This window comes from Pseudophryne corroboree, chromosome 5 (assembly GCF_028390025.1).
Source record: "Pseudophryne corroboree isolate aPseCor3 chromosome 5, aPseCor3.hap2, whole genome shotgun sequence".
In the NCBI taxonomy this organism is placed as follows: Eukaryota; Metazoa; Chordata; class Amphibia; order Anura; family Myobatrachidae; genus Pseudophryne; species Pseudophryne corroboree.
The window spans coordinates 711,629,443-711,773,621 of record NC_086448.1 but is presented as its reverse complement, the minus strand read 5'-3'; positions in this window follow the sequence as shown (position 1 = coordinate 711,773,621).

Below are 144,179 nucleotides of genomic sequence, written 5' to 3'. Positions count from 1 at the left end.
TATTAATTTCAGTAGGGCTGGTGGTCAGTACCTTCTCAGCCAATGACATGCCTTCAGCATGTAAAGATTACTTATAAGTGCTGAGCAATTCTAATTCATTTCTATGAGCAATGAATTTCAGTGGGCTTTATGTGTCTTTGAAAATGCATTTCTTATTTATATAAATGTGAAATCTGCAATTTTGTTCTGCTGAGAAAAATCTCCCAAATTGAATGAATTTAAAATAAATGTATTTAAGACTTTGAGAGGTTGGCATGAGCAAATAACAAGACATATGGCAAATCAAGAAATAATGACAATGATTTGCATTCGCATATGTAACATGAGGGATCTAAACAGTATTAGGATGTAAGATTAAGCCAGACATTTTTTTTATAGGGGAAAAAGCAAGACAGTGAAAAAGGGGAAAGGAAAGAGTAGAGGTGGTGTGGCAGACCGTAAGTGAAGCAGGAGAAGAAATAGGGAAGTGGGGAATGGAGGAAGGAGCCTGCCAGGTGAGTTTCCTATAACAAAACACTACAGGGGAAAAGGTGTATGAGCGGTGAAATGTGAAATCCATGTTTCCCAAATCTTAGTCAAAGATTCCATAAAATTATGCAAGATGCTAGTTATGTACGCCATTTGATGTATATCTAAGACTCTATTCAAAATTGCTTGCATGGAGGAAGGAGATGATTGACGCCAATCAGCAGCAGTCCTGCTGGTGGTCATTGAGTTTGTTCTGATGTTTAGTGGCCAAGTGGATATTCAACGAAAGTATAAGGAACCTTGGAGAGAGGGACCTCAAGTTTTAAGATTGTGGTCAATAAATATTGCATATTCCTCCAAAAGCATTTTAGGGTAATGCTAGCAATATGGCTGAAAGTGCCTATCTCCAAACATCCTCTGCAACAATTATCGTAGACAGATGGGGAGAACTTTTGCAATCTAGAGGGAATGAGGTACAAGCGGTATGAAAAAAAATGTATGCACTTTCTTTATTCTGTGCATTTTAGCACCATATGATTATGAGATCCAGTACACATATTTCCTGGGCTTAGGGGGTAATTCAGACCTGATCACTCGCTAGCTATTTTTTGCAGTGCTGCGATCAGATAGTAGCCGCCTACAGGGGAGTGTATATTTGCTGTGCAAGTGTGCGATCGCTTGTGCAGCCGAGTGGTACAAAAAGAGTCTGTGCAGTTTCTGAGTAGCTCAGGACTTATTCAGCCACTGTGATCTCTTCAGCCTGTTCAGGACTGGAATTGATGTCAGACACCCGCCCTGCAAATGCTTGGACACGCCTGCGTTTTTCCTACCACTCTCAGAAAACGGTCAGTTGACACCCAGAAACGCCCTCTTCCTGTCAATCTCCTTGCGATCGGCTGATCGAATAGATTCTTTGTAAAACCCAACGTACAGCAACGATCTGCTTTGTAGCTGTTCGACGCGCCTACGCATTGTGGCGCATACACATGCGCAGCTCTGACCTGATCGCAGCGCAGGGAAAAAACCTAGTGTGCGATCATGTCTAAATCTGCATATTTCCTGTTCTTATTTTGGAAAGCTATTTTATATTCATAGCTATTACTATTCCTGTTTTATGTTATTTTGAATAATTTTATCTATTGGTTGCATATCAATATATGCTCCATCTAGTCTTCTGTGCTGCATATGTGGAACACATCTGATATGGTGTATTGAGCAACCCAGGATTCAAGTTACCATTTAAGAAGATAAACATCTTCTGTTTTTTCTCTTTCTATCTTTGTTGTTACATTTTGGTATTAAGCACCAAAAGGCACACCCATATTCAGAGGCGTAACTAGGGTAGGGCGAGTGGGGCATGTGCCCTGGGCACCTTGGCAGGCCCTGCAGAGGGGGGGGGGGGCGCCGCCGGCGGCCAGGGCATCATGCCCATTCGCCCCCATCACGGCGCAATGTGAGGGGAGGAGAGCTCAGCGTCTCTCCCTCCCCTCATTGTCCTCATCGCCGCTGCCAGCAGCGCTGCGTGTGTCCGGTCCCCGGTGGCGTAAGCCAATCAGAGCTTGCAGACCGGCTCCTGATTGGCTGCCGGTCCGCGAGCTCTGATTGGCAAGCGAACCGGCGCCACATAGCCACCGCCGGAGACCTGGAGCGTTGAGGGGCAGGAGAGGCGCTGCGTTGCGCTCTCCTCCCCTCACATAGCACAGCCACAGAGGGAACTGGAAGGAAGCGGTGAGTGCCGGGGGGTGGGGGGCATGTAACTGGCACTGTGGGGCATGTATCTGGCACTGTGGGGCATGTAACTGGCACTGTGGGGCATGTATCTGGCACTGTGGGGCATGTAACTGGCACTATGGGGCATGTATCTGGCACTGTGGGGCATGTAACTGGCACTGTGGGGCATGTATCTGGCACTGTGGGGCAATGTAACTGGCACTGTGGGGCATGTAACTGGCACTGTGGGGCATGTATCTGGCACTGTGGGGCAATGTAACTGGCACTGTGGGACATGTAACTGGCTCTGTGGGGCATGTATCTGGCACTGTGGGGCATGTAACTGGCACTGTGGGGCATGAAACTGGCACTGTGGGGCAATGTAACTGGCACTGTGGGGCATGTAACTGGCACTGTAGGGCATTGTAAGTGGCACTGTGGGGCAATGTAACTGGCACTGTGGGGCAATGTAACTGGCACTGTGGGGCATGTATCTGGCACTGTGGGCCATGTATGGCACTGTGGGGCATGTAACTGGCACTGTGGGGCATTGTATCTGGCACTGTGGGACATGTATCTGGCACTGTGGGGCAATGTAACTGGCACTGTGGGGCATGTATCTGGCACTGTGGGGCATGTAACTGGCACTGTGGGGCATTGTAACTGGCACTGTGGGGCATTGTATCTGGCACTGTGGGGCACTGTATCTGTCACTGTGGATCTGACACTGTGGGGCATGCGTTGTATCTGGCGCTGTGGGGCATTGTACCTGGTGCTGTGGGGCAATATGTATCTGGCACTGTGGGGCTGTGTATCTGGCACTGTGGGGCAATTGTGTATCTGGCACTGTGTAAAAAGGCGACTCTGCATGCATACTGTGCAAAAATTGAATGAAGGTGTGCTGAGAGGCGACACAAGGGGTAGGTGATAGTCATGTTGGCACGCCCCATTTTCAGTGGCCACACCCCTTCTGGTGCATGGCCACACCCCTTCTGGTGCGTGACCACACCCATTTTTTTGGCACATACTTCTTTTGGTGTGTTTTTTTTTTTTTTGGGGGGGGGGGGGGGGGTGTTCGCCACTCTTCATCTTGCCCTGGGCTCCGAAAACCCTAGTTACACCTCTGCCCATATTTTCTGCTATATTTTCTTTATTCTAACACATATGCAGTTGGAAGCCATGTTTTCCCAAATTCCTGCCAGCTTTTCCTTTAATAGCAATCTACTGCCACAGCGTGCTATGCCCCATAGTCTGTCCTAGCCGACTGTCTCTCTTCACAGATGCAATACTGGGAGGAAGCAGGAGTGTCCGAGAAGGCTCAGCATGGCCACGCGTCCTCCCAGTAATGCATCTGTGAAGAGAGACATCCGGCTAGCACAGAACATGGGGCATAGCACGCTGCGGCATCAGACTGCTTTTAAAGGAGATGCAGACCATGGGGAACTGGTGGCAAGTGCTTCTTTGCAACATGGGGGGGTAAAGAAGGAGTGGAGCATCCAAATTACAAATTTCTACTCCCCCTCATCCTCAAAACATTCTGGCGCCGCTTGTCCGCTTTGACTTACTTGTAAAATCCTGCTGGAGCATTTACGCATATTAGCAAACTTGTGAAAGACAATAATTTTCAGCTGGCCTTTAAGTGTGGAGATCTAACCAGAGAAATCTTTTGAGGGCAACAACTGTTGACATGATGTCAATGAAGCCAGTCGAGCCTTGAGGGAAGTATTCTACTAAGAGGTCAATCTGTCAGTGCAGAGGCTTTGCTAATTGATTGCAAGTTCGTGAGCAGGGTCCTCTTACCTCTATGTCTATCTGTTATTTACTAGAGATGTGCGGTGGGCACTTTTCGTGTTTTGTGTTTTGGTTTTAGCTCTGGATCCCCGCTTGTGTTTTGGATCTGGATAAGGTTTGCCAAAACCACCCTTTTCGGGTTTTGGTTTTGGATCTGGATGATTTTTGGAAAAAAAAAACATAAAAATAGCTAAAATCACAGAATTTGGGGGTAATTTTGATCCTACAGTATTATTAACTTCAATAACATTCATTTCCACTCATTTCCAGTTTATTCTGAACACCTCACAATATTGTTTTTAGGCCTAAAAGTTGCACTGAGGTCGCTGTATGTCTAAGCTAAGCGAAACAAGTGTGCGACACAAACACCTGGCTCATCTAGGAGTAGCACTGCAGTGGCAGACAGGATGGCACTTAAAAAAACTAGTCTACAAACAGCACATCATGCAAAGAAGAAAAAGAGGTGCAATGAGGTAGCTGTATGACTAAGCTAAGCGACAGAATTGTGCAGCACAAACACCTGGCCCATCTACGAGTGGCACTGCAGTGGTAGACAGGATGGCAGATTTAAAAAATAGGCCCCAAACAGCACATTATGCAAAGAAGAAAAAGAGGTGCAATGAGGTAGCTGCATGACTAAGCTCAGCGACACAAGTGTGCGGCACAAACACTTGGCCCATCTAGGAGTGACACTGCAGTTGCAGACAGGATGGCATTTAAAAAAACTAGTCCCCAAACAGCACATCATGCAAAGAAGTAAAAGAGGTGCAATGAGGTAGCTGTATGACTAAGCTAAGCGACACAAGTGTGCGGCACAAACACCTGGCCCATTTTTACGAGTGGCACTGCAGTGGTAGACAGGATGGCACTTAAAAAAACTAGTCCTCAAACAGCACATTATGCAAAGAAGTAAAAGAGGGGCAATGAGGTAGCTGTATGACTAAGCTAAGCGACACAAGTGTGCGGCATAAACACCTGGCCCATTTAGGAGTAGCAGTGCAGTGTCAGACAGGATGGCACTTAAAAAAAACTAATCCCCAACAGCACATCATGCAAAGAAGTAAAAGAGGTGCAATGAGGTAGCTGTATGACTAAGCTAAGAGACACAAGTGTGCGGCACAAACACCTGGCCTATCTAGGAGTGGCACTGCAGTCCCTCTGCACTAATGGCGGATAACGGATGCACATCTAACACCAACATAGCTGTCAAGGCCTCAGTTATTCACTTTGCAAAAGGATGACTGCTGTCATATTTTCTCTTCCTCGCAAAGGACTGCTGGACAGTCATTTGCTTAGTTGAAGTAGTACAAGTGGTCTTCCGACTTCCCCTCTGGGAGGATGATCGACTCCCAGCAGCAACAACAGCAGTGGCAGCAGCAGCAGTAGGAGGAAGAGGTTCTTGATCTTTCCCTATTTTATTCTCCCTTATTTTTCTGGAGTTATACAACAAAATGCAGCAAAGGATAACGTGCCTCTACACCACACAAGGTAAACCCTGTAAAAATTATTTGGATTAAATATTAATAACCCCTTTATTTGGAGTAAATAATATACAGCACAGGACAGCACCGCTGAACTTATATGGCAGCACCACTGAACTAGACTTATACAGCAGTACCACTTGAATTATACAGCAGTATCACTGGACTTTTATGGCAGTATCACTGGATTCATACAGCAGTATCACTGGACTTAAATGGCAGTACCACTGGACATATACGGCAGTATCACTGGACATATACGGCAGAATCACTAGACTGGATTTATACAGCAGTATCACTGGACTTATACGGCAGTATAACTGGATTTATACCACAGTATCACTGGATTTATATGGCAGTATCACTGGATTTATACAGCAGTACCACTGGACATATATGACAGTAGCACTGGACATATATGGCAGTATCACTGGACTAGACTTATATGGCAGTACCACTGGACATATATGGCATTATCACTGGACATATACGACAGTATCACTGGACTGGATTTATACGGCAGTACCACTGGATTTATACGTCAGTATCACTGGAATTATATGGCAGTACCACTTTACTTATATGGAAGTACCACTGGGCTGGATTTATATGGCAGCATCACTGGATTAATACATTAGTACCACTTGACTCATATGGCAGAATCACTGAATTTATATGTCAGTATCACTGGATTTCTATCGCGTACCACTGGACATATACGGCAGTATCTTTTGACTGAAGTTATACGGCAGTACCACTTGACTAGATTTATACAGCAGTAACACTGGATTTACACGGCAGTACCACTGGACATATATGGCAGTATCACTGGAATTATATGGCAGTACCACTGGACTTATATGGCAGTACCACTGGACATATACGGCAGTATCACTGGATATATACAACAGTATCACTGGAATTATATGGCAGTACCACTGGATTTATACGCCAGTACCACTTTACTGGATTTATATGGCAGTACCACTGGACATATATGGCAGTATCACTGGACAGGACATATACGGCAGTACCACTTGATTTATACGGCAGTACCACTGGACATATACGGCAGTAACACTGGAATTATATGGCAGTACCAATGGACTGGATTTATATGGCAGTACCACTGAATTTACATGGCAATACCACTGGATCTATACGGCAGTATCACTGGATTTATATGGCAGTACCACTGGACTTATACGGCAGTACCACTGGACTTATACAGCAGTATCACTGGACTGGAATTTATACAGCAGTACCACTGGATTTATACGGCAGTACCACTGGACATATACAGCAGTATCACTGGAATTATATGGACATTCTACTGGACTTATACGGCAGAACCACTGGACTGGATTTTTACGGCAGTACCACTGGATTTATACGGCAGTACCACTGGACATATACGGCAGTATCACTGTAATTATATGGCAGTGGTTTTATATAGCAGTACCACTGGACTGGATTTACACGGCAGTACCAGTGGACATATACGTCATTATCACTGGACTGGATTTATACGGCACTACCACTGGACATATTCTGCAGTATCAGTGGATTTATATGGCAGTACCACTGGACATATACGGCAGTACCACTGGACTTATATGGCAGTATCACTTCACTGGATTTATACAGCAGTACCACTGGATTTATACAGCAGTACCACTGGACATATACGGCAGTATCATTGGACTTATATGGCAGTACCACTGGACATATACGGCAGTATCACTGGACTGGATTTATACGGCAGTACCACTGGACATATACGGCAGTACCACTGGACTGGACTTATACAGCAGCACTGTACATATGGCAGCAGAGGACACCACCACTGTGACTTGACTGATGCAGCACAAGACACCACCACTGGACTGATGCAGCACAACACAGCACCACTGGACTGGACTTATACAGCAGCACTGGACATATGGCAGCAGAGGACACCACCACTGTGACTGGACTGATGCAGCACAAGACACTACCACTGTACTCATGCAGCACATTACAGCACCACTGGACCGGACTTATACAGCAGCACTGGACATATGGCAGCAGAGGACACCACCACTGTCACTGGACTGATGCAGCACAAGACACTACCACTGTACTGATGCAGGACAACACAGCACCACTGCACTGGACTTATACAGCAGCACTGGACATATGGCAGCAGAGGACACCAGCACTGTGACTCGACTGATCCAGCACAAGACACTACCACTGTACTGATGCAGGACAACACAGCACCACTACACTGGACTTATACAGCTACACTGGACATATGGCAACAGAGGACACCACCACTGTGGCTGGACTGATGCAGCATAAGACACTACACTGGACTGAGCAGCACAAGACAGAACTGGAATCGCCACGCCACTTTCTCGCACAGACACTGAGGACTTAGACACGTACTCTCGCTACACTCTCCTGTTCCAGAGTGAGAATGGCGACGACGCATGGCTCCTTATATGGAATCCAAAACCCGCGAGAATCCGACAGCGGGATGATGACGTTTTGCCTCGTTCTGGTTTCCGAGTCTGGCGGGAAGTCCCGAGCCGGACTCGGATCCGGGCTCGGTTCGTGATGTTTATTACTGTTTGTTCCTAATTGTAAAATGCAAGGAATATGCAGGCACTATTTAAATAGCTGTTAATAATACAATTATTAATAATAATAATAATAATAATAATAATAATTATTATTATTATTATTATTATTACCTGGTGCAACTTTTCACATTATAAACCACCCAAAGAGCCATTCAATACAAAAATGTTCTTGATAGTCTCTTTTCTCTCCTGATGTATTGAATGAGCAATAGCAAGTAGCGATAGAAATGGGAGGGCAGCAACCAGGAGCAAACACAGGATTTCTAGAGGGAGGATTCCAAATGCAATCCACAATCTCCCACTCTGCGGAATATTGCAGCAAGCACGGGAGTCTGGGGGGCATGGTAGAAGAACCTAGCACCGATCTGAGACATTAATGTACACATTGGTCTTTTTATACACGGGATACTGTATTGAACACAGTATTAATATTTAACACTGTGCACTGTCTATATAGTATATTAACATATTCAACTAATTTAAATAAAATAAGTGGCCAGGAAAAGGTTAAACATCCCATAATAAATAAATAAATAAATAAATACAGAAACATTATAGAGCCAATAGGAGACAGAACTGTACTGTCTGAGCACACTTTCTCCCACCTCATGGTAAGGCACCTGTCCTGTCTTTTCTTCCTGGCAGCTACTCTTTGGTCCAGTGCACTGACTGAGGAATCAGATTCACACACATTGTAAACTTGGTAGAAGAAGCTGCTACAACTGAGCATGTGCAGCAGCTCTGCTCTGTCACATAAATGCATGTTGTGGTGGCGGTTCTAGTAATATACTAGATACTGGAGGGCAGGCGGAATATACTGTACAGTGTGAGTTTTGGGGATAAATGAGAACATTGAAAACACCACCTACTGTAATCCATTACAATCTTCACCTTTCCGCCTTTAGCCTTTGATCATGGGTATCTTTGAGGTCTATGTATTAAGCCTTGGAGAGAGACAAAGTGGATGGAGATACCAGCCAATCAGATCCTAACTACCATGTTACAGGCTGTGTTTGAAAAATTATAGTTAGGAGCAAATTGGTTGGTACTTTATTCCTGTCCACTTTATCTCTCTCCAAGGCACAGTACTGTACATAGACCCCTTTATCTTTTTCCAAATGAAAGTAAACTCTTTTGAGTTGCAAGATTGTCTAATATACCATAGTTATTAAGACTATTAACAGAAATACAGTTCAAACCGTCCGATACTGTTACATCACATCACTAATGATGAGTAGATTTCAGGTTCAGCTGCATTCCATCTTTTTTTAAACCATCTACTATATGTCCTTGCCCAAAGGCTGAAACGGCTGTATTCCCAGGAATGTTGGGTATGCAAGAGACTTGCAAGTTTAGCAAAGCAATACATAATCTAGGGAGAAAAGAGTACCCCCACACATAAATACAACTTGTTATTAATCAACATATTAAAATATAGAACAGTAGCACTCATCTTACAGATGTGCGCCGTGTAACTCAGGAGCAGTGATTTATGTCCTCTATCTAGATTCACCTCTGTACCCTTCTCTCAGCCCTTGGTATATGTCTCTGTGCTCTCTATACATCTGCCTGTAATTTCTCATTATTTATTGCTCAATTCTTCTGTTTGATATTCCAGCCTCTCCTGGTCTCTCTGACCATCCTCAGAGAGTAATATTTCTTTGTATTTTGGTAGATCCTGTTCTATATTTTGTATACTGTATTTAGTTTTCCCATTGTTTAAAAAAAATACAATACAATATATAGGAATAGAAAAATGATGTGGAAAGAATAAGAGCTAGTATTGACCACTATTTTACACCCTAAATATAATGCAAGAAGCAATCATAAATCAGACATGGAGGCTCTCTACCCAAGGCTCTGGACAACTGCAGCAGACCATTATCTTTTACAGCGGTTTGCTATAAACTGATACATGCAAGACGTTTGGCCACCATGGGTTAAGCAAATCAAACAAACAAATATCATTTGTAGGACATTGCTGGACAATTTTTTTTTTAACTGCTTGTCTCCCAACTTTGTCTTGAATTTTCATAAAACCACCACTCGCACTGCTTATGTCTCCAGTAAGCTCCTGTAGTGTCTCCGCCATCTGCTATTCTCCCTTCTGTTACATTTGCCACTCTCTAGTATACTGCTACTTCTAGCTGATAGAATACTGGCATATTGTACACACTTGGGAAAAATGGGGCAAATGTATTAAGCCTGGAGAAGGGATAAAGAAGTAATAAAGCAGTGATAAGTGCTAGAGATGAGCGGGTTCGGTTTCTTTGAATCCGAACCCGCACGAACTTCACTTTTTTTTTCACGGGTCCGAGCGACTCGGATCTTCCCGCCTTGCTCGGTTAACCCGAGCGCGCCCGAACGTCATCATGACGCTGTCGGATTCTCGCGAGGCTCGGATTCTATCGCGAGACTCGGATTCTATATAAGGAGCCGCGCGTCGCCGCCATTTTCACACGTGCATTGAGATTGATAGGGAGAGGACGTGGCTGGCGTCCTCTCCATTTAGATTAGATTTAGAAGAGAGAGAGAGAGAGAGATTGCTGTGATACTGTAGATTAGAAGAGAGTGCAGAGTGCAGACAGAGTTTAGTGACTGACGACCACAGTGACCAGTGACCACCAGAGACAGTGCAGTTGTTTGTTTTATTTAATATATCCGTTCTCTGCCTGAAAAAAATGATACACAGTCACACAGTGACTCAGTCTGTGTGCACTGCTCAGCCCAGTGTGCTGCACATCAATGTATTGTATATAAAGCTTATAATTGTGGGGGAGACTGGGGAGCACTGCAGGTTGTTATAGCAGGAGCCAGGAGTACATGATAAATAATATTATATTAAAATTAAACAGTGCACACTTTTGCTGCAGGAGTGCCACTGCCAGTGTGACTAGTGGTGACCAGTGCCTGACCACCAGTATATTAGTAGTATTGTATACTATCTCTTTATCAACCAGTCTATATTAGCAGCAGACACAGTACAGTGCGGTAGTTCACGGCTGCGGCTACCTCTGTGTCGGCACTCGGCAGGCAGTCCGTCCATCCATAATTGTATTATAATATATACCACCTAACCGTGGTTTTTTTTTCGTTCTTTATACCGTCGTCATACTAGTTGTTACGAGTATACTACTATCTCTTTATCAACCAGTGTACAGTGCGGTAGTTCACGGCTGTGGCTACCTCTGTGTCGGAACTCGGCAGGCAGTCCGTCCATCCATAATTGTATTATAATATATACCACCTAACCGTGGTTTTTTTTTCGTTCTTTATACCGTCGTCATACTAGTTGTTACGAGTATACTACTATCTCTTTATCAACCAGTGTACAGTGCGGTAGTTCACGGCTGTGGCTACCTCTGTGTCGGCACTCGGCAGGCAGTCCGTCCAACCATAATTGTATTATATACCACCTAACCGTGGTTTTTTTTTCATTCTTTATACCGTCGTCATACTAGTTGTTACGAGTATACTACTATCTCTTTATCAACCAGTGTACAGTGCGGTAGTTCACGGCTGTGGCTACCTCTGTGTCGGCACTCGGCAGGCAGTCCGTCCAACCATAATTGTATTATATACCACCTAACCGTGGTTTTTTTTCCATTCTTTATACCGTCGTCATACTAGTTGTTACGAGTATACTACTATCTCTTTATCAACCAGTGTACAGTGCGGTAGTTCACGGCTGTGGCTACCTCTGTGTCGGCACTCGGCAGCCCGTCCATAATTGTATATACCAGTGACCTAACCGTGTTTTTTTTTTCTTTCTTTATACATACATACTAGTTACGAGTATACTATCTCTTTATCAACCAGTCTATATATTAGCAGCAGACACAGTACAGTGCGGTAGTTCACGGCTGTGGCTACCTCTGTGTCGGCACTCGGCAGCCCGTCCATAATTGTATATACCACCTAACCGTGGTTTTTTTTTCTTTCTTTATACATACATACTAGTTACGAGTATACTATCTCTTTATCAACCAGTCTATATATTAGCAGCAGACACAGTACAGTGCGGTAGTTCACGGCTGTGGCTACCTCTGTGTCGGCACTCCGCAGCCCGTCCATAATTGTATATACCAGTGACCTAACCGTGTTTTTTTTTTCTTTCTTTATACATACATACTAGTTACGAGTATACTATCTCTTTATCAACCAGTCTATATATTAGCAGCAGACACAGTACAGTGCGGTAGTCCACGGCTGTGGCTACCTCTGTGTCGGCACTCGGCAGCCCGTCCATAATTGTATATACCAGTGACCTAACCGTGGTTTTTTTTTCTTTCTTTATACATACATACTAGTTACGAGTATACTATCTCTTTATCAACCAGTCTATATATTAGCAGCAGACACAGTACAGTGCGGTAGTTCACGGCTGTGGCTACCTCTGTGTCGGCACTCGGCAGCCCGTCCATAATTGTATATACCAGTGACCTAACCGTGGTTTTTTTTTCTTTCTTTATACATACATACTAGTTACGAGTATACTATCTCTTTATCAACCAGTCTATATATTAGCAGCAGACACAGTACAGTGCGGTAGTTCACGGCTGTGGCTACCTCTGTGTCGGCACTCGGCAGCCCGTCCATAATTGTATATACCAGTGACCTAACCGTGGTTTTTTTTTCTTTCTTTATACATACATACTAGTTACGAGTATACTATCTCTTTATCAACCAGTCTATATATTAGCAGCAGACACAGTACAGTGCGGTAGTTCACGGCTGTGGCTACCTCTGTGTCGGCACTCGGCAGCCCGTCCATAATTGTATACTAGTATCCAATCCATCCATCTGCATTGTTTACCTGAGGTGCCTTTTAGTTGTGCCTATTAAAATATGGAGAACAAAAATGTTGAGGTTCCAAAATTAGGGAAAGATCAAGATCCACTTCCACCTCGTGCTGAAGCTGCTGCCACTAGTCATGGCCGAGACGATGAAATGCCAGCAACGTCGTCTGCCAAGGCCGATGCCCAATGGCATAGTACAGAGCATGTCAAAACCAAAACACCAAATATCAGTAAAAAAAGGACTCCAAAACCTAAAATAAAATTGTCGGAGGAGAAGCGTAAACTTGCCAATATGCCATTTACCACACGGAGTGGCAAGGAACGGCTGAGGCCCTGGCCTATGTTCATGGCTAGTGGTTCAGCTTCACATGAGGATGGAAGCACTCAGCCTCTCGCTAGAAAACTGAAAAGACTCAAGCTGGCAAAAGCACCGCAAAGAACTGTGCGTTCTTTGAAATCCCAAATCCACAAGGAGAGTCCAATTGTGTCGGTTGCGATGCCTGACCTTCCCAACACTGGACGTGAAGAGCATGCGCCTTCCACCATTTGCACGCCCCCTGCAAGTGCTGGAAGGAGCACCCGCAGTCCAGTTCCTGATAGTCAGATTGAAGATGTCAGTGTTGAAGTACACCAGGATGAGGAGGATATGGGTGTTGCTGGCGCTGGGGAGGAAATTGACCAGGAGGATTCTGATGGTGAGGTGGTTTGTTTAAGTCAGGCACCCGGGGAGACACCTGTTGTCCGTGGGAGGAATATGGCCGTTGACATGCCAGGTGAAAATACCAAAAAAATCAGCTCTTCGGTGTGGAGGTATTTCACCAGAAATGCGGACAACAGGTGTCAAGCCGTGTGTTCCCTTTGTCAAGCTGTAATAAGTAGGGGTAAGGACGTTAACCACCTCGGAACATCCTCCCTTATACGTCACCTGCAGCGCATTCATAATAAGTCAGTGACAAGTTCAAAAACTTTGGGTGACAGCGGAAGCAGTCCACTGACCAGTAAATCCCTTCCTCTTGTAACCAAGCTCACGCAAACCACCCCACCAACTCCCTCAGTGTCAATTTCCTTCTTCCCCAGGAATGCCAATAGTCCTGCAGGCCATGTCACTGGCAAGTCTGACGAGTCCTCTCCTGCCTGGGATTCCTCCGATGCATCCTTGCGTGTAACGCCTACTGCTGCTGGCGCTGCTGTTGTTGCCGCTGGGAGTCGATGGTCATCCCAGAGGGGAAGTCGTAAGCCCACTTGTACTACTTCCAGTAAGCAATTGACTGTTCAACAGTCCTTTGCGAGGAAGATGAAATATCACAGCAGTCATCCTACTGCAAAGCGGATAACTGAGTCCTTGACAACTATGTTGGTGTTAGACGTGCGTCCGGTATCCGCCGTTAGTTCACAGGGAACTAGACAATTTATTGAGGCAGTGTGCCCCCGTTACCAAATACCATCTAGGTTCCACTTCTCTAGGCAGGCGATACCGAGAATGTACACGGACGTCAGAAAAAGACTCACCAGTCTCCTAAAAAATGCAGTTGTACCCAATGTCCACTTAACCACGGACATGTGGACAAGTGGAGCAGGGCAGGGTCAGGACTATATGACTGTGACAGCCCACTGGGTAGATGTATGGACTCCCGCCGCAAGAACAGCAGCGGCGGCACCAGTAGCAGCATCTCGCAAACGCCAACTCTTTCCTAGGCAGGCTACGCTTTGTATCACCGCTTTCCAGAATACGCACACAGCTGAAAACCTCTTACGGCAACTGAGGAAGATCATCGCGGAATGGCTTACCCCAATTGGACTCTCCTGTGGATTTGTGGCATCGGACAACGCCAGCAATATTGTGTGTGCATTAAATATGGGCAAATTCCAGCACGTCCCATGTTTTGCACATACCTTGAATTTGGTGGTGCAGAATTTTTTTAAAAACGACAGGGGCGTGCAAGAGATGCTGTCGGTGGCCAGAAAAATTGCGGGACACTTTCGGCGTACAGGCACCACGTACAGAAGACTGGAGCACCACCAAAAACTACTGAACCTGCCCTGCCATCATCTGAAGCAAGAAGTGGTAACGAGGTGGAATTCAACCCTCTATATGCTTCAGAGGTTGGAGGAGCAGCAAAAGGCCATTCAAGCCTATACAATTGAGCACGATATAGGAGATGGAATGCACCTGTCTCAAGTGCAGTGGAGAATGATTTCAACGTTGTGCAAGGTTCTGATGCCCTTTGAACTTGCCACACGTGAAGTCAGTTCAGACACTGCCATCCTGAGTCAGGTCATTCCCCTCATCAGGCTTTTGCAGAAGAAGCTGGAGGCAATGAAGAAGGAGCTAAAAGGGAGCGATTCCGCTAGGCATGTGGGACTTGTGGATGCAGCCCTTAATTCGCTTAACAAGGATTCACGGGTGGTCAATCTGTTGAAATCAGAGCACTACATTTTGGCCACCGTGCTCGATCCTAGATTTAAAGCCTACCTTGGATCTCTCTTTCCGGCAGACACAGGTCTGCTGGGGTTGAAAGACCTGCTGGTGACAAAATTGTCAAGTCAAGCGGAACGCGACCTGTCAACATCTCCTCCTTCACATTCTCCCGCAACTGGGGGTGCGAGGAAAAGGCTCAGAATTCCGAGCCCACCCGCTGGCGGTGATGCAGGGCAGTCTGGAGCGACTGCTGATGCTGACATCTGGTCCGGACTGAAGGACCTGACAACGATTACGGACATGTCGTCTACTGTCACTGCATATGATTCTCTCAACATTGATAGAATGGTGGAGGATTATATGAGTGACCGCATCCAAGTAGGCACGTCACACAGTCCGTACTTATACTGGCAGGAAAAAGAGGCAATTTGGAGGCCCTTGCACAAACTGGCTTTATTCTACCTAAGTTGCCCTCCCACAAGTGTGTACTCCGAAAGAGTGTTTAGTGCCGCCGCTCACCGTGTCAGCAATCGGCGTACGAGGTTACATCCAGAAAATGTGGAGAAGATGATGTTCATTAAAATGAATTATAATCAATTCCTCCGCGGAGACATTGACCAGCAGCAATTGCCTCCACAAAGTACACAGGGAGCTGAGATGGTGGATTCCAGTGGGGACGAATTGATAATCTGTGAGGAGGGGGATGTACACGGTGATATATCGGAGGGTGAAGATGAGGTGGACATCTTGCCTCTGTAGAGCCAGTTTGTGCAAGGAGAGATTAATTGCTTCTTTTTTGGGGGGGTCCAAACCAACCCATCATATCAGTCACAGTCGTGTGGCAGACCCTGTCACTGAAATGATGGGTTGGTTAAAGTGTGCATGTCCTGTTTTGTTTATACAACATAAGGGTGGGTGGGAGGGCCCAAGGATAATTCCATCTTGCACCTCTTTTTTCTTTTCTTTTTCTTTGCATCATGTGCTGATTGGGGAGGGTTTTTTGGAAGGGACATCCTGCGTGACACTGCAGTGCCACTCCTAAATGGGCCCGGTGTTTGTGTCGGCCACTAGGGTCGCTAATCTTACTCACACAGTCAGCTACCTCATTGCGCCTCTTTTTTTCTTTGCGTCATGTGCTGTTTGGGGAGGGTTTTTTGGAAGGGACATCCTGCGTGACACTGCAGTGCCACTCCTAGATGGGCCCGGTGTTTGTGTCGGCCACTAGGGTCGCTAATCTTACTCACACAGCTACCTCATTGCGCCTCTTTTTTTCTTTGCGTCATGTGCTGTTTGGGGAGGGTTTTTTGGAAGGGACATCCTGCGTGACACTGCAGTGCCACTCCTAGATGGGCCCGGTGTTTGTGTCGGCCACTAGGGTCGCTAATCTTACTCACACAGTCAGCTACCTCATTGCGCCTCTTTTTTTCTTTGCGTCATGTGCTGTTTGGGGAGGGTTTTTTGGAAGGGCCATCCTGCGTGACACTGCAGTGCCACTCCTAGATGGGCCCGGTGTTTGTGTCGGCCACTAGGGTCGCTAATCTTACTCACACAGTCAGCTACCTCATTGCGCCTCTTTTTTTCTTTGCGTCATGTGCTGTTTGGGGAGGGTTTTTTGGAAGGGCCATCCTGCGTGACACTGCAGTGCCACTCCTAGATGGGCCCGGTGTTTGTGTCGGCCACTAGGGTCGCTAATCTTACTCACACAGCTACCTCATTGCGCCTCTTTTTTTCTTTGCGTCATGTGCTGTTTGGGGAGGGTTTTTTGGAAGGGACATCCTGCGTGACACTGCAGTGCCACTCCTAGATGGGCCCGGTGTTTGTGTCGGCCACTAGGGTCGCTTATCTTACTCACACAGCGACCTCGGTGCAAATTTTAGGACTAAAAATAATATTGTGAGGTGTGAGGTATTCAGAATAGACTGAAAATGAGTGTAAATTATGGTTTTTGAGGTTAATAATACTTTGGGATCAAAATGACCCCCAAATTCTATGATTTAAGCTGTTTTTTAGTGTTTTTGGAAAAAAACACCCGAATCCAAAACACACCCGAATCCGACAAAAATAATTCGGTGAGGTTTTGCCAAAACGCGTTCGAACCCAAAACACGGCCGCGGAACCGAACCCAAAACCAAAACACAAAACCCGAAAAATTTCAGGCGCTCATCTCTAATAAGTGCAAGGTAATAATGCACCAGCCAGTCAGCTCCTAACTGCATTATTTTCAAATTCGTAATGATTGGCTGCTGCATTATCACCTTGCACTTATCATTGCTTTATCCCTTCTCCTGGATTAATACATCTGCCAAACAGTCAGGAAGTACAATGTACAGGAATATTTTTCCTGTGCACTAAATATGCAAAATACATTACACTCAGCATCAGGCCCTATGTGTACAGTATATTGATATTAAATATCTATAACAAGATATTATTAAATATTGTGACCGATCTTTCCAATAGTTAAATTAACTAAAAACTACAGTAAATAATAATAATAATAATAATAATAATAATAATAATAATAATAATTTTATTTATATACAATAGCGCTTTTCTCCGGCAGGACTCAAAGATGCTTTGCAAACATAAAAAAACATAGCACATATTACAAAAGATTTAGGGGCAGATTTATCACCATCCACATCTGAGATGCAGATGTAATGGGACAAAATCGAGCTAACTCGCAATGCGATTATTGATTACATTCATGGATGAAGCAATAATTGCATTCAGGGACAGAGCTTGCAAAAAATCTCCGTCCATGCAAAGCCATTCTGAAGACATATCGGGGTATTCTTCATAAAAAAAACACTAAGTATGTGCTGCACAAGCGGTTTCTATATGTGTGAGAGGGAGGTGGCTGGGGTATATATGTGCAAAAGGGAGGTGGATGGGGCAGGACTGGGGTATATGCGAGAGATGGAGGTGGTTGGGGCGGGGCTGGGTATATGTGTGTGACTGGAAAGGGGTTGGAGTATATGTGTGTGACTGGAAGGGGGTTGGGGTATATGTGCGTGTTTGTGTGTGTGTGAATGAGGTGAACCTGCCATGAGGATATTTATGTATCATTCTGATTTGGCTGAGATGGAGAGGTAGGTGACTGGGGTATATGTGTGTGAGAGGGAGGTGGCTAGGACAGGGCTTGGTATATATGTATATATATATATATACATATACACAGTATATATATATTTAGATGTGCATGTGAGAGGGAGGTGGCTGGGGTCAGGGCCGTAACTACGTGTGTACCAGGTGTGCCTGGCACACAGCGCAGTTGCCCTGAGGGCGCAACAGCCAGCGGCATGTAATGAGTCAAATTGACTCATTACATGCCGCCTCTGCTGTGTGTGCCGCGCTGTTGAGAGGAGAGAGCAGCGCTAGAGGCAGCGCAAAAGGAGGAGGAGGGAGGGGGACTGGAGTCGCAGCAGCGCTATGTAATTGGTAGTAGCGCCACTGCAGCTGTCCCCAGCGCTGCTATGAATGCTGGGATGCGGTTCCTTCATCCCAGCATTCACAGCAGTGAATACTGAAGGAGAGGGGACAGCTGCGCTACTACCAATTACATAGCGCTGCTGCGGATCCAGTCCCCCTCCCTCCTCCTCCTTCTCCCCTGCATCCGGAGTGGCCAGCACGAGGAGCCTTACTGCCAGCGGGGAGAGATGGTAAGTATATCTCTCTGTCTTTCTCTCTCTCTCTATTTCTCTCTCTATTTCTCTATCCTGTCTGCCGCAATGTGTAAAAAGGGGGACTGGCTGTGGTAATGTGTAAAAAGGGGGACTGGCCGCCGTAATGTGTAAAAAGGGGGATGCTGTCTGCCGTAATGTGTAAAAAGGGGGACGCTGTCTGCCGTAATGTGTAAAAAGGGGACGATGTCTGCCGTAATGTGTAAAAAAGGGGACACTGTCTGCCGTAATGTGTACAAAAGGGGACACTATCTGCCGTAATGTGTAAAAAAGGGGACGCTGTCTGCCGTGTAATGTGTAAAAATGGGACGCTGTCTGCCGTAACGTGTAAAAAGGGGGACGCTGTCTTCTGTAATGTGTAAAAAGGGGATGCTGTCTGCCATAATGTGTAAAAAAGGGGACACTGTCTTCCGTAATGTGTAAAAAAGGGGACGCTGTCTGCCGTAATGTGTAAAAAAGGGGACGCTGTCTGCCGTAACGTGTAAAAAGGGGGACGCAGTTTTCTGTAATGTGTAAAAAGGGGACACTGTCTGCCATAACGTGTAAAAAAGGGGACGCTGTCTTCTGTAATGTGTAAAAAGGGGACGCTGTCTGCCATAATGTGTAAAAAAGGGGACACTGTCTGCCGTAATGTGTAAAAAAGGGGACGCTGTCTGCCGTAACGTGTAAAAAGGGGGACGCTGTCTTCCGTAATGTGTAAAAAAAGGGGACGCTGCCTGCCGCAATGTGTAAAAAGGGGACGTTGTCTGTCATATTGTGTAAAAAGGGGGACGCTGTCTGCCATAATGTGTAAAAAAGGGGATGCTTGTCTGCCGTAATTTATAAAAAGGGGACGCTGTCTGCCGTAACGTGTAAAAAGGGGGACGCTGTCTTCCGTAATGTGTAAAAAAAGGGGACGCTGCCTGCCGTAATGTTAAAAAGGGGGACGCTGCCTGCCGTAATGTGTAAAAAGGGGGACGCTGTCTGCCGTAATGTGTATAAAGGGGGACGATGTCTGCCGTAATGTGCAAAAAGGGGACGCTGTCTGCCGTAATGTGTAAAAAGGGGACTCTGTCTGCAGTAATGTGTAAAAAAGGGGACGCTGGGGGTAATTCTGAGTTGATCGCAGCAGGAACTTTGTTAGCAGTTGGGCAAAACCATGTGCACTGCAGGGGAGGCAGATATAACATGTGCAGAGAGAGTTAGATTTGGGTGGGTTATTTTGTTTCTGTGCAGGGTAAATACTCGTTGCTTTATTTTTACACTGCAATTTAGATTGCAGATTGAACACACCACACACAAATCTAACTCTCTCTGTACATGTTATATCTGCCTCCCCTGCAGTGCACATGGTTTTGCCAAACTGCTAACAAAGTTCCTGGTGCGATCAACTCAGAATTACCCCCGCTGTCTGCCGTAATGTGTAAAAAGGGGACGCTGTCTGCCATAATGTGTAAAAAGGGGGACTGTCTACTGTAATGTGTAAAAGGGGCTCTACCTGGTGTAGTGGTGCTACCGTGCAGCATCATTTGAATAATGGAGTCTACTGTGCACGGTAGTATGAATTGGTATTATTTTGTGGCCACGCCCCTTTCCCATGAAGCCACGCCCCTATATATGTTTTGCTTGCCTACGGCGCGCACTGCCCCTATATTGCATGGGGGGGTGCCAATGCCGTTTCTTGCACACAGTGCTAAAATGCCTAGTTACGGCACTGGCTGGGGTATATGTGTGTGAGAGGAAGGTGGATAGGTAGGGCTGGGTATATATGTGTGAAAGTATGGTGAGTGGGGTATACTGTATGTGTGTGAGGGAGGTAGCTGGTACAGGTGTGGGTATACAGTAAGTATATGAGAGGGATGTGGATAGGACAGGGCTGGGTAGTGGATATATATATATATATATATATATATATATATATATATATAAATATGCATTTGTGAGAGGGAGGTGGCTGGGGTATATGTGTGTGAGAAGGAGGTGGAGGGGTAGGGCTCGGTATATATGTGTGAAAGGTAGGTGGCTGGGGTATACCGCATGTGTGTGAGGGAGGTGGCTGGGGCAGGTCTGAGTATATGTGTGTGAGAGCATACAGTGAGTGTTACAGGAAGAAAATATAAGAGAAGAGCAAAACACAGTGGCATAAAAGGCAGTGTTACAACAGTGGTGAGGTTAATATAAAAGTAAGGGTATATAGGACAACACTCTTTATAAGTCCACCACCATTTAGCACTTGATTGCCAGTCCCCAAATCCCCACCTTTACCAGCGTTTGTCAACAGGCAGATAGTACCTGTCAGCGTTGGAAGACTGAAATCATCATGGAGATGCAGACCGCTTGGTCAGGTGGTGTAAAAAGAATTTGTCAACTGATTGACTTGCATCCACTACTGCCCAGTGCATCAATCATATACCTCAGCAGGAACAATTTAAATTCCTTGCTGAGCTATCATCACTATACTGTCATCTTCTCTTTTCTCCCAAATGTTAATCACGGTACCTGGTAACTCAGGCAATGGGGGTATGGAGGGGTGGGCAAAAGAACCCCCATTCAACACCACCATGCTGGAGGATGAGCAAAAGAGGTGCATTTCAAAAGTGGGCAAAGCATTTAAGCAAAAGTGATTCATATTCTGCTTTTCTTATTTTCAACTTTGTCCTTTCCATCAGATGGGTACATATCTCAGCATTTCATACAGGCACGCTTACATTACAGCAAATACATTAAAATAGTCTGCAGATATTTCCCACAGGACAAGAGCACTTGATTTTTCCATCTAATAATACAATCAGCGGATTTTGTAATGCATTGTGCTGTGGTGTTATCCTGCGCCTTATTTTCATATGAGAAATACTAAGCATGAATTGCCTCTCTTACACTCAGACAAATGTATTGTTTTATTAAATACACATGTATCATATAATAACTTAAACAATGACTTAGTAAAACATCTTCGGTTAACTTAATCTACAAGATTTCCACTGGTTCTGATCTGCGTGCTGCATGATATAACCTTAATGCTGGTGTCTGCTAGAGGACAATAACGCTGCAAACAATTCTGCCTGATTTTCTATAGCAGTAATTTTAGCAGGGACAGGGAATATTTTACGCTGCTCAGATTATGAAAGCTGTCTGCATTTCTCCAGCTTTAAATTGTAGTAGAAAATGAAAAAACCTAATAGCATTTTGATGTATTCCAGTTAGGTTTTCCATTAGGAGAAAAGGTGATATGTTCCAATCATTTGTCATGAATAGAAAAAAAAATGGAGGAAATGTTGACAATTTCATTACATTGTGGTTATGGTTCTGATCTGAAGTTACCTATTATGAGACTGAAAAATATATTCATAGTAATTATTAGTTAGGAGCATTTCAGTTTTAGACCCTTTAACTTGTGCTGTGACTATTAAGATGTTATGAATCATTGAGCTGCAGATTTTTTAGATTAAGGAATAACCATGTACTGTATAGACCTGTCTTTGTACCCACGGATCCACACACCACTGACATGTAGAAAATATTCTACAGATAAACACGTGGATTGGTGTGTGAATTGTAATGTTTGGAAGTAGAATAAACGTTTTCTATGCATGCTTGGAATCAAGAACCTTGCAGAATAATTTAATTATATTTTAAATGGACTGTGCTGGGGATTGGATGTACTGTAGTCAAAAGCAGGGCTGGGATAAGGCTGGCGGGGGCCCAGGGGTAATTGAAGTTGCTGACAAGCACCCCTGAACACCCCCCTTGCCCCCTCCTACACACAAACTCCTACCCACCTCTCTCTGGACAAGACAGCTCGCTGGAGCAGCACAAGTGGGGATCTTACAGTCAGTGTCTCGCGGGATTTACAATGCAGTATCCCGAGAGACTGACTGCTGTAGACAGAAGACCTCCTCAGCAGCTGAGCCACTGGAGGGGGACTACTCTGCTGCAAACCCCTGTCGCCCCTCCCTTAATTTGGCCCTGGTCAAAAGGTCCCCAATATCAATGTTAGTATTCATAATGTTGATGTCACAGTGTTGACAGTTATGATGCTGACAATGTCAACAAGCACCATGTTGGCATTCTCAGACTGTCAACAGGTAAAATGTCAACATTATCAGAAGAACTAGATGGAGGGTTAGGCTGCAGAGGGGAGGGTTAGGGTTAGGGTGAGGAACTAGAGCGGAGGGTTAGGGGTAGGGATTGATAATGTCGATTTTCTAACAGGAATGAAAGCTATACCTTATACACTCTTAGAATACAATTTACCATGGAGCCGCTGTGGCCGCTAAACCTAGTACACATGCTATGTACTTTATACACTGTTTGCGTACGGAGTCCCGTATCACTGTACGGACTTAGCGTACAAACGCCGCGCTGGGGGTACAAAGTACACACAGCGCGCACACACCCAGAGATACACTTTAAACCTTTACAGTAATGCAATGCAATGCTATTACACTTTAAACCTTATGCAGCAATGCAGTGTGATGCTATTACACTTTAAACCTTATGCAGCAATGCAGTGTGATGCTATTACACTTTAAACCTTATGCAGCAATGCAGTGTGATGCTATTACACTTTAAACCTTATGCAGCAATGCAGTGTGATGCTATTACACTTTAAACCTTATGCAGCAATGCAGTGTGATGCTATTACACTTTAAACCTTAGCAGGGAAAGAAATACACGACACCAGTCTGTAGTTAAACCACTGGGTTCCGACACCACAGCGTAATATTGCTGAAAGGGGGTTACAATATATACAATACAATACAATATAACAGAGTAAATGGCTACAGTCAATGTTACATACGTGAGTGGATTCGCTTGCGCTACCCGGTCCGGTCCTCCGCCATCTGATAGATAACGTTGTGAGCCTTGTGTCTGACCAGGCTAGAAGCAGGCTCTCTTTATACACTTCTTCCAAAAGCAATACAATAGATACTGTATCCCTTTGTCCATTGGACACAGGAATGCACTTTCACAGTACAGGAGAGGTCATAGGTCGGTTTGAATAGGTAGGCGATGTCTTTCCCAACTGCTCTTGTGGGTGGTCTCCTCTGGATTCCCGCCGCATACATAATGTACAGTAAATACAGTTAATATCTATATTCTGCTTCTGCACATAACTATCCGCAGGAACATGCGATCTTCCTCAAACCAACACCGGAATGTTACCCTTAAAATACCCTACAGCTGGATACCAAACACCACCTTATGACCTTGTTCTGTCCCCTCCTATTCTGTAAAGGTGAATCCCTTTGTTCTGAAACCATTTAAACTGTTGTTATTTTCTGGTGTGGTGCAGCTAGGATTAAATATGTAATGTGTTTTGATAGCTCTCCATGCGTTCACAAACTCTACCGTAAATACCCATACCACGCGCTGATGCGCACGACCGCGGGAGCGACCATACGCACATTGCGAATATGTGCACGCACAGCAGAACAAGTACACGCGCGGAGGCCATCTGTGTGTTGTTTGTACGTGATGAGTGTACTGCAATATTTTTCGACTTTGACAGGATTATGGCAGAAATACTTACCAGAATGCTGCTGCTTCAGAGGTCTGATCCGCTGAAGCCACTGCAGTTGCCAGGAGAAGGTAAGTCAATGCTGGGCCACCAGTATGAAATATTTTACACCTTGACACAGAGTTAAGCTAGGGCACATCCTCCATTGCAATTGTCTGCACAACATAGTTTTGCCATGTCAGAAAATTACACCTTTTTTGTTGAGGGTGAAGCACTCTGCACACATGCTGGGCCCTAGGACCCAGAGTATGCAGGAAGGTGCAACCGCCAACCTGATGTGCTACTGCACATGTGACTGCAGCCGGGTATGAGTCATTGGGTCGACCCAACTTAGGTGGACACTCATTAGGTCGACCACTGAAGGTCGACATTGCCATTAGGTCAACATGCATTAGGTTGACATGGGCGTTAGGTCAACATGTACTAGGTCAAAAGGTCGACATGAGGTTTTTGACTGTTTTTGGTGTAGTTTTCTCCATAAAGTGACAGGGAACCCAAATTAGTGCACCCTATCCCCTTGCATGGCTCGCGCGGGCAAGGTGCCTCGCTACGCTACCGATTTGCTCAGCACAGATTACCATTCCAATCGTAGTCCACGTGGATCGTTAAGTATGAAAAATTCCAAAAAATGAAGAAAAAAAGGTGAAAAACTCATGTCGACCTATTGACCTGTCGACCTAGTACATGTCGACCTAACGTTCATGTCGACCTAATGCATGTCGCCCTAATGGCATTGTTGACTTTCAGTGGTCGACATAATGAGTGTCGACCTAACAACCGTAACCCCTGCAGCCAGCTTCTTCGCTGTGTTAGAGTGATATACTGTAGTGCTGTGTAAACAATTTTTAGCTCCCGAGGAGACACCGAATATCTGCATTTACCATTGTTTTGATACCAATGCTGTTAACCTCTGCATTACCACTGTGTTCCTGAATATTCTGTTACTGCTGTTACCAATAAGCCCAGCATCTTGGTTAAGGGCTCTCTGTGTAGCCTGACGGTTCCTTTCGCAATCCACGGTGCATCTATTGCGATCACCACCCCAATAGGTTATACTGCAGTTGCACAAAATTTAGAATGCTGACACATCAAGTAGATTTGAGCAAACTGTGCATGCAATGCATTACTTATACCCCTTTCACACAGCACAAATAACCTGGTATATTGCCAGGTTGACCCGAGTCATTGTGCGGTGTGAAAGGGGCCATGATGAATTCCCGATTGCCGGGTCAGGGAAGCCAGTGTTAGGGTCCAATACGGGGTTGCACCCGGGAAGGACCAGTTTCCAATTCCTGGCATTTGCAATGTGAAAACGGTATTACATATCTTTCAGCGCTTATGACCATACCTATCTCAGTTGATTCTCACATGAAGCTGGATAGCTTTACTGGGAGGTATTGGGGTGGTAACAGGGCACTCGTTTGTATAATAATTTAGTCAATAATTTAGTCATTTAGTCAATAATTTAGTACACACTGTTGTATTATATTCTGAGCTGTGCACATGCAGAGCTCCCTCCAATTTCCATTGGATCTCCTGCACTAATGAAGGGGTTGGTGCATATGCTGATGATAATGATAACAATGGTTTTTGTGAGAGAGAGGATAAACACTTGGGGTCTTCAGTTTATTTAAGCCAACAAAGGAAGAGATCTAATGGTATTTTATTATATAACAAACACTATATACAGTACTTATTAGTAGAGATGAGCGGATTCGGTTTTACTCGGATTAACTCGGTTCTCAAAACGGCATTTTATTGGCTCACGGATGTCACGTGTTTTAAATAGCCAATAAGATGCCGTTTTGAGAACCGAGTAAAACCGAATCCGCTCATATCTACTTATTAGCATATAAAGGGCAACAGTATTTAACAGGCACTGTGATCTTTTTCAGGTGGGGATAATAATCCAGCAAGTAACAAGGTAGGAACTAGGAAGGATCACAGATAATGAAAGCTTGATTAATCAGACCAGAATTTGATCTCTTCTTTCTGAGTCTGTCTAACTGTCCAACTCTCTATGGCCAAGTATATTAATAATCACTTTTATGATACTTGCCTATTTATCTATGGGAACGTTCGCCAGTATTATTCATCATCTTCTTGCTGGGGCCATTGGATAGCATGATACCCAGCTGTTATGGTGATGTCATCAACTGTAGGTTTATGACCTAAGTGATGTAATGTGCATTTGTGGCCAGCTGCTAGCGAAAGGGGTCCTGATGGAACTGCTGCAGTCCCTCTTTGTATATATGGGGATGTGTATATATTAGAGACATGAATGGATCCTTGTATTTCGGTTTTGTCAGAACCACCCTCAGTGTTTTGGTTTTCAGTTTTGGCAAAACCACCCTCAAGTCATTTGGTCCAAATTCGTATTTGGTTTTAGATTTCTTGAAAATTTATGTAATTTGGACCTATTACTGTTATCATCAATAACATTCATTTCCAGCCAATTTTTACCACACCCTCCTGTGTGAAATGGCCCCTGAAATCATGAGGGAGGGACTTATAATCAATCCAAAAACTGAGATTTGGATCTTAAATCCAAGATTTGACTTGAGGGATGCTCCAAATCGGGACTCAGAATTCTAAAAAAAACAAACCACACATCTCTAGTATAAAGAAGATGTGATAAAACTAGAGATGTACGATGGACACTTTTTGGGTTTTGTGTTTGGTTTTGGATCTGGATCACAGAATTTGGGGGTAATTTTAATCCTACGGTATTATTATTATAGTGATGAGCGAGGTTCGGTTTTACTCGGTTTTACTCGGTTTTACTCGGTTCTCAAAACGGCATCTTATTGGCTATCCAAAACACGTGACATCCGTGAGCCAATAAGATGCCGTTTTGAGAACCGAGTAAAACCGAGTAAAACCGAGTAAAACCGAATCCGCTCATCCCTAATTATTAACCTCAATAACATTCATTTCCACTCATTTCCAGTCTATTCTGAACACCTCACAATATTGTTTTTAGGCCAAAAGGTTGCACCGAGGTCGTTGGATGACTAAGCATCTAGGAGTGGCACTGCAGTGGCAGGCAGGATGGCACTTTTAAAAACTAGGCCCCAAAGAGCATATAATGCGAAGAAAAAAAAGAGGTGCAAGATGGAATTGTCTTGAGCCTTCCCACCCACCATTATGTTGTTTAAACAGGACATGCACAGTTCAGCGACAGGTGGTACCCCTGGAAAAAGCTTGCCAAGTTCTCCGAATCATAGCTTGCTACAAACATACCACCTCCTTCTTTGATGACTTTTCACATTATGAGAAGAGGCAAGAGGAAGAGGACAGTGTCAAGAAGGTGATTAAAACTTAGAGAGGCATACGCAATCAGGAACACACAGGCTTTGAACGGAAAGTTCTTCAACCAAGCAAATATATAATTACCACATTACTGGACAAACTGAAAAATAGGGGCCAAAGTCTCCAAATTTGTAACCCTTTTTACATTTTCAGGAATTAAGATAATCTCGGATTTAATGCAAATAAACTGGTGTATACAGTACAACAGGATCAAGATTGGATATTTCTGCTGCTGGGTACACTGGGCTCCACAAGGATAGACATAGGGGTGTAGAGTAGGATCTTGATCCGAGGCACCAACAGGCTGAAAAGCTTTGACTGTTCCCAGAATGCACAGCGCCACCTCCTCTATAACTCTGCCTCCCTGCACAGGAGCTCAGTTTTGTAGTTGGTGCCGCAGATAGCAGGCACATAACAGAGGGGCTGCTCCATGCAGCCCTAAGAAGAGGTTTTTTGAAGAAAAAGTGAAGACTACAAGGGCAGCAGCGGTGTGTAAATGTCAGAGACATTCACTGCTGCAGCTCCAGCTCTCCCCAGTGGCGCTGTACACTCCCGAGCCCTGGTTGCCGGGTAACTACAGCAGGAGGCTCCGGTTTTCTTCATGGTCAGGCACACACGACGGGGGCTCTCCGTTATCGCGTGGCCACGGTTCGGGAGGTGGTGAGTGGGTCCCGCTTGCAGGACTCGTACTTTATCGCGATCCGGCGCGGTCAGTGGGAGGCGGGCCGCGTGCGCTGGCGGTGGACACTGTGGCAGTACAGGCGATCCTACTAGATCACCAGGGCATGGGCGCAGGTCAGGTTTTCTCTCTAAACTGTTTTAATAGTAGCCCACAGTACCCGGTGGTTTTGCCAGCAGGGGGATAAGGCTTAGACCTGAAGCCCCTCCCCCAGCCCCAGGGCGCCATTTCCCTCAAATGTTCCCGCCCTGGAGCTGCATATCTGTCTCTCCCTCACTCCCTGTCAGTGTCTGGGCGCCATTTCTCTCAGCTTCACTGTTCCTGGGACTGCTTGGGCAAATCCTCCTGTGTAAAGCCGCCTGGTTGTCAGTGCTGTGACTTTACATGACACTTAAGTATTCTACCTGCCTTTTAGACAGTGTTAGTTAAGAAAGAGTGCATTTAGTCAGGGTTTTCTAGTACAATTACCCTGTGATATACATCCAGTTCTTACTGTGCAGTGTTATATCCATTGACTACATAGCTATATATAAGCTAGTCCAGTGCAGTATTATTGTTAGTAATAACCTCTGCATTGTACAAACTGTGACTATCTGTGTGTGCATTAGCTAGCTGAGTGGTGTCCATTTCGTGTCTCTCACTCTACTTGCTATCCCTATATTCTATAACCTGAGGGGGCTTGGTGATTTATCTGCTCAATTGAAGAAGTTGAACCAGTCCCTGACTAATAAAAAGTCTGACCCTCGCTCGCCCAAGCCCAAGGGGTCCTCTAAGCGAGCTCTTATCTCCTCACAATCCACTGCTGTCACTGACACCTCGTCTGATGAAGACGGCACTTACACTGACCCCACAGATTCTGACACAGATACTGCTGATGGGGAGGGTAGTTCACATGTGGATGTTCCTGATCTTTTGGAGGCTATTAAGTTGATTTTACAGATTACGGATGATCCTGAGCCATCTGTCCCTCCTAAGAAACCAGATAGGTTCAAGCGTCAGAAGGTGGTTAAACAAGTTTTACCTCACTCTGACCACCTAGTGGATATACGTCAGGAACCCTGGGAAAACCCGGGTAAGAAGTTTGTGCCTCAAAAGAAGGTGCTGGCTCGCTATCCCCTCGCACCAGAGCTGTCTAAAAATTGTGAAACCCCTCCTCCAGTAGACTCACATGTGGCTAGGATGGTGGTTTCCTCAGCTCTACCGGTCACTACCGTCATGTCTCTAAAAGAGCCTATGGATAAACGTGTGGAGGGTTGTCTGAAAGCGATTTACACCCTCACGGGTGCTGCACAAAAGCACACTATTGCAGCAACTTGGGCTGCAGAGGCTATTGAAGCATGGACCTTGGAGTTAGAAGCTGAAATCTCTTCTGACCATGCTAGACAATGCTTGTCATATATTGTCACAGCTTCTCGCTATATTAAAGAGGCAGCTTCTGATGCCGGTATCCTAGCAGCCAAGGCCTCTACTACGTCAGTCCTGGCTCGCCGGATATTGTGGCTGAGATCCTGGTCTGTGGATCTGGACTCTAGAAAAACCCTGGAGGTACTCCCTTTCAAGGGAGATATTCTGTTTGGGGAGGACTTAAATAAGATAGTGGCTGACTTGGCTACTGTCAAAACTGCCTGTCTGCCAAGTACCACCCAAGTACCACTCCTTCTGTGTCGAAGGCTAAAGGTACTTCCTTTTGCCCCTTTCGTCCTTCAGGTAAAGCAAAAGGTCAGGCGTACAACAAGCAGGCCCGCACTTCCAAACCTGGGGGATCCCAGGGTGGGGGGCCGGCTTCTAGGGTATACCCAGGAATGGTTGAAGACCACTTCAGATGCCTGGGTACGGGAAGTCGTCACTCGAGGTTACGACATAGCCTTCAAAAACCGACCCCCTCATCGATTTTGCCGGACAGACGTCCCGTTGGACCAGACAAAGGCAAACACTCTACATTCTGTGGTACAGACCCTCCTGGATACAGGAGTCGTAGTACAGGTGCCTCTTGCGCAGAGGGGCCGGGGGTACTATTCTCCGCTGTTTCTAATCCCGAAAACGAATGGGTACTCCCGGCCCATTCTCAACCTCAAGGCATTGAACAGGTTTGTGAAGGTTTCCAATTTCCGTATGGAAACCCTTCGCTCTATAGTTTTGGCCTTGGAACCTGGGGACTACAAGGTCTCCCTGGATATACAGGATGCTTACCTGCATATTCCTATAGCAGCGTCACATCAGCAATACCTGAGGTCTGCGATTGGCAACCTCAATTACCAGTTTTGGGTGTTACCTTTTGGTTCAACTACGGCTCCGCGAGTCTTCACCAAAGTTATGGTGGTGCTGACGATGGTACTCCGCCGTCAAGAGGTCAGGATACTGCCGTATCTGGACGACTTGTTAATCCTGGCAAATTCCCCAGAACTTCTCCTGCATCATCTGGATATGGCGGTCCGGTTTCTATAAGCCCACAGGTGGCTCATCAACTGGAAGAAATCCTCCCTGGTCTCTGCTCAGAGCATGGTGCACCTGGGAGCGCTATTGGACACTCACAACCAGAGGTTGTTCTTGTCTCAGGAGAAAGTCCTGAAGCTTCAGGACAGGATTTGTTGCTTCCTTTCTCGTCCGCAAGTGTCGATACATTCAGCGATGCAGGTGCTGGGCCTCAAGGTGTCAGCATTCGACATGGTGGAGTATGCTCAATTCCATTCTCGCCCCCTCCAGAAGCTAATTCTAGCCAAGTGGGATGGCCTGCCTCACCGGATCAGGTCTCACATGATCTCATTGAGTCCGGAGGTTCGTCTGTCGCTGCTCTGGTGGCTCCAGGACCAACAATTATGCAGGGGCCGTCCCTTCTGGATATCCAACTGGGTCCTGTTGACAACGGATGCCAGTCTAAGAGGTTGGGGCGTGGTGCTGGAGATACACTCCCTTCAGGGTCGGTGGACCAAGGAGGATTCCCTCCTCTCAATCAACATTCTGGAATTGCGGGCGGTCTTCAATGCATTGAACCTGGCCCAGCATTTAATCCAGAACCGTCCTGTTCAAGTACAGTCGGACAACGCCACCACAGTGGCTTACATAAATCATCAAGGTGCCACTCGAAGCCGCTTGGCAATGAAGGAAGTCTCACGGATTCTACATTGGGTGGAACGCCATCTACCGGCCATATCGTCAATATTCGTTTCCGTGAGTCCTGAATTGGGAAGCGGACTCTCTCAGTCATCAGGACGTACATGCCAGCGAGTGGGGCCTCCATCCAGAAGTGTTTCAACTCCTAGTGGAAAAGTGGGGCCTTCCAGACGTGGCGTCTCGACACAATCACAAGGTTCCGGTCTTCGGAGCAAGGACAAGGTATCCTCAAGCAGCATTCGTACGTGTTCCCTCCGGTGTCACTCCTGCCCAGGGTAATTCGGAAGTTCAAGCAAGAAAAAGGAAATCTGCTTCTCATAGCTCCAGCGTGGCCCAGACGGCACTGGTTCTCAGACCTGCAAGGCCTATCGCCAGAGCGTCCAATTTTACTTCCACAACGCCCAGACCTCCTCGTTCAGGGCCCCTGTGTCTACCAGGACCTAGCCCGGCTGTCTTTGACGGCGTGGCTTTTGAAGCTTCCGTCTTAAGCGCTAAAGGGTTTTCTGAGGCGGTCATTCAAACTATGTTACGGGCCCGGAAACCGGCTTTGGCTCGGATTTACTATAGGGTCTGGCATTCTTACTTTGTTTGGTGCGCATCTAACAATTATGACTCTTCCAAGTTTAGTATAGCCAAGTTGTTGGCTTTTCTTCAGCAGGGCCTGGACTTAGGCCTGCGTCTGGCCTCCCTCAAGGTTCAAATATCTGCCTTGTCGGTGTGGTTTCAGAGAAAAATTGCGACCTTATCTGATGTGCATACCTTTACTCAGGGTGTGTTGCGTATCCAACCTCCCTATGTCCCGCCTGTGGGTCCTTGGGACTTGTCGGTGGTTTTGGAGGCGTTACAAGAGTCTCTGTTTGAACCTCTTGGTTCAGCTGATCTTAAGTGGCTTTCCCTTAAGGTGGTGTTTCTGCTGGCTATTGCCTCAGCTAGAAGAGTGTCGGATTTGGGTGCCTTGTCCTGTAGTTCCCCATATCTGATATTTCACCGTGACCGGGCGGTTCTTAGGACTCGTCCCGGGTACTTACCTAAGGTGGTTTCTTCGTTCCACCTTAACCAGGAGAGTGTGGTTCCGGCACTTGTTTCTCCTGATCTGTCTTCCAAAGAGCGGTCTTTGGATGTGGTACGGGCTCTCCGTATCTATGTGAAGAGAACTGCTTCTATTAGGAAATCTGATTCTCTCTTTGTGCTGTTTGGATTTCACAAACGGGGCTGGCCTGCTCACAAGCAAACTTTGGCCAGATGGATTAGAATGGTGATTGCACATGCTTATGTGAGGGCTGGCCTCTCGGCTCCTGCTCACATTACAGCCCATTCTACTCGGTCTGTGGGACCTTCTTGGGCGGCCCGCCGTGGTGCGACCCTTGAACAATTGTGCAAGGTGGCTACGTGGTCATCTGTGAACACGTTCATAAGGTTCTATGCCTTCGAAACTGCCGCTTCCCAGGATGCTTCCTTTGGATGCAGGGTACTTGTGCCCGCTACAGTGCGTCCCCTACCATAAGGAACTGCTTTAGGACATCCCCTATGCCTATCCTTGTGGAGCCCAGTGTACCCCGCAGCAGAAAATGAGTTTTATGGTAAGAACTTACCTTTGTTAAAACTCTTTCTGCAAGGTACACTGGGCTCCACAAGGCGCCCACCCTGACGCACTTAGCTTCTTTGGGTTGGTATGGCATTAACCGCTGACACTTCTCCTATCGTGAGAGTGTGGTCTATGTGGCTACTAACCGTTGTCGTGTCTTTTCCTGCTACTGCAATGGGCTGGTTAACTAAAAACTGTGCTCCTGTGCAGGGAGGCGGGGTTATAGAGGAGGCGGAGCTGTGCATTCTGGGAACAGTCAAAGCTTTTCAGCCTGTTTGTGCCTCGGATCAAGATCCTACTCTACACCCCTATGTCTATCCTTGTGGAGCCCAGTGTACCTCGCAGAAAGAGTTTTAACAACGGTAAGTTCTTACCATAAAACTAATTTTTCCTCTCCACGGAGTCTGTAGACTTATTTTGTAAAAATCTCATATGTTTTTTTTATCAATTTTTTTAATTGCAATTTTATTTACATATTTTGTGGCAGATGCCTTTTTTTTGTTTTTCACATCTCCCAGTTACAAGCATGTAAGCATACCTGTGTGTCCCAGTTACACACATGTGAGCATACCTGTTTGTCTTGTTTATTGTATTCATATTTAATTTTTAAATAAAGCAGCCCCTTAAATGTTTTAGCAGCCCCTCCTGAGCCCCCACAGCAGCCCAGGATGGGGCAAGTTGAGGTCGGTTGGGTTCGGTACAGTACTAAGCAGGACTGTGCAGTGAATTTTTTTGTTATTCAGCCCCTACCCTAGTGGAGCTTACCACTCTACAGTTGAAAATCATTTCATACTATAAGTAGGACTGTGGGAGTAAGCAATGCTAACCTTTGTGCCCACAGCATGCCTCAGCCTGGCTAGCCAGACTCCATACTGGGCCTTATTCAGTAACTGCTTGTGCCTCACAGGAGCTCCAGGCCCATCTAGTGCTTCAGTGCAATGGAAAGCTGATGCAATGCAAGATCACTGAAACTCTGTTCTTCTAACACTGCAAGGTCTTGTAATAACCCTACGCAGCCCTTAGTAAGAGATCCCTGTACAACAAATGTGCATCTTGTAAATAAATAATCCCAAAACTTGGAACTTTAATAATAAATCAAAATTAAAGTTGACTAATTGGAGCGATTCAATTGAGTGAGTCCCTAACATAAAATAATTGATGAACCTCTCTCTAATGCTCTTGTAGAAAATCTCTCTTTTACCTCTCTGGCAGTTGAGCTGGATTATGATTCTGTCTCTTCTGAGTCTGACTGACTTTGGCCACGAATGTGGTCTCATTGGAAAACACTTTGTCAAAATTGCAATTTCCATTTCCACCTTTGTGGCTATATGTTTTCACAAATCTGCTTGTGATGTTGAAGCTTGTTTCATATTCTGCTCTAGGCTTTAATTTTAACCTAGGATCAAGTATATCAATACCCCTGGAATTATACGGCAGCATCCCTGGACTTTTACAGCATAGGCAGCACCCCTGGAGAATTACACAGCACAGCAAACAAGCAACAGCAGCCCTGGACTTAAATGGCAGTGGGGCAGCACCCCTGGACTGATAGGGCAGAGGGGCAGCACCCCTTAAATGTTGCGGCAAAGAAAAGATGTGCAAGATCGAATTGTCCTTGGGCCCTCCCACCCACCTTTATGTTGTATAAACAGGACATGTACACTTTAACAAACCAATAATTTCAGTAACAGGGGCTGCCACACGACTGTGGCTGAAATGATTGCTTTGTTTGGGCCCCCATAAAAAGAGAAGCAATTAATCTCTCCTTACACAAACTGGCTCTACAGAGGCAAGATGTTGTCCTCTTCCTCAGATTCCTCCCCTTCAGTGTTTACATCCTCATCCTCACAGAGAAATAATATTTAAACAAACCACATCATATAGGTGTCAGTGGACTGCTTACGCTATTACCCAAAGTTTCTGAACTTGACAATTACTTACTGTATGATGAATTTGCTGCAGGTGACATATAAGGGAGGATGTTCCTAGGTGGTTAACGTCCTTACCCCTACTTATTATGGATTGACAAAGGCAACAGATGGCTTGACACCTGTTGTACAGATTTGTGGAGAAATAATTCCACACCGAAGAGGTGGATTTTTTTGGTATTTTGCCCAGGCAATGCAATGGGTTTTTTCATCCCATGGACAACAACTGTCTCCTTATTCAAACTATACTGTGCCTTATTCAAACAAACCCCATCACCATCAGAATCCTCATCGTCAACTTCCTCCCCAGTACCATCTACACCAATATCCTTCTCATTCTGGTGTACTTCAACAATGACATCCTCAATCTCAATATCAGCAACTGGAGTGATGGTGATCCTCCGAGCACTTGCAGGGGACGTGCAAATGGTGGTAGGAGCCTTCTCTTCCCATACAGTGTTGTGAAGGTCAGACCTGGACTTCACAACTGGGGACACATTTGGACTCTCCTTGGGGATTTGTGATATTTTTACAGCATACAGGACAGTGCCAGCACCCCTGTATTTTCACAACACCCCTGTAATTTTACAGGATACAAGACAGGGCCAGCACCCCTTTAAATTCACAGCACCCCTATATTTTTACAGTATACAGGACAGGGCCAGTGTACATTTAATTTCACTGCAACCCTGTATTTTTACAGCATACAGGACCAGTGTACTTTTATTTTAACAACAGCACCCCTGTATTTTTACAGCATACAGGGCAGTACGGATGGTGTAATGGTTAGCATTACTGCCTCACAGCACTGAGGTCATGGGTTCGATTCCCACCATGGCCCTAACTGTGGGGAGTTTGTATATTCTCCCCGTACTTGCGTGGGTTTCCTCCGGGTACTCCGGTTTCCTCCCACAATCCAAAAATATACTGGTAGGTTAATTGGCTCCCAACAAAATTAACCCTAGCATGAATGTGTGTGCGTGTACATGTGATAGGGAATATAGATTGTAAGCTCCACTGGGGCAGGGACTGATGTGAATGACCAAATATTCTCTGTAAAGCGCTGCGGAATATGTGTGCACTATATAAACAACTGGTAATGAATACAGGACAGGGCCAGTGTAATTTTATTTTAACAATAGCACCCCTGTATTTGGGCCAGTGTACATTTATTTTAACAACAGCACCCCTATATTTTTACAGCATGCAGGACTAGTGTACTTTTATTTTAACAACACCACCCCTGTATTTTTACGGCATACAAGACAGGACCAGTGTACATTTATTTTCACTGCGCCCCTGAATTTTTACAGCATACAAGACAGGATCAGTGTACATTTATTTACACTGCGCCCCTGAATTTTTACAGCCAGCACCCCTGTATTTTCACTGCATACAGGAGGACAGTGCCCCTGTACAACACAGTGACAGCCAGGACAGCACCACCCATGTACAGCTGCAGCACCCCTATCAGCACATGAAACACCAGTGACAACCAGGACAGCACTCCTAACATCACAACGACACCACAGTGTCAGGAACAGCAACCCTACAGAACACACACTGACCCCACCCGACGCCATCATCCACAGAGAGAGATAAAGGTCTGTGTCCCTCACTCTCGAAGTTCAGGGTGAAAATGGTAGCAACGGGCAGCTGTTTATATTGTATCCAAAACCTGCGAGAATCCGACAGCAGGATGATGATGTTTTGCCTAGTTCTGGTTTCCGAGTCTGGCGGGAATTCCCTAACCAGACTCGCATTCTGGCTTGGAATGTGAAGTTGGAGTGGGTTTGCTTCTCTGAGAACGGAACCCGCTCATCTCTAGATAAAACCTCTGAAAAATTGCAATTCTTCTGAGGCTTTTATACATTCCACCCCAACTGAGAGAGGTCAGCAGAACAACTCTATTACTGTACTGTAGCTCTGCGCCCTGGAGATCTACCTCCCACTTCTCAGCTTTTGGCTCTCTATCAACGAGTGCACACACAGCCCTGTGCTCCCAACTGCTCATATCAGTCCAGAAATAGATTTTTGACTATGTATACATATATTAAATATTGTAGATTTTGGCAACTTGAAACAACACCAACAAGTTTGATTTAAACATACAATTCAATATAAACAGACATTTCAATATAGTGTATTATTGCTTCTATAATAACCTATTTTCCTCACAGATGTTTGCATGCTGTCAGCATTGTGAATGTCGATATGTTATGCACCAACCTAGGGTCTGCATACCGTTACATCACATCTGCAATGCTGCTGGGTACTGTGCTGCCAGAGAATTTGGATTTAGGTGCTACTTCAGACCCTGCTCCTCATCACACAGCACCAAGCTCAATGCCTGCACTATCTCCCCCAAGCCGGACAGTGTGCAGTTGGGAGTGCTGCTATCTCACAGTAATACATGAATTATGCAGAGTTGGCATGACCCACTCTGGGTCCAGCACTGGCAGGCTTGGGCCTCTATACAATTATACAACCTCATATTTATTTATACAACATATTCTTCAAGTGGATTGAAATTTCTGAATTCTTCAACTTTAGGCAATAAAGAGAATTGTTTTTTTTTTCTTTGGGGTCTAAGGCAGTTGTCTTGGGTGAAGGGGATTAAAGCCTAGCATGGTAGTGCAAAAAGACACAAGAAAAAAAAGCACAATCTGCGTCTAAGCTGGTGGAAGGAGCATGGTCTTCAAGAGTTCAATGATAGAAGAAGCGTTTGGAACTAACTAAAACTAACTTCTATCATAAACAAACTTTAAAAATCCCGCTTGTTCAAGTTTAGAACTGCACTTGGGTAAAATCTATTATGGGTTACAGTTTCTTTATATCACCGGATTTTAAAACTTTTGCCTGAAACCTTTGTAAATTTTAATATTCTGATTTCCGATTTTTGTCTACTTTTGAAGAGCAGTTAACATTGATGTATTTAATTGATTCATTAGATTTTGGATATTTTGGATCATAATTTTGAAGTGCTCAGGACAATTGTTAAGATAAAGGAACAGGCGTCATTGGTAATTTGAGCACTGTTGTCCATTACGCATATCGGGGGGGGGGGTCATTCTGAGTTGATCGCTAGCTAAAAATGTTCGCTGCACTGCGATTAAGTTAAAAACCGGCACTTCTGCGCATGTGTATGCGACGCAATGCACACACGCTATGTACTTTCACAATGGCCGATGTATTTTTACACAAGGTCTAGCGAAGCTTTTCAGTCGCAATGGCCGCCGCAGAGTGATTAACATGAAGTGGGCATTTCTGGGTGTCAACTGACCGTTTTCAGGGAGTGCTCGAAAAAACGCAGGGCCAGGAAAAACGCAGGTGTGGCTGGGCGTACGCAGGGCGTGTTTGTGACATCAAATCCGGAACGGAATGGTCTGAAGTGATCACAAGCGCTGAGTAGGTCTGAAGCTACTCAGAAACTGCATAATATTTTTTTGTAGCCGTTCTGCGATGCTAAGCTAAGATACACTCCCAGAGGGTGGCGGCTTAGCGTTTGCATGGCTGCTAAAAACTGCTAGCGAGCGATCAACTCGCAATGACCCCCATTGTTAGCAGACACTGAGAAGTATTGTTGTCAATCAGCTAGCTTATGTATTGTTAGCAGACACTGAGAAGCATTATTGTCAATGAATGAGTACCACTATTGTTAGCAGACCACTGAGACATATTGTTTCCAATCAATGAGCAGATGTACTGTTACCAAACCACTGAGAAGCATTGTTGTCAGTCGGTGAGTATGCAAACTGTGAAAAGACTACTGAGCAGCATTGTTGTCACTCAAGGCGCCTAATTCAGATACTTGCAAATTTGATGGTGTCATAACTGAGGTACCTTTGCGATGCTGCTTGCAGTGAGGAATCAGTCGGAAAGTGATTGACAGGTAGACATCATTTGGAGGAAGTAAATGGGAGTGTCTACAAAATTGCAGACGTGTAATAACCATTTTGGGGATGTGTCTCAGTGTGTGACTACAATCTCATATGCATAAAACATAGCACCAATGTCACAGCTCCCGCGGCCATTCTGCATGGTCACGGAAGCAATCAGGGAGTCGATGTTCCTCACATCTGTTTCACGGTTGCAACAGATTATGCAGTTGCTGAGCATGTTGCTAAGTATTTGTGGCAATTAATGAGCACTTTTTATGTTATCAGACCACTGAAAAGTATTACTATCAAATCAGGGAGCATGCATACTGTCAGCTGACTCATAAGAAGTATTGCTATCAATCAGTGAGCATGCATACTGTTACCAGACTACTGAGAAGCATTGTTGTCAACCAGTGAGCACACGTAGTGTTAGCAGACTACTCAGACGTGTTGTTGTCAATTGGTCAGAATGCGTACTGTAACCAGACCGCTTAGAAGCATTGTCGTCAATCAATGAGCATGCATATGCTCAGCAGACCACTGAAAACATTTGTCAATCAATAAGCACAAATATTGTTAGCAGACCAATGAGAAGCATTGTTGTCAGGCAATAAGCATGTGTACTTTTAGTAGACCATTAAGCATAGCTGTCAGTCAATGAACATGTGTTGTTAGCAGACCACTGAGAAACACTGATGCAATGCCAATCAATGAGCATGCATCCTGCTAGCAGTCTACTGAGAAGCATTTTTATAAATCAATGAGCGTGCGTATTGTTAACGGACCACTTAGAAGTGTTGTTGGAAATCAATGATCACACATACTGTTGCCAGTCCACTGAGAAGCATTGTTTGCAGTCCGTGAGGACATATATTATTAGCGGACCATTTGTCAATGAACATGCATATTGTTAACAGACCACAGGGAAGCATTGTTGTCAAACAGTGAATGAGCACATAGCATATAGATAGCAGACAATTGAGAAGCATTGCTGTCACTTATTGAGCATGTATATTGTTAGCAGACCATTAAGAAGTGGTGTTGTCAATCAATAAACACACATACTGTTACCAGGCCACTGAGAAGCATTGTTGTCAATTAATGAGCATGCATACTGTTACCTGACCACTGAGAAGCATTGTTGTCAATTAATGAGCATGCATACTGTTACCAGACCACTGAGAAGCATTGTTGTCAGTCAATGACCATGCATACTGTTACCAGACCACTGAGAAGCATTTTTGTCAGTTAAGGATCATGCATACTGTTACCAGACCACTGAGAAGCATTGTTGTCAGTCAATGAGCATGCATACTGTTACCAGACCACTGAGAAGCATTGTTGTCAGTCAATGACCATGCATACTGTTACCAGACCATTGAGAAGCATTTTTGTCAGTCAATGATCATGCATACTGTTACCAGACCACTGAGAAGCATTGTTGTCAGTCAATGAGCATGCATACTGTTACCAGACCACTGAGAAGCATTGTTGTCAGTCAATGAGCATGCATACTGTTACCAGACCACTTAGAAGCATTGTTGTCAGTCAATGACCATGCAAACTGTTACCAGACCACTGAGAAGCATTGTTGTCAGTCAATGACCATGCATACTGTTACCAGACCACTGAAATGCATTGTTGTCAGTAAATGACCATGCATACTGTTACCAGACCACTGAGAAGCATTTTTATAAATAATGAACATATGTATTGTTTGCGTATCACTGAGCAGTATTGTTGTCAATCAATGAGTACATGTATTGTTAGCAGACCATTCAGAAGTGATATCAATTAATGAGCACACACTGTTATCAGTCCACTGAAAGGCATTGTTTTCAATCGGTGAGCATGTGTTCTGTTAACAAATTACTTTGAAGCATTGTCAGAAAATAATAGTGATGTGCACCTGAAATTTTTCGGGTTTTGTGTTTTGGTTTTGGGTTCGGTTCCGTGGCCGTGTTTTGGGTTCGGACGCGTTTTGGCAAAACCTCACCGATTTTTTTTTGTCGGATTCGGGTGTGTTTTGGATTCGGGTGTTTTTTTCAAAAAACCCTAAAAAACAGCTTAAATCATAGAATTTGGGGGTCATTTTGATCCCATAGTATTGTTAACCTCAATAACCATAATTTCCACGTATTTTCAGTCTATTCTGAACACTTCACACCTCACAATATTATTTTTAGTCCTAAAATTTGCACCGAGGTCGCTGGATGGCTAAGCTAAGCGACCCTAGTGGCCGACACAAACACCTGGCCCATCTAGGAGTGGCACTGCAGTGTCACGCAGGATGGCACTTCAAAAAAATACTCCCCAAACAGCACATGACGCAAAGAAAAAAAGAGGTGCAATGAGGTAGCTGTGTGACTAAGCTAAGCGACCCTAGTGGCCAACACAAACACCTGGCCCATCTAGGAGTGGCACTGCAGTGTCACGCAGGATGGCCCTTCAAAAAAATACTCCCCAAACAGCACATGACGCAAAGAAAAAAAGAGGCGCAATGAGGTAGCTGTGTGACTAAGCTAAGCGACCCTAGTGGCCGACACAAACACCTGGCCCATCTAGGAGTGGCACTGCAGTGTCACGCAGGGTGGCCCTTCAAAAAAATACTCCCCAAACAGCACATGACGCAAAGAAAAAAAGAGGCGCAATGAGGTAGCTGTGTGACTAAGCTAAGCGACCCTAGTGGCCGACACAAACACCTGGCCCATCTAGGAGTGGCACTGCAGTGTCACGCAGGGTGGCCCTTCAAAAAAATACTCCCCAAACAGCACATGACGCAAAGAAAAAAAGAGGCGCAATGAGGTAGCTGTGTGACTAAGCTAAGCGACCCTAGTGGCCGACACAAACACCTGGCCCATCTAGGAGTGGCACTGCAGTGTCACGCAGGGTGGCCCTTCAAAAAAATACTCCCCAAACAGCACATGACGCAAAGAAAAAAAGAGGCGCAATGAGGTAGCTGTGTGACTAAGCTAAGCGACCCTAGTGGCCGACACAAACACCTGGCCCATCTAGGAGTGGCACTGCAGTGTCACGCAGGGTGGCCCTTCAAAAAAATACTCCCCAAACAGCACATGACGCAAAGAAAAAAAGAGGTGGAATGAGGTAGCTGTGTGACTAAGCTAAGCGACCCTAGTGGCAGACACAAACACCTGGCCCATCTAGGAGTGGCACTGCAGTGTCACGCAGGATGGCCCTTCAAAAAAATACTCCCCAAACAGCACATGACGCAAAGAAAAAAAGAGGCGCAATGAGGTAGCTGTGTGACTAAGCTAAGCGACCCTAGTGGCCGACACAAACACCTGGCCCATCTAGGAGTGGCACTGCAGTGTCACGCAGGATGGCCCTTCAAAAAAATACTCCCCAAACAGCACATGACGCAAAGAAAAAAAGAGGCGCAATGAGGTAGCTGTGTGACTAAGCTAAGCGACCCTAGTGGCCGACACAAACACCTGGCCCATCTAGGAGTGGCACTGCAGTGTTACGCAGGATGGCCCTTCAAAAAAATAGTCCCCAAACAGCACATGACGCAAAGAAAAAAAGAGGCGCAATGAGGTAGCTGTGTGACTAAGCTAAGCGACCCTAGTGGCCGACACAAACACCTGGCCCATCTAGGAGTGGCACTGCAGTGTCACGCAGGATGGCCCTTCAAAAAAATACTCCCCAAACAGCACATGACGCAAAGAAAAAAAGAGGCGCAATGAGGTAGCTGTGTGACTAAGCTAAGCGACCCTAGTGGCCGACACAAACACCTGGCCCATCTAGGAGTGGCACTGCAGTGTCACGCAGGATGGCCCTTCAAAAAAATACTCCCCAAACAGCACATGACGCAAAGAAAAAAAGAGGCGCAATGAGGTAGCTGTGTGACTAAGCTAAGCGACCCTAGTGGCCGACACAAACACCAGGCCCATCTAGGAGTGGCACTGCAGTGTCACGCAGGGTGGCCCTTCAATAAAATACTCCCCAAACAGCACATGACGCAAAGAAAAAAAGAGGCGCAATGAGGTAGCTGTGTGACTAAGCTAAGCGACCCTAGTGGCCGACACAAACACCTGGCCCATCTAGGAGTGGCACTGCAGTGTCACGCAGGGTGGCCCTTCAAAAAAATACTCCCCAAACAGCACATGACGCAAAGAAAAAAAGAGGCGCAATGAGGTAGCTGTGTGACTAAGCTAAGCGACCCTAGTGGCCGACACAAACACCTGGCCCATCTAGGAGTGGCACTGCAGTGTCACGCAGGGTGGCCCTTCAAAAAAATACTCCCCAAAAAGCACATGACGCAAAGAAAAAAAGAGGCGCAATGAGGTAGCTGTGTGACTAATCTAAGCGACCCTAGTGGCCGACACAAACACCTGGCCCATCTAGGAGTGGCACTGCAGTGTCACGCAGGATGGCCCTTCAAAAAAATACTCCCCAAACAGCACATGACGCAAAGAAAAAAAGAGGCGCAATGAGGTAGCTGTGTGACTAAGCTAAGCGACCCTAGTGGCCGACACAAACACCTGGCCCATCTAGGAGTGTCACTGCAGTGTCACGCAGGATGGCCCTTCAAAAAAATACTCCCCAAACAGCACATGACGCAAAGAAAAAAAGAGGCGCAATGAGGTAGCTATGTGACTAAGCTAAGCGACCCTAGTGGCCGACACAAACACCTGGCCCATCTAGGAGTGGCACTGCAGTGTCACGCAGGGTGGCCCTTCAAAAAAATACTCCCCAAACAGCACATGACGCAAAGAAAAAAAGAGGCGCAATGAGGTAGCTGTGTGACTAAGCTAAGCGACCCTAGTGGCCGACACAAACACCTGGCCCATCTAGGAGTGGCACTGCAGTGTCACGCAGGGTGGCCCTTCAAAAAAATACTCCCCAAACAGCACATGACGCAAAGAAAAAAAGAGGCGCAATGAGGTAGCTGTGTGACTAAGCTAAGCGACCCTAGTGGCCGACACAAACACCTGGCCCATCTAGGAGTGGCACTGCAGTGTCACGCAGGATGGCCCTTCAAAAAAATACTCCCCAAACAGCACATGATGCAAAGAAAAAAAGAGGCGCAATGAGGTAGCTGTGTGACTAAGCTAAGCGAACCTAGTGGCCGACACAAACACCTGGCCCATCTAGGAGTGGCACTGCAGTGTCACGCAGGGTGGCCCTTCAAAAAAATTGTCCCTAAACAGCACATGACGCAAAGAAAAAAAGAGGCGCAATGAGGTAGCTGTGTGACTAAGCTAAGCGACCCTAGTGGCCGACACAAACACCTGGCCCATCTAGGAGTGGCACTGCAGTGTCACGCAGGATGGCCCTTCAAAAAAATACTCCCCAAACAGCACATGACGCAAAGAAAAATGAAAGAAAAAAGAGGTGCAAGATGGAATTGTGTTTGGGCCCTCCCACCCACCCTTATGTTGTAAAAACAGGACATGCACACTTTAACGAACCCATCATTTCAGCGACAGGGTCTGCCACACGACTGTGACTGAAATGACTGGTTGGTTTGGGCCCCCACCAAAAAAGAAGCAATCAATCTCTCCTTGCACAAACTGGCTCTACGGAGGCAAGATGTCCACCTCATCATCATCGTCCGATTCATCACCCCTTTCACTGTGTACATCCCCCTCCTCACAGATTATTAATTCGTCCCCACTGGAATCCACCATCTCAGGTCCCCGTGTACTTTCTGGAGGCAATTGCTGCTGGTGAATGTCTCCATGGAGGAATTGATTATAATTCATTTTAATGAACATCATCTTCTCCACATTTTCTGGAAGTAACCTCGTACGCCGATTGCTGACAAGGTGAGCGGCGGCACTAAACACTCTTTCGGAGTACACACTTGTGGGAGGGCAACTTAGGTAGAATAAAGCCAGTTTGTGCAAGGGCCTCCAAATTGCCTCTTTTTCCTGCCAGTATACGTACGGACTGTCTGACGTGCCTACTTGGATGCGGTCACTCATATAATCCTCCACCATTCTTTCAATGGTGAGAGAATCATATGCAGTGACAGTAGACGACATGTCAGTAATCATTGGCAGGTCCTTCAGTCCGGACCAGATGTCAGCATCAGCAGTCGCTCCAGACTGCTCTGCATCACCGCCAGCGGGTGGGCTCGGAATTCGTAGCCTTTTCCTCGCACCCCCAGTTGCGGGAGAATGTGAAGGAGGAGATGTTGACGGGTCACATTCCGCTTGACTTGACAATTTTCTCACTAGCAGGTCTTTGAACCTCTGCAGACTTGTGTCTGCCGTAAAGAGAGATCCAAGGTAGGTTTTAAATCTAGGATCGAGCACGGTGGCCAAAATGTAGTGCTCTGATTTCAACAGATTGACCACCCGTGAATCCTGGTTAAGCGAATGAAGGACTCCATCCACAAGTCCCACATGCCTAGCGGAATCGCTCTGTTTTAGCTCCTCCTTCAATGCCTCCAGCTTCTTCTGCAAAAGCCTGATGAGGGGAATGACCTGACTCAGGCTGGCAGTGTCTGAACTGACTTCACGTGTGGCAAGTTCAAAAGGTTGCAGAACCTTGCACAACGTTGAAATCATTCTCCACTGCGCTTGAGACAGGTGCATTCCACCTCCTTTGCCTATATCGTGGGCAGATGTATAGGCTTGAATGGCCTTTTGCTGCTCCTCCATCCTCTGAAGCATATAGAGGGTTGAATTCCACCTCGTTACCACCTCTTGCTTCAGATGACGGCAGGGCAGGTTCAGGTGTTTTTGGTGGTGCTCCAGTCTTCTGTACGCGGTGCCTGTACTCCGAAAGTGGCCCGCAATTCTTCTGGCCACCGACAGCATCTCTTGCACGCCCCTGTCGTTTTTTAAATAATTCTGCACCACCAAATTCAAGGTATGTGCAAAACATGGGACGTGCTGGAATTTGCCCAGATGTAATGCACGCACAATATTGCTGGCGTTGTGCGATGCCACAAATCCCCAGGAGAGTCCAATTGGGGTAAGCCATTCTGCGATGATCTTCCTCAGTTGCCGTAAGAGGTTTTCAGCTGTGTGCGTATTCTGGAAAGCGGTGATACAAAGCGTAGCCTGCCTAGGAACGAGTTGGCGTTTGCGAGATGCTGCTACTGGTGCTGTTCTTGCAGCGGGAGGCAATACATCTACCCAGTGGGCTGTCACAGTCATGTAGTCCTGAGTCTGCCCTGCTCCACTTGTCCACATGTCCGTGGTTAAGTGGACATTGGGTACAACTGCATTTTTTAGGACACTGGTGAGTCTTTTTCTGACGTCCGTGTACATTCTCGGTATCGCCTGCCTAGAGAAGTGGAACCTAGATGGTATTTGGTAACGGGGGCACACTACCTCAAGCAATTGTCTAGTTCCCCGTGAACTAACGGCGGATACTGGACGCAGGTCTAACACCAACATAGTTGTCAAGACCTGAGTTATCCGCTTTGCAACAGGATGACTGCTGTGATATTTCATCTTCCTCGCAAAGGACTGTTGGACAGTCAATTGCTTACTGGAAGTAGTACAAGTGGTCTTCCGACTTCCCCTCTGGGATGACGATCGACTCCCAGCAGCAACAACAGCAGCGCCAGCAGCAGTAGGCGTTACACTCAAGGATGCATCGGAGGAATCCCAGGCAGGAGAGGACTCGTCAGACTTGCCAGTGACATGGCCTGCAGGACTATTGGCTTTCCTGGGTAAGGAGGAAATTGACACTGAGAGAGTTGGTGGTGTGGTTTGCGCGAGCTTGGTTACAAGAGGAAGGGATTTACTGGTCAGTGGACTGCTTCCGCTGTCGCCCAAAGTTTTTGAACTTGTCACTGACTTATTATGAATGCGCTGCAGGTGACGTATAAGGGAGGATGTTCCGAGGTGGTTAACGTCCTTACCCCTACTTATTACAGCTTGACAAAGGCAACACACGGCTTGACACAAGTTGTCCGCATTTCTGTTGAAATAATTCCACACTGAAGAGCTGATTTTTTTTGTATTTTGACCAGGCATGTCAATGGCCATATTCCTCCCACGGACAACAGGTGTCTCCCCGGGTGCCTGACTTAAACAAACCACCTCACCATCAGAATCCTCCTTGTCAATTTCCTCCCCAGCGCCAGCAACACCCATATCCTCATCCTGGTGTACTTCAACACTGACATCTTCAATTTGACTATCAGGAACTGGACTGCGGGTTCTCCTTCCAGCACTTGCAGGGGGCGTGCAAATGGTGGAAGGCGCAAGCTCTTCCCGTCCAGTGTTGGGAAGGTCAGGCATCGCAACCGACACAATTAGACTCTCCTTTGGGATTTGGGATTTCGAAGAACGCACAGTTCTTTGCTGTGCTTTTGCCAGCTTAAGTCTTTTCTTTTTTCTAGCGAGAGGATATGCTTCCATCCTCATGTGAAGCTGAACCACTAGCCATGAACATAGGCCAAGGCCTCAGCCGTTCCTTGCCACTCCGTGTCGTAAATGGCATATTGGCAAGTTTACGCTTCTCCTCAGACGCTTTTCATTTTGATTTTTGGGTCATTTTTTTACTGATCTTTTGTGTTTTGGATTTTACATGCTCTGTACTATGACATTGGGCATCGGCCTTGGCAGACGACGTTGATGGCATTTCATCGTCTCGGCCATGACTAGTGGCAGCAGCTTCAGCACGAGGTGGAAGTGGATCTTGATCTTTCCCTATTTTTTTAACCTCCACATTTTTGTTCTCCATATTTTAATGCGCACAACTAAAAGCCACCACAGGTATACAATGTAGATGGATGGATAGTATAGTAGTATATTACTTATGGAGGACGACTGACGACACAGAGGTAGGTACAGCTGTGGCCTACCATACTGCTATATATATATAATATACTGTATAATATAATAACGGACCTGGTGGACACTGTCAGCAGACTGCTAAACTAGTATGAAGAAAAAAAAAGCCACCACAGGTATACAATGTAGATAGATGGATAGTATAGTATTATATTACTTATGGACGACGAGTGCACTGATGACACAGAGGTAGGTACAACCGTGGCCTACCGTACTGCTAATAGATATATAATATACTGTATAATAATAACGGACCTGGTGGACACTGTCAGCAGACTGCTAAACTAGTATGAAGAAAAAAAAGCCACCACAGGTATACAATGTAGATGGATGGATAGTATAGTATTATATTACTTATGGACGACGAGTGCACTGACGACACAGAGGTAGGTACAGCCGTGGCCTACCGTACTGCTATATATATATATATATAATATACTGTATAATAATAACGGACCTGGTGGACACTGTCAGCAGACTGCTAAACTAATGTGAAGAAAAAAAAAGCCACCACAGGTATACAATGTAGATGGATGGATAGTATAGTATTATATTACTTATGGGCGATGAGTGCACTGACGACACAGAGGTAGGTACAGCCGTGGCCTACCGTACTGCTATATATATATATAATATACTGTATAATAATAACGGACCTGGTGGACACTGTCAGCAGACTGCTAAACTAGTATGAAGAAAAAAAAAGCCACCACAGGTATACAATGTAGATGGATGGATAGTATAGTATTATATTACTTATGGACGACGAGTGCACTGACGACACAGAGGTAGGTACAGCCGTGGCCTACCGTACTGCTAATAGATATAATAAATATACTGTATAATAATAACGGACCTGGTGGACACTGTCAGCAGACTGCTAAACTAGTATGAAGAAAAAAAAAGCCACCACAGGAGTGTTTTTCAGGTAGACAAACGTATACTGGACTGGTGGTCACTGTCAGCAAAACTGTGCACTGTACTCCTGCTATAACTGCTCCCCAGTCCCAACAATTAGGCAGTGTGAGCACTGAGCAGTGCACTCAGCACAGATATATCATGCAGCAGTGCAGCACACTGAGTGAGCACAGATATGGTGGAGCGTTTTTTTCAGGCAGAGAAACAAAGGATTAAACTCACTGGTGGTATAATCAAAACCCTGCACTGAACTCCAACAGCTGCTCCCCGTCCCCAATCCTCCCCACAATTATAAGTCACTCAGTCTCTTTACTCTTTTCTTCTACTATAACGGAGAGGACGCCAGCCACGTCCTCTCCCTATCAATCTCAATGCACGTGTGAAAATGGCGGCGATGCGCGGCTCCTTATATAGAATCCGAATCTCGCGAGAATCCGACAGCGGGATGATGACATTCGGGCGCGCTCGGGTTAACCGAGCAAGGCGGGAGGATCCGAGTCGCTCGGACCCGTGAAAAAAAAGGTGAAGTTCGGGCGGGTTCGGATCCCGAGGATCCGAACCCGCTCATCACTAGAAAATAAGCAAACATTTTATTAGCAGACCACTCAGAAGTGTTGTTGGCAATCAGTGAGCACAATACTGTTACCAGTCCACTAAGAAGCATTGTTGTCAATAAGTGAGCATGTGTACTCTTAGCAGACCACTGAGAAGCATTGTTGTCAATCAGTGAGCGCACATATTGTTAACAGACCACAAAGCAGCATTGTTGTTAACCAGTGAGTGAGCTGACCAGCGAGAAACATTGTTGTTAATCAATGAGCAAGTGTACTGTGTGTTACCAGACCACTGAGAAGCATTGTCAATCAATGTGCACACATATTGTTAGCAGACCACCGAGAAGCATTGTTGTCAATCAACTAGCAGAGACAGCTTACTACTATTATTATTATCCCACTACAGTACATTAAAGAGTGAGCAAAATATAGCTATATCATGCAGAAAGGGGGTGGGAGAAGATTTTATTAGTTAAAGAAATGTTAAAATACATATTATTATAAAGAAAAGGCACACTGGGCAGTCTGGTGACTATAATACATGCTATATCAATATTGTGTGTGTATGTAATTGATGTGTGATTGTTGTGTGCCCCCTGTGTAACTACAACAATACAGTTAGGTCTAGTACACTAATGTTTTCAATATTTTCTCAATACTTTGCATCCTGCGGGTGGCTTCTAATGTAAATTGCATGTGGATTGGTATTCACTGGAAGCCAAAGCTATATACAGTATCTACCTTATGTAAACAGCTATTTTACAGCAGCCGTATATTCAGGACAGTATGAATCTCTTTTGTACATTTAAGATTGGATGTACTTGTCTTTGCCCACAATTCCTTAAATGAAGACTTAGGGGGTCTTTCAGGTTGGATTGCCATTTTGAGAAAATCGCAAACAAGTTATTTTCTCAAAACTGTGCATATGCTGCGGCGGCACAGCACATGCGCTAGCAGTCACAGTCCGGAGGGATACGATCACACTTTGAGTGACAACGGCGGGCGTCGTGGGGGTGGCGTTTTGGCATTATTTATTACCAGTTATTTATATAGCGCACACATATTCCGCAGCGCTGTACAGACAATATTTGCCCATTCACATCAATCCCTGCCCCAGTGGAGTTTACAATCTATATTCCCTATCACATGTACACACACAGACACATTCACACTAGGGTTAATTTTTGTTGGAAGCCAATTAACCTACCAGTATATTTTTGGATTGTGGGAGGAAACCGGAGTACCCAGAGGAAACCCACGCAAGTACGGGGAGAATATACAAACTCCGCACAGTTAGGACCATGGTAGGAATCGAACCCATGACCTCAGTGCTGTGAGGCAGTAATGCTAACCTTTACACCATCCACGCTGCCCTAATTGCGGGGGAGTGGTCAGGCTAAAGTAGGCATTTCCCAACCGTTTCCAGGGCGGCTATGTGACGTCACATGCAGCCGATCCGATGGGAAAAATGGCTGCGGACCCCCTGTATTTGCAGTCTATCTGCAGTTGCAGGGGGTCATCCGCAATTGCTGTGACCACAATCCAATTGCAATCGCAGATGCGGGGCAGAAGTTAGCATGCTGGGCTGACTTGCCCTGCACTGGGCGGCCCCCAGCATGCTACAGAAGGGATTGCATGTTCTGTTTTTTAGCAGAATCTGCAATCCATACTGAATAGGGTCTTCAGTTGTTTATTTTACAGTTTTTGGAGTGAATGATTTTTGATATTAGATACAAGTTAAAATTTTGATTTAAAAGCCTTTTACTTTGTGCCTCATGAAATAGCACCGAGTTTACCTTTAGTTATACACATTACCATAACTCATTTATCATAATATGTCTATATAACCCCCCCCCATCCCCGACATTATTGGATAAGACACAACATTTAAAATTCATCTCTTTAAACTAGTTATGGTATTTGTCATTGCAAATCCATTAATATGCAGTCCATGCAAAGGAAAACATTGTAAGAAGAGTTACGTATATATTTAATTAAACTTCAAATAATTAAGTTAGTAAACTATAACAATGGAAAATCATAAGATATTTAAAACATTTAAAATGACATATTCTTGATTAGGAGCACAGGTCATTCTCAAATGAAACTATAAAATAATTGTATTTTACTTAAATGAACGAAGATGTATCATTGCCAAGATGTCTTAAATCCAAATAAGACAGTGAGAACAAATGTAAAATGAAATCTATTTAATAAAAAAAGTTACATTGCTCTATTGATATTATATTTTGTTTTATATATATATATATATATATATATAATGATGACGTCTATTATTATTATTATTATTATTATTGTTGTTATTATTATTATTATTATTATTGTTGTAAGATGGACATGATATTGTTTGTAATTTGTTCTTATAAGACTTTAATAATTATTACTTTTATAGAATTAATATAAACGCCAACATCTTAAAATGTTATCTTTCGCTGAACCCTTTAAAGAAACAATTCCTTTCTGATTTGTTATTGCAGAGAATACTGTTTTACCATATTCCAAATCCTGCTTTGTTAGATTTAAAAAAAAAAAATGAAAAAGAAATGTTGAGGTTATTTTTTTATCGATAGAAAACCATTCATTTATCTGACATAAACAAATCTTTTAACGAAAATGTATTTTAAGTGCTGGTGTTGGCATGTGAATAAAATGGTTTTCTTGTATTGCGGATCTCTATGGAAAATTCCTCACGCGTCCTTATTTTTTTTTTTTTTTTGCTGGCATTAAGAAATCCTTTCTGTTGACCAATAATGTATAAACTTCCCCAGAAAAGATAATGTGCATGATTGCAATGCCACCTTGTCAAATTTGTGGCTTTTTATGCAGTCCTGTCTTCAGCCATGCATTATGCATGAAAGAATATCTCATTACATTTCATTTTCTTTACAGCAGCATTTCCTCTCTTTGACATGCTCAGATTCCCATTAGCTTTTACCACCACTCATCTTCTGGAACAGCTGCATCTGGAGGCTTTCGCAGCATTTTAGACAAAAATAGGTGTGGTTAACTTTGTCTCCCTGCTCCTAATATAAATTATTCACAAGGTTTTTGTACAAAATACAAGATAACCCGCTTAAACTCAAACGCCAATAAAGCTCTTTTTTTTCTCTTCTTCTGTTCCCAAGCTCATTTCTCAGAATACATTGAAGGCTGTTATCCTTGCAGGGCAGCTCAGTAAAATAATAAAATTCCCATTTTAGGTCCATTTATTGTTGTGTTTAAATCTTTTGTTTATTTAACTGCTTTTTTATTTAGTGCAGTTGTCTTTTTATTTGTGACATTTTGTTGGAGTAAACAAGGTAAAAAAATATTAAACATATACATTTGTCATAAATAACAGCAACAAATTGTGTTCCGTCAACAAACCTTGAATTTATCAATCCAAGACCCTATATATGTTATGAATACAAAGAATCTTAAAAAACGGCACTGCCATCTACTATATATATATATATATATATATATATATATATATATGTTTTAATATATTACCCAAGGGAAATGCAACTACATAAGTCATCAGCCCATGGGGCGCTGGATCTGATCACTGCCTTGGGTGATACCTGAGGCAAGAGGGTTCACATTTTGTGGAGGAGAGTCATTAAAAAGATACAACCAAGACTTTGTGGCTTGTGAATTGTCCTACTCGTGCCACCCCTCTGCCACTATTTGCAGGTGGCGGACGGATTTGATTTGCCATTGCAAAATTTGTGCAGCCCTATTTTACCATCATCTTCTGTCAGGCACAAATGGTTTTATGCAAATGAACCTGGCAAAAAGTTACCACACATATGACCTACATGAGCAAATTTGGTAACATTTGGTCTACATTGGTTTTATTTAGCTCTATACCAGCCATCAATTGATCTGTATGATGGTGGAAGGAGAATGAATGGGTGGGAGTTTGGAGTTAAGTATGTGCTCCTGGAGACGGAAAGGGACAGGAGAAAGGAAGTTTAGAATAAAGATTGCCTAGGAACTTTGAATCTAGAGGAGGATTCAGAAGGGAAGGGTTTTGGTGGAAAGGAAAGGGTGGAACTAAAGAAGTTGTTTTTGTTATTTGTTTATATACAATTTTATTATTATGTGGAATATGTAAAAGTTTTGATTTCTTTTCTTTTCTTGTTCAGAACTACATATGGAATATTCTATTACCTTATTATTTATTTGAAATTGTAAAAATGTAAATATGTAAATATGTGGTTGCAATTTTAAATACCCCCCCCCCATTGATCTGTAGATGCTTAAAAATGTCCCTGACTTCCATTGGCATCACCATTTTCTTATCTTAGGGCACAAACGTAGAGGGAGATATATCAAAGTTTGGAGAGAGATAAAGTACCAACCAAGCACAGCCTCAAAATGACAGACGCTGATTGGTTGTCACTTTATCTCTCTCCATTTGCACGTTATAGCAGTGTGACAATAATGCTGTTCTGAGAAAAAGGCAAGAGACGCCAGGTTGATATGACTAAGGGCCTGATTCAGAGATGGATGGAAGTTCAATACCGCATGCAAGGCGTATTGAATTTTTGTTCCATCTCTAGGAGGGGCATGCAGGAGATGTCTCAGTAGAAGAGGGACCTCCTGTATTTAGCTGTGATCCCAGCACTGCGACTGATGCCGCAAGTGGTCCCCACAGGAGGACAGCTGAGTAAGCCTCAGCTTGTGCAGCTGGCCAGTGGAAGCAAGGGGCTGCGAGGACTGGATGTATGCACAGTAACACACAAACCCTTGGCTCTCCCCTTCTAGAAAACAGGGGTAGCATGCCCTTGTTTCTAGGAATGCAGCCCTCCCTCTGCCCCCTCCCCACCCCCTCAATGTTGCTGTCTGTCCATCAGGTAGCGGCAGAGGGGAACTGTGGGTGAAAACTCAAGGTCCGTTCTACGCATACAGAGAACAGACCTTGTGCTGCCACAGATTCCTGGTAATCTGGAATCTGCATGGGACACAGTATCTGCGTCGCACCCTGAATCAGGACCTAAGTCACGCCAGGCAAATTGTCACACAACATTGTGTGAATGTACACTGCCTTGTCAAGTACAAATTCTAAGGCCACAAGATGCTACAATCCTGTATGCAGCTGTGGCGCATAAAAGGCTAGACAGTGTGAAAAAGATGCTAGAGAGCAATAGTCCAACTCCAAACCTGTCTGGTGCGTGGCATATAAGCTATACTATTTGTCTTGTGCCATATGTTATTTATTATTATTTATTTATTACCAGTTATTTATATAGCACACACATATTCCGCAGCGCTGTACAGAGAGTATTTGCCCATTCACATCAGTCCCTGCCCGAGTGGAGCTTACAATCTATGTTCCCTATCATATGTACACACACATTCACGCTAGTAACACAAAAACGCTGAGTGCATAAGGATATGCTTGTAAATTTATCAGCATTTGTCAGGTGATTATCGTTTGTTGTCCCTTCCTCCAAACAAAGCTATTTGCTAAAGTAATAACAAGTGAGCGTCAGGATGAAAGTAGCCTAAAGGGCCCTACACATTGGTCGATCCGCCGCCGAACTGCCCGACGGCGGATACGGCCGACGGGGCGACCGGGCGGCGGAGGGGCAGTGACGTGGGGAGTGAAGTTTCTTCACTCCTACCGTCACCCGGTTGCATTGAAGTGCAGGCAAATATTGACGAGATCGTCCATATTGGCCTGCATGCACAGCCGACGGGGGACCAGTGATGAACGAGCGCGGGGCCGCGCATCGTTCATCGCTGGAGCCTCCACACTCAAAGATATGAAGGGTATCTCATTCATTTATTAACGAGATCGTTCATATCTTTAACTGATGTCGGCCAGTGTGTAGGGCCTATAACTCTCCCAAACTGAACTCTGTCAAAACACTCCTAATTCAGCAGAGGAGCTGTAACTAGCAAACTGGAGGCTGACAAGCTACTCTATTCTCTCCATGTCTACTGGGAAACTATTCCATCTAAACTCTCTTTTCTTCCTGTGTTTCCTTCTGTCTCTCCTTTCATCAAAAGGATATAAACAGTGAGAGTCAATAGAAGGTTATGTAAAATGGCTGTATATCTAATAATCAGTTCCAGGGTTTCAGAGAGGTGATCAGTTGGTATAGAAATTGAAGAGGATGACCTTATCACCCCCCCTCACAACTGCACAATCAGCAATCATACCCAGCAACAACAGGATTACATTTTCCTGATAATCATCCTGCAGTATGTCGTAATCAAGTATTATTATTTTAGGATTTCATCTATCTATCTATCTATCTATCTATCTATCTATCTATCTATCTATCTATCTATCTATCTATCTGTCTGTCTGTCTGTCTGTCTGTCTATCCACTGGCGTATCTATAGTGGGTGCAATGTGTGCAGTGCACAAGGGCCCACAAGTCCAGAGGGGGTCCCCACCGCACATGCTGCACCCATTTTTTTTAATACTTACCCGTGCCGACGTCAGCAGAGCTGTGGAATCACTGTGAAAATGGTGCATCGCGCATGCGTAGTAGAGAAATCACTGAGAAAATGGCCACAGCGCCATTTTCCCAGTGATCTGTGCATGCGCAGTAGAATCTGAGCCCTCTAGTGCTCAGACTTACTAGCGCTGCCGGCAGAGAGAAGGGGTCCTGAAGAGAGGAGGCTGCACATGGGCCTCCTCCTCTCTTAAAGCGCCCCTTTATCTATCTATCTATCTATCTATCTATCTATCTATCTATCTATCTATCTATCTATCTATCTGTCATATGTTATCTATCTATCTATCTATCTATCTGTCTGTCTGTCTGTCTGTCTGTCTGTCTGTCTGTCTGTCTATCTATCTATCTATCTATCTATCTATCTATCTATCTATCTATCTATCTGTCATATGTTATCTATCTATCTATCTATCTATCTATCTATCTATCTATCTAGATAGGATGAATAATTAAATAAGGGTGCTAAATACGGGTGATGCAATCTTTAGTTTACTATGCCGCAGAATACTACTGTATTCTGCAGTTTATTTGTAAATTTACATTTTCTGAATATGTAGTCTATGAATAGAGCTGGGACAATGAACGTCAATATTTTCTGGTGTGTGGTGGTTGGGCTAAACAGCGTTGTGAACAATGTGGACTATTATGCTCATAAGCTACCTGTCTGCCAGGCAGTGTATATGAGTGTTTGTGTGGAACTATTTATCAAGCCCCTTTTAACTTAAATCATGCAGAGACTGCAGCTTCTGTTCAAAAAGTAATGCGCTACTGTGCAGAGTCCAATCTTCCTGTTTTTCAGGAATACTTCATGGCCCTTCCAATGATGGCCACTGAGATCTCTTCTGAACATGTGTGGTTGCAATCTTGAGACTATGAAGAGTGACTTGATGGGATACAGAAGTCTCTTGCTTAGTTCATATGAGAGACCTGGTTATTTCCTGCTATAAAATTGTTTCACTGCATTGGTTTCCATTTGCAGCAAACAAACACCAGACTGTGAGCTGTATGATACCCCACCCTGCAAAAGCTCTGCTCCATAAGTACCAGTGTGTAACAGTGAGTACAGCTAGAGTCATAAGGAGGGGCATGCCGTCACTGTGGCCTCAAAGGGCAGTACTAACTGGAGACAGTGCCAGCTGTACTAGCCCTCCACTGCAGTCCTCATCCTGCTCCGGCTTACAGCTCCCCCACTGTGAGGGGAAAGATGCTATGTATCTCCTCTAATGCAGTGGGAGCTGTTCTGAAGCTAGCAGCGTCTGTAAGATTCTCTGAGTAGCAGACTAGTGAGCACGATGCAGGCCCGGTGCTACCCGCTCAGCAAAGGGATGCGAAGCAGGAAGGCGGCAGGCTGAAGAGGTGCTCTCCCTGCTCTGCATCCCTGCTGGCCCCATTGCTGCAGCTGGCTGCTGTGCCTGTCACTGTATGACAGGCAGCAGCGCCGTCAGCTTGAAGGCCCTCCCTCCTGTGACAGTAGCAGTGATCAGATGAAAAGGGGGTGGAACTACATATATGGAGGGGGCACGGCTACATGGGTGGAGGGACCACCAGGCTGCTGCAGATCCCAGCCAGCCAGACTGTGGTAAGTGGATGGAAAGAAAGTGAGAAAAAGTGTGTGTGTGTGTGTGTGTGCGTGTGTGTGTGCGTGCGTGTGTGTGTGTGTGTGTGTGTGTGTGTGTATTATGTGTGTGTATCTGTGTGTGTGCGCATAGTGTGTATGAGTGGCACATCTGCTGGCATTAATGGTAGATAGAGTGGCACAGAAGAAAACTAGTGTTCTCCACAAAGTGACATACAAAGTATTTTTTATTTAAAGAAATAGTTAATAAGATTAAATAGAAGCAGGGTAATACTTCATTATTATAAATTAAAAACCTAATATTGGTATACAAACATAAGACAACACAAAACAGGAAAAACAATTATAATTTAAATGTAACCAATTATAGGTTTGTTTGTTTTTCTGTCACATTTAGGGACCCCAGTGGTGGTCAGAATTAAATGATAATTAGCACCAGCTTTGTGGATGGATGCGGGACTATACTAGGGGTGATACACCTTGTGGCGATTTACTCACCCAAATAAGTGTTGTGTCCCTTGTAGGCTTTACAAGTTGCTCCTAGAGGTTGTCTTATGGTATCGTTCCCATGGATGGGAGGGGTCCTCCGTGCTTTAATTGCTGTCTTCTCCCATCGCTGGTGGTGTACATGTGCCAGCTGCTGGATGTATCCATGCTCCCTCTCTTACTTATAGCCAGTAGCAGATTGAGTGGTTCTGTGATTGAAGTGAGCGCAGCCTACCCTACTTTGCTTACAGATATTATCGGGTAGATGTATGATAAAGCATACATCGTTCTTTATCTTTTCAGACCGGCTTCATTGCATTATTGCCAGCATGTATTAACATGCTTGCTGCCGATATGGGAGTGTATTAGCTCACCTCTCCGGTTATACACCTCCTCCCATATTAGCTTTCTTCTTCAGCAGGTGCACCAGCAGTGTGCATGTGTTGTCACACTCACTCCCCCGGCCGGCTCACTGGGCAAGATCTCGCTAATATCGCATGGTCTCACATGGAGCCTCGAGCTGGCAGCTGCTGAAGCCAGGGACAGAGAAAACACACACATAGGCACCAATAGGAGATCACACACACAACGGCAGGGCCATGCTAGGACTAAAAATAAGCAATAGTGTTTAAAGCACACAGGCCCACCTTGGCATCAGTATCTGGCTCCTGGTACAGACTCCTCCCCGGGAAAGGAGAGAGAGAGAGAGATGATGATGATTAGGAGGAGACAGGCTTGGGAGGGTGAGAAAGGGGATGAGTAGGGGGAGATGGAAAAGAGGAGGAATTGGGGGAGATGGGAGAGTGAGATGAGGAAGAGGGAGATGGGAGAGAAAGGAGAGAGATGGGAGAGGGATAGAGGAGGAAAGGTGGTAGACAGCAGAAAGAGAGATGAAGAGGAATACAGGGAGTCGGGAAAGAGACAGTGGAGGGAGAGGGAGACAAGAGGGGGTAAAGAGGAGGAATTGAGGGAGATGACAGAGCGAGAGGCTGAATAGGGGGAGAAGAAAGAAAGAAAGAAAGAAAGAAAGAAAGAAAGAAAGAAAGAAAGAAAGAAAGAAAGAAAGAAAGAAAGAATAGGAAGAGAGAGTGACGAGGAATGAGGGGTGGAGAGAGATAGAGAGATAGAGAGAGGGGGAATATGGGGAGGAGAGACAGTGAGAGAGAGAAGGAATAGGGGTGGGAGAGTGAGAAAGAGAGAGTGAGTGAGAGAGAAGGAATAGGGGTGTTAGAGAGAGAAAGAGAGTGAGAGAGAGAAGGAATAGGGGTGGTAGAGAGAGAAAGAGAGAGAGAGAGAGAGAGAGAGAGAGAGGAATAGGGGTGGTGAGGAGGAAAAATAGGGGGATGGATGGATGGAGAGAGAGGAGGAAGAATATGGGGTGGATAGAGAGAGGAGGAATAGTAGGGTGGAGAGAGGAGTGGGGGGATGGAGAGAGAGGAGAGATAGGGGAGACAGGAGAGAGATAGAGGAGGCTTTGGGAGACAGGAGAGACAGAGAGAGGAGGAAGGAATAGTTGGAGACGGGAGAGGATAAATATAGTGAAGATGAGGTTGGCAGAGGGAAAAATGGTTAAGGATAAAGGCATAGGGAAATCACAATGGCGGTCAGTGGGCTGCATTACCCTATCCTGCATCCTCAGACAACCAGCTCCCTGTCCCCCCAACACATCTTTTGTTCAAACAGAATACCAATAATCAGTTCAACACTGGCCACACTAACTTATTCAACTTATAACATCCTGACTGCATTTATTACCTTGACGGATAACATCTCTTGCCATTCTGTTGGTTTAGTTGCTGGGTGTCATCTGTGTACAGAGCTCACACAGGCTTGTAGTGTCGAATAAAATAATTCCCAAATAAGGTAACAATGAAATACACCTTGCTAATGAGTTTATCTGAAAGAAAGTAGCTACAGTAGGTAAGGATTTCACTATGAAAATTGGATCATTTTAGTAAATCATTTAACAACCAACTGGCATGGTCAGATCTCATGCGACTGCACCGTCCCACCCAGTCCCCCCGTTTTTGATGAGGAAATCCATTCTGCAGATGTGCATAATATAATGTTTAAATATTTTAAAAAATACTTTTTAAACTTTATTAAATAAAATAAATAAATAAAAAAACAATGCTATTAACAGTTTTGAAGGGAAAAATAATCAGTTAAGTGGTTTTAAAAGATGGCATCATCCCTTAAATCTCTCTCAATATCCTTCCCATGTCTTGTGTCAACTCCAGAGTACAGCATCCCTTTGTGCCAAGGATAAGCTGAACCTGGCACGGGTGGAACGCCATTCAGCAGCATGCACAAGAAACTTCTCAAGCCTTGCATTCTGCAGGAGAACTATAAAGTAACTTGCAAGCAATACATTTACAAGCCAATTAGTGAAAATAATATATAGGACATTATGCGTGCTCTATGAACGTCACCCAAATCATTTTTGTGTGCTATGCTCATTTTAACGTGAACTCTTGAAATACTGTATGAACCATTTAATGGCTGCCACTGAGTTCTGTTATATATCTTCCTGTTAAAGCAATATATTTCCAACAGCTTTCTCCATTTAAACTTTGGCCTCACTTGAGTTCTCTACCTTTTATTCTGTGCTTCTTTTACCTTCTTAATGTGTTAAATGTTTTTATGAATATTTTATTAATGCAAAACGATCTATCTGCATTCATGGTTTCATCTAATGGTTTGTAAAAATACTTTTAGCACTACTTCATGTAGAGGGTAAATTTGCATCAGCTTTCCTGTAAATACTTCCCAAAGAGACCAAACAAATGGAAAACGCAGTGTCTCAAGCGGTTGAGTTAAACAATTAATGTCCCTTTTATGGTCGTAAATGAATGGCCCGGTTTATCTTCAGCCTAATGATTCTTTTATCAAGTCGATATTTTGCAATGAGACATATAATTATTGACTCATTATTAATGCAACCTCATCAGAATAGTTTGGATATACTGAAAAAATGTGTATACTATTAGAATATATATAATTTATTATATATATTTAGCTTTTTTTATATGGTTTATGTACTTGAATAAATAAATAAATAAATAGTCATCTGATGTGTTAAATCAAACTTGTGGAAACAATAGAGACTTCCAAAAAGGATATTACCAAACAAGGTTGTACTAGCCCACAGGAGAAACCCCTGGTGGGTCCCACTGCCTAAGGCCCAACCTCCATCTCTTAGGGATAAGGTTCCAGACTATGCTATTAAACTATACATTATACTTGTTTTATGTATATATATATATATATATATATATATATATATATATATTACTCCAACAGCAGTTATAGAGGCAACAAGAGTGAAATTCTACCTTGGGTTACTAGCTATACGGTGGGTAGTAAAAGTATCAGGAAACATTCCAGAAACCAATGGTCAGCGATTAGGTCAGATCCTGATTTAGGGTTGAGTAATACACACCTGATGCCCTGCTATTAAAGAGGAAGGAACATCAGAGACTTTGTTGTAAAGGCAGATGTTACAGATTTAGTATCTAAGAAACCTGCACATTTACAGAGGAAGAATGGTTGTTTTGGCTGTGGTTGTACAACTTGTGGCTTTTTATTGAAAGGTGATACTTTCCAGCACCCACAGTCAGGAAAGACTTATAAAATCAGACACCATTTGACATGTAATTCTTCCTTTGTTGTTTATCAAATTATTTGCCGATGTGGGTATTCCTACATCGGTAAAACGGAATGCACATTCAAAGAAAGAATGGCAGCACATAGGTCATCAATTAGAAAAGCTATTAGTACAGGTTCGAGCGACCAACCAGACATTTTCTGGAAGCGCATCATAATCTGTCCACATTGAGATACAGAATGATCGATCACATCCCTAGATCAATCAGGGGGGGGTGATCGGGGTAAAAGGCTATTGCAATGCGAGTCCCGGTGGATAATGCGTCTAAATACGCTAGCACCAAAAGGGTTAAATGAAATGTTAAATCTGAATTGCTTCTAAAAATATTGTTTAAAGAAAGTTTTTTTGACTATTGTTCATTTTTTACTGTATCATTGTAACATTGTTTAGATCCTTTGCAGAGTATTGTGGTAATTGTGCATGTACTTGTAATTTTAATGTTTATGTTGTTGCTAGGTGATGGGTGTCACTATCACATATGTCATCCAAAGGAGCCTGGTAACCCGGGGTCTCCGGCGGAATGACGTCATTATTTCAGTGCCGGGGAAGTACGGCGGGAAGGTGCACGGGGTGTTTTATCAATAAAAGGTAAGATGGTTTTATTATGTTTTGTAGCCCTGACGAAAAAGTATAAACTTTGAAACGTTGGCAAAACTGCTGTTGGAGTGGACTATTATTTAGCCCCTGTGTGCCGTTGGTGTGGAGTATATATTGGGATCCTGCCTTGGATCTTAGACGTGCACCGGGGTAAGCAATGCCTGTATTGGAGTGCCGGTCTTGAAAAGTCATATATATATATTATTTATTATTATTATCAAGGAGCCCAGATCATGCACTTTCTAATGGTTAGTCAAACCAATGTGGTGGCTGGCCACACCCCCTCTGGAGACTGGTCACACCCCTAGGCCCGTTCTACTCCATTCCCCCGGTGGGTCCTTCATGTCCCAGTCCGACACTGTTACCCAACCATGGTGTAGTACAATATTTCCAAAATGAAGGTATAAAAAGGTATAAGGTAATAGAATAATGTTAATAAAAAAATTTCCTCTGAAACTGCCCTGACCAGGGCCCAAACTAGGAAGGGGCTAAGGGGGCATGCACCCCGGGTGCAGAATTTGAGGGGGCGCTGAGGAGTTACAGAGTAGCAGGGGTTTGATTGTTTTTTACCGTCAGTGCTGTGCTGCTCCAGTGAGACAGCAGGCGGGTCCCAGGGCAGTGTCTCTGACCCACCTGTCTGCCCGCAGCTGGCCACGATGCTGTGCATGCGGGTGAGCTCCAGTACCTGGGATCTCTCCTATGTCAGCTACTGTCTTAAACTCTCTTGTTTGCCATGCAGTGCTGCGACTGGCGTGCAGTGCACCATGCAAGCTATAGAAGCTATAAATAGTTGGTGCTGTGTTTTTCAGCAGGGTATGATCCCGACTACGTGCCCAGCACCAACCGATAACAAGCTGCCGGCTACACACCATTGAGAGGACACGCTGCCCCCAGGCTTTTGTTTGTTAACAGGTGCAGTCACCAATTTTACAGAAATCTAAGTTTCACTTTGCTATCTATACACTTGATAGTGGAAGCTAAGAGCCTGTACAACATCCAACTCTCACCGAGTATCACTACAGCAGCTTTGTGTTGAGTTTAAAGACAGACTTTGTTATCTGCACTGTGCTCCCAGTTAGCAGTATCAACCCTCACTTTTCCTCCCAGATGGGGGGATCTGGTGTAGTTTATAAGGGGGTGTAGTGTAGTGATGTAGAGTACCATATAGGGTATGTAGTGTAGCAATGTATTGCTGTATATAGGGACATGTAGTGCACTGATGTGGTGTAGCATGTAAGGCGATGTAGTGTAGCATATAGGGTATGTAGTGCAGTGTATAGGGGCATGTAGTGTAGTGAGGTAGTTTAACATGTAGGGAATGTAGTATAGTGATGTAGTGCAGTGGATAGGGCAGAGCCGGCCTTAACCAATATGATGCCCTTGGCAAGATTTTGTCTGGTGCCCCCTAGCACCACCGCTGGTTCTGCCTCTGACCTTGCACTTCTTTCCCAGCACCATCACCCCTCATCCATAGCAGTCCTTATTTTGGTGTTTGTACCCCCTATATTTTAAATAGGAACAGTTCGCACATTTGGCGCACTACCCAAAGAGGGGTGTGTTTTTGCTGGCAAGGGGCATGGCCACACAATAGTAACCCCAATTCCAATTACGCCACACAGTACTGCAACTTTATTCACATTTGATCATGCGATAGTTTCCATAATTCATATTACATCCCACAGTAGTATTACTTTACCTTATAAATGTTACTCCTCACAGTAGAGCCCCTTATTCACATTACATCACACTGAATTGCTCCTTATTCACATTACACCACACCCTATTGCTCTTTATTCACATTAGACGACACAGTAGTGCCCTTTCTATATGCAACACCACATAGTAGAGCACCTTAAATACATAACACCATACAGTAATGCCCCTAACACATATGAGACACATTATTAATGTCCTTATAAACATAATGTGCCTTACACATTACGACAACCTTTATTAATGCCCTTTTACACATAATGTCCCTTACACATATGCCGCACATTATTAATGCCCTTATTCACATAATGACACACATAGTGCCCTCTACACATTTTCTGCACATTATTAGTGCCCCTGTACACATAATGACACATACAGTAGTACCCTGTTACACATATGCTGCACATTATTAATGCCCTTATACACATAATGACACACATAGTGCCCCTTACACATATGTTGCACATTATTAATGCATTTTTACATGACACACATAATGCTCCTTACACGTATTCCGAACACTACTGCACAACCAACCCACTCACATGCACACAGCACTCACACAGTGTGTGAGACTGTGGCTGTATCTGCATATAAAATGCTACACACAGAATATAGGCATGCTGTATATCATTTTAATCAGCAGAAGCTGCTGATGCCCCTAGGCATTACAAATGCCCTAGGCAATTGCCTAGTTTGCCTATGCCTATGGCCGGCTCTGGGATAGGGGAATGTAGTGCAGTGATGAAGTGTTTTGATATAGTGCAATGTATGGGGACACACAGAAGATCATGTAGTGGAACACGCTGCTGGAGGGGGAGTATATGACGCTTAGTGCACATAGTGGAATATTGTCCAATAGTATCCCCATTTTTCAAAATGTAGGATAATCTTATTATTTTAGTCTGATCGGGTCTGTTTTATGTTTGTTTGGGGGGTTTTTTTGAGGGGGGGGGTGCGCCGTCGAATTACTGCCTTGCCTCGGGTGATGAAAATCCTAGTTTCGGCCTTGCCCTGACCATTTGTATTTTGCATATATCCAGTGCTGTGAGTATGGCGGTACGGTACTGTACTGCGTACCGGTAAGAAATTGGCAGCCAGTACACAGTACCGCCGGACTGCCACCTTGCAGCCACTGTGTCGGGGAGAGGAGATCGCAGCATGCGTCTCTCCTCTCCTGCCCCTCTCCTGCCCAGTCAGTCCATTCTCTCTCCCTCCGGCGGCAGAGGCGGCATATATCCAGAGGTGTAGCAAGGTGTCATGGTGCGTGGAGCAAGGTATGTTTCGACACCACCCTCCCCTGTACTGAATTGGGGGCATGGCCACCAGGGCCAGTTCTAGACCTTGTGACATCCAGGGAGAAAGTTTCCTTTGGCACGCCTCCCCCCCCACACACACCCACAGTCAAAGCATAGTGCGCTGCAAAAAATAGGAGCGTGGCTTCATAGGGAAGGGGCGTGGCCACAGTTATGTCCCCTGTAGTTATGGACCCAGTAGTTATGCCCCCTGTAGCTGTGCCCCCTGTAGATTTGCCCCCAGCAGTTGTGCCCCCTGTAGATTTGCCCCCAGTAGTTGTGCCCCCTGTAGCTGTGCCCCCAGTAGGTGTGCCCAGAGCAATTGTGCACCCTGGTTTGTGCCCCCTGTAGCTGTGCCCCCTGTAAATTTGCCCCCAGTAGATGTGCCCCCTGTAGCTGTGCCAGGAGTAGTTGTGCCCCCTGTAGATTTGCCCCCAGTAGATGTGCCCCCTGTAGCTGTGCGCCGAAACCACAAAAAAAAAAAAAAAAAAAATACTCATCTGCCCGATTCTGCTTCGCAACTGCTTCTGGCCACCTCTACGCCGTCCGTGCGTATGACGAGTGATGTCACACGCAAGTCACGGACTGGAGGGGAGGAGGGAGGGGAGCAGGGAGAAGGGACAGGAGGAGAGGGGAGAGGAGGGACGGGAGGGAGGCGAGGAGAGGGGAGGGAGAGATTTGAAGCAGCTCAGGCTTCCAGCTGTCAGTGACTGACAGCTGCGGCTGCGAGCTGCTTGCAGCCAGGCAGAGGTTCAGGTGGTGTAGAGCTGCGGCGCACTGTACTGTCTTGGGCACCTGGAGCTCGAGCTCCACCGGAACCACCCTCCCTATGCCCCTGCATACTGTACTGTACTGTATATCACAATTAAACACTGGTTTATGAGCCAGAGTTCGCGGACCGGCAGCCAATCAGGAGCCACCGATGCCGGACCACGAGCTCTGATTGGCTCATGGACCGGCGCCTGATTTGAGATACACATCACCGTAGGAGACCAGACTGAGGGCAGGAGAGCGCGTGCTATGCTCTTCTGTCCCCGACACAGTGACACTGCAGAGCTAGCCCCAGGCAGCAACAATGATGAGTTGCACTGCTGGGAGCATATTGTATCTGGCACTATTGGGGGCATACGTATGTGTATCTGGCACAGTGGGGGCATATCTGGCACTATGGGGGCATATGTGTATCTGGCACTGTAGGGGCACAGTGGCACAGTGGGGGCATATGTGTATCTGGAACTGTGGGGGCATATCTGGCACTGTGGGGGCATACCTGGCACTGTGGGGGCATATTTGTATCTGACACCATGGGGGCATATTTGTATTGGTTCTGGCACAGTGGAGGCATATCTGGCACTATTGGGGGCATATATGTATCTGGCACTGCACTATTGGGGTCATATGTGTATCACGCCCCCTCATATGTGTATCATACCCCCATTTTCATTGGCCACTAAGACATTTTTTCTACTTGCACCACTTCATATAACCCATATGGAATCAAAAATTTATTTCCACATACTCTGGTTTCCAGTTACCAACTCTCCTGAAGCTTTACATTAGTGGTGTCCAAATGCCAGGCTGTGGGCCAAATGCAGCCTGCCACCTGTTCCAATCTGGTGTATAAACCGGAACGCAGTTTAGAATCTTCAATCTGCCACTTCTCCATTGCATCGTTACCCAGAAAGTGAGGAAAGCTCTACCCGCAATGCTCAAGAAACAGACCAAACTGAGGGAATGCCTCCTGAATGGAAGCAGCAGTACAGGTTTTCTGTCCCTAGGACTTCCCCCAACCCAGCTAAGGGCCTACCAGCTGCAGAGTTAGACATAGATTTGATAAGATCCAGAGGCTGCATCTGCAGAGAGCAGGGACTATACTATGAGGAGGATAGGGACCAGGGTTGTGATTGGATGGATTGGATCTATTATCTAAGGGAGAACAGGCATTGGGTACTCTGTATCAGGAGGAGTCCTGGAAGATGTGGGCAGAGTGCATAATCCAAGGGGGAGAGGTGTGGCCAGGTCCATTATCTTAGGGGAATAGGGAACATGAACATTATCTTAGAGGGAAGATGCCATAACCTGAGGATAATACAGGCCACAGTCAATATTGTAATAAAATAGGGAACAGGAACATACTATGGGAAGGATAGAGACTACAACCACTATCTGAGGGGATGGAGAAGGTCTGTTCCCTCTGAGTGTCCACTGGTCCACTGGTCCAATTATAAATGTGCATTCACCAATCATGTAGCGCAGAGGGTGATCTGTAGGATGCACGGAAGTTACAGGTGAGCCAAAAGTGATAAAGCGCACATCACAAAGCAGGTAATTTATCGCTCTCCTACAACGGCTTCATCACTTATACATTCCACTGATATGTGGACCCACTTTACTGTGACCCGGAGTTGAAGAAGTTCTACACACATAACAAATGGACCCCTTGCTCCTTTCACTGTTCTCACAGAGAGTTTGAAGGTAAATGGGTATACTGTACATTGCTCAGAAAAGGGTGATCAGAAAATCTGCATATATTCTCTTATATGCAGAAGTAAACACATCTCGAGTACCAGTGCTTAAAGTGGTTCTGGAGAGGTGGTGGAACTAATTTCCCCACCTTCTGCCTCCAAATACAAGTAATGGAATGCAGTTACACCCCATTCCAGCCTACTTTAACCCCTGTCGAGCATGTGTACTGCACTTGCACTTGCACTTGCCCTTGAACTTCTAAAAGACATATTTTCACTTATGGCCAAGTCTGCATAGACCATATTTGCCCTCACTCAACTTTACCTTTATTGTGACCCATCACACTACCTCTTCCATGTAAGGGTAAATGTGATTGAAATGCGTATGAATCTGCATAGCCCATACTTGTGTGCAACCATGCACAATGTGAATTTGAGCAAGATATGCTCTGCAAATGGGAGTATGTTCAATCCCATGTGGATGAGACATCAGATGATAAATTCTCACGACAATAGCAGAGACCATACACTTGGGGCTGCCAGGACCAGGGTGGAGCTGAGCATCTTTAGTACTTCTGCAGTTGTACATGGGGGTGTTCTAGGCACACTGCGAGCTAAAAACAGATGCTATGTGGCAATAGCAGACATCATACACTTGGGGCTGCCAGGACCAGGGTGGAGCTGAGCATCTTTAGTACTTCTGCAGTTGTACATGGGGGCGTTCTGGGCAGACTGCGAGCTAAAAACAGATGCTATGTGGCAGCGATAGTGCTAAGCCTCTAGTTACAGCCCTAATAAATAATACTAATAAGTTAAATAATATTTTATTTTAGGAAGTAAGGGGGATATAGGGGCAAATGCAGGATTTACTGAGGGGGGTTTCCATATTAGTATATATACGGATACCCATTAACCAAAATATTCAGAAAACCGGAATATTTCAGTCCTGTAGTAACATCATGACGTGTGCCGACGTCATGACATCACTGGAGTCTGTGGCCAATCACAGACATGTGGGGGATTGGCTTTACAGCCATTCCCTCAGCATCACTACTGCCAGGACCCACCGCGGACCCCCGGGATCCCCCTGCCGACGTGGTGCTGACCCCCGGGACCCCCCCAACCAATGCGACAGACCCACCACGGACCTCCAGGACCCGTTCAGATAACAGGTATTCTGTTGTCCGGAAAATCCCATATCTGGAATGCTCCTGGTCCCAAGCATTCCGGATAAGGGATACTCGACCTGTAAATACATCTCTATAGATACAGTGTAGATATAGAGTGTGTGTGTGTATATATATATATATATATATATATATATATATATATAAATATATGGGGTGTAGCACGACTTGACCACCGATGTAGATGTAGGGTTATATATATATATATATATATATATATATCTTCCAAATCACCCGGCACTCACTGATAGGCGTCTGTTTTACTTGCTTGGGGTGCCCTCCATGAGGAAATCTCCAATACACAAAGCGAAATGGCGGCACTCCCAGTCTTTCTTTGGTAGAAAAATCAGTGTTTTATTTCAACGTTTCGGGAACCTGTCCCGTCGTCAGGATAACAAATATAATGTGCAAACATACAAATATATACCCCCCTATGCAAACCCAGTGATTACCTGAGACGATTCCGCTGTGCGTCTGCTTCCAGCTTCCGTCCCGGTGCTCGTGCTGCCTCAACGCCGCTCCGATGCGCCGGTGACGTCATAGGGTCGCGTCCGCCAGCGGAAATCGAAGTTCTGTGTATAGTTGCCATAGCAACATTACGTGTTCTTTCTACAATTAAAAACATAATAACAAACTTATTTGTGACTCATATTAACACATAAGGGCAAAAAGTAACACCCCAATATAACACATAAATAATATTTTTTCTATTTTTAAATTTTTTTTTTATATAATACAGCATCGGTCAAATGGCAATGCACCATGGAGGATACTCATGACAAAAACCTTTCTGGAAACTATGCCTCTTATTTATGATAACTTAACTCGCTTAGTGCTAACTTATTTACTAAATTTAGAACTTGTAATACCACAGAAATTTTTATGTATCAAGGGCTGCAAGGCTCATAAAAAGCATTGTAATCCTAATTTTTCATTGAGACCTTTGGGTGCCAATGCGTCCAACTGGAATATCCATCTACTCTCCAAGCGTAGGAGTTTTTGACCCCTGTTGCCACCTCGTATATCATATGGTATATGGTCTATTATTTTAGACCTGATACTGGCAATACTATGTTTCGCTTGGAGGCAGTGGCGTGCCATAGGTTGGTCACTATGACCCGTCTCTAATGCTGTTCTAATAGCAAATCTGTGAAGCGCCATGCGCTCCTTGAATTGACGTTCTGTCTTGCCCACGTAGATGAGTCCACATGGACAAGACAGAACATAAACCACATGTTGCTATGGCAACTATACACAGAACTTCGATTTCCGCTGGCGGACGCGACCCTATGACGTCACCGGCGCATCGGAGCGGCGTTGAGGCAGCACGAGCACCGGGACGGAAGCGGGAAGCAGACGCACAGCGGAATCGTCTCAGGTAATCACTGGGTTTGCATAGGGGGGTATATATTTGTATGTTTGCACATTATATTTGTTATCCTGACGACGGGACAGGTTCCCGAAACGTTGAAATAAAACACTGATTTTTCTACCAAAGAAAGACTGGGAGTGCCGCCATTTCGCTTTGTATATATATATATATATATATATATATATATATAGTTTCTATAAAATCACATATTTACATGTGACATACATACAAAGACACACACACACACACACACACACACACACACACACACACACACACACACACATACACACACAGCCCCAGGGCAGAATGTGAGGAGGAGAGGGAGCAGCACTTACTATGCTCTTCTGTCCTTCTGTGGACGAGAGAGCTCCGTGCAGCAGTAGGCCAACAGCAGCTTCCGTGATCGCGGTTTGTACTGAGACGGAGACACAGCTGTCTCCGTCTCAGATTAAAAGAATTCGGATGGTCAGGGGGGTTTCTGGGCAGTGGCGTCACAAGGCGGGTGCGGGGGGTGCGGCCCGCACCCGGGTGTGACGCCTGGAGGAGGGTGACACCAAATGTCAGCTCCCCCGCACTGACAGGAACCAGGTGCTGCAGTGACAAAGTCTCCTACAGCACCTGGCTCCTGTCACAGAAGAGGAGCCGACAGCGGACGGAGACTGGCTCGGGGGGAAGCCCAGCATCTCCGGAGATGCTGGGCACGCCCCCAGAGTGACGTTTCCGAGATCCCGCGAAGCCACGCCCCCTAAGTACAAGGCTACGCCCCTTTTTGCCACAATCGCGGCAGGAGATCAGGGGCACGCACCGAGTGTCACCACACCCGGTGACGCCTCTGTTTCTGGGTACTCAGAAACCCCCCCTGCGTGCGCTACTGGGATTTAATAGGTACAGACTAATAAGATTCATTCGAAATTTGATCCCCCGATAATGGTAGCCAGGGCTGTAACTAAGGGTGTGGCAGTGGTGTTGAACTATCTCAGCCCCTCCGCACCTGCCTAAAAGGGCACCGCTGTCATAGGCTGCGGCTTGTGTCTCTGGAAAATGTCCAGTCATTGTTAGGTGACCGGGTTGCTTGCGTCCTGCCACCCCCTGGCCGCCGGCTCCATGGCAACCTGCGCACTGAGCCAGTACACCGGGCAGGGATGCTGGGAACACTAGGGAACTTCCGTCCACGGCTTCTGTGAATTGCCTGGTTACGCAGATGCAAGGCACTCACAGGAAGTCAGCAAGACGTGTAGCGGGCCAGCTGTTTCTAATGATAATCTATGGGAGGCTTGGCTTTACAGAATGGCTGATTGGTTCATGGTTCCTTTATCTTCCTTGTCTGCCTCTCACTCTTTGCTGGTCATAGGGGGTAATTCAGACCTGATCGCTATGGTGCATTTTTTGCAGCCATGCGATCAGGTAGTCGCTGCCCACAGGGGGAGGGTATATTTTGTGTGCAGGTGTGCATTCACATTTGTAGCAGAGCTGCACAAACATCAGTTTGTGCAGTCTCTGCTCAGCCCAGGACTTACTCAGCCGCTGCGATGATTGGGGCCGGAGCTAATGTCCAAATGCCTGGTCCCTCCTGCGTTTTCCTGGACACTCCTACAAAAAGGTCAGTTGCCACCCACAAATGCCTCTTCCTGTCAGTCACCTTGCGATCGCCCGTGCAATCGCTTTTTTCGCACCATCCCGTCGCTATTCACCGATGCCCGGTGCAATCTTCTGACACGCAGGTGCATTGCAGTGCATACGTATGCGCAGTACAGACCTGATCGCCCGCTGTGCGAAAATGCACATCAGCAATTAGGTCTGAATTACCCCCATAGTTCCTAGCTGCAGCGGGAGACCTTGTCTGTTGATTCTTGAACTAGCCTGTGGATTTCTCTACTTGGTAACATAATTATCAGCCTCTGCAGTGTCCCTATGTCCAGCCCTGTGTCTGTTGCATTAGCAGTCACGCTGATTATTTACAGTCTCTGTAAACATCTCTTAATTTATTATAGAGTTTTGTGCTTTCTCTGTGTCCTCTTTCTTCTGTCCTCCCACTTCCAGTAGGTCCGCCTGCTGGTCTTGAACTCTCACGGTTGTGTGCTCTCATTCCCTCATTACATTCTAGTCCTCAATTCACCTGTCTTGTTGTAGTCAGAGACATTCTTTTCTGAATACCTTTGGATCTCACGGTTATTCCCTTGCACTGTAGCGCCATTCTCTTTCTCTGGTCTTTATCTTTGTGCTACTCTTCTCTTCTGTTGGGTCTTTCTTTCTACCGGCATTTATTCGGGTCACTCCAAATTAAGCTCGTACTACCACCAGTGGCGTAAGACATCCCAGTACCAGTAGGCACATCACGATTTATGGGAAAAAGGGCTATGATAGGCAAGAAGACCTGCTGGTGAGTTCAACAAGTCTTAACCCAGGGTGTGCAAGGGTCACTGCCCAGAAGATTTCTGGAACCACAGCCTCCGCGGGAAAAAGATTCTTCAGTTGTAACAACCGAGCAGCCAATAGAGCTGATCAGGGACTACTAAGGATGCTCCCGATAGTGACTTCTTCCTGGAGTCAGTGGAACTGCCTGCCTTAGCATGACATCATAAAGTCATATGTTATGACCCTGATATGGCACAGATTGTAGCTGTAAGATATATTCTACTGATAAAACTCTAATAATTTTGTCCATAACATCTAAACACAAAATCAAGTCCACCTGAGTTCTAAGGTATGGTTTATCTTTAAGTAGTGTATTTTCATGCAGTACATTGTGTCACTTTTCTACATTTATAGAAACTGATTTCTACAGATAATATTAGTTTAACCTTTCACAGCAATAGCTCATGGAATACATACACATATCATTTTGCTTTCTTCCTAGAAAGCTGTTCAGTGGCATTATGAAAGGTAACGTAAACATAAGTGAAAGGAAAATTGACTCATAGTATCTGCAGTTTGTATAAGATGGTCAAAGGTTATGTTATAGTACTGGAATTTATTGAGAAGACACTCAAGAAATGAAATAAATATCAACACACAGAGCAGAGCTGCAAAATTGACAGTGAAAGCAAAACATTCTTATTCATGCTTACATAAATAAAGTATAGCACCTTTCTACACCTGCACAATCCTTATTTTCATGTAGGAGTAGGAAGGCATATGTGGTAACCCATATTGGGGGAGATGTATCAAACCTGGGAAAGAGATAAAGTGGACAGAGTTAAATTACCAACCAATCAGCTCCTAGTGGTCGTTTTTCAAACACAGCCTGTAACATGATGGAATATTATTATTATTTATTATTACCAGTTATTTATATAGCGCACACATATTCCGCAGCGATTTACAGTGAATATTTTAGCCATTCACATCAGTCCCTGCCCCAGTAGAGCTTACAATCTATATTCCCTACCACATGTACACGCACACACATTCACATTAGGGTTAATTTAGTTGAGAGACAATTAGCCTACCTGTATATTTTTGGATTGTGGGGGAAACCGGAGTACCCAGAGGAAACCCACGCAAGCACGGAGAGAATATACAAACTACACACAGTTAGGGCCATGGTGGGAATCGAACCCATGACCTCAGTGCTGTGAGGCAGTAATACTAACCATTACACCGTCCGTGCTGGCCGATATAAATAATATAATTGTTTGGTACTTTTTCTCTCTCCACTTAAGCTCTCTCCAAGGTTTTATACATCTACCCCAATATATTAATGCTACCATAGGCAATAGGCCGTATGCATGTTATAGGCCCCTGCTCCACATTTTCATGAATAATATTAAAAATCATAATTCTAAATTATTCCATTAGACACTTTAGAGTTTAACTTTTAATTTAAGAACACAGCGATCCTTTAACCACACATGTTTAAATGCTTGCAGAAAGCCCCATTTTCTAAGTATGGGGGTGGATTATTAACCTGTAGAAGGCATAAGGAAGTGATAAACCAGTGATAAACTAGTGATATGTGCAAGGTGATAATGCACCAGCCAATCAGCTCCTAACTGTTAATTTACATATGGAAGCTGATTGGTTGGTGTGTTTATCACCTTGCATTTATCACTGGTTTATCACTTCCTTATGCCTTCTCCGGGTTAATACATCTGCCCCTGTGTTTCAACATAGGCAATACTATCGCCCAAGTTCATTGGAAAATACTGCAATTTACTCACCCAAAGTTCATTTTGGAATAGATGCTAAGTTGGACTCGCTGTACCTGTATGTGCCTTAATTAATATGTTCTAAAAAGCTGCAAGTATTCCTCTTAAATGGTGAGCGGGACACATTTCAAAATGCACCTACAGCACTGGTGTATTTATAATGGGTGCAGTGTGTGCGGTGCACATGAGTCCCCGGGGGATCCAGGGGGCCCCCACAGCACACCCTGTAACCGTTTTTTTCAATACTTAACCTCTGGAGTCCCGACAGCGTCACAACAGCAGCACTGCAGAATTCACTGGGAAAATGGCGTGGTGGGCATTTTCCCAGTCTTTCGCGCATGTGCTGTAGGAAAATCAATATGAAAATGGCCAACGAACCATTTTCAAAAAGATCTTTACATTTGCATTAGACTCTGGGACACCACTAGAGTAGTGCCCAGAGTCATGAGCATTGCTGGCCAGAAGGGGGCCTAGAAGGAGACTGCACATGGGCCTCCTCCTCTCTGAAGACATTTTGATAGGAAAAAAGCATTTGCTGCTACAGGAAGTTTGATGACAATTATTATATTATACACTTGAAGCCTTAGACTCCTTCTGCTTGATATTAGCACCGCTCCATCTGCCTTAATTTTAATCAGTAAAAAGTTTTATTCAGTAAAAGTTAAATATTTTTTAAACTATATTAGATTTAAAAAAATTAAACAATGGTATGAATGGTTTTGAAGTTAAGTGGTTGTCATAGTTCCATTTGTGATATTGATTCACTTGTGATATGTTCCCCATATTTCTATAATTGCTAATGAAGGTAGAGATATAAAAGATGTGGAAACAATGATCCAAGTACTTCTTCTGCTCTTTCATGTGATATGGAATCACCCAAACAAGCCCAAGTTCAGGTGAAACGTACGTTTTGATGCCCCCCCCACTGCTGAGACATGTTTTTTCCTTCCATTATACGACAGTCATCATTCTTGGCTGACTCTGTGGGCTCTGAAGATGCATAGGTCACAGCTGTAACTCCAGCTTATTTCTGTGCTCCTTTTCATAAGCCAATGCTGCACATGTGGTGTATGAACACCTGGACTAATACTTTAGGAAGCAATAACATCTCTGCTATTAGTCTTTCCAATCATCTGCCTCATTTTGCAACCAAAGTATGGGGCATTTTAAATGAAAAGGCTATTTGAAGAATAAAATATAATTTTTTTTAGACAGTTTCAATATTGGGGCTGATTCTCTACTGCTGTTTTTAAATGGATTATGTCTGATGTGACTAAAAATATATACTGTAGATATAACAAAACTTTCATAAAAAATAGGTAAAAAAAAATGAGGTGAGCATTAATTGGCTGGTAGCCATGGCCTTCCATTGGATCAGCTTAAATACTTACAGACTACGGCACTATCATTGTCCAAGACTTCATGGTAAAACCCGCCTGCCTCCTCCACAGGGCTCCAGCAATAATTCCTTCAGAGGTAATCATCTCCTCTATCTGTGGCTGGGGGTAATTCTGAGTTGATCGCAGCAGGATCTTTGTTAGCAGTTGGGCAAAACCATGTGCACTGCAGGGGAGGCAGATATAACATGTGCAGAGAGAGTTAGATTTGGGTGGGTTATTTTGTTTCTGTGCAGGGTAAATACTGGCTGCTTTATTTTACACTGCAATTTAGATTGCAGATTGAACACACCACACCCAAATCTAACTCTCTCTGCACATGTTATATCTGCCTCCCCTGCAGAGCACATGGTTTTGCCCAACTGCTAACATAGATCCTGCTGCGATCAACTCAGAATTACCCCCTCTCTCTATCTTTTAGTTTCAGGCACAGCTCCTCCCCTTCAGCCGAGGATGATTTTCCTGGGGGCACAGCGTGGCCCATTTTCACATGGATTTGATTTATATGTTGGTGTTGTTGTAAATGTTAGCTTGATTGCATTTCAACTACTCAAGTAGACAGTGCTGTGTTTAGTAAGAATTTTTTTTTACTGACAATGGTTACTATGAAAACTAGGTACATATAATGTTTTATCAGGGCAGATACAAGGGGCACAATATTATTGGGTGTCCACTCTTCTCTCCCATGATTCTGATCAGACTCCACCCTCTCTAACTACTTGTTTTTTGTTTTTTTTTGCCTTTTGTAGGCTAAGAACAGCTGCCTCTGGCCTTCTGGATTGCACATATGAAAGGTCCTAGAACCCCCGTATGAACCTAATCTTGCATCCACTCCTGAGTCTACCTCTGATGCATCATGGGAATGTATTTTTTGTTCCGTGTCCAAATATCAGCAATTTAATTGGGATTCTGATGCAGGGGGACATCTGTGCCATCCCCAGCTAGTGGTGCCCCTAGGCACGTGCCTAGTGGGAAATCCAGCACTGTGTATTATCCAATGATATGGTTTATGTGAGAAAAAGGTAACATTTCCTTATTCCTTTAGAGCTCATACACTGACTCATGGGCTCAGAATAAATAAATAAATAAATAAATAACACATGCATGCTTTCATGAGGCATCCATACTTGTGTTAAATGCAGTATCAAAACCTGAATTGTTGTCAACCTCTCTTATAGCTCATTTTTACTCCTCTTGATTATATTACTTATTCGGCTGATTCATTCTGACTTTTTAAACTCAGCTGTCGACCTTTAGATGACCAGGTTTCTTGCGTACAAACTATTCACATGTTTCATGTTGCTGACAATAGTTTTTTTTTCCTCCAGTCTTCTGTCTGTAATACTGATTGTGCTCTGGGCACATTGTCATGCTTGTGGTCTCCGTGTTATGCTTATATTCATGCACAAGCTTTGTGTTATGCTTATATTCATGTGCACAAGCTTCTCTTGACATATTCTCTGTACTTGTCATCTGGTTGAGCATCAAATGCTTTAACAAACATTTCTTAGCTGTCTCGGAGACCACTGAGTAGCAATGCCGCTACATGGAAGTCTTTATTTTCTTCTTCAGTGTTAATGCATATACTGTAAGTACTGATATACTCTTTCTATAGTTCATACTGTATAACATTTCTTTTTAAATTTCACATTTTAATATGTGATTATCAGCTATGATAAAGGAGAAAGTACTTTAGGCGTTTTTGTTCTTATGGAATAAAATCATCTGGATGTGGACGAGGCCAGGCCCTTTACAGAATGCTTGTTTCCAGGTGTGGATCATTGGGTAGACCTGAAAAGGGTCAACAGTGTTTAGTTCAACCCCAAAAGGTCGACATGGGGAAGACGTCAACACTGTACAAAAGCCAACAGAAAAATGTCGACACAGGAAAGGGTTGACATGCATTTTCTTTTGTTGTTTACTCTATAAAATGACTGGGAACCCCAATTAGTGCCCTGCGTCACCGCAGGCAAAGTGCATTGCAATGCTACCACTGCGCTCAGCACAGGTTACTCTTCTCAATCGTAGTGCACATGGATGGTAAAGTATTAAAATGTTGAAAATGAAACATTGTAAAAAAACTCATTGTAAAAATTGTAAAAAACTCATGTTGACCTTTTTCTGTTGGTACCACTTCCATGATGACCTTTTCGCAATGTCGACCTTTTGTCCACGACGACCTGATGCATGTCGCCTAACAGTGGTCGACTTATTGACTGTCAACCTATCATCTTCTGTGACTGGTAGTTTTGATTTTCCCACTGCGTACTTTATTTAATTTTACTTAAACGTCTAACTTTCAATGTTGTTGTGGGTCCATTACCTGTTAGTAGCAGATAATTCAGGACATTGACCAGACATGACATAAAGAAAATGTTTTTATTATAGAGCAGCATGTTAAGTCAACAGTCATTTTCCAGTATCCTGTCTTGCACCTCCCACTTTTGCAAGTTATTAACAATTTTTAAATGTTGCAATAAGCCTATGAATAAACATTATTCTAACAGATAACTAGTATTGTTTCAAAATGTACCATATAAATAACCAGAAGGGGCTTAGGGGTCCAATCATCATCCAAAATGGGCCTATTACACATGCAGAAACACTAGTTTCCTCATATTTTAAATAAAATAATCTATATTGTTAGGGGCCCGATAGGGCCACCTAATATTCAACAAACTTTGAAAAAGTGAAAGTTTTGATAGTTTGCTTGTGGAAATCAATGTCATCTTCAGATTCTTGGCTCCCTGCTCCTTCCTATGGGAAGGAAGTCCGGGACTGCGAATAGAGATCTGTGTGTATCCCTCCACTGCCTTTTCACTACATGCATTTATGACCTCAGGTCACATACTGTATGCACAATTGGCTGCCTCCGGAGGGGTAAGTAGAACTGCTAGCCTTACTGATCACGGGGATAGCTGCTTTTCAGAGTAACTGTCCTCACACTGGAGCAATAATGAATTACACAAGTACTTAAATATCTGCCACCTCAACTTGCAGCAACTTGGATACTTAAGTATTGTCTGGCCCCGATAATAAATAATTAACCTTTACTGTTCACTGTGGTTGTTTGAAGATTAGACTATAGAGCCATCAATGTGCCTAGCAAAGGTTAAAAAATGTTTCCTTCCCTTCAGACGATGGTCAAGATCAGTGAAGATCTAAATTTCAGTCTAGGACTGCTTGTCACTGTGTGCAAGAAAATAAGGACCCATGATCCTTCCTAGGGCCGTAACTAGGTGTGTGCCAATGGTGCCTTGCCCACAGCGCCTGTGCTCTGCCCTGCACCGCTAGGAGATGCTTTAGTTAGAGGAGGAGGATGCATTCCGTGTCATCCAGCTCAGCCTCACAGTCTCACACTTCAGCAGCAGCCCAGCACAGGCACAGTATGTGATACAAAACAGCAAAAAGGTACTCAGGTGACCTTTCCCTAACCTGCCCTCACTTGAGGGTGGTGAGTGGTATGCAAAATAAGATTTTTTATTGTATATAAATATAATTTAGTAAGTCCAGTGATTGGTGGGGCAATCTCTCTCTCTCTCTCTCTCTTTCGGCTTCATCCTGCCTAATGTGTAAAAAGGGTGACTCTGCTGCCATAATGTGTAAAGAGGGGACTCTGCTTGCCTAATGTGCAAAAAGGGGGACTCTGTTGCCAAATGTGTAAAAAGGGGGGACTCTTCTACCTAATGTGTAAAAAGGAGACTCTGCTGCCGTAATTTGTAAAAAAGCGAACTCTGACTGCTGTAATGTGTAAAAAGGGGAACTCTGCTACCGTAATGGGTAAAAAGGGGGACTCTACCTGCAATAATGTGTAAAAGGAGGACATTACCTGATATAATGTGTAAAAGTGAGGTTTACCTGCAATAATGTGCAAAAGGGGACTCTACCTGCCTAATGTGTAAAAGGGAACTCTACCTGCATAATGTGTTAAAGGGACTCTACCTGCCATAATGTGTAAAAGGGGACTCTACCTGCTGTACTGTGTAAAAGGGGACTCTACCTGCTGTACTTTGTAAAAGGGAACTCTACCTGCCGTAATGTGTAAAAGCAGCAGTCTACTGGTGTAATGTGTAAAAGGGGACTCTACCTGCTATGCTGTGTAAAAGGGGACTCTACCTGGAGTAATGTGTAAAATGTGGCTCTACCTGGCGTAATGTGTGACAGGGGCTCTACCTGGCGTAATGTGTAAATGGGGCTCTTCCTGGTGTAATGTGTGCTAGTGGCACTACTGTGCAGCTTAATTTGAATAATGGAGACTACTATAGAGCATAATATGAAATGGTATTATTTTGTGACCATGCCCCTTTCCCATGAAGCCATGCCTCTATTTTTTGTCGCTCACCTACGGCGCGCACTAGCCCTGTATTGTATAGGGGGAGGGTGTGCCAATTATATTTCTTTCACACAATGCTAAAATGTCTAGTTACGGCACTGATCCTTCCTTATGTCAGATCTTTCAGCCCACAGATAATAGTAGGTGGCTAATTTTCTAAGATGGTATATGAACACGAAGATGTAGGGCATACTGAAGATGGCATCAGGGACTGGATAATATCATCCTTCCTTCGTAAGGGTTGCCACATCTCGATTATGGTGAACTGAAATATGTACAGATTCAAGCTTCTTCAATGGGTGGCCTGAGTCAACCTGAGCTTGCTGCAAGACATTTGAATGGCACACTAAAGGCAGGCAAATCACAGCTCGCTACATACAATACTACCACCCCCTTGCAATAGTCTTATATTTTGTAATTGTGAGTTGAGTACATCAGTTACCAGTGGGGAGAGACTGTCAACAACTCAGAAGACATCAAAGAAGGATGAAGATGGACAGCAGTAGTGCTGAAGTGGAAGAAGTTGCTTGGGATCACAAGAGGCTAGAAGATGTCACAGACAAGGCAGAAGAGGATCCAGAGCCATTGTGAGTCAAACTGATGAATGGGACCGGGCACTGGACAGACCTCCTATAGAGGAAGGCAAAATAACTGCACAAAGCCACTAATGCTGTTTGTCATAACACAGTTAGTTGTCATTGGACACTTTCCACTCATATTTAAAGAGACCACTTTACCACTGAGGGGTATAAGACTACCAGCCCCACCAGTATTGTCTCTAGGTTACCACTAGGCAAAAAGGCCTAACATCAGACATAGTCCAAAGTCCTTCATATTAAGTATGAATGTCTACAGTAGGCCCAAAGACCCCCATAAGTTCCAGACACTGGTATTAGGTCCAAAGTCTCTAAATTAGATATAATTGACAGACACTATGCCCCAGGGTCTATCGTTAATACTTATTTTGGTGATAGGCCATGCTTGTCCTTCCAGCATGGAGACCCTCCCCATTTATTACAAGTGGTATTAATCCAGTATCCAGCTCCCACTGGTCATTGCTTTTCATACTGTAGCTGTACTTTTACAACTGAGAGGCCTGAACTTATCCTGCCATAGGTGGCATTTATGCGCACATGGTGGACAGGCATAGCTCCTAATACCAGGGCTCTTTTCTCCCTCCAAAAGGAATTTAGGAACAACAGTAAGAATAATCCTGTCTGTCCCCTGTGTATGTTGTGTTGTGACTACTATATGTTCTACACTCTTTTATATTAAGCTGTTTTGTGCCTACTTTAAACAAATTAAGATTAAAACACCTCATAGTTTAATTGTTAAGTGTTCATTTCATTGGGCTATTTCAGTTTAGGCCTTTATTTGGTGTTAGTCAGATTATGGGTTGGTGTCCAGGTCATTGTGATATCACAAAGATAGCTGCATAGGAAAACTATATCCAGTGGCGGCTCCATTCGAATAGAATTTTGGACTGCGCTGCATCCCCACCTCTGCATCCGCCACTGGTATATCTGTACTTTATTATACTGTAGGTACCAGTGCAGCAGAAATTATCTGGTAAGTATTAACCCTGTGGGTCTTCCCATGTTTGTTGGCTGTATAGATTAAGTGAACTATCTGGTTAGCAGTAGGAAAAGTAATGGCCCATAGTACTGCATAGGTGAGTCAAGGCTGTCTGAGCACTGGAACCAGTAATGACCTTTTACTCACTTAGGCAAAGATGTTGATAGTCCATGTTAGATTCTTAAGGGAGTACACACAGAAGATTTCTCCCGGAGAGGTGTGCTGAGTGAACTAGCACAGACCGTTCAGCATACATCTCTCCCCCCGTTCAGCACAGCGCGATGTGTTCTGAGCGAGGGGAGCGGGGGTAAACACTAATTTTACCCAGCAGTGAAATGAGAAATCTACTAGATTTGGCATGCATGCATTCCAAATCTAGAGCCGGTGATAGCGACACGCGGAGCAGCGCATCGCTGTTACCGGCACCCCAACACACGGAGCAATGTGTTCTAGTCAGATTGCTTAGAAATTAATTGAACAACGCTACGTGTGTACTCTCCTTTAGTTATCATTTGCTGAATCTTACACATCTTTCTTTACCCATTTTGTCTGACCTTTAAGCCTAGACTAGCTGTGGATCACTGAAAACAATGAGTAGAATCAACTGAAAAAGGCAAGTATTCTCTCCTTTTGCCTTCACATTTTCACCACTGATAATAGAGTTCATCTAATACATATACTGTATATAAAATAAAATAGTTGAACTTGTGTTGGTCATCCAACCCCTGAAAAGACAGAGCATAATGGATATGGCACTACCAGTTTAATACTGTTTTACAAAAGTGAGTGTTAGATTTTAGATTTTAAAGCTAGAACTATTATTAGTAGTAATGCAGCTTTACTGTACAGTCTTGTAGCTATATAGAGCAATCCAAAACACATTAGTTTACTATTATTTTCACCATAAAATGTCCCATCACTAGGAATAAAATGTATCATTAAAATATAAGTATACACACATTATTACATATTAAAATAAAAAAACACCTTTTCAAAACAGCATTTATTGCATGACTACTTGGATGATTATTTCGCTAGCCCAATTCTGCTTTAATGTTACTATAAACAATGTTAATAGCTGACCTTTTGTGAGAGTAAAGCAGTTACAGTACAGAATAATTAGATATTTAGTATCAATAAATGAATAATTAATAACGCATCATGTCCGAGTAGTTCTTATAATGTCAGTTATGATACGTCCAGAGTGCAGTTAATGCTTAGTGGAATTAAATGATCATCAGTTATCGGAATTGGAGTGTATCTGGTATGTGGCTTATACAATGTGGGTATTGTAAGAAAAATTTTGTGTGCGCTGAAGAAACACCTGCATTGAAGAACCTAGACCAGTGATGGGGAACCTTTGGCACTCCAGCTGTTGTTGAACTACACATCCCAGGATGCCCTGCTACAGTTATAGCATGGCCAAATAGCAAAACTGTAGCAGGGCATGCTGGGATGTGTAGTTCAACAACAGCTGGAGTGCCAAAGGTTCCCCATCACTGACCTATACTGAACACCTGCCTATAATATACACTCTAAAAAGAGATGGGAGAATATCCCGAGTCTGCCAAAACTTTTGGTTTTGCCGATCAAAATTTTTGTATTTCTGTTAAATATTCCCCAGAAATTGTTTAGTTGAAGTTTTATTATTATTCCAAATTATATTTATCTGAGCTGTGAAAGTCACACTGTTTTGAGTTACCACCATCCTTTTTTTTCAAAAAGTAAAATATATGGATTTTATCTGTGGTCAGCCACCTCAGTATCCAACCAACTACTCTCTCATCCATTCTGCTATTACACCAAACATTGGTTGATGTTTACTAAATAATCCTACTGTATGTCTTAGGCCGGGTACACATAAAGACGATATTGGCACAATTTGCATATCATCTAATGTGTATGCCCGATTGCACGCTCCCACAGGTCACATGGGACATCTTCTGGTTGGCCATGCTGCAAGGCCAATGAAAGGAAAATTGCTCTACCATCGGTATAAGTGCCCGTCGTTTAGGTTTGTACCCGGCCACAGCATTTTATTGTTTTGGCTCACACATTTCTGAGGACCATCAGTGGACACTTTAATTTAATTTTATAGCCCTTTATATATGCAATTGGCAAAAGGGTGCAATTAAGGTAGCAACTGTACTACCCTCTTGGAATTGCATCATGGGCAGTAGCACAAGTCACATGCCTATTGTTGCACCCCTAGACAGATAAGATGGGGGATGCATGGGATAAGGAGACCTAGGGAGACATAAATGCAAAGGCACATAAACGAACAATAACATAGGAGGTGGAGCCAACAAAGTAACAATTGGTAGGAATTGACAGAGCTAGAAACACACATAAAAAAACCTTGGTACACATATAAAATTGGAGAGAGAGTGATACATAAAGGGTTGAGGCACACATGGGGAGGGAAAAAGAAGCACACCTAAGGAGAGGACAGAGGCATATTGGGAAGTCATCAAATGGGAAATTTTGTTTTTGGCTACCACTTTCCAAAGGAATGTCCTTATTTGCCCAGCTACTCCCATCTGAAGAACCATGAGCCAAGTTCGAACCACTAGAAATATAAAAAAATCACATCACTTTCTGCCTCATGACACATTATTCCAGATTACCATGGGTACAATTCAATTGTCATTTTGGTTAAAATGTTCCATTTCAGAATGGCACATTGTGACCAGTACCATCACTTGTATTCCATTGTACAGTACCCCATAGTAGGGTACAGGGAAATTAGAGAAGTTGAGCCTACCATAATAGGCAATTTTGTGTTCCGTTTATATTGTAGGATATCACTACTACTTTCAGACATCAGACTTGGGAAATTGCTGGGTCTAGCAAGCTGGCAATTTCCCGGGTAATTTACTTCAGACACACAAAAGTCCCAGGTTGATGCGTATTCATGGGCAAAAACCCGAGACTAGTATGAAAGAGGTATAAGAAACACAGGGGTAGATGTATTAAGCTTTGAGAAGTGATAATGAAGTGATAAATGGAAGGTGATAACACACCAGCCAATCATTACCATCTTATTGGGTGGTGCGTTATCACCTTTCACTCATCACTTCTTTATCACTTCTCCCGATTTAATACATCTGTCCCTCAATGCCTCTAATTAATTTGTTCCTTTAGAATTTAAAAACAATGTAGAACTATCAGAGAAGTCCTTTACGTCATGGAGATAGGGAAAAGTGTCTAATAAGTTTGCCCATGTCAGGTCTTGTCTGATACCATTACAAAAGGTATTGTTTTAACAAATGCTTCAAATTCCATAGCTTCTATATCTTACAGCACCATGTGATAGCATTTTGTTAGCTATTTACTTTAATATGTTTTGCAGTACATGAATGACACAACCCTCCAGAGATGAAATATATTACTGAAAATGAAATGTTGACTAATATGAATTACCTATAAAATTTACTTAGAGAATATATGTCTGCTAGCAGAAAATGTGATAGTTATTTTATTAAGGATAATGCATATTGCATAACAATACTTTTTTCAACACATTTTTTAAATTATTAAATCACATGTCCCCGTTGATTTCTAAATGTAATTTAAGACTTTTTCTTGTCACGGGGGAATCACACTTATTGGTTGAATTTAACTGACAAAATGAGAGAAAAATTATAATTTATTAAGTATACATCAAAATAAATTTCAGTAAAAGCTGTTCTGTATAGTGCAAAATAGCTGACAAATTGCATAAAACATTCTTGAAGCTTAAGTCATAAATGGAATACACATTCAAAAAAGTATTATAACAATCTAAAAGCTATTTCTTAAAAAAAAAAAAAGCTCCAAAACATTTTAAATGTGACATTGTTAAATTGCAATAATATCTTAAATGGGAAACTATTAGGGATATAATGATACATTTGGTGAGTGTTTTTGCCTTTTTGAAGGAAATTACTTTGTTTTATTTGATTTTTTTTATGTAACTGGTAATATGAGATGCATTATGCATGGTAAAATGCCATTACATGGTGTGACTTGCAAACACCTGAGAATGTATTCCACTAAATGTACTTAATGTCTGAGGATTAAATCTCATTTTTGATCAACACTCCATGTGTCGTAGCTGGTGAGCAGCATGTTAATGTGACCTCATTAAACTATTACTTGGCTTGTGGAGGAAATTGGCTACTGAATATAAACATTAATAATGCATATTTTTTTCTCTTTTCTACTTTACCATTGCTTTGGCAACCATCTGGGGAAATTAAAAAGGGTTACTGATGTCAATCAGACAGTCCAACGGTAAAAAGGAATCTACAATTAATAATGGTGCATTAGAACAACACTGAAAACTTCTATTAATAAGGCATCATTATTCCTCCTGCTTGAGTTGACAAATAAGAACACTATTCCCTGGGGTTGCTTTTTTCTATATGAAAGATTCATAATAATTGCATTTTTACAAATTGCCCACAGAAATATTATGATTGCAAATGTTTATTTGTTTATTTATTTATTTTTCAATTTCAGATTCTAAACAAGTAAGACCTGAGATTTCAGCAACAAACAGCACCTGTGCATTTTTGTCTGCTTGTTGATTGGGCTACACCTGTACTTCAACAAAAATACTTTTACTTCTTGGGTCATTCTGGTTCTAATCATCTCAGTGTCCGCATGTAAACTTTCCTCACTGTTTAAAGTGCAATCACCAATATTACTTTCTTTTGAAGCTGTGGTACCATTCACCACAAATAGAATATAAAATAATGAGCAATATACCAATAAAACAACCAGAGCATGCAATCATTAAATACATGAATGCTTAAGTGTTGTACACAGCGATTAATGTGTCTGCCAGTGGGACAAGATTATACTCTCAGTGTATCCATTCATCTATAATGATTATATGCACAATATTTAGTAAAGCTAGTTAAACAATGTAGTTGGGGTCAGTTAAATTAATTTAAATTTTTTTAATGTTTTCACTACAGCGAGCTTGAGGGCATGTTCCCATGTGTGCAGAAGATATTCCACTATTACTGTGTGTGTGTGTGTGTGTGTGTGTGTGTGTGTGTGTGTGTGTGCGCGCGCGAAATCAGTATGAAATACCTAAAATCAAAATCCTGATGGTCAAAACCCGGACAATTGACCAGCGGTCAAAATCCCAACAAGGTAAAAATACCAACATTTAAAATCCCAACAAGGTAAAAATACCAACATTTAAAATACTGACAAGGTCAAAATACCAACATTTAAAATGTTGATAGGTCAAAAAGTGGACACAAGTGTTTCATTGTTTTTTGGTTTGTATGTCGACATAGGTTGACTTGGACACCGTATAAGTGTACCGCGTCCCCTCGCATAGCTCGCTGCACTCGCCATGCTGCGCACGGCACACTATTATATAGGCTGAGGGGGAGAAGGTTATGGTTAGGCACTAAGGAGGGAGGGTTAGGCTTAGGCAATAAGCTGGGAGGGTTAGGGATAGGCTGCAGGGGGAGAGTTATGGTCAGGCTGCTGATAGGGATGGTTAGGGTTAGGGGAGTAGAGGGGGAGGATTCGAATACTTACCTAGCATGTATTGGGAATTCTGCGCGTCAGGATGCCGCTGTTGGTATTTTGACTGCCAACATCCCAAGCACCAGATACCAATACCCTCCCTTTCATACCTTAAGAAATTAGAAAAATTCCTACTAATGTTTCTTATGGACTGATATCACAAATTATCTAACCAATAAGTATCACACCTAAAATATATCTGTCCAATCTGGTGAGAACAAAAATCTGGGAAAGAAAACAGATTTAGATTCTCAGAAAACATATTTTATTTTTAATTTTAATTTTTAACGTTTTTTAAATGCTACTGTGTTAAGGGAAAACTGCAAACCAAATGTGTTTGCAGTGTTGTTTAATGTTATTGCACTGTTGTTCATATAGAAGTACTAAAAGTGCGCAATACACCACTTTTGAATTCATTATTGACTTTAGTCGGCTAACAATACGATTAATCGCTATTAATCACATGAAATCCTGTTATTAATTGCGATTAAAAATTTTAATCGTTGCCCAGCACTAATATATATATGTATATATGTATATATATAGTGTGCCGGCACTCCTCCAATAGCAAATGTGCCCCGGTGCCTTCAGTAAAGGTAATGGATAGTTAGAAAAAACAGCTGCGGCACTCAGGGTCTTGTATCAAAATGATGTGTATTATGGCTTCACAACAAGGAACATCAATGTTTTGGGGTATCTAGCCCCTTTGTCAAGATGTGACTCACATCTTGACAAAGGGGCTAGATACCCTGAAACATTGATTTTCCTTTTTGTGATGCCATAATACACATCGTTTTGATACAAGACCCTGAGTGCCACAGCTGTTTTTTCTAACTATATACACTGCTCAAAAAAATAAAGGGAACACTTAAACAACACAATGTAACTCCAAGTCAATCACACTTCTGTGAAATCAAACTGTCCACTTAGGAAGAAACACTGATTGACAATCAGTTTCACATGCTGTTGTGCAAATGGAATAGACAACAGGTGGAAATTATAGGCAATTAGCAAGACACCCCCAATAAAGGAGTTGTTCTGCAGGTGGTGACCACAGACCACTGCTCAGCTCCTATGCTTTCTGGCTGATGTTTGTCACTTCTGAAATCTGGTGGTGCTTTCACTGTAGTGGTAACATGAGACGGAGTCTACAACCCACACAAGTGGCTCAGGTAGTGCATCTCATACAGGATGGCACATCAATGCGAGCTGTGGCAAGAAGGTTTGCTGTGTCAGTCAGCGTAGTGTGCAGAGCATGGAGGTGCTACCAGGAGACAGGCCAGTACATCAGGAGACATGGAGGAGGCCGTAGGAGGGCAACAACCCAGCAGCAGGACCGCTACCTCCGCCTTTGTGCAAGGAGGAACAGGAGGAGCACTGCCAGAGCCCTGCAAAATGACCTCCAGCAAGCCACAAATGTGCATGTGTCTACTCAAATGATCAGAAACAGACTCCATGAGGGTGGTATGAGGGCCCGACATCCACAGGTGCGGATTGTGCTTACAGCCCAACACCGTGCAGGACGTTTGGCATTTGCCAGAGAACACCAAGATTGGCAAATTCGCCACAGGTGCCCTGTGCTCTTCACAGATGAAAGCAGGTTCTCACTGAGCACATGTGACAGACAAGTCTGGAGACGCCAAGGAAAACGTTCTGCTGCCTGCAACATCCTCCAGCATGACCAGTTTGGCAGTGGGTCAGTAATGGTGTGGGGTGGCATTTCTTTGGGGGGCCGCATAGCCCTCCATTTGCTCGCCAGAGGTAGCCTGACTGCCATCAGGTACCGAGATGAGATCCTCAGACCCCTTGTGAGACCATACGCTGGTGCGGTTGGCCCTGGGTTCCTCCTAATGCAAGACAATGCTAGACCTCATGTGGCTGGAGTGTGTCAGCAGTTCCTGCAAGATGAAGGCATTGATGCTATGGACTGGCCCGCCCGTTCCCCAGACATGAATCCAATTGAGCACATCTGGGACATCATGTCTCGCTCCATCCACCAACATCACGTTGCACCACAGACTGTCCAGGAGTTGGCGGATGCTTTAGTCCAGGTCTGGGAGGAGATCCCTCAGGAGACTATCCGCCACCTCATCAGGAGCATGCCCAGGCATTGTAGGGAGGTCATACAGGCACATGGAGGCCACACACACTACTGAGCCTCATTTTGACTTGTTTTAAGGACATTACATCAAAGTTGGATCAGCCTGTGGTGTGTTTTTCCACTTTAATTTTGAGTGTGACTCCAAATCCAGACCTCCATGGGTTAATAAATTTTATTTCTATTGATAATTTTTATGTGATTTTGTTGTCAGCACATTCAACTATGTAAAGAAGTATTTAATAAGAATATTTCATTCATTCAGATCTAGGATGTGTTGTTTAAGTGTTCCCTTTATTTTTTTGAGCAGTATATATATATATATATATATATATATACATATACACAACACAAACTCCCTTTCTGCGCTAATTGAACTCAGAGTACTAGTGTAGGGATCTTTTTCAATAATTTGAACTGGGTGCCTTATTCCACTAGGTCCCCTGTTAGGAGGGACCAAAACAATAGATATACAGCAATAGTGAAATTGGTGCCTTGGGGTTGTTATAACACCCCTAATTATACAATAGAGTGACACAATGTCCAAATATAATCTTATTTTAAAAACCAATCAGTAGGTTCCAATATATAGATTTATTAAAATTTATTTAAAAAAATCTGAAACTGTAATTGTATACATGTTCGTAAAACATTTCATCCTCCACTAACATCCAGTGGTGGTTCACATAAGAGCAAGTGTACAGATATTTCTTTTACGAACTCCTTCTAAGATTGTAGACTGGAGGTCACATCACAACAAGACTGATAATCCAACGCGTTTCATCTCTCACAGAGACTTCATCAGGGGTATATCTCATTTGAGTAGTTAACATAAAAAAATCAGTATATCTGGGACATTTACATCATTTAAAAATGAATCACCCAATATGAACTCATAGCCGGAAAATGCCTGGCCAGTCCTGGAAGATAAGCGTGTGATATTTATGGAATCAGAATGATTCCTATAATTTCCAACCTGATCAATTTCAAAAATCGGTATGTGATACTCAGGGAGTCAGATTCAATAGATGGACTTTATGGTATTGTACCACAAATATCCTGTGCTGTATGTCCTAGTATCAAATTTAGGAAATGTATTAAATTTAATTGATACATTACCCCCGATCGGAGATGATTGGCTTCTGAGTACAGCAGACGTAAATAGCCTATATATGTTTATACCACACGAAGATGGTTTGCGGGCTATACGTCTGTTGTTAACAAATTATATCCATTACAAAGGACCAAATGTTGATGTTATTATTGACTTCTTGAGACTCTTGTTAACCAGAAATTATTTTTACTTTAATGGACGTTACTATTTGCAAGGGGCGGGGAGTGCCATGGGATCTGCTGTGGCCCCCACCCTTGCAAATAGTTATATGTTCATGGTGGAAAAGGACATATTCTTTTCAAATGTTTGTATAATGGACAATATAATGTTGTACTGTTATTTCACAGATGATTTGATCATACTGTGGAAGGGATCAGAGGAAGCACTGAAACAGATTTTTGTTGATCACAATTCAACACAACAGACAGTGGGGGTTACCTTTGAGATAAGTAATAAATCAATCAATTACTTAGATGTAAAAATAATTAAGGAAGGCCCAAGACCATTGACAAGTATTTATTCTAAGAGTACAGATCGTAACAGTCTATTACATAACCGCAGTTTCCATCCGATTAGTTTGAAAAATAGTTTGCCATACTCTCGCATACATAACACTAGAGAGGGAATGGAGGATCAATTAGAAAAGATGCTAACAAAGTTTATACACAGAGGTTATGATAAGGACATGTTACAGAGACAGAAAATCAGATCCCTAAATAAATCAAGACAGTAATTATTACAAACTACAGTGAAAGAGAAAAGAAGGATAGACTCACTTGGGTAAATCATTTCAATGATAAGAGCAGGATAATTAAAAAAACAAACAAGAAATCACTGGAGATTGATTTCCAGTGATAAGGAACTATCAGCTGTTAATCAAAAATCTATCATGCATTGTTATAAGAGAGGAAAAAACTTGAAAGATTTACTTATGAGAATGATATAACCCAGAAAAAATCTTTGACAACTAGGAAAGGATGTTTCCAGTGTTTTAACTGTGTTACATGTCGATACTTGACACCAGGAAAGTTCTTTTCTCATCCACAAACGGGTTTCAATTTAAGATTGATTACTATTTGACTTGTACAACTAAATTTGTAATCTATTTAATCACATGCCCGTGCAGTAAATGCTATGTGGGAAAGAGAGTGTGCACCTTCCGTGAAAGAATGAATCTACATAGGAGTGCCATACATTTGGCACTTGAGAAGGGTAGGAGCGACCAACCGGTGGCGAAACATTTCCTTGAAGCCAAACATAATTTATCAGCATTAAGATACAAAATAATCGACCATATTCCAGAATCTATTCGGGGGGGGGAGACCGGGCCCTCAAATTATTACAAAGAGAATCCTTTTGGATTCATAAGTTGGATACAATGTCCCCGAAGGGGTCAAATGAGCAGCTTAGCTTTGCCTGCTTTTTATAAATGTTTTTGTGATACATGTATCCTTTCTAAATCTGAATAGTAATGTGAAAGAAAACTTTGTATTCTTGTTACCTGGTTTTAGTATCTGTTTTGTGGAAAGAGATTAATATGGTTACAGTTTGTCTGTATTTTGCAATACACAAATGCACATGTTTGGTTACCTCAATTATGAGCTTATATCTTAACAGGTAATGATTATATACATATATACAGAATGTGTTTAATATTGGGTAAAATTTATAAGTAACCTATAAGTATTTTTAAAAACACATAGGAACATTTAAATGGCTAGTGGTCATTGGAATGTTTAACAAATGAGGTACATTTATGTGCTGTTGGATTACAGAATACAGTTTTGTAATAAATATATGATGTAGTGATGCAAATATGTTTGATTATTAAGAGATGATATATGCATTGTAGCTTGCTCGCTTGGTATTTAAACACCTGTTCATGTTGTGGTGCAGGATTGTGTCACACATGTGTTTAATTTTCCACACCTGTCTAAGGGCAGGTAGAGGGTGTTCACCTTGGGAGGGAGAGGGTTTTTAAGCATTGTTGGTGTCATTTGATTATTTTGTATCCTGATTAAATGATCCTGAAACATTGAAATAATCCAGTGATGGTGTCTTAATTGTCTAAAGAAATCGTCACTGAGTGCCGCTACTGTGAACCATATTTGATTTATTCCTGAGGGGATTAGATGGCACCTGGACGCAAATATCAAACATAGCAGAGGAGTGCCGGTCTTTTGGAAAATTATATATATATATATATATATATATATATATAGTGCATCCATAAAATATTCACAGCGCTTCACTTTTTCCACAATTTGTTATGTTACAGCCTTATTCCAAAATGGAATAAATTCATTTTTGTCCTCAAAATTCTACACACAATACCCCATAATGATTTTTGAGATTTGTGCAAATTTATTAAAAATAAAAAACTAAGAAATCATATGTACATAAGTATTCACAGTCTTTGACATGAAGCTCAAAATTGAGCTCAGGTGCATCCTGTTTCCACTGATCATCCTTGAGATGTTCCTGCAGCTTAATTGGAGTCCACTTGTGGTAAATTCAGTTGATTTGACATGATTTGGAAAGGCACACACCTGTCTATATAAGGTCCCACACTTGACAGTGCATGTCTAAGCACAATCCAAGCATGAAGTCAAAGGTATTGTTTGTAGACCTCCAAAACAGGATTGTTTCGAGGCATAAATCTGGGGAAGGGTACAGAAAAATATCTGCTGCTTTGAAGGTCCCTATGAGCACAGTTGCCTCCATCATCCATAAATGGAAGAAGTTCGGAGCCACCAGGACTCTTCTTAGAGCTGGACAGCCATCTAAACTGAGTGATCGGGGGAGAAGGGCCCTAGTCAGGGAGGTGACCATGGGTTCTTGGTCACCTCCCTGACTAGGACCCTTCTCCCCCGATCAGAGCTATAGCATTCCTCTGTAGAAAGAGGAGAACCTTGCAGAAGGGCAACCATCTCTGCAGCAAACCACCAATCAGGCCTGTATGGTAGTGTGGCCAGGTGGAAGCCACTCCTTAGTAAAAAGCACATGGCATCCCGCCTGTAGTTTGCCAAAATGCACCTGAAGGACATTCAGACCATGAGAAACAAAATTCTCTGGTCTGATGAGACAAAGATTGAACTCTTTGGTGTGAATGCCAGGCGTCATGTTTGGAGGAAACCAAGCCAATACCATCCCTACAGTGAAGCATGGTGGTGGCAGATTCATGCTGTGGGGATGTTTTTCAGTGGCAGGAACTGGGAGACTAGTTAGGATAGTGGGAAAGATGAATGCACAATGTATAAAGACATCCTGGATGAAAACCTGTTCCAGAGTGCTCTTGACCTCAGAGTGGGGCGATGGTTCGTCATTCAGCAGTACAACGACCCTAAGCGCCAAGCCAAGATATCAAAGGAGTGGCTTCTTCAGGACAACTCTGAGTATGTCCTTGAGTAGCCCAGCCAGAGCACAGACTTGAATCTGATTGAACATCTCTGGAGAGATCCTAAAATGGCTGTGCACCGACGCTTCGCATCCAACCTGATGGAACTTGAGAGGTGCTGCAAAAGAGGAATGGGCGAAACTGCCCAAAGATAGGTGTGCCAAGTTTGTGGCATCATAATCAAAGACTTCAGGCTGTAAGGTGCATCAACAAAGTATTGAGCAAAGACTGTGAATACTTATGTACATGTGATTTCTTAAGTTTTTTATATTTAATAAATTTGCAAAAATCTCACGTTGCCATTATGGGGTATTGTGTGTAGAATTATATGGGGGAAAAATGAATTTATTCCAGTTTGAAATAAGGCTGTAACATAACAAAATGTGGAAAACATGAAGCATTGTGAAACTTTCCGGATGCACTGTATTTATATATGTGTGAGTGTTTATGCATATATTTTGTAGCAGACCCTATACACTTTATGTCCACTATCACTCGTTGTATTGCACGTCTCAGTCAAAATAACGTTTTAATTTTATGATTGGAGAGTCTATTTTTCTAAAGTAGCTTTGTAAAATCCTATTTTCTGTCACTTCTGGAAATATGTTTCAAGCGCATGCTTCTCCCATACTGTAGACTGTACATGGGAACTATGCTGCTCCGCAAAGTCCGATCCATTGCTCCAATCTCGTTTTTCTCTGGCACATCTACATGGTAAGCCCTTTATTTTGATACCTCAACCATATTTTAACGTTCAGCCGTTCTCTCAAAATAGGTCTCACAGTAAAAAACCTTATAGAATGAATATACAGAAAAAATGTAAACACTGGCTGGCTGCAGTGACCTGCCGAGTCACACTGGGGTAATGCTTTCTCTATATCAGATGCTTGATAAGGTATTATCTGACAGTGATCATAAGCGAAAAGGTTTATTCTGGAAAATATTCAGTAAAATGTCTGGAGGCCTTGTTCTAATTCACTCATATTGCCCTTACCTCCCTCCCATCCCCCATGTGTAAATTTGTATTTTATTCCCGACCAAATAACTATTTGTATGGAGTTCCTCTCTTCTTCCTGTGATGGAGTGGATTTCCTCCAGGTGCGCCAGTTTCTTCCCACACTTTATAAACATACTGGTGGGTTAATTAGTTGCTGCCTAAAATTGACTATAGTGTGTGTGCTTGTGTGTTAGGGAATATTAACTGGAATCTCTAATAGTGTGAATTACAATTATTCTGTTGTGGTCCATTTGGATGACGAGGAGGAAGTGATGACAACGCTGCAAAATTTGATGCCTGGATTTGATTTCTTGGTAGTAGCTTAAGACTCCAGTGCAACTAAACTGACAACAGAGATGGGGGCTACAATACTGCATTTCTAAGAACACATACTGGTTAAAACCAATGCTGAAATTACTGCATTACTCACAAGGGACACTAAGGCCAGTATCCAATTATCTGTGGCAACCAGTGACATGCGGTGGGGTGAGGCAGAGACTTTCCTGTTATACTAACATGTGTTCCAGAGTTTTAACTGTATAAAGTATATAAAAAATACAAAGAATATGTCTGAAATATCTTCTTTGCATTATTCTAATCATTGTCATAGCCAAAACTCTGGAGTAAAAAGTCTATGGCAGGTGAGGCAGTGCCTCATCTGGCTATCTTTTCCACACATCTCTGATCAAAACTCACCAAATTTCCAGGAGTTTATACTGCTACACCTGTGTATAATGTCCAGATGTACTCTTTGGCTCATATATTGCGTGTAAATCTGGCTCTGGCGCTAGTCAGTGCCTCCTGAGCCATTTAGCTCACCGCACGTCTCTGGTGGCAACCGCAGCTAATGGATTTGGCCGAGGCTATCTAATAAGCCCCTATATGTGGCATTTATGAGGTATTATGCTTTTGGTAATTCAGGCACTCGAAACATAATCCATGATAAGAAGCTGTCGGAGCCACGATAACACATGAGATCAGGAATTTATCCTGTATCCCATATGTTCTCGCATGATCACAGGTCCTTTTTCGTCTGATAAAAATGGCCTATAATTAGATCGGTCAAAATTCACACTATCGGGCTGTTTTACAAGTGTTATCTATGTCACACAGTGGGACATAAAGACACTGACTGCAGACTCAGAAATGCAAATGGCACACAGCAAAATAAGCATGATAAAGGGAAGGAGTAAACTTCAAGTGAGGCATATGATTGCAAGAAGTATTGTTGGTATGTGGAGATGTGCCCTGTGTCCCAGGGCACATCAGCACTGCAGGGTGCAGGGGATCTGTGTCCCCTGCAGAGCGCAAGGGTGGACAGCGCTGGGGCAGCTTGTCTGTCCCTAGCGCTGGGTGTACAGCAGCGGCGGGTGTCTGGTGCAGGCATCAGACGTTTTCCCTGCACCAGGCTGTCGGTGGCGGCGGGTAGCGGCACGGCAGCGGCGCTTTAAACTTGGCGCCATTCTGGCCGCCAATCAAAAGCACCGCCCGCGGCTTTTCAAATCCGGCGCCGTCCGCGAGCCAATCGCGGCTCGCGGGGCGCAGGCCAATCAGAAGTGGGCGCAGTGAGCCAATCGGCGCTCGCCGCGTCACAGGCCCCGCACCCAGCGTCTGACGTCAGACGCCGGACGGGAGCCGAAGAGAGAAGAAGCCGCGCCGAAGAGCGGCGAAGATCGGAGTGGCGCCAGGAGGAGGAAGACGTTGCGGAAGAAGCTCCGGTGGCCGCGGAAGAGGCCAGTAGACTCCAGGCTCCGGAAAGAAGATGTGGCTGGACACGGAGAAGAGACGGCGGCGCTGCTGGCCAGGACGGGCCAGCGGCAGAAGACCTAATCCAGGCCGAGAAGCGCTGCAGTGGTGGGAAGCAATTGAGCTGTGCAGTTCCCCACTGCAGCCTTCTCCACCGCAGGTAGGCCCTTCTAAGGTGCCCCCCCTCTCCTCCCTAGACCACCGGGTGTTCGGGCATTAGGCCCGTGGGCACAGTCAGGCCCTTCCGGCCTGTGGGCATTTAGTTGGGCCCTCCTGGCCCGTGGGGGCATTTATTCGGGCCCTCCTGGCCCGTGGGGGGCATTTAGTCGGGCCCTCCTGGCCCGTAGGGGCATTTAGTCGGGCCCTCCTGGCCCGTGGCCATGTGTAATCGGGCCCCCCCCAGCCCATGGCCCTGATAGGCGGGCATTAGGCCCGAGGGCACATAGTGGGCACTAGGCCCATAAGGATAGTCAGGCCACCGGCCTGTGGCACCAGTTAGGCGGGTATTAGGCCCGAGGGGCATATCAGGCAATAGGCCTGTGGGGCATTAGAGGGCATTAGGCCCTAGTGTATGTTGGCCAATTAGGTTAATGTAAGGTGACGTTGGGTACTAGGCTCAGGTCACCCAACGTGCGCGAATAGGGGGCGCTAGGCCCGATAAATAAGCGGTTCCCCCGAAGGTGAATAGAGGTGGCACTGGGCACAGTCCACCCAAAGGTGTTTAGGCAGGCAGGCCCGTTCGGCCTGAGCCCCTGGAATGAGAGTACAGGAGGTGGGTGAGATGTGCGCCCCCCCCCCACTACCTGGTGTTCTGATTCAGGTACTTAAAGGGACAGCACCGTGGTAGTTGCTTGCGTTGTGGATTGTGATTGGATATGTTGTTACCGTGCAGGACAAAGTGTGAGCTTGTTAAGTCTGTGTTTAGTTTTTTTGCACCACACCCACAGAGCTAGTTTGAGGGCTCTGCCATTGTAGTTAGTATAGGGGTGTGACACTAGGTTAGAGTTAGGCCCTGCACGGCTGTTTGCTTGTCTGTTTGCCTCCTTACAGGGACCTGTAAGAGAAGAAGACGTTCGCAGTGCGGAACTGACGGTGAGTAGCATCTGTGTACGTTTGTCCCTTTGTCTGTCACCGAGCGCCGGAATAGGGGTTTGCTCACGAACGTGAGAATCCCTTCATCACACTACGCGCGAGAGTGCGAGTGTGTGACTTCTGGGTGGCTGAGGCTTTGTGCCAGTGATGACCTTTCACCCAACCGGTGAAGGTCGCCATCACCCCTGGGGTATCCCCTTTTCCGGTGGAAGAAGGGTTGATACCCCCCTTAAGGTAGACTATTTTCTCCTCAGCTCGTTCATCTGTCAGCTCCGAGAGGGAATTGCCGTGTCCGGATCCGACTGAAGATTTCCAGGTCCGTTGAAGGTTCTGGTACCTGAAGGTGAGAGAGAGCGGCACCTGGTGAGTACCAAAACTACACCTGCACGGCAGCAGGCACCACCACACGCACCGCCGCCCTCTTACAGATACATGGTCTCGGGAGCAACGAGGCATTTCAGTTGCAATAAAGAGTGATTAACATGACTGAGAACATGTGATCCTATAACAGTCACGGGGATAGGAGACAAAGTCTATGCACTAAGCCTTAGAAAGAGAGATAAAATGTATGGAGATAAAGTACCAGCCAATCAGCTCTAAACTGCCATGTTTCGGGCTGTGTTTGAAAAATGACAGTTACTGTAGGAGCTGATTGGTTGGTACTCTTTTTATCTTTTTTCACTTTATCTCTTTTCAAGGCTTAGTACAGAGACCCCAAAGTCCTAACAGCCACAAAAGTTGGGATAGTCATGGTGCAGCTGAAAATTAATGGTGAAACCATAGTCACAGATATGCAGATTGTGTTATTCATGCCAGATTTGTCGACAAACCTAATTGCCATAGGTGTCCTAGAAACTACAAGATACAAGTTTGCAGAGTGATGGCAACCCATTGCTAGCAACCAAATGTCCTAGACTCAGAGTAGTGTTGTGTAATGGCTGCCTCTGGGAGCAAAAAATACTGATTTTGGGACATAAAAAATAAAAGCTTACGAAGTCCAGAGATGTAGTATTCTGTGAAACAGCACCACCTGACTTGAAGCGAGAACAAGAAAAACCGCAAAAGTTTTTTCAATGGATATGCTTATAGCTAGAAGCATGTCTGAATTAAAGACTGCCTGTCAGGATTCTGATTTTGTATGTCCCCGGCGGGGGCGCTAGTGGGTCAGTGTTGGTGTGACGAAATACACGAGGAGACTGAAGAATAGTCCTGCGCATAGGCACTGATATTTATTATGTCACAGGGATCACAAAGCAATTGAATAACAGGTGCAGTGGAATGCAAAACCAGAAATAACAGGAAATAAATATTCAAAAAGTCACTGGTAACTATGATTGAAACAAACAGAACTCCGGTAATTGTAAAAAAGCACACAGTCTCAGTATAACTCAGGATGAAATAACTTTGGAAAAACAGAACTCTGATAAATGTACAGTCTCTATGAAGCACAAGTCCAGATAGCCTAACGGGCTTAAGCAGGAGACAGTCTCTAAGCAAATAGATGTTAACTGCTGAGATGCACAGATGGTAACTGATAATGAGTGCACAGGTAGATAATGATAAAACACCTGAGGAGAGTCTCTTACTGCTGGTGGATTGTGGCTGGCTGTGGCTGGAGTTTGTAGTTCCACAGGAACACTGGAACAGGGAGATGACTTGGAGATGCCAGAAATAGAAGACTGCTGGAAACAAAGGATTGAATACTGGAACCTGGAACTGGAAACGGAACTGGAACTGCTGGGACCTGTAGTTCCACAGGTCCAATACACAGGGACTGCAAACAGTTTGACTGCAAACAGGAGACGCCTGTTCACAGAATGTGACATGTTGTCCAAGGTGATGAGACTGAGCCAGGAACTGGAGTTTATACCCCTTGGTCTGTGATGATTGGATGTTGCATCTGTGAGAACACACCCCGCTGGATTGGGTGTTCAGATCAGCTGTGAGTTAGCTGAAGCACTGTGTTCTCCAGGCTGCAGTAGACTGAAAACTGGACCTGAACTGAACTGCTGGAACCTGTAGTTCCACAGTAGTGATGCGATGGAGAATGCAGATTCCTGACAGTACCCCCCCTTTTATGGGTGGGCACCGAACACCCACGCTGGAACTTGGAAGACTGAATGTCAATTGAAGTCTCAGAAGACAATGTAGGACACTTGAGAGTAGAGGACTGGAATAAGCATTCATAAGCAGGAGTAGAATCAACTTGAAATACTCTAGGGTGGAGAGAGGACGTTATCTCCAAAACTGACTGATAGGAGTTCATTACTTGACACACTGGAGAGAACCACACCGGGTTCGGAGGAACTGGAATCGGTAGGAACCGACGGCGACTTTGGACAGACGGATGGAACCGGGATTTGTCCAGGACTACTTAAATTGACTTGAACTGAAGGAGGCTGATCTGTACAGACGGATGGGACCGGCTTGGGTCCAGAAAAGCTTGAACCGTCTGGAACCGGAGGAGTCCTCGGACTGACGGATAGAACCGGATTTGATCCGAGGATGCTGGAATCGGCTGGAACCGAAGGAGGTAGCCAATCATTGGAGCCACTCAGGCTGGCTGGAACCAGTGGAATCTTGCTGGAATCGGCTGGAACCGAAGGAGGTTTACTGGAATCGGCTGGAACCGAAGGAGGCTGATCCGGACAGACGGATGGGACCGGATTGGTTCCGGAAAAGCTTGAACCGGCTGGAACCGGTGGAGTCTTACTGGAATCGGCTGGAACCGAAGGAGGCTTACTGGAATCGGCTGGAACCGAAGGAGGCTGATCCGGACTGATGGATGGAACCGGATTGGGTCCAGAAAAGCTTGAACCGGCTGGGACCGGAGGAGTCTTCGGACTGACAGATAGGACCGTATTTGATCCGAAGATACTGGAATCGGCTGGAACCGAAGGAGGTTTACTGAAATCGGCTGTAACCGAAGGAGGCTGATCCGGACAGACGAATGGGACCGGATTGGGTCCGGAGACAGTTGAATCAGCTGGAACTGATGGAGTCAGAATCCGGTTAGAACCGGAATGGGTGGTATCCGAGTGTTCAGTTAGACCATCCTGGATCTGGTCCATGCTGGATGCCAACAGGGTAGTGCTCTCTGAAGACGGCAAACAGGAGTTCATAACTGCATCTGTAGCACAAAAATTTCCATGTGGGAACTTGGCTCTGGATACTTCCCTTGGGGCTGAAATTTCGGTGACCCATCCTGGGGTTGACGAATCAGACACCTCTCTCAGGGTTGTTTTCTCCAGCACCCCTCCTGGGGTTGACAGATCAGAAACTCCTTTTTGAGAAGACTCATATGCTCTTACTAGAGCTTGAACATTGGATACCCCTCCTTGGGCTGTAGACACAGACGCCCCTCCTTGGGCTGTAGACACCAAACTTTGGAGTGACCCTGACCCCACACTCTGACCACCATCCGGGTCCATGGACCTTGGACAAACTGTCAGGATTCTGATTTTGTCTGTCCCCGGCGGGGGCGCTAGTGGGTCAGTGTTGGTGTGACGAAATACACGAGGAGACTGAAGAATAGTCCTGCGCATAGGCGCTGATATTTATTATGTCACAAGGATCACAAAGCAATTGAAAAATAGGTGCAGTGGAATGCAAAACCAGAAATAACAGGAAATAAATATTCAAAAAGTCACTGGTAACTATGATTGAAACAAACAGAACTCCGGTAATTGTAAAAAAGCACACAGTCTCAGTATAACTCAGGATAAAATAACTTTGGAAAAACAGAACTCTGATAAATGTACAGTCTCTATGAAGCACAAGTCCAGATAGCCTAACGGGCTTAAGCAGGAGACAGTCTCTAAGCAAATAGATGTTAACTGCTGAGATGCACAGATGGTAACTGATAATGAGTGCACAGGTAGATAATGATAAAACACCTGAGGAGAGTCTCTTACTGCTGGTGGATTGTGGCTGGCTGTGGCTGGAGTTTGTAGTTCCACAGGAACACTGGAACAGGGAGATGACTTGGAGATGCCAGAAATAGAAGACTGCTGGAAACAAAGGATTGAAGACTGGAACCTGGAACTGGAAACTGGAACGGAACTGGAACTGCTGGGACCTGTAGTTCCACAGGTCCAATACACAGGGGTATCTCTGCAGACAGATGACTGCAAACAGGAGACGCCTGTTCACAGAATGTGACATGTTGTCCAAGGTGATGAGACTGAGCCAGGAACTGGAGTTTATACCCCTTGGTCTGTGATGATTGGATGTTGCATCTGTGAGAACACACCCCGCTGGATTGGGTGTTCAGATCAGCTGTGAGTTAGCTGAAGCACTGTGTTCTCCAGGCTGCAGTAGACTGAAAACTGGAACTGGACCTGAACTGAACTGCTGGAACCTGTAGTTCCACAGTAGTGATGCGATGGAGAATGCAGATTCCTGACACTGCCAGTGTAGATGCCCAATTGCAGAACAGGAGATGCTGTGAGTAGTTTGTGTGTACAGTGTTCTATGATCCATAAAATCCTGAAGGAGAAATGTCAACAATTAATTTGTCTACCACTGCGACAGATTACATGGCATTCATGTGTGCTTCAAGTTTCTAGGGACCACAATCTCCCGGGACCTTAAATGGGGGTCCAACGCTGAGGCCACTGTCGGGAAAGCACAGCAGATGTTGTTCTTCCTCAGGCAAAGAAGGAAGTTCAATATTCCACAGAAGCTTCTGCTCCTCTTCTACTCTGTGATTGTGGAGTCGGTACTGTGCTCCTCAATACTGGTATGGTACAACTCCGCCAGTGCGAGGGACAGATGCAGGCTCCAAAAGGTGGTCAGAACCACATAGAAGATCATCGGGACCGACCTTCCCTCAGTCCAGGACCTGTACCTGTCCACAGCTAAAAAGCGGGCAACGAAGATAGTAAAGGACCAGTTACACCACGGCCACAGCATGTTTAACTTGCTTCCTTCAGGCAGGCGTCACAGGGCCGTCCCCGCCAGGTCCACCAGAAGCCTCAAAAGTTTCTTTCCCCAAGCGGTCCACCTGCTGAACTCCCGAACATTGACTGACTAGACGTACATGTAACTAACTTGTGTCCCTACGGTATACCTATCTGTATGACTTTACTTGCCCCCCCCCCCCCCCCCCCAACCTGCTTATCTGTTACCTACTTGGCTGTTGTATAGCAAACCAAAGACAAACTCCTAGTATACACAGGAATACATGGCCAATAAAGCTGATTCTGATTTGCTAAAGAAGACTTGCTTGAAAGGGACTTTGAGTCAAATCTTATTTGAAGTGATGAGAACTTCAACACTGTATGTGGTAAGAGAGAAGAAATACTGTAGATATGCTTTCTAGCACAGTGTTATGATAGGCCTAAGTACAAATGTGTCCTCATATATCTTTGCTGCAGTTGTGCCAAACAGCCCCTCCTGGCATGCCAGTTTTTTTGCTGAATATATGTTTTTGACACAACACAATACAGCTGGGATGCACCAGGAGAGTGTGCTGATTCATTTGGCATGCAACACTTGTATATCTTTGTGAGACTGAGTCTAAATCCTTATATGACCTGCTACAATGTATCAGCTGTGGCTTTGTTCCATACCAAGTTCTGTTGTGCTTGGTATTGTAGGAGTAATATTGATTAAAATGATTTTGCTGTATTAATGCTTCAATATATTCTAAATACTGTATATATGAACCTTTACATATATTGTAAGGTCATCGTTGCTTGTATGTGTGCTTGAGACAACAGGTGTTTTCCGTAAATACTTTACAAGAAAGAATGTGAAGCCAGAGGACAGAGAATGACAGAAATAGAATATCCTCATCAATCGTCTCATACGATGACAAGACAGACTCCTGGAATAGTTTGGAAATGTGTCTTTTTGTATACTCCCTTTTATGTCATTGAAACCTGTACTTTGTATGATTAGCTAATTTTATCATGAATCCTTCACTGTGATTGGAAGGCATGTAACGAGCCCACTTTTTATTTTGTATAATTAAAGGCTCTCCCTGTCACACGAAGGACAGAGCAGTGTTATACTGACAACTGTGTGTAGTGTGATATCTTGCTCTCCAGCCGACTGTATCCAGTACTTTGAATCTCCAAGACAGAAGGGCTACTAAGGTGTTGGTAATTGAGGTGTTAGCCTTATTATCCCAACATTTCCTGGGGGTCTTGTCCAGGATTCCCCTACATTCCTGCATCCACTGACCAGACCAACCTCTGATGCTCAGGAACCAGCTGAAATAATCTGTACAGTGGGGTAAGCAAAGACAAGTACATTTGCACCTTCTTACTCTCTTTCAGCTCTTCCTGAGGTATAGTGGGAATCAGTGGGGACGGGCTAGCGGGGAACCAAGTATCCAGTAACCTTCTGTCTTTAAAGTATAAGTTGTCTCGTTACTAGTGTATGACTGCATGATATGAGTGTGTTGTATGAGTGGTACATGAGATGAATTTAAAAGGCTGGCAAAATTGATCAGAGGACCAAAGACTACCCCTTCCTGAATGCAACCTAAAGGCTTGTCCTGTCTTTTGGGAGTAGTGCCCCTGGGTCCAAAGATCTTGTATGACATTTGTATGACATTTGTGTTATATGTCTAGACTGCCAGATTTATGTTAGAACTGCATTTGTTTTGCTTAAAAGTTCAGTCTTTGTAGCACCAAAAATTGTAGGAATTGCAGATAGGTATGTTGGTTGTATTTGGGTGGAAGACAGGGAAGCGGGGAAACAGTGGTCATTGTAGAAACACATCTCAGTAGAAAATATCTGTCACAAGTTGTAGGAGAAGATTGGTGTAATGTGGTAACATATTATCTAGTAAATTTTATTTCTGCATCGACACACAGTATTTGTCTTATAGTCCAGCCCTATATACCTATTACATCAGATTATATATATATATATATATATATATATATGAAATATTATTTTAAGGGGATACCATGAAGATTAGAGTATCAGAAATAGTAGATGGATGAGGGCACAGAAATTGGGTTAATTACTTTAGTGTGTCTCTTAGCGCTGGTAGTCATATTATACTGTCTTTGGGAACTTAGGCAGGGGGTACATGGCGTTATAAGAATACTAAATGGTGAAATAAGGGTCTAGCAATCTTAGCTGTGCACACTGTACAGGAGTTTTAGTATTCCAAACAGAGGGAGATCCCATACCCACACTTACGAGGAATCCTGCCTCCAGGAACAACTCCAGGGGTGTACATTAGAGAACCACATAAAAAAGGCAAATCATGCTTTGACCATATTGGTGGGAACACACGCATCAGACCACAATTACCTAAATAAATTACAAGGCATTATTTGGGTATCACTGGTGTTAAATTTTCCCGTGAATAAAAGAGGTACAGGAGCAAACGCAGGGCAAATTTTTTTGTCTTTACAAAAGGATACAGGAGGCAATAGGGGTGGTAGTATATAAGGTAATTGAATCTAGAGAGAGGAAAAATAAGGACCTTGAAAGGGTCAGACTATACATAAGGTATCTGTGACCAGTAACCCATATGGGGGCACAGGGGAGCAAGGGTATGCCAGATCAAGCGCCCAAGACTTCCATTGAGATAGTCAGGCAAAAGGAAGGTCCTGAAGCCATTAAGGGAATACAAAAAGTATTCAAAAGGGCATGATTTCCCCCTCAGGGAACTCTACATTTCAAGAGATGGGAAATATTTTTTAGGGAACAGAAAGTTTGGATAGAAAAAAAAGAAAAGAAACATCAAGTAGAAATATGGAAGAGAGTAGCGACAGAATATCTGCCATAAAAAGTACCAAAATTTTTAGAAGACATAGCACGGGACATACTGATACCAGTACAAAGACCAATAGTAAACCCACCACCACCACCACCACCACCACCACCACAAGTGACACCATTGATTTAGGTACAACCACCATTAGTACCTAATGCAGCACCAACCCTGACTACACCTTCAGCACCCTTTCACTCACCAGTACTTAATGTGGTACTGAAGAAAAGAGATGGAAAGTGGTATACAGTTTCCTCAGAACCATACAAACCAATATATCCAGATCTGCAAAAGGAATTGAGACAGATTTCTGACAATTGGGTACCCCCCAACAAACTACCCTGTGACAATAGCCAGAACAACCCGTTCCTGGCAAATAGTCCCCAGACTATTGTGAAAGGGATAATACATAGTAGAGAACAGTTTAAGAAAATGCAATCAGGGGACCTTAGTACACCATGTTCATGTAATACCTGTGCACCACATGTCCAGATGTTTTATCAGACACAGCCACCACCATATCCTGAAGAGGCCACCACGTCATACCTAGTATCTGTACAAATCAGTAGAGACCTTAATGCCGTGGGACTAGCAGGAAAATTTGTTAGACAACAGGAACAACACAGACCATGGGCTGCATCAGACATGAATGACATAATTTCCAAAGCTCCAGACCCACGCAAGCCTCCAATTGCATATTTGAATTATATAAAGAGAATAAATCTTGTTTTGACAGGATCTTGGATAGATCTTCGAGAACTAAACTCAGTGTTATTGCAGCAGCTCCTACTGGATATCCTCTTAATTCAGCTGAAGCTGAAGTAAGAGGATATCCAGTAGGAGCTGCTGCAAACATAGTAGCTCCACCAGCAGAAGATACACAAAGGACAAAGATAAGCGGGGAACAGAACATGCACAGATTAGAACACTGGTATAACCAGCAAAGAGGCAGAGTACCTGCATTTCCAGATGTTAAACTGAATAATGGTCAGACAGTACCATGATATGGTGCATCAAGGACATATAGATGGAGGATTTGATGTGGCCAATGCCCAACATGCAAGGCTCTTGAAAACACATTTCTTAAATGGTCTCACTGAAGCCCTGAGAGGAGAATTGTTTGAGGTTAGACCAGAAGCCTCTACCTTAACCATGGAATCACTCCTACAAGTCGTAGAGGCCATAGAAGAAATACAAGAAGAGAAGAAAAGAATACAGAAAGAAAAGAGCTCTGTACCCAGAATAACTGTTCATGTAATGCAAGAAACAGGAACAAGATCCAAGTAAGAGATGTCCAGAAACACAGGAAAGAAGCCCCAAAGGAAAGTCTCTTTAGAAGAAGCTAAGACGACGGGTTTATTTCTTCAGCAATGAACATGGACACATGAAGAAGGACTGTTCCAAATACAAGACATGGGCTCAGAACAGGGCAGCCTCTGAGGCAAGCTCATAGGAAACAGGTGCTCCAGAACTGTACCTCCCAGTCCAAGTAATTGACTCTCCTGGTCCCAAAGCAACAACCACACTTACCCTACCAGGAGTGGAACTATTTGACTGTATTATAGATACTGGACCAAGGCTAACTATATTAAAACAACAGGAGGTACCAACGAAACTGCAATCACAAGAAACTACAGTATATTGGGAATATGACTGGCAGGTACAATAGTCCCTTTCAAGAAAAGTAAGCTTGCAAAATCAGTGGGGGACAAGAAGTCATTCCAGTACCTGTGCAGTTCCTCATCTCTGAAGGCTGTCCAGTCAATTTATTTGGAACCGATGTGTTATCAGCCATTCAAGCCACAGTACAGTATACTAGTGAAGAAATAAAATTATCCACAAGAACAAGCAACAAGCTTCAACAAGCTGTACTAGCTGCTATAACAGGGCCGAAACTAGGATTTTTGTCACCCGGGGCAAGGTAGTCATTTGACACCTACCCCCCCCCCCCCCCCCCGCAAAAAATAATAATATATTTTACAATAAATAAATAAAAATAATAAAATAACAAAAATAAATGAATAAAAATATTATATATATATATATATATATATCTCTTTCAGAACTTTTTTACCTGAGAAACTGCCTTTTCTAACATACATTTCATATCCAGGAAAAAGTGTCCCCATTTTACACAGTACGACAGGCAAGTGTCCCCATTCCCCATTTTACACATTGCGGCAGACAGGTGTCCCCATTTTACACATTGCGGCAGGAAAAAGTGTCCCCATTTTACACATTGCGGCAGGAAAAAGTGTCCCCATTTTACACATTGCGGCAGGCACAGGTCCCCATTTTACACAGTACGCTGGCAAGTGTCCCCATTTTACACATAGCGGCAGGCACAGGTCCCCATTTTACACAGTACGCTGGCAAGTGTCCCCATTTTACACATTGCGGCAGGCACAGGTCCCCATTTTACACATTGCGGCAGGCATAGGTCCCCATTTTACACAGTACGCTGGCAAGTGTCCCCATTTTACACATAGCGGCAGGCACAGGTCCCCATTTTACACAGTACGCTGGCAAGTGTCCCCATTTTACACATTGCGGCAGGCACAGGTCCCCATTTTACACAGTACGCTGGCAAGTGTCCCCATTTTACACATAGCGGCAGGCACAGGTCCCCATTTTACACAGTACGCTGGCAAGTGTCCCCATTTTACACATAGCGGCAGGCACAGGTCCCCATTTTACACAGTACGCTGGCAAGTGTCCCCATTTTACACATTGCGGCAGGCACAGGTCCCCATTTTACACAGTACGCTGGCAAGTGTCCCCATTTTACACATAGCGGCAGGCACAGGTCCCCATTTTACACAGTACGCTGGCAAGTGTCCCCATTTTACACATAGCGGCAGGCACAGGTCCCCATTTTACACAGTACGCTGGCAAGTGTCCCCATTTTACACATTGCGGCAGGCACAGATCCCCATTTTACACAGTACGCTGGCAAGTGTCCCCATTTTACACATAGCGGCAGGCACAGGTCCCCATTTTACACAGTACGCTGGCAAGTGTCCCCATTTTACACATTGCGGCAGGCACAGGTCCCCATTTTACACATTGCGGCAGGCACAGGTCCCCATTTTACACAGTACGCTGGCAAGTGTCCCCATTTTACACATAGCGGCAGGCACAGGTCCCCATTTTACACAGTACGCTGGCAAGTGTCCCCATTTTACACATTGCGGCAGGCACAGGTCCCCATTTTACACAGTACGCTGGCAAGTGTCCCCATTTTACACATAGCGGCAGGCACAGGTCCCCATTTTACACAGTACGCTGGCAAGTGTCCCCATTTTACACATTGCGGCAGGCACAGGTCCCCATTTTACACAGTACGCTGGCAAGTGTCCCCATTTTACACATAGCGGCAGGCACAGGTCCCCATTTTACACAGTACGCTGGCAAGTGTCCCCATTTTACACATAGCGGCAGGCACAGGTCCCCATTTTACACAGTACGCTGGCAAGTGTCCCCATTTTACACATTGCGGCAGGCACAGGTCCCCATTTTACACAGTACGCTGGCAAGTGTCCCCATTTTACACATAGCGGCAGGCACAGGTCCCCATTTTACACAGTACGCTGGCAAGTGTCCCCATTTTACACATTGCGGCAGGCACAGGTCCCCATTTTACACAGTACGCTGGCAAGTGTCCCCATTTTACACATAGCGGCAGGCACAGGTCCCCATTTTACACATAGCGGCAGGCACAGGTCCCCATTTTACACATAGCGGCAGGCACAGGTCCCCATTTTACACATTGCGGCAGGTGGTGGAGGGAGAGAGAGAGAGAGGAAGGGAGAGGGGCTGACTTACATTTGAAGCGGTTCTCGCCGCTCTTCAGCCGCCTCTCCCTCCTCGTCTGCGCGGCTCCGGGCTCCCCCTTCTCCCTCCTCCGGCGGGGTTTCGTGGAATGACGCGTTTGCGCCGTGACGTCACGACGCAATCGCGTCATTCCGCGAAACCCCGCCCCCCGAGCTGGGCACTCGGGAGAAGGGGGTTTAAAAGTATGTACCGCGGCGGGTGTTAGGGGGTCTCGGCGCCCCCTCCAATCTGGCGCCCAGGTCGCCTGCCCCCCTAGCCCCCCCCTAGTTTCGGCCCTGGCTATAATGTTGATGGAAGAACAGAAGCCAAAAAGTGACCAACTTCCAGAATGGCTAGACCAGGTACCATCCAAACTCTGGTCCAAAGGAAAGACGGATGTTAGATTATTGACAGTACAACCTGTCCACCTGAAACTTAAAGACAAGGCTTCACCCCTTAATAATACAGGTACCAATTGCAGTTACAGAAATTCTGAATCAAGCAAGAACCAAACATCTCTCAGCAGCTAGATTAACCAAATATGAAGTATCGCTGTTAAGTCCTACGAATGTCACCATTTCATGTTGTACAGTATTGAATCCTGCTACCTAGTTACCTGTAGAGGATTCAAAAGAGGGGAGAAAGTACACATTATTTGATGAACTATATGATCAAGACATGGAAGAAGATACAGCAAACTGGAAACAAACGACACTCAAAAATTTTATTTTCAGCATGTTTGTTTTGAACTCATGAAATCAGAGATGTCTCCTCTTGATAATGTTATCGAACTGGCATTGGACAATACAGACCTTACCCTGTTTGTGGATGGATCCAGGTATTATCATGAAGGGTCATCACGTACAGGTTATGCAGTAACAAAGATGGATGAAGTCCTGGTCCAAGAACCACTCCCTCCACACTGTTCTGCGCTAGAAGCTGAACTAAAAGCACTTACAACAGCATGTATAATAGTGGAAAACCAAACAGCTAAGAAACTAATGGAAGATGTGGTCTGCAGATATGGGGTTCCAGAAACAATTGAATCAGACAAAGGAGCTCATTTTACAGGAGAAATAATGCAACACTTAATGCAGAACTTGGGTATCAGTTAGGCATTTCACACCTCCCCTCCACAGGTCAGAGGTGAGTGGCAGGGTAGAACGCCTGAATAGCACCCTTAAATTAAAAAGATACAGAAAATAATAGCAGAAACAAAGAAAACATGGTTAGAGTGTCCACCTATAGCCCTATACTCAGTTAGAACAACACCCAGTAAGAAACACAAACTGACACCATATGAAGTGTTATTCATGATAGCATCTAAGACAGGATGTTATTTTCCCCAGCAATTGTAACATAATCATGGAGATATTACTACTTATGTTACCTTGTTAAGCAAACAAATGATTAATGTACACAGTGCTTGCATCTCTTCCAGATCTTGGGGTATATTTACTAAGGTCCCGATTTTGACCGAGGTGATGTTTTTTCTTCAAAGTGTCATCTCGGGAATATACTAAACTCAAATCACGGCAGTGATGAGGGCATTCGTATTATTTTGGAAGTCCTAGGAAAAAATTACGAATCAATACACCATCGGTCAAATACGCCTGGAATTTGGTAGAAATCGGTCATTTACTAAAAAGTGCAAATCACAAACACTGCCGACAATAGCCAAACACTGCTGTGATAAAATACAAATCGTGAAAAAGTGCTAAAAAAAACCAGACCTGCTTTTTTTTACCGTGTTCGGATAGGCATGCACTGATCCATGAGATCCGTGAATGTTTTTCAGTGGGAAGGGGTGGGAAAGTTTTATTTTAAAAAAAAAATGCGTGGGGTCTCCCCTCCTAAGCCAAACCAGCCTCGGGCTCTTTGAGCCGGTCCTGGTTGAAAAAATATGGGGAAAAAAATGGCAGGGGTTCCCCCATATTTAAACAACCAGCACCGGGCTCTGCGCCTGGTTCTGGTTCCAAAAATACAGGGGACAAAAAGCATAGGGGTCCCCCGTATTTCTGAAACCAGCACCGGGCTCCACTAGCCAGATTCATAATGCCACAGCCGGGGACACTTTTATATAGGTCCCTGCGGCCCTGGCATTACATACCCAACTAGTCACCCCTGGCCGGGGTACCCTGGAGGAGTGGTGACCCCTTCAATCAAGGGGTCCCCCCCTCCAGCCACCCAAGGGCCAGGGGTGAAGCCCGAGGCTGTCCCCCCCATCCAAGGGCTGCGGATGGGGGGCTGATAGCCTTTTTGTCAAAAAATGAATATTGTTTTTAGTAGCAGTACTACAAGTCCCAGCAAGCCTCCCCCGCAAGCTGGTACTTGGAGAACCACAAGTACCAGCATGCGGTGGAAAACCGGGGCCGCTGGTACCTGTAGTACTACTACTAAAAAAATACCCCAATAAAAACAGAAGACACACACCTTGAAAGTAAAAGTTTAATACATACATCAACACCTCCATACACACATACTTACCTATGTTCACACGAGGGTCGGTCCTCTTCTCCATGTAGAATCCATGGGGTACCTGTTGGAAAAATTATACTCACATAATCCAGTGTAGATGGCTCCTCTTCTTTTCTGTTTTAATCCTGGTACTTTGCAAAATAACAAAACGGACACCCGACCTCGCACTGAAAGGGGCCCCATGTTTTCACATGGGACCCCTTTCCCCGAATGCCAGGAATCCCCCCTGACTTCTGTCTAAGAGGGTTCCATCAGCCAATCAGGGAGCGCCATGTTGTGGCACCCTCCTGATTGGCTGTGTGCTCCTGTAGTGTATGACAGGCAGCACACGGCAGTGTTACAATGTAGCGCCTATGCGCTCCATTGTAACCAATGGTGGGAACTTTGTGGTCAGCGGTGAGGTTACTTTCGGTCAACCGCTGACCACAAAGTTCCCACCATTGGTTACAATGGAGCGCATAGGCGCTACATTGTAACACTGCCGTGTGCTGCCTGTCATACACTACAGGAGCACACAGCCAATCAGGAGGGTGCCACAACGTGGCGCTCCCTGATTGGCTGATGGAACCCTCTTAGACAGAAGTCAGGGGGGGTTCCTGGCATTTGGGGAAAGGGGTCCCATGTGAAAACATGGGGCCCCTTTCAGTGCGAGGTCGGGTGTCCATTTTGTTATTTTGCAAAGTGCCAGGATTACAAATAGAAAAGAAGAGGAGCCATCTACACTGGATTATGTGAGTATAATTTTTCCAACAGGTACCCCATGGATTCTACATGGAAAAGAGGACCGACCCTCGTGTGAACATAGGTAAGTATGTGTGTATGGAGGTGTGGATGTATGTATTAAACTTTTACTTTCAAGGTGTGTGTCTTCTGTTTTTATTGGGGTATTTTTTTAGTAGTAGTACTACAGGTACCAGCGGCCCCGGTTTTCCACCGCATGCTGGTACTTGTGGTTCTCCAAGTACCAGCTTGCGGGGGAGGCTTGCTGGGACTTGTAGTACTGCTACAAAAAACAATATTCATTTTTTGACAAAAAGGCTATCAGCCCCCCATCCGCAGCCCTTGGATGGGGGGGACAGCCTCGGGCTTCACCCCTTGCCCTTGGGTGGCTGGAGGGGGGGGACCCCTTGATTGAAGGGGTCCCCACTCCTCCAGGGTACCCCGGCCAGGGGTGACTAGTTGGGTATGTAATGCCAGGGCCGCAGGGACCTATATAAAAGTGTCCCCCGGCTGTGGCATTATGTATCTGGCTAGTGGAGCCCGGTGCTGGTTTCAGAAATACGGGGGACCCCTACGCTTTTTGTCCCCCGTATTTTTGGAACCAGGCGCAGAGCTCGGTGCTGGTTGTTTAAATATGGGGGAACCCCTGCCATTTTTTTCCCCATATTTTTTCAACCAGGACCGGCTCAAAGAGCCCGAGGCTGGTTTGGCTTAGGAGGGGGGACCCCACGCATTTTTTTTTTAGATTTTAACAATGATTTCTATTTTAATAAAGGTGCACAATGAAGCCCAGCACGGATCTCTCAGATCCGGCCGAGATTCATTGTGTTAAAGTCGGCAGTGTTTTACAAGTCACTCACGTAAAACACTGCAAAAAAAAAACGAATGACATCGACATCGGTAAATACGAAAATGCAGAATACGACAGCTTAGTAAATTAGTCGTAATAAATTCAAAAAGTTGCAACTTTACACTTTCGATGTCATTCGTGATTGAACTTTAACCTCAGTCGGGAAAATACGAATTTTAGTAAATATACCCCCTTGTCTCCATTGTAGGAGGACGTACATTACAACCAGGAGATTGGTTCTATGCTAAGCGGCATGTTAAGAAAGCACTAGGTCTATGCTTTGATGGTCCATTCCAGGGTCTGAAAACAACTCCTACAGCAGTCAAGCTTTGAGGGAAAAAAAACCTGAATACACGTCTCGTACTGTAAGAAGCTGGCTGTGAAGATCGAGTCACCATGAATCCTTTTTATGTGTTAATAATAATACTACTCAGTTTAGAGGTATTACAGACACAACAAGTGACACTGGGGGGCAAATGATATTCTCAAAAGAGGTTCAGGGTATTATCAATGCCATTAACAATACAATAAAACATGCACTACATCTACAGACAGTAAACTATTCAGCTCGTCACGCTCAGATGTAAACAATTATAGAAGCAGAAAATTAGTAGAAATAGCAACCAAATTAAAGGAAAACTTACAGCATCATCGGTGGGATATATTTACAGGTAAATCTCCATCATTCACTAAAGCATATAACATTCTGATACATCCAGTGATAAGGATTATAGTAGTATTGATTCTGCTTGTCCTTTGGAACTGTTACTTATCCTGTAGTTTCAGGAAAATGATTAATAGAAGTATGGCCCCAGTAAAAGCGCTTGTTGTGAGCACAAAGGAAGAAACATTTAGTAAATGCAAAAGACCTAACATGGGAAACAGAAGTACGTGTATGTATTGCTCATATCCCCTAATGGTTTAAGAAGAAATAGTATTGCCATAGTTTAATTGGAGTATGGGTACTGAATGATTGGTTGTCATCCATACATATGTGGTCCTTATGATAACATTTGATGTGATATAAGGTATCAGAAGTGCTCTGGTTATTACTATTACAATGTGTAAGGCAGGATCAGAGCAATCAACAAAAGGAGTAAGAATAACACTTAGTGCACCTAGCAGCTGGAAATCAGGTGATCTTGCAAGAGACTCTTCCTACCTCCACCACAGAATATGTACAAAAAACCAGGGACGTGCAGTCAGGGGAGGCAGTGCCTCCCCTGTCATGAATTATTACAGTAATACAAAGAAGATACTTATGACACATATTATAATATTATAATATACTATGGATGTGCTATGGGCAGGGGAGGCTGTCTATAATGTAATGTAGTATGTGTGTGCTATGGGGAGAGGGGCTGTGTTTAATGAAATATAGTATGGGAGTGCAATGAGGAGGGGGAGGCTGTGAATAATGTAAACAAACATGTGTGCTATGGTAAGGGGGGCTGTGTATAATGTAATATAGTATGGGTGTGCAATGCGGAGGGGGAGGCTGTGAATAATGTAAACAAACATATGTGCTATGGTAAGGGGGCTGTGTATAATGTAATATAGTATGGGTGCGTTATGGGGGGACTGTGCATAATATAATCTACAGTATGCTGTGTGTACTGGAGACAGTGGCAGATTCGGCGGAGGGGAGGGGGGGTACACTTAGGTATGTGTGCCCAGGTCGTTCAGTTGATTTTTCTTTATTTTTTTATTTTTTTGCAGCTACATGGACAAGGCTGCTGCTGACAGCCCTCCCCCATGCAGCTATGATTGATCTCAGTGGTGGACTGTAGCCGACAGTAACAGTCAGGACCTGGCATGGCTCTGTGGTCTTCATTTTCAGCATCCTCAGCTGGCCTGCAGCCGTGAAGTGGATTGAGCAGCAGTGGCCAGGTGTTGGTGAACCTCATACCATGTGGCATTATGTGAATTTCGGCTCATAGCATGTGGCATAATGTGAATTTCGGCTCATACCATGTGGAAGGGGTAAAACAGCCTATGAAACTTGGAGCTGCTAAGTAATCACCAAAGTGCTGGTGATGTGGTATCTTATTATTTTTTGTACAGGATCAGAGTAAGATTTTAATCAAAAGAGGGGTTTGTAGGAGTAATATTGATTAAAATGCTTTTGCTGTATTAATGCTTCAATATATTCTAAATACTGTATATATGAACCTTTACATATATTGTAAGGTCATCGTTGCTTGTATGTGTGCTTGAGACAACAGGTGTTTTCCATAAATACTTTACAAGAAAGAATGCAATACCAGAGGACAGAGAATGACAGAAATAGAATATCCTCAGCAATTGCCTCATACATTGAGAAGACAGACTCCCGGAATAGTGTCTTTTTGTATACTCCCTTTTATGTCATTGAAACTTGTACTTTGTATGATTAGCTAATTTTATCATGAATCCTTCACTGTGATTGGAAGGCATGTAACGAGCCCACTTTTTACGTTGTATAATTAAAGGTTCTCCCTGTCACAGGAAGGACAGAGCAGTGTTATACTGACAACTGTGTGTAGTGTGATTTCTTGCTCTCCAGCCGGCTGTATCCAGTACTTTGAATCTCAAAGACAGAAGAGCTACTAAGGTGTTAGTAATTGAGGTGTAAGCCTTATTACCCCAGCAATATACAAACTCATCACACACATATATACAAGTGTCACTGCAGGGGTGTAAGGGACTGGCACCCCCCCATATTTAAAAAAAGACAGTGCACAACTTCAGTTCACATGTTGAAAAAAGGTCATGGTCTTACGGGAATGGGGTACATTACACCACACAGTAATTTCCCTTTTTCACATTATGCCACACAATAGTCCCCTTCTGTAAATTACACCACACAGTAGTGTCCATTATTCACATTATGCCACACAATAGTCACCTTACATACATTATGCCACACAATAGTACCCATTATACCACATATTAGAGCCCCTTATTCACATTACAATACACAGTAGTAACCCTTATACACATTATGCCACACAGGAGTAGTGCACCTCACACCTTAAGCCCACAGTAGAAGTGCCCATTACACATTATGCCCACACAGTAGTAGTACCTGTCTGACCGATGGAATGGCTCCTTGGCAAGGCACTGTGGGTGGGAGTCTGGACTCTGGAGCGATGTCATGATGTCTATCCCTGCAGACACTGTGGGAGCCAGGGTTGGTGGAGCACAGGACAGTCACTCCACAATGTATATTAGCAGTGGTATGCCCGGCAGAGAAGGAGATGAGCATATCACTACTAATATGCATGCATTGGTGCTAGTTATGGCACTGGACAGAACTACTATGTGATTCTACTCCTTGACCAGGGCTGGCACCCCCCATTGACCAGTACCACTGGCGAGTGTCATCCTGGTCAAGGGGTAGATAGGCCCTGGTGTCACATAGCAAATTAATCAGCACAGTCTCCTGGAGCATCCTAGCCACAGCGCACTGTGACTTAGATTCATTTTTGGCAAAACAAGATGCCCAACACTAGCGGAGTTACACAGGACCTGTCAGCTCACTCATGACAGGCATCTCCTGTTGCATGGCGTATTGAAGCTAGATGTATGAGGGCACATTTGTATGTCATTAGCAAATGTTAGTCTGTCAAAACACTAGTAGAACATACAGACAGGCTTGAGTGAGTGGGGTGGGGGTGTTGTGTGAGCAGTACTCTGCACTGTTTCCTATGCTGCATACACTCCTGTCACTAGGAACCAGAGTCTGCAGGGAGACCTCCAACCTGATGTGCTACTGCACATGTGCAGACTGCAGCTATCTTTACTGTGTAAGAATGCCACAGTACTGCACACATGCACAGTACTTAGCTTCTGAGGTGAGACACCTAAATAACCAACTGTGGTAATGCTTAAAATTATTAAGCCAAACAGCAGTAATATGCACTTTTACATGTCCAGGAGAACCAGGTGCAGCTGTAGAGACCAACAGTAATAAAACCCAGTGATATAGCTGGCAGCAGTAATACTCAGTAATATGCTCAGCAGAGGTAAGTGAATTGTTTCATGTCATTGTGTGTACAGTACTTTGTTGCATGATCCCCTCAATGTAAACTGCTGTTTAATATGTCAGAACTTTAGAAATAAAGGAGAATAATAAAGTAATGATACATTTTGTGATAATCAAGTTTTAAGGAAGAACAGGCCATTTTATATACTGTAGGTGCAAAGTTCCAGCTACTGTATACAATCTTCCACTTTTGCTTTACTTGTGAATCCATGCTCAATCTCTAATCTTTAGTCTAGGAATAGAGCTGAGAAAATGGTGGTTAATACATTCTGCTCTGTGGATGTGGTTATTGTAGGATAAGGAATCCATAAGGCCAAAATCAGAAAAATATGTAATATGTAATTCGAAAAGATGCAGAATGAGACTAATTTTTATTATACTTCCAGGAACAATTTTCAGAATAAAGACAAATATCAGTGGTCCAACAAGCGCAGTCTCCTGAAAACAATGTATACGTCTTTTGTAATCTCATTGTCTCTCCCAATGATTCTTAACACACTCAGATGATGAGAAGAAAACAGGACCTCTTATTATATCAATATCCAATGTGCTCTTTGCAGAACAGCAGTGCTTCTTTATACACTCACCTAATAACAGTGATATGTGTGCATATAAAGATATCTTTTACTCCCTCTTTTGCATCAATATCAGTACTATGTAGGGATGTGCACCTGAAATTTTTCGGGTTTTGTGTTTTGGATTTGGGTTCGGTTCCGTGGCCGTATTTTGGGTTCGAACGCGTTTTGGCAAAACCTCACCGAATTTTTTTTGTCGGATTCGGGTGTGTTTTGGATTCGGGTGTTTTTTACAAAAAACCCTAAAAAACAGCTTAAATCATAGAATTTGGGGGTCATTTTGATCCCATAGTATTATTAACCTCAATAATCATAATTTCCACTCATTTTCAGTCTATTCTGAACACCTCCCACCTCACAATATTATTTTTAGTCCTAAAATTTGCACCAAGGTCGCTGGATGGCTAAGCTAAGCGACACAAGTGGCTGACACAAACACCTGGACCATCTAGGAGTGGCACTGCAGTGTCAGGCAGGATGGCCCTTCCAAAAAATACTCCCCAAACAGCACATGACGCAAAGAAAAAAAGAGGTGCAATGAGGTAGCTGTGTGAGTAAGCAAAGCGACCCTAGTGGCCGACACAAACACCTGGCCCATCTAGGAGTGGCACTGCAGTGTCAGGCAGGATGTCCCTTCCAAAAAATACTCCCCAAACAGCACATGACGCAAAGAAGAAAAAAAAGAGGCGCAATGAGGTAGCTGTGTGAGTAAGATAAGCGACCCAAGTGGCCGACACAAACACCTGGCCCATCTAGGAGTGGCACTGCAGTGTCAGGCAGGATGGCCCTTCCAAAAAATACTCCCCAAACAGCACATGACGCAAAGAAGAAAAAAAAGAGGCGCAATGAGGTAGCTGTGTGAGTAAGATAAGCGACCCAAGTGGCCGACACAAACACCTGGCCCATCTAGGAGTGGCACTGCAGTGTCAGGCAGGATGGCCCTTCCAAAAACTACTCCCCAAACAGCACATGACGCAAAGAAGAAAAAAAAGAGGCGCAATGAGGTAGCTGTGTGAGTAAGATAAGCGACCCAAGTGGCCGACACAAACACCTGGCCCATCTAGGAGTGGCACTGCAGTGTCAGGCAGGATGGCCCTTCCAAAAACTACTCCCCAAACAGCACATGACGCAAAGAAAAATGAAAGAAAAAAGAGGTGCAAGATGGAATTGTTCTTGGGCCCTCCCATCCACCCTTATGTTGTATAAACAGGACATGCACACTTTAACCAACCCATCATTTCAGCGACAGGGTCTGCCACACGACTGTGACTGAAATGACTGGTTGGTTTGGGCCCCCACCAAAAAAGAAGCAATCAATCTCTCCTTGCACAAACTGGCTCTACAGAGGCAAGATGTTCACCTCATCATCATCGTCCGATTTATCACCCCTTTCACTGTGTACATCCCCCTCCTCACAGATTATTAATTCGTCCCCACTGGAATCCACTATCTCAGATCCCCGTGTACTTTCTGGAGGCAATTGCTGCTGGTGAATGTCTCCATGGAGTAATTGATTATAATTCATTTTAATGAACATCATCTTCTCCACATTTTCTGGAAGTAACCTCGTACGCCGATTGCTGACAAGGTGAGCGGCGGCACTAAACACTCTTTCGGAGTACACACTGGAGGGAGGGCAACTTAGGTAGAATAAAGCCAGTTTGTGCAAGGGCCTCCAAATTGCCTCTTTTCCCTGCCAGTATACGTACGGACTGTCTGACGTGCCTACTTGGATGCGGTCACTCATATAATCCTCCACCATTCTTTCAATGGTGAGAGAATCATATGCAGTGACAGTAGACGACATGTCAGTAATCGTTGGCAGGTCCTTCAGTCCGGACCAGATGTCAGCATCAGCAGTCGCTCCAGACTGCCCTGCATCACCGCCAGCGGGTGGGCTCGGAATTCTGAGCCTTTTCCTCGCACCCCCAGTTGCTGGAGAATGTGAAGGAGGAGATGTTGACAGGTCGCGTTCCGCTTGACTTGACAATTTTCTCACCAGCAGTTCTTTGAACCCCTGCAGACTTGTGTCTGCCAGAAAGAGAGATCCAACGTAGGTTTTAAATCTAGGATCGAGCACGGTGGCAAAAATGTAGTGCTCTGATTTCAACAGATTGACCACACGTGAATCCTGGTTAAGCGAATGAAGGGCTCCATCCACAAGTCCCACATGCCTAGCGGAATCGCTCTGTTTTAGCTCCTCCTTCAATGCCTCCAGCTTCTTCTGAAAAAGCCTGATGAGGGGAATGACCTGACTCAGGCTGGCAGTGTCTGAACTGACTTCACGTGTGGCAAGTTCAAAGGGCAGCAGAACCTTGCACAACGTTGAAATCATTCTCCACTGCGCTTGAGACAGGTGCATTCCACCTCCTTTGCCTATATCGTGGCCAGATGTATAGGCTTGAATGGCCTTTTGCTGCTCCTCCATCCTCTGAAGCATATAGAGGGTTGAATTCCACCTCGTTACCACCTCTTGCTTTAGATGATGGCAGGGCAGGTTCAGGTTTTTTTGGTGGTGCTCCAGTCTTCTGTACGCGGTGCCTGCATGCCGAAAGTGTCCCGCAATTCTTCTGGCCACCGACAGCATCTCTTGCACGCCCCTGTCGTTTTTTAAATAATTCTGCACCACCAAATTCAAGGTATGTGCAAAACATGGGACGTGCTGGAATTTGCCCAGATGTAATGCGCGCACAATGGCCCTCATTCCGAGTCGTTCGCTCTGTATTTTTCATCGCATCGCAATGAAAATCCGCTTAGTACGCATGCGCAATATTCGCACTGCGACTGCGCCAAGTAATTTAACAATGAAGATAGTATTTTTACTCACGGCTTTTTCATCGCTCCGGCGATCGTAAAGTGATTGACAGGAAATGGGTGTTACTGGGCGGAAACACGGCGTTTTATGGGCGTGTGGTTGAAAACGCTACCGTTTCCGGAAAAAACGCAGGAGTGGCTGGAGAAACGGGGGAGTGTCTGAGCGAACGCTGGGTGTGTTTGTGACGTCAAACCAGGAACGACAAGCACTGAACTGATCGCACAGGCAGAGTAAGGTTGAAGTTACTCAGAAACTGCAAAGTAGTTTGTAATCGCAATATTGCGATTACATCGGTCGCAATTTTAAGAAGCTAAGATACACTCCCAGTAGGCGTAGGCTTAGCGTGTGTAACTCTGCTAAATTCGCCTTGCGACCGATCAACTCGGAATGAGGGCCAATATTGCTGGCGTTGTCCGATGTCACAAATCCCCAGGAGAGTCCAATTGGGGTAAGCCATTCTGCGATGATCTTCCTCAGTTGCCGTAAGAGGTTTTCAGCTGTGTGCGTATTCTGGAAAGCGGTGATACAAAGCGTAGCCTGCCTAGGAACGAGTTGGCGTTTGCAAGATCCTGCTACTGGTGCCGCCGCTGCTGTTCTTGCAGCGGGAGGCAATACATCTACCCAGTGGGCTGTCACAGTCATGTAGTCCTGAGTCTGCCCTGCTCCACTTGTCCACATGTCCGTGGTTAAGTGGACATTGGGTACAACTGCATTTTTTAGGACACTGGTGAGTCTTTTTCTGACGTCCGTGTACATTCTCGGTATCGCCTGCCTAGAGAAGTGGAACCTAGATGGTATTTGGTAACGGGGGCACACTGCCTCAATAAATTGTCTAGTTCCCTGTGAACTAACGGCGGATACCGGCGCACGTCTAACACCAACATAGTTGTCAAGGCCTCAGTTATCCGCTTTGCAGCAGGATGACTGCTGTGATATTTCATCTTCCTCGCAAAGGACTGTTGGACAGTCAATTGCTTACTGGAAGTAGTACAAGTGGTCTTCCGACTTCCCCTCTGGGATGACGATCGACTCCCAGCAGCAACAACAGCAGCGCCAGCAGCAGTAGGCATTACACTCAAGGATGCATTGGAGGAATCCCAGGCAGGAGAGGACTCGTCAGACTTGCCAGTGACATGGCCTGCAGGACTATTGGCTTTCCTGGGTAAGGAGGAAATTGACACTGAGGGAGTTGGTGGTGTGGTTTGCACGAGCTTGGTTACAAGAGGAAGGGATTTACTGGTCAGTGGACTGCTTCCGCTGTCGCCCAAAGTTTTTGAACTTGTCACTGACTTATTATGAATGCGCTGCAGGTGACGTATAAGGGAGGATGTTCCGAGGTGGTTAACGTCTTTACCCCTACTTATTACAGCTTGACAAAGGCAACACACGGCTTGACACCTGTTGTCCGCATTTCTGTTGAAATACTTCCACACTGAAGAGCTGATTATTTTTTTGGTATTTTCACCAGGCATGTCAATGGCCATATTCCTCCCACGGACAACAGGTGTCTCCCCGGGTGCCTGACTTAAACAAACCACCTCACCATCAGAATCCTCCTTGTCAATTTCCTCCCCAGCCCAAGCAACACCCATATCCTCATCCTGGTGTACTTCAACACTGACATCTTCAATTTCACTATCAGGAACTGGACTGCGGGTGCTCCTTTCAACACTTGCAGGGGGCGTGCAAATGGTGGAAGACGCAAGCTCTTCCCATCCAGTGTTGGGAAGGTCAGGCATCGCAACCGACACAATTGGACTCTCCTTTGGGATTTGTGATTTCGAAGAACGCACAGTTCTTTGCTGTGCTTTTGCCGCAAGTCTTTTCATTTTTCTAGCGAGAGGATGAGTGCTTCCATCCTCATGTGAAGCTGAACCACTAGCCATGAACATAGGCCAGGGCCTCAGCCGTTCCTTGCCACTCCGTGTGGTAAATGGCATATTGGCAAGTTTACGCTTCTCCTCAGACGCTTTTAATTTTGATTTTTGGGTAATTTTTTTACTGATCTTTTGTGTTTTGGATTTTACATGCTCTGTACTATGACATTGGGCATCGGCCTTGGCAGACGACGTTGATGGCATTTCATCGTCTCGGCCATGACTAGTGGCAGCAGCTTCAGCACGAGGTGGAAGTGGATCTTGATCTTTCCCTATTTTTTTAACCTCCACATTTTTGTTCTCCATATTTTGCGCACAACTAAAAGCCACCACAGGTATACAATGTAGATGGATGGATAGTATAGTATTACTTATACTTATGGACGACGAGTGACGACACAGAGGTAGGTACAGCCGTGGCCTACCGTACTGCTGCTTAGTGCTTATTAGAGATGAGCGGGTTCGGTTTCTTTGAATCCGAACCCGCACGAACTTCACTTTTTTTTCCACGGGTCCGAGCGACTCGGATCTTCCCGCCTTGCTCGGTTAACCCGAGCGCGCCCGAACGTCATCATGACGCTGTCGGATTCTCGCGAGGCTCGGATTCTATCGCGAGACTCGGATTCTATATAAGGAGCCGCGCGTCGCCGCCATTTTCACTCGTGCATTGAGATTGATAGGGAGAGGACGTGTCTGGCGTCCTCTCCATTAGAATAGAGATAGATAGATTAGATAGAGAGAGATTGTGCAGAGTCGCAGACAGAGTTAGTTTACCACAGTCAGTGACCAGTGCAGTTGCTAGTTAACTTTTATTTAATATAATATATCCGTTCACTTCTCTCTGCTATATCCGTTCTCTGCCTGAAAAAAAAAACGATACACAGCACAGTCAGTCACACAGTGTGACTCAGTCTGTGTGCACTCAGCTCAGCCCAGTGTGCTGCACAGTCATCAATGTATAAATTAAAAGCTTATAATTAATTGTGGGGGAGACTGGGGAGCACTGCAGGTTGTTAGCAGGAGCCAGGAGTACAATTATATTAATTAACAGTGCACACTTTTGCTGCAGGAGTGGTGACCAGTGCCTGACCACCAGTATAGTATTGTTGTATACTACTAATATCTCTTTAAATATCAACCAGTCTATATTAGCAGCAGACACAGTACAGTGCGGTAGTTCACGGCTGTGGCTACCTCTGTGTCGGCACACGGCAGGCAGTCCGTCCGACCAGAATTGTATTATTTATTATTATATACCTACCACCTAACCGTGGTTTTTTTTTCATTCTTTATACCGTCATAGTGTCATCCTAATTGTTACGAGTATACTACTATCTCTTTATCAACCAGTGTACAGTGCGGTAGTTCACGGCTGTGGCTACCTCTGTGTCGGCACACGGCAGGCAGTCCGTCCGACCAGAATTGTATTATTTATTATTATATACCTACCACCTAACCGTGGTTTTTTTTTCATTCTTTATACCGTCATAGTGTCATCCTAATTGTTACGAGTATACTACTATCTCTTTATCAACCAGTGTACAGTGCGGTAGTTCACGGCTGTGGCTACCTCTGTGTCGGCACACGGCAGGCAGTCCGTCCGACCAGAATTGTATTATTTATTATTATATACCTACCACCTAACCGTGGTTTTTTTTTCATTCTTTATACCGTCATAGTGTCATCCTAATTGTTACGAGTATACTACTATCTCTTTATCAACCAGTGTACAGTGCGGTAGTTCACGGCTGTGGCTACCTCTGTGTCGGCACACGGCAGGCAGTCCGTCCGACCAGAATTGTATTATTTATTATTATATACCTACCACCTAACCTTGGTTTTTTTTTCATTCTTTATACCGTCATAGTGTCATCCTAATTGTTACGAGTATACTACTATCTCTTTATCAACCAGTGTACAGTGCGGTAGTTCACGGCTGTGGCTACCTCTGTGTCGGCACACGGCAGGCAGTCCGTCCGACCAGAATTGTATTATTTATTATTATATACCTACCACCTAACCGTGGTTTTTTTTTCATTCTTTATACCGTCATAGTGTCATCCTAATTGTTACGAGTATACTACTATCTCTTTATCAACCAGTGTACAGTGCGGTAGTTCACGGCTGTGGCTACCTCTGTGTCGGCAGTCGGCAGGCAGTCCGTCCATCCATAATTGTATTATTATTATAATATATACCACCTAACCGTGGTTTTTTTTTCATTCTTTATACCGTCATAGTGTCATACTAGTTGTTACGAGTATACTACTATCTCTTTATCAACCAGTGTACAGTGCGGTAGTTCACGGCTGTGGCTACCTCTGTGTCGGCAGTCGGCAGGCAGTCCGTCCATCCATAATTGTATTATTATTATAATATATACCACCTAACTGTGGTTTTTTTTGCATTCTTTATACCGTCGTCATAGTGTCATACTAGTTGTTACGAGTATACTACTATCTCTTTATCAACCAGTGTACAGTGCGGTAGTTCACGGCTGTGGCTACCTCTGTGTCGGCAGTCGGCAGGCAGTCCGTCCATCCATAATTGTATTATTATTATAATATATACCACCTAACCGTGGTTTTTTTTTCATTCTTTATACCGTCGTCATAGTGTCATACTAGTTGTTACGAGTATACTACTATCTCTTTATCAACCAGTGTACAGTGCGGTAGTTCACGGCTGTGGCTACCTCTGTGTCGGCAGTCGGCAGGCATTCCGTCCATCCATAATTGTATTATTATTATAATATATACCACCTAACCGTGGTTTTTTTATACCACCTAACCGTGGCAGTCCGTCCATAATTGTATACTAGTATCCAATCCATCCATCTCCATTGTTTACCTGAGGTGCCTTTTAGTTCTGCCTATAAAATATGGAGAACAAAAAAGTTGAGGTTCCAAAATTAGGGAAAGATCAAGATCCACTTCCACCTCGTGCTGAAGCTGCTGCCACTAGTCATGGCCGAGACGATGAAATGCCAGCAACGTCGTCTGCCAAGGCCGATGCCCAATGTCATAGTACAGAGCATGTCAAATCCAAAACACCAAATATCAGAAAAAAAAGGACTCCAAAACCTAAAATAAAATTGTCGGAGGAGAAGCGTAAACTTGCCAATATGCCATTTACCACACGGAGTGGCAAGGAACGGCTGAGGCCCTGGCCTATGTTCATGGCTAGTGGTTCAGCTTCACATGAGGATGGAAGCACTCAGCCTCTCGCTAGAAAACTGAAAAGACTCAAGCTGGCAAAAGCACCGCAAAGAACTGTGCGTTCTTTGAAATCCCAAATCCACAAGGAGAGTCCAATTGTGTCGTTTGCGATGCCTGACCTTCCCAACACTGGACGTGAAGAGCATGCGCCTTCCACTATTTGCATGCCCCCTGCAAGTGCTGGAAGGAGCACCCGCAGTCCAGTTCCTGATAGTCAGATTGAAGATGTCAGTGTTGAAGTACACCAGGATGAGGAGGATATGGGTGTTGCTGGCGCTGGGGAGGAAATTGACCAGGAGGATTCTGATGGTGAGGTGGTTTGTTTAAGTCAGGCACCCGGGGAGACACCTGTTGTCCGTGGGAGGAATATGGCCGTTGACATGCCAGGTGAAAATACCAAAAAAATCAGCTCTTCAGTGTGGAGGTATTTCACCAGAAATGCGGACAACAGGTGTCAAGCCGTGTGTTCCCTTTGTCAAGCTGTAATAAGTAGGGGTAAGGACGTTAACCACCTCGGAACATCCTCCCTTATACGTCACCTGCAGCGCATTCATAATAAGTCAGTGACAAGTTCAAAAACTTTGGGTGACAGCGGAAGCAGTCCACTGACCAGTAAATCCCTTCCTCTTGTAACCAAGCTCACGCAAACCACCCCACCAACTCCCTCAGTGTCAATTTCCTCCTTCCCCAGGAATGCCAATAGTCCTGCAGGCCATGTCACTGGCAAGTCTGACGAGTCCTCTCCTGCCTGGGATTCCTCCGATGCATCCTTGCGTGTAACGCCTACTGCTGCTGGCGCTGCTGTTGTTGCCGCTGGGAGTCGATGGTCATCCCAGAGGGGAAGTCGTAAGCCCACTTGTACTACTTCCAGTAAGCAATTGACTGTTCAACAGTCCTTTGCGAGGAAGATGAAATATCACAGCAGTCATCCTACTGCAAAGCGGATAACTGAGTCCTTGACAACTATGTTGGTGTTAGACGTGCGTCCGGTATCCGCCGTTAGTTCACAGGGAACTAGACAATTTATTGAGGCAGTGTGCCCCCGTTACCAAATACCATCTAGGTTCCACTTCTCTAGGCAGGCGATACCGAGAATGTACACGGACGTCAGAAAAAGACTCACCAGTGTCCTAAAAAATGCAGTTGTACCCAATGTCCACTTAACCACGGACATGTGGACAAGTGGAGCAGGGCAGGGTCAGGACTATATGACTGTGACAGCCCACTGGGTAGATGTATGGACTCCCGCCGCAAGAACAGCAGCGGCGGCACCAGTAGCAGCATCTCGCAAACGCCAACTCTTTCCTAGGCAGGCTACGCTTTGTATCACCGCTTTCCAGAATACGCACACAGCTGAAAACCTCTTACGGCAACTGAGGAAGATCATCGCGGAATGGCTTACCCCAATTGGACTCTCCTGTGGATTTGTGGCATCGGACAACGCCAGCAATATTGTGTGTGCATTAAATATGGGCAAATTCCAGCACGTCCCATGTTTTGCACATACCTTGAATTTGGTGGTGCAGAATTTTTTAAAAAACGACAGGGGCGTGCAAGAGATGCTGTCGGTGGCCAGAAAAATTGCGGGACACTTTCGGCGTACAGGCACCACGTACAGAAGACTGGAGCACCACCAAAAACTACTGAACCTGCCCTGCCATCATCTGAAGCAAGAAGTGGTAACGAGGTGGAATTCAACCCTCTATATGCTTCAGAGGTTGGAGGAGCAGCAAAAGGCCATTCAAGCCTATACAATTGAGCACGATATAGGAGATGGAATGCACCTGTCTCAAGTGCAGTGGAGAATGATTTCAACGTTGTGCAAGGTTCTGATGCCCTTTGAACTTGCCACACGTGAAGTCAGTTCAGACACTGCCAGCCTGAGTCAGGTCATTCCCCTCATCAGGCTTTTGCAGAAGAAGCTGGAGGCATTGAAGAAGGAGCTAACACGGAGCGATTCCGCTAGGCATGTGGGACTTGTGGATGCAGCCCTTAATTCGCTTAACAAGGATTCACGGGTGGTCAATCTGTTGAAATCAGAGCACTACATTTTGGCCACCGTGCTCGATCCTAGATTTAAAGCCTACCTTGGATCTCTCTTTCCGGCAGACACAGGTCTGCTGGGGTTGAAAGACCTGCTGGTGACAAAATTGTCAAGTCAAGCGGAACGCGACCTGTCAACATCTCCTCCTTCACATTCTCCCGCAACTGGGGGTGCGAGGAAAAGGCTCAGAATTCCGAGCCCACCCGCTGGCGGTGATGCAGGGCAGTCTGGAGCGACTGCTGATGCTGACATCTGGTCCGGACTGAAGGACCTGACAACGATTACGGACATGTCGTCTACTGTCACTGCATATGATTCTCTCAACATTGATAGAATGGTGGAGGATTATATGAGTGACCGCATCCAAGTAGGCACGTCACACAGTCCGTACTTATACTGGCAGGAAAAAGAGGCAATTTGGAGGCCCTTGCACAAACTGGCTTTATTCTACCTAAGTTGCCCTCCCACAAGTGTGTACTCCGAAAGAGTGTTTAGTGCCGCCGCTCACCTTGTCAGCAATCGGCGTACGAGGTTACATCCAGAAAATGTGGAGAAGATGATGTTCATTAAAATGAATTATAATCAATTCCTCCGCGGAGACATTGACCAGCAGCAATTGCCTCCACAAAGTACACAGGGAGCTGAGATGGTGGATTCCAGTGGGGACGAATTGATAATCTGTGAGGAGGGGGATGTACACGGTGATATATCGGAGGGTGAAGATGAGGTGGACATCTTGCCTCTGTAGAGCCAGTTTGTGCAAGGAGAGATTAATTGCTTCTTTTTTGGGGGGGGTCCAAACCAACCCGTCATATCAGTCACAGTCGTGTGGCAGACCCTGTCACTGAAATGATGGGTTGGTTAAAGTGTGCATGTCCTGTTTTGTTTATACAACATAAGGGTGGGTGGGAGGGCCCAAGGATAATTCCATCTTGCACCTCTTTTTTCTTTTCTTTTTCTTTGCATCATGTGCTGATTGGGGAGGGTTTTTTGGAAGGGACATCCTGCGTGACACTGCAGTGCCACTCCTAGATGGGCCCGGTGTTTGTGTCGGCCACTAGGGTCGCTAATCTTACTCACACAGCTACCTCATTGCGCCTCTTTTTTTCTTTGCGTCATGTGCTGTTTGGGGAGGGTTTTTTGGAAGGGACATCCTGCGTGACACTGCAGTGCCACTCCTAGATGTGCCCGGTGTTTGTGTCGGCCACTAGGGTCGCTAATCTTACTCACACAGTCAGCTACCTCATTGCGCCTCTTTTTTTCTTTGCGTCATGTGCTGTTTGGGGAGGGTTTTTTGGAAGGGCCATCCTGCGTGACACTGCAGTGCCACTCCTAGATGGGCCCGGTGTTTGTGTCGGCCACTAGGGTCGCTTATCTTACTCACACAGCGACCTCGGTGCAAATTTTAGGACTAAAAATAATATTGTGAGGTGTGATGTGTTCAGAATAGGCTGAAAATGAGTGTAAATTATGTTTTTTGAGGTTAATAATACTTTGGGATCAAAATTACCCCCAAATTCTATGATTTAAGCTGTTTTTTAGGGTTTTTTGAAAAAAACACCCGAATCCAAAACACACCCGAATCCGACAAAAAAAATTCGGTGAGGTTTTGCCAAAACGCGGTCGAACCCAAAACACGGCCGCGGAACCGAACCCAAAACCAAAACACAAAACCCGAAAAATTTCCGGCGCTCATCTCTAGTGCTTATATATATGATATACTGTATAACGGACCTGGTGGATACTGTCAGCAGACTGCTAAACAAACTAGTATGAAGAAAGAAAAAAAAACACCACAGGTATACAATGTAGATGGATGGATAGTATAGTATTACTTATACTTATGGACAACGAGTGCACTGATGACACAGAGGTAGGTACAGCCGTGGCCTACCGTACTGCTGCTTAGTGCTTATATATATGATATACTGTATAACGGACCTGGTGGACACTGTCAGCAGACTGCTAAACAAACTAGTATGAAGAAAGAAAAAAAAAAAACACCACAGGTATACAATGTAGATGGATGGATAGTATAGTATTACTTATTCTTATGGACGACGAGTGACGACACAGAGGTAGGTACAGCCGTGGCCTACCGTACTGCTGCTTAGTGCTTATATATATGATATTATACTGTATAACGGACCTGGTGGACAGTGTCAGCAGACTGCTAAACTAGTACGAAGAAAGAAAAGAAAAAACACCACAGGTATACAATGTAGATGGATGGATAGTATAGTATTACTTATACTTATGGACGACGAGTGACGCCACAGAGGTAGGTACAGCCGTGGCCTACCGTACTGCTGCTTAGTGCTTATATATATGATATTATACTGTATAACGGACCTGGTGGACACTGTCAGCAGACTGCTAAACAAACTAGTATGAAGAAAGAAAAAAAAAACACCACAGGTATACAATGTAGATGGATGGATAGTATAGTATTACTTATACTTATGGACGACGAGTGACGACACAGAGGTAGGTACAGCCGTGGCCTACCGTACTGCTGCTTAGTGCTTATATATATGATATACTGTATAACGGACCTGGTGGACAGTGTCAGCAGACTGCTAAACTAGTATGAAGAAAAAAAAAAAAACACCACAGGTATACAATGTAGATGGATGGATAGTATAGTATTACTTATACTTATGGACGACGAGTGACGACACAGAGGTAGGTACAGCCGTGGCCTACCGTACTGCTGCTTAGTGCTTATATATATGATATACTGTATAACGGACCTGGTGGACACTGTCAGCAGACTGCTAAACAAACTAGTATGAAGAAAGAAAAAAAAAACACCACAGGTATACAATGTAGATGGATGGATAGTATAGTATTACTTATACTTATGGACGACGAGTGACGACACAGAGGTAGGTACAGCCGTGGCCTACCGTACTGCTGCTTAGTGCTTATATATATGATATTATACTGTATAACGGACCTGGTGGACAGTGTCAGCAGACTGCTAAACTAGTACGAAGAAAGAAAAGAAAAAACACCACAGGTATACAATGTAGATGGATGGATAGTATAGTATTACTTATACTTATGGACGACGAGTGACGACACAGAGGTAGGTACAGCCGTGGCCTACCGTACTGCTGCTTAGTGCTTATATATATGATATTATACTGTATAACGGACCTGGTGGACACTGTCAGCAGACTGCTAAACAAACTAGTATGAAGAAAGAAAAAAAAAACACCACAGGTATACAATGTAGATGGATGGATAGTATAGTATTACTTATACTTATGGACGACGAGTGACGACACAGAGGTAGGTACAGCCGTGGCCTACCGTACTGCTGCTTAGTGCTTATATATATGATATACTGTATAACGGACCTGGTGGACAGTGTCAGCAGACTGCTAAACTAGTATGAAGAAAAAAAAAAACACCACAGGTATACAATGTAGATGGATGGATAGTATAGTATTACTTATACTTATGGACGACGAGTGACGACACAGAGGTAGGTACAGCCGTGGCCTACCGTACTGCTGCTTAGTGCTTATATATATGATATACTGTATAACGGACCTGGTGGACACTGTCAGCAGACTGCTAAACAAACTAGTATGACTATGAAGAAAGAAAAAAAAAACACCACAGGTATACAATGTAGATGGATGGATAGTATAGTATTACTTATACTTATGGACGACGAGTGCACTGACGACACAGAGGTAGGTACAGCCGTGGCCTACCGTACTGCTGCTTAGTGCTTATATATATGATATACTGTATAACGGACCTGGTGGACACTGTCAGCAGACTGCTAAACAAACTAGTATGAAGAAAGAAAAAAAAAACACCACAGGTATACAATGTAGATGGATGGATAGTATAGTATTACTTATACTTATGGACGACGAGTGACGACACAGAGGTAGGTACAGCCGTGGCCTACCGTACTGCTGCTTAGTGCTTATATATATATGATATACTGTATAACGGACCTGGTGGACAGTGTCAGCAGACTGCTGAACTAGTATGAAGAAAGAAAAAAAAAAACACCACAGGTATACAATGTAGATGGATGGATAGTATAGTATTACTTATACTTATGGACGACGAGTGACGACACAGAGGTAGGTACAGCCGTGGCCTACCGTACTGCTGCTTAGTGCTTATATATATGATATACTGTATAACGGACCTGGTGGACACTGTCAGCAGACTGCTAAACAAACTAGTATGACTATGAAGAAAGAAAAAAAAAACACCACAGGTATACAATGTAGATGGATGGATAGTATAGTATTACTTATACTTATGGACGACGAGTGCACTGACGACACAGAGGTAGGTACAGCCGTGGCCTACCGTACTGCTGCTTAGTGCTTAATTATATATATAATATACTGTATAACGGACCTGGTGGACACTGTCAGCAGACTGCTAAACAAACTAGCATGAAGAAAGAAAAAAAAAAAACACCACAGTGTTTTTCAGGCAGACAAACGTATACTGGACTGGTGGTCACTGTCAGCAAAACTGTACACTGTACTCCTGCTGTAACTGCTCCCCAGTCCCCACAATTAGGCAGTGTGAGCAGTGCACTCAGCACAGATATATCATGCAGCAGTGCAGCACACTGAGTGAGCACAGATATGGTGGAGCGTTTTTTTTCAGGCAGAGAAACAACGGATTAAACTCAAAACCCTGCACTGTACTCCCTAACAGCTGCTCCCCGTCCCCAATCCTCCCCACAATTAAAACTAAGTCACTCAGTTTTTTTTTTTCTAATACAACGGAGAGGACGCCAGCCACGTCCTCTCCCTATCAATCTCAATGCACGTGTGAAAAATGGCGGCGACGCGCGGCTCCTTATATAGAATCCGAATCTCGCGAGAATCCGACAGCGGGATGATGACGTTCGGGCGCGCTCGGGTTAACCGAGCAAGGCGGGAGGATCCGAGTCGCTCGGACCCGTGTAAAAAAAAGGTGAAGTTCGGGCGGGTTCGGATTCCGAGGAACTGAACCCGCTCATCACTAGTACTATGGGTAGGAAACAACATGAGCCAGTGCACCTCCTTTCAGGAGTAGAACTCACCTGGGTCAATTTTCAGAATGTTGTGGGAATACTTATCTCTAATACCCTGTAATAAGACAGCAATGACACTCATCTCTGTCCCATGAGCCACGGCGGTGGATGTCGCTAATTTGAAGTAATAAATACCAGTGATCTTCAGTAAGCAGTAGTGAAAAGGTTCCATTGCTGTGAATGATCTTATGGCTTTGGGTCCAAGAAGTGTCATTTCACTACTACATCCACCTTCATCATTATATACAATTTCATGGTCAATTTTGCCTTTAAATCTTGTAGAATTCCACCCATCATTTTATTCTTCTTTTAGTTCCCAGTCGTACTTTCTATCTTTCTGCATCACTGCAAAATTCAAATACGTAAAATTTCATGGAAATATTGTGCATCTCTAAAAACAACAGCCAGGAGGCAAGATAAACATTGGTTAGAGCAGGAACATTGACGTATCTCACTTTTGTTTTCTCTGGTTCTTTGACACCATTGTGTCAAACTGAATACTCCATCTCTAAGAAATCTCTGCTTATTTGCCAACTAAGTATAATAATTCCAACTATAATGGATTAAGCAATCCATTAATTTACCTTTATCGGCCAAAATTGCTGTTCTGAACAGTAGTAGTGCCTTTCTAGGTGCTGATTGAGCAGCATATACATGTTTAGAGTTTATATTAAAAGTACCCACATTCTGAAGACAATACCTAGAACCATTGCACCAGAATTAATTCTTTATTGTGAACACCATACATAATAATGTGTACTGTGACATTAATGGGATTGTGCTATCAACCATTGACTAACAAGTAATTATATTTTTTACATTACCTGGAAGAAGTTTTTTCTAAACTATTATTATTTTTTTACTATTTAAATTGTAACTCATAAAGGCTGAGCTATATTTTGACAGATACTGACAAAAGAGTGCCAAGGAATTGTGACACAATTGTCACCTTCAATGTGCTCAAGTTGAAAAACTCAGTTTGAGTGCTAGGTACTAATTAGAACCGCTATATTAGGAAAGCAAATATAGTGCAGTCTAATATTAAACAAAGAACAATTCTCATCTCAAAGGTTTCCATTGTGCGCGGCTTATTTCATAAAACCATTCTAATGAAGTACAAACAATTACTTGTAGAGTAACTAATTTCATGCTATTACGGAAATCACATAAAACAATTCTCACTGTTTTATGAATTTTTAATGGAAATTTTGTACATGTTAATTGAGGAATTCATTGGCTTCATATAATATTTGTGTTTTATCTTTGCTCACAGGAAGCTGCAGAAAAAAAATAAAAGAGACAAATTGCAGATAATTTCAAAGCAAAATAAGTAGTAGAGATAACTGATAATAAATAATCTGGTAAACATATTAAAAATAACCTATGCTAAGCTAAATATACATTTCTGTAACATTTTACAGGCAAATATTATGTGAATATAATAAAGATTAAAAATGAAAACGCTGAAGACACATTTGCTCAATTTGTGCAAAGTATGCCCTTTAATACTGTAGACACGTTTCCTGAAATGCAGCTTCTAAGTGATGTTCCCATTGGTCAGTCTGGAAATACTGAATAGATTATTTAATTTGAGCTCCATCATGAAGAGCCCTTTCAAATCTTGCTCAGTGGCTATTTCAAACGTCATTGCTTGTAAGATCCAAGGCCGTCCTTTGCAAAATTTGGTCCATATGCATTATCCATTGCTGGTCCCTCATTATAGTTTAACCTACAGAGGTGAGACTTTCAGCTTACTGAAGCCCAGAGAACTGCTGAGACTCATTGGATTCAATAAAATAGATTGGCTTAATTGACTGGTTAAGTGTTAAGTTTTTAGGTGTTTGAAGGACCTACCTGCTGATCTTCAAGACCTGGAGGGGCCGCATATCTCTGCCTGGGGTTCCCTTTGTGGTTGGTCCTGGGGTTGTGACTTGCTGACTTCCACCATGGCCTCCTCACAAAGGTGAAGCCACAGGCTCAAGTAGCAGGTGACATCATCACAGAGGTCCCACCTGGTGTCCTCCTCCTTGACACTGCTCCCTACTTGGTGACTGCCTGGATGGCAAATCTCTCCGGAGATTTGTGGGGGCTGAAGAAGCTGAAAGGGGAGCCATTTCAGATGCCATAAGTCTCTATAGTTACTACAAGGAAATCTTATAACCTTAAACTCAATATTGCTCTGCGGGGTGGGTCGCTAGTAATTTATAATTGTAAGTTAAAGTGTACCACTAATTGGTGGGTGCATTGTCACAGTCTTGAAAGTGATTTTCCAATTGTGTCCTAAAATGTACCCAAGTATTTGCTTGATCGATTTTAATTATCCAGATGTCTATTTAAAGCGGTTCAGTAGTTGCTCTTAGACTAGGAATGAGGGTTATCTAAGATGTGTCTACATTTCTTTTAAAAGCTTTAGTATTTATTGGTTTATCTGGTGTTTCAAGGTCTATTAATTTAATATATATAATTGAGATTAGGTGTAGGATGGGTTTTGTGGAGCCCATAAATTGCATAAAGTAGTTATAGGTCTTAGGGCTGATCCAGAATTTAAGATTGTCTTCAGAGCTAGGTGCAGAGCTAGGTAATGGTATTGATGAATAATTCTGATAGTAAAACAGTACAATGGAGTTTCCACTCAGGGAGTTTCATTCATTTGGGGGTTTATAAGGCTTGGAATAGATAATACAGACATTAACAGTGAAGGGTAAGGTCATAGCTAGGCAAGAAAGAAAGGTTTAGAAACAGAACTTACTGAAACAAATTATATCAGCTTAAGAATGAAGATGAAATATTGTCTAACTGAAACCAGAATTTCACTTGTAATTCATTTATTTATTTATTAACAGTTATTTATATAGTGCAGACATATTGTCCCTCATTCCGAGTTGTTCGCTCGCTAGCTGCTTTTAGCAGCATTGCACACGCTAAGCCGCCGCGCTCTGGGAGTGTATCTTAGCATAGCAGAATTGCGAACGAAAGATTAGCAGAATTATTTCTTATTTTTTTCTTTGTGAAAGATTAGCAGAATTGCGAATAGAAATTTCTTAGCAGTTTCTGAGTAGCTCGAGACTTACTCCTACATTGCGATCAGTTCAGTCAGTTTTGTTCCTGGTTTGACGTCATAAACACACCCAGCGTTCGCCCAGACACTCCCCCGTTTCTTCAGACACTCCCGCGTTTTTCCCAGAAACGCCAGCGTTTTTTCGCACTCTCCCAGAAAGGGCCAGTTTCCGCCCAGAAACACCCACTTCCTGTCAATCACAGTACGATCACCAGAACGATGAAAAATCCTCGTTATGCCATGAGTAAAATACCTAACTTTTGTGTAAAATAACTAACCGCATGCGCTCTGCGAACCTTGCGCATGCGCAGTAAGCGACTAATCGCAATATAGCGAAAATCGCCAACGAGCGAACAACTCGGAATGAGGGCCATTATGCAATGATTTACAGAGAATATTTAGTCATTTACATCAGTCCCTGACCTATTAGAGCATACAATTATACAGTCATAGTCATCAGATGGCCAAACAGTGACAGGATGGTGCAAAAATTTAGTTTGCAAGGCATTCGCAAAGTGATTGACCGGAAGAGGACATTTGTGGGTGGTAACTGGCCATTTTCAGGGAGTGTCAGGAAAAACACAGGCATTTCCAAGTGTTTTCAGGGCGTGTGTGTGACGTCAGCTTCGGCCCCGATCAGCCTGTCTGTATCGATCGCACTGTAGGAGTAAGTCTTGGGCTATGCACAGACTGGAAAAATCATTAGCTGGGGAGTGAGTTAGGAACGGATTTGCAGATGTCCGCTGTCTGGCGGAATTTTTGTATGGCGTACACATGCATTTACACACTTGTACGGGGCGGGTGACTATCTTATCGCCCTCTGCAAATTTGCAGCACATCGATCAGATCTGAATCAGGCCCATAATTATTCAATAACAAGGAATCTTGCTACACCAATACCAATGACATTAATTTTAGCAACTTCTAGTACTCTGATCAACAAGGCACTGTGAGCGGCCATGGCAACCTCATAAGATAAAATACATATGTAATCTACCACCTCAAGTAGCTTGGGCAAAAAGTCTATAGGTTGTCTCCTTTCTTCAGGATTGGAATTAAGAGTGCCCAACCTTTTAGTGCCTTAAATATAAGAAAGCTCTACTTGTGAAAAAATAGGAAATGCTAGCCAGGTACCAAACCACCACTGCTCTAGAGCACTACTGCAAGTAAAGGGCACACACAAATGACAGCATCAATTAATGACCAGTCTTACTTCAAGAGGTGACAAAAATTCTCTAACTCATCCCAGGCAGACCAATCAGGTTGAAGGATATTCAGGGCAATGGCTCACATCCCTAATGCCTCCATGCTGGCCTGATAACCTGACAAGCATAAGAGGGGCAGGCATAACCTATCACATCTGAATGAGGTATAAGTTCACTAATCTTGACCCAGTCAAATTTTAAATGTAGAGAAAGCATTGGCCACCAAATTTTTAAAACTTGGGGCATGGCACACCCCAAAAAGGAAATTGACTGAGAGGTATTCCAGCTAATAGCAAATGAGCTTCCTACTGGGTGATCATATAGATGACCCTGAAGATGCTGCACCAGAAGAAACAATTGGAATTGCATAAGCACTTACTACAGATCTCCATAGCAACCACAATAGGTAAAAATTCAAGCAAGAGCAGGTTCTTTTTCAGCACTTCCTATACCCAGTCCACACATCATGACCAATCTGGGAAAGCATCAAAGCCCTGAGCTCCATCAGTGTCCATGAACAACTGGATATGACTGTTACTCATATGAACTGGTGACAGACAAGAAAGGAACCCATTGAAATGCTGGAGAATGGAATCACAGATTCTCTAGTGCAATTTAATTTCTACTAATTGATAAAATGACTAGACTTAATTACCCCCATGGTAGCTTTCTCTAACTTATGAGAGAATACCATCTTATTGGGGATAACATGACAGGTGAAATTAAAGATAGACAAAAGTGACAGAACCTAGTGAAGATTTATCTTCCCAGAAGTCAAGTATGAAGCTATGGAGAGACAAATTTTAATAATACTATCCTGCAGCAGCCAGCAGCAAACAAGGCTACCAATCTAAACACACTGATATGTAGAGATGAGCAGGTTCGGTTCTCAAAGAACCGAACCTTACTGGACTTCACTAGCTGAGCCCGAATCCAAGTCAGGCTTGGGTTTTCCCTCCTGACTTGGAAACAAAAACGAGGCAAAACGTCATCATCCCGCTGTCGGATTCTCGCAGGGTTTGGATTCCATATAAGTCGCCGCGCGTTGCCACCATTTTCACTCCGGTATTGGAGAGTGTAGAGAGAGGACGAGTCTCTGTCCTCAGTGTCCTGCATCAGTTCAGTGTTAGTGTCTTGTGCTGCATCAGTCCAGTCACAGTGGTTGTGTCAAGGATAAGAAAAAAGGAATACCCGAAGGTATTACTACTCCTAGGCGCCTGATGCGAGGTTCACCACAGCAGCTATATATAAACAGAGGTTGGTCAGACCCCTAATGATATAAACAATAAAAGAGATATTTAGCGCTTAATGGTCACAAATGCAAAGGTGTGTCACGGTTCAATCACAATTTATTATAAAAGTAAAATTAAAAAAAGCAATGCACATTGGTGGTTAATACCACATAAAACATTTAAATGAAAGAGGCTGTGTGACTCCCAATGGTATAGTGTCCTAATGGAAAGTTTCACAAAAATGGACCTGTTCCTATGTGAGTCCCCTTGATAGGTATGGATGTATGTCCTATTCGTGGATTGAATAGTTACCACCAACGTATCTCGAGGCAATTAGGCGAAACTGCGTCCGCAAGGTGCTGTTCCTCGGCGGGTGGTAGATGATGGCTTTCCACGGATGGTAATAGGAATGTCCTTGTATCCAAGAGGAGTGTTCAACGGGGGCTTGGTCCAGGTCCAAAGAATCCAAAAGGTATGGGAGTAAACACAGTCATGCAGGTCTCACCGACGCGTTTCGTTGCATGCAAGCAACTTTTTCAAGGTGTTGAAAGTCCTGCTGGGTGGTGATTTATATACCCTACCAATATGGTTGCTCATTAGCATATGTGATTGATTGTGACCACCTATTAGCTTTAAATGACCAAATAATGACAGACAATGGAGGTATATTATGTTAAAAATCAAGAAATATACAAATACATATATTTTATAAATCATTTTGCTTAGAACTTCAAAAACATTATTTAATAAAAATCAGTCACATGACTACTGATGGGTATGTTGAGATTAAAATACTAAAAAACCTGGAGTGGTGATTGGTGATTAATACATTGAGAGTGTAAGTGGAAAAAAACGGAATATAGTCCACATTTTCCATTTATCATTATGGCACAGGGAACGTCCCGCTCCGCTCGAAATCCCGCGAGAGGAGGACCGGAAACGTACTAATGTTACTACCACAGGGCCCCAGCCAATTGGCTGTTAATTCGTGTAGACGCGGACATTGCGTAGATGTCGTCGCGTCATTCGTACGCGCATGTGAAAAATAGTGTTTAACGTGGTTGCCATAGTGACGTGCTAACGTCACTCGCATGCTGCCGGGGATAGATGACGCGACGGCTAGCACCTGTATGTTCTCGGAAGTCTCATTATAAATGCACGTGTTATGCAAAAGGTTGCCATGGTGACGGTTAATACCAAGCGTCGCCAGGGCAACCAGCCGACTGTCATCCATAATATAAGGAATTTGAAGGATCGATCTCAAAAAATATATATGTATACAGCCACTAGTTTGCATTAGAACTTGTACAAAAATCCACCGTGACAAACGTATATTATATCATGGTGTGGTCTTTGTACAAGGATGGCAAATATGTTATACTATACAATGGGTTACTATGGACACCGACAAGCGTCGCCAGGGCAGACGACTGTCTGCCACACATTGTTTCATTAATATAAAGGGACTTAATTAGATCAGTCTCCAGAAGTACAGCAACTGGTTTGTATCAAAGTATATAATATTACATATCGCAAAAAAGCATATACTGCATATGGTTTGTCATTAAAAAATCATAATAAAACATTATAAAATAAAGGGCAGTATGAAACAATCGTTTTGGGGGACTAGATATATATGTGTCCCTTCAGGTACCACTAAATTCACTTCCAATGGTACTCTAACAGATTGTTCCATACTGTTACAGCGACTGTATATAATTTAATGAACAACACATTCATGAATATATCCAGATGTAATAAAATAATAAAGTGTGAAATGTATTATTAATAATAATAATAATAATGGTATTAATAATGATAGTGAATAAATATATAAAAGAGACATAATAGGCATTCGTCTCTATTGATTGATCTCTATAAAAAACAAACTGTTATGAACATCGCATAAACATTAATTATTGACTTCAAAATACAACCAATCGTGTTTATATTGAGTGCTTAGAGGTTTTGAGGAAGAGGTGGGGAGGGGGAGAAGGGGGAAGGGTTTGGAGGATATGGGTAGGATGGAATTAGTTCAGTGGTTCCCAAACTGTGTGCCGTGGCCCCCTGGGGTGCCACAGAACACTTGCAGGGGTGCCGTGGATTGGTGGTCCAGGACCAATCAAAATTATTTCTGGTTAATGTAATGAACAAAACCAGAGCTGGTGGCAGCCAATCATAACATATGTGGTCAAACAGAGTCAAATGTAACCTAAAGATGATCTATAAACTCAATTTTTGATTTAATATTCATTTAAAAATGTCTTGCTAAGAATTTTTTGGCCAAGGGGTGCCGTGAATAAAATTCTGATACTCTAGGGCGCCATGATTCCAAAAAGTTTGGGAACCACTGAATTAGTTACATAAGATTGCGAAGAAGAAAGAAAATGAAGAAAAAGAGAAAAGGAAAAGAAAAGAAAAGAAAAGAAAAAGAAAAGAAACGAAACGAATGGGGCATTCCGTGGAATCAGCATCACAATATAGAATTAAGTTCCACCGCCTCATTCAATCCAGATGGATGAATGGTATCTAACCTATACATCCAATACAATTCTTGTTTGCAGAGTGTTTTGTAACGATCCCCTCCTCTTTTGGTCATCACAATGTGTTCAATTGCTGTTAAGCTAAGAGAACTGGGGTCACCACCGTGTTTGTCCCTAAAATGCCGGGAGACACTATGGGTAGGTAATTTGTTAATAATATTGCGGCGATGTTCCATAAAGCGAACCTTAATGCTCCGTGTGGTGCGTCCCACATACTTCTGATTACAACCACAAGTGAGGAGATAAATTATATAGTTTGTGTCACAGTTCATAAAACTAGTCAGACTATATTTCTCTCCATTTTCAACAGTGATATGAGTGGTTCTTCTAGGGATATATTTACATGATGTGCATTTAGTAGCTCCACAGCGATGGAAGCCTTTTGGTCTGGAGGGTAGCCAAGTGTCTTGTGTTGCACCCCCTTGCATAGATGTAGGTATCTCTTTCAAAAAACTGGGTGCAAGGATATTCTTGAAGGAACGATTTTTCTTAAAAATAAATTTGGGTCTTAAAGGTAGGTGTGTTCTAAGTATGTTATCTTGATTTAATATAGCAAAGTTTTTTGAAATTATTTTCTTGATTTGCATACTATCCCTATTATATGTGGATATGAAGGCTAAATTGTCCTGTTGGTCATTGGAAAAAACTGGCCTAGTCTTATTATTGTTTTTATTTATGTTTTTATTATTACCATTCCTATTTTCAACATTTGGTTCCCTTGGGCAAAGAAGGATGTCTCTATCTAGATCGGCCACTTCTCTCATGGTTCTCTCTAAGGGTGACCGTGGATAGCCTCTTAAAATGAATGCTTTTACCATGGATTCTGCTTGTTCCATATATTTTGCCCTATCTGTACAATTTCGCCGTAGGCGTAGGAACTGTCCTCTAGGAATGTTCCTCTTCCATGGGGGATAATGGGCGCTGCGGTAGTGCAGGTAGGAGTTGGTGGAAACCTCCTTAATATAATTTGAGGTATAAATTCTACCTTCCCTGGCTTCTAAAGTTATGTCCAAAAAATTAATAGTGAGGGGGTGATAAGAGTGGGTGAACTGTAAATGAAAATGATTAGAATTGAGACTAGAAACAAATTGTAGTGCTGAGGTGTAATCCCCATCCCAAATGATAAAAAGATCATCAATATAACGGCCATAGAGGACCAGACTCGCGCCAAAGTCCCCGCCCCACACATGGATGTCCTCGACCAAGCCCCCGTTGAACACTCCTCTTGGATACAAGGACATTCCTATTACCATCCGTGGAAAGCCATCATCTACCACCCGCCGAGGAACAGCACCTTGCGGACGCAGTTTCGCCTAATTGCCTCGAGATACGTTGGTGGTAACTATTCAATCCACGAATAGGACATATATCCATACCTATCAAGAGGACTCACATAGGAACAGGTCCATTTTTGTGAAACTTTCCATTAGGACACTATACCATTGGGAGTCACACAGCCTCTTTCATTTAAATGTTTTATGTGGTATTAACCACCAATGTGCATTGCTTTTTTTAATTTTACTTTTATAATAAATTGTGATTGAACCGTGACACACCTTTGCATTTGTGACCATTAAGCGCTAAATATCTCTTTTACAGTGGTTGTGTCCTCTGCTGCCATATGTCTAGTGCTGCTGTATAAGTCCAGTTCAGTGGAGCTGTGTTGTGCTGCATCAGTCCAGTGGTAGTATCTTGTGCTGCATCAGTCCAGTCACAGTGGTGGTGTCCTCTGCTGCCAAATGTCTAGTGCTGCTGTATAAGTCCAATCCAGTGGTGCTGTGTTTTGATGCATCAGTCCAGTGGTAGTGTCTTGTGCTGCATCAGTCCAGTCACAGTGGTGGTGTCCTCTGCTGCCATATATCCAGTGCTGCTGTATAAGTCCAGTCCAGTGGTGCTGTGTTGTGCTGCATCAGTCCAGTGGTGGTGTCTTGTGCTGCATCAGTCCAGTCACAGTGGTGGTGTCCTCTGCTGCCATATGTCCAGTGTTGCTGTATAAGTCCAGTCCGTTGCAGTGGTGTGGTGTTGTCCTGTATCAGTCCAGTGGTGGTGTCCCTGTGCTGCTGTATATATCCAGTTGTACTGCCGTATATGTCCAGTGATACCGCCGTATATGTCCATTGATACTGCCATATATGTACAGCGGTACTGCCGTATAAATCTAGTGATCCTGCCGTATAATTCCAGTGATTCTGCCATATAATTCCAGTGATACTGGTGTATAAGTCCAGTGATCCTGCCGTATAATTCCAGTGGTGCTGGCGTATAAGTCCAGTGATTCTGCCGTATAATTGCAGTGATCCTGCTGTATAATTGCAGTGATCCTGCCGTATAAGTCTAGTGATCCTGCCGTATAATTCCAGTGATCCTGCCATATAATTCCAGTGATCCTGCCGTATAATTCCAGTGGTACTGGCGTATAAATCCAGTCCAGTGATACTGCTGTATATGTCCAGTGGTACTGCCGTATAAGTCCAGTGGTACTACTGTATAATTCCAGTGATCCTGCTGTATAATTCCAGTGATACTGCCATATATGTCCAGTGGTACTGCCATATATAATTCCAGTGATACTGCCGTATACATATATATACCCTGTTGCAAAACAGATTACTGAGGCCATAACAACTATGCTGGTGTTAGATGTGCATCCGATATCTGCCATTAATGCAGTGTGACTGCAGTGCCAACCCTAGATGGGCCAGGTGTTTGTGCCGCACACTTTTGTCGCTTAGCTTAGTCATACAACTACCTCATTGCACCTCTTTTACTTCTTTGCATGATGTGCTGTTTGGGGCCTATTTTTTAAATCTGCCACCCTGTGTGACACTGCAGTACCACTCCTAGATGGGCCAGGTGTTTGTGCCGCACACTGGTGTCGCTCAGCTTAGTCATACAGCCACCTCAGTGCAACCTTTTGGCCAAAAACAATATTGTGAGGTGTGAATAGACTGAAAATGATTGGAAATGAATGTTATTGAGGTTATTAATACCATAGGATCAAAATTACCCCCAAATTCTGTGATTTTAGCCATTTTTATGTTTTTTGCAAAAATCATCCAGATCCAAAAACAAAACACGAAAGGGTGGTTTTGGCAAAACTAATCCAAATCCAAAACACGAGCACTGAATTAGAATCAAAACCAATACACAAAACACGAAAAGTGCCCACTGCACATCTCTACGATATGTAAGTCATACAGACAGACCTTCAGTTTTATCATATGACATGGGAACATTTAATTCTGCAAACACTAAAAGTGTAGCGGGAAGAGGTTGCCTGGAGAACAACCAGAAAGTCATTGAAATACTGAGCAACTCCACTACCTCTGGTAACTGTCTCAACACACCAAAAGCACATGAAGTGGAGCAAACCATACAGTAGGTAAACAGTAGTCTTTTAGCCTGAAACCCATGAAC